The 144,179-nt window shown below is 36.7% G+C and overlaps 1 long non-coding RNA gene across 1 annotated transcript; it reads left to right on the top strand.

Moving 5' to 3' along the window:
• Positions 1–47,033: 47,033 nt before the first annotated feature.
• Positions 47,034–94,829, top strand: LOC141279265 (uncharacterized). Its single transcript, XR_012333236.1, has 3 exons — positions 47,034–47,128; positions 91,394–91,477; positions 94,764–94,829. It is a non-coding gene; the product is annotated as an uncharacterized lncRNA (long non-coding RNA).
• Positions 94,830–144,179: the final 49,350 nt, after the last annotated feature.

The following is a 144,179-nucleotide window of genomic DNA, read 5'->3' as shown; positions in this document are numbered from 1 at the left end:
AAGAAATACTTGGTTAGAAGAATGAACTCAATGTGAGCTTACCTCCAACTGAAGATTTGGAACAAACCTCAGAGATGATCTCCACAAAGGGTCTTTTTAGAGATGTTTTATAAAAGAGGGCACTGAAACCCAGAGCAATAAATCACTTGCCTGAGGATGTTTTTGTTATATTTGCTCGTTTCGTTAAAATTCCAATGCAACTCAACTCACAGGTCATTCTGATACAACCCAACTCGCAGGTAAAGACTAGACAATGTATTTAAGGACTAGTTTACGGCAGGAAACTAACACCCCCAAAATATTAGATACTATTATTATAATTATGATGCCTGTGGATCGATCTTCCTTTTCAAATCCTTTTAAATCACTGGGATTTGAATCAGAAATATTTTTGAAATGTGAGCATTAATTCAACTCATGATCAGGAAAAACAGTTGAAAGAATTAAAAGCCTCTGGTTCTACTCTACCTATACTCCAGCTATAGGTAACATCTTCAATTTCCTAAAGCCTCTTTTTTCCGCTGATGTCTGATTTTCTCCAACCACAGCCCAGCAGGAGGCAAGAATGTGTGCGGCTGGAGCTAAGACTGACTAAGAATTTGAACCTCATTAGAAAGAATTTAACCTCATTATTTTTTTCCCAAAAAAGGAGTTTGGCATTCTTTCTAATACCCCTGCATCCAAACCTCTGCAGGGCAGCTATGATTAAATTATCTTCTCATAAAGCTGATAACTTTTAATTAGAAACATTTTAGGCTGGACTGACAGATTGACTAGCAAGGGACTCAAAGAACATCTTTGCTTGTTTTAAAATCAGTCTTTTAAGGAAGGTTGCTAGAGGAACAGCTTTGCGAGGGGCCCAGGAAATTTCTAGCACCATCTGGTTTACAGGAAAAGCACTGCAAAGAGCAGGAAAGGCTGTGTGTGTGTGTGTGTCTGTGTGTGTGTGTGTGGTGTGTAAAGAAAGAGAATTTGTGTGTTTTGGAAGTGGGGAGTGCAGAAAGAGGCGTTTGAACAAAGACTTTCCTGAAAAATAAATCTGTGATTCGATAAAAGGAAATATTTTATACTGACATCTCTAGTGCAGAAAGTTTAGGAATGAATATTAAATAGCCTCATTAGGGAGAGCTAAACCGATTGCTGGCTTGGTTTTTATGACTATTATTGGTTTCAAACTTCATTCTTCAAATTTTTAAAAAATTTCTTGCAGTTTAATGCAAAGTGGAAAATATGCTGAATAAAATGATTCCAAAATTTTCTGAGAGAAAATACATGCCTATCTTGAAATTGTTTATTTGTCTGCCTTCCCTCTAGACAGGGCAGCTCTTTGTGAATGGGGAATGTGTCTTATTTAAATTTGTATTCCCCAGAGCCAATCACAGTGCTTAATGTGGGCACATGAATGAACGAATGAAAGAGCAAAAGTAAGAAAGCAAGAAAAAGAGGAAGGAAGGGAGATAATACGTTTCTGGGAACTATCATGAAAATAAGAACACCGGAATGGCTGATACATGTTCACCACAGGTGTGTAAGCAGAATGTAGAGCACAGAGGTTCAGAGCCAGACTTGGCCTGCTTGGGGTTAAATCTTGACTTCTTTACTTGCTAGATGGCTGCTCCTGAGCAAGTTACTATCTTCAAATTTTAATGATGAGAAATAATTATTTTATGTCTTTTTCAGTGAGGGGGGGCATGATTAATACATGTAGTGTGAGTTTGACTATATTTTGCAAAACAGTAAAAAAAAAAAAAAGACTGGAAAGAAACATACCAAAATGTCCAGAATAATTAATTCTGGGATTAGGGTAGATTTTTTTAATACCTCCATGTATGTTTGTCATGTTCATGCTTGCTACAAATTATATAATATTGATTAAATACACATATCTTTAAAATCCCTCCATATCTATCTTTCTACAACTCCAAGTTTTCTTTCTTTTTCGATCTTGGAACCTGACTTTTTTCCTTGTTGAGGTTTCTGCTGCATTTGCCCTCCCACAGCTGGCCACCTGACTCCTGTCCTCTTTAAGTAATTAATTTATCAGGCCCCATGCTAACCGTTGCCTCCCAGAGAGGTAAGGGACTCTGTTCTTTACATAATTGAGAGGGGTTTTTATTCTTTTGAATTCTGAAATTTGACTGCTCATCTCAGCCAACTGTGAGTTTCCTCATACTGTGCTCTATCACAGGAAAACAGCGAGTTTCGTTGTACCTCTTTGGGTCTTGAATAACTCACTTAACTGAAACTGAAATTTCCAATTCTGCTTCTCATTGCCTAAATGCAAACAGAAATAGAGATAGAAATTCTCTTTGAGGTTATTCCCTTTCTAGAACCCAGTTATTTAAGGTATTAATGAGCAAAATGAAATAGCCAAGTCACATCAGTATGGGTTTATCTGCAAAGAGTAACAAACAGAGAAGGCGAGATATCCCTGGAAGCCACAATTGGTGGAAGATTATGGTCTCCTTGAGAGCAGACTGAGTGTACAGCATCTGCTTCTTCAGAGATCAGTGTATTTCCTGTCACACATGCTTATTAAATGCTTATTAATGAGTAAGTAAAGAAAGCAATGAATTTTAAAATGTAAAGTGACTTCAAGAAAAAAATGCTTGTTTAGTGCACTGAGCAGTTGTCTTCTTTCTTAGGCTTTCTTAAGACTAGGGAAATTATTTTAGAATAGTTTATATATTTTACATATATATATAAAACTATATTAAGTACTTTTTTAGTTCTACTTGCTCTCCATACTCTATTAAAGGCACAAAAAAGCTCTTCAAAAAAACCATATGCTGTGATAAATGGAAGCGTGGGGTACAATTGTTTTCCCAAAAGCCAGTGGTTCCTGGCCACATGTGACTATATAACAACAGAATTTATCAGATTAGTCCTGCTCAAATCCAGACTATATGTTCAGAGAAGCATTCTGGAGTAACATTCTTGATGGATACATGTAACTAAAAGAAAGCAATGGAGGAAAGTCAGCAACCTCCACCTTCTCTGAATCCAGCCTGATAAGGTTTTATCACAAGTATTTTCAAGAGACAAGAACACAAAATGATTTGCTTAAAAAGACAACATCAAGAGAATGCAGATATGTGGGACAAAGGAGGTGATGATGGATTAAACCACAGTTTATATTGTATGTCCCTGCTGAAAAGCTTACAATTACCTCTTCAAGCTGCCTACAGAAACATGTCCATGTTCACTGCTCTACCACTCAAGGAGTTCCACGATCTGCTCTCACCACTTTCCAGACTTGTTTCTAAGGCTTTCCTTTATAAACTCTTTTGATGCTACAATGGATTTCTTCCTCATAGGCCTCTCTGCTTTTACTGGAATGTTCATCCTAAAACTCCTATCTGACTCATAAGGTTTTTCAACCCCTACCCATTCTTCAAGGCCCCAGAACAATGCCATTTTCAGGATGAAGACTTCCTTTATCCATATCCACCTACTATAAAGCCAGTTAGATGTGAATTTAACCTCTTCTAGTTCCTATAGAATATGATTAACATCATTTCATGGCATTTGTGCCATGTTTCTACCATGCATTATATATATTACCTTTTGGAAGTAGGCACATACTTTTTTTCTAGTTCAGAAGAAATACTTCAGGGAAGACTCTGTATTGACTCACTTTTTTTTTTATTTCTCACATTGCCTAAAAGATAGTCTGGCACATAAAAGCTGATCAAATACACATTTGCCAAATAAAGGGTTTTCTCTGATACTCAACTGTTGTATATTTGTCAGAAGAGTCTAATAACAAGATATTCAAGTATAAGTCCTTACCTTTCAAGATTTGAATGCGAGACTATGGATTTGCCTTGCTTTGTAATTTTATTTACCCCAGGCAGACAATTTCATAAAGACTGCTTTTGTTGTGCTGTGTTGAAAACTTAAGAATGTAATAATTATTGATTTATTTTCTATGTCTGCTAATCTTTGTAAGTTCTTAAGCTGATACTCTGGTCATATCGACTACTCTATTTTGGTTTATTTCCATGCTTTTGAACACAGCTGATAGTCAGCTGATATTCTGGGTGTGGCGGTACTGATTCTGGGTGTGGCTACAATCTCTTCTAATAGCTTGATGCCTCTGCCTGACTTGTGTAGGCCTGTCCTTGTTGGTTGTTGGGTGTTTGCCAGTAGGAATGTGGAAATGGAGGTAGAATTTGTAATTACCAATTTACTTTTCAAAGATAATATATGCTTGACTCCTGGGAAGCTGGGGTGACTGATTGTGAACAAACCGTGGTCTCTATTTGAACATTACCAGTCCTGCTGAGCAAGGAATATGTCTGCTGCCTTGTCATTTCTCCAAAGATATTAACAATGTAATCTAAGAAATCCTTTAAAACCATAGTGCGCATGAATATTTATTTACTGGAAAAGTGTTCCTGATACATTTTTTAATTAATAAAAGCAGACTGCAAAATAATATTTCAGTGTGAGATAAGCTTTTGCAAAAACATGTATGCATAGATACATCTATAATGGTGAAACTCAAAATACAGCTAAGTCTACATGGAGGAGATATGAATGAATCGAAGGTTTTTTCATTTTACTTACTGATATTTTAACCTTATTCTCCATTTATTCCTAGAGTGACCTTATGTTCTGGGTTGCCTTTTGTCATAATGTAATTATTAATAGCCTCAAACTTTAAAAAAAGTGTCCTGTCTTGGACAGTAAGTTATGCAGTCACTTTAACCATCAAATATGTATTACTTATGTTGAAAAATAAATATAAAAATGAAATACAAAATGATAACAAGTATTTTAAAATAAGCTGGATATAAAAAGTCATTATGCCATTTGAATCCAATAATAGTACAGATTTGGAGTTGAAAAAAAATCGCCAATTAGCCATGGAGGCCCCCTTTTTAACCTAGCAGAAAAATGTGGAAGGAGGGCATCGCTTAGGGTGTCTAGAGCCTACACACTTACCCTGGTGTATAAATTGGCATGCTAACAGTGTGAAAATCGCTTTGCATTCTTGGCCCAAGGTGGCTCATCTATAACAAGATTGATGGATTAGGTACTCCCTAAGGTCTGCTCTGCTCCTCATATTCCAGGATTCTTGTCTGCTGGAAGAGAATTTCATGTGCTATAACTTCAGAAATATAATCCATATGGTTGGCCTTCTTTCCCCTCTGAAGGAAAATAGTGGAAATAGTACAGAAAATCTTCACTGTTGTAAATCTACAAATAGAAGCTTTGTGCAACTTGAACTTGAGTGAGATCTGAAATTGAACATTGTAATGTAATGAAGAGACACAGAGTTTGCCAAAACAAAAGTTATAGGATGAAAAAATTATTGAGTTAATTATTTAACTAATGAGACCACTGAATTTACTTTAAAAATGAATACTGGTTACTTGAAACCATTTATGAATCAATAATCAATGTGTCAATTAGAGCCTTTGTATTCATTAAATAAATCTAAAGAAAATATTTTACCATCACTGAATAGTAGATTACATTATATCACCTTGAAAATATTCAGTAAATCATATTTTATATCAAATAAAGGTCTTCTTCCTCCCTTCCTGTAATTTCTACAAGTAATAGGAGAAAACTACATATTTTCTTTTCAGTACATTTAACAAATATATACTGGAATCTATGTGCCAAATTCAGTAGGGATATATAATTAGTCTTTGCAAGCTTTATAGGGGAAGAAACAGTACATCTTTGTAATTACTTTAAGAATAGATAGCAAATGGTTGTATAAACCTTAGATGTTTGAAGTTTCAAGTTTTCCAAGTTTGTGGTGTTTTATTGTAAAACAATGGTTGAACATTTGGAAAAAATTATAGTGCTACATTTTACACAATAAAAACAAAAATTTGCATATGGTTCTTTTAGGGAAAGTTTGCTTGTTAATGCTAGTAACTGTATATTTCAATCCCCAAATTAGTTTTATCACTAAGAACTGCTAAAATATTGAGCAAGGAAAACAGAAAATAGACTGCCATTAGACGTTCTAATCAGCAATGCTCGAAGCTAGAATTGTTTCTTCAGACTGATGGTGAAATGACTTCATACCAAAATCACATATCTAGGCAGGATATAATTTATTCTTAAGTATAGGAAGACATTTAAGGATTTGCAGTAATTTGAGGGATACATAACTTACATAATTTCTTTGGTTAAACACGTAAGGAAAGATGCTACTACAAAAAAAAAAAAAAAGATGAATCAGAAGAGATACCTCAAGATAAAAGAAGAATAAAATATAGTAGTATCATGTTTATATATATTTATCTAATTGTATTCAAGTGAATAATAATACAATTTCCTGGGATATTTAATATAAGAGCAATTAAGATATATTTAAAAGAAAGGAAACACTATAAAATAAATTCTAGTTTGTTATCACTTCTTTCAACAAGTCCAGGTAGTTGGGAGTGGGGGAAGTAAAAATGTTACAGAAGTCTAATGAGGGAAGGGAGCATGAGAAAGGAAAAGTGAAAAGCGAAAACAATCTTAAGACCTTCTTTTATTGAGGAGGGGATAAAACAAGAGGCAAAGAGAAGCATGTACCTTAATAGGCAAAATAATTTGGGTTAAAGCATCTGATTATGAGAACAAGGAGAATGATAGTAGTATTTAATGAATGGGTAAAGAACAGTAAATTGTTCAAGAAGAAAACAAATGAAATATACTGTAGCTTGATCAATCCAGGAAAAATAAGGAAAAGGAAAATATGCACTCAACAATGGACATAAATAATAGAGTCAAAGCAAAATGAAATGATTAAAATCAAGTACATCAGCCAATATTCGAAATATAAACAAACTCATTTTTCCCATTAAAAAACAGATGTATTGGCCACCTTGAGTTGCAGTGTCAGGGACAGCACTTCCGCAAATGGCGAAGCCCACCGAGCTGAGGTGTCAGCGCAGCCGTTTCTCACTAGGCATTCTGATCTGAAGTGCCAGGTGAGAGGTCTCCGCAGAAAGTGCCCTGTGTACAAGTGAAACTAGACAAAGCAAAAAGGAAAAGAAAAATAAAAAAGCAAGCTGCAAACCCTCTGAAAAAAGTGCCTCTGCACCACTAGTTTTGCAGAGGTTGGCGTCATTGGTGGAGTCTCCTATTGCAGGGGGATCTTCAAGACGGCGGAGGAGTAAGACGTAGAGATCACCTTCTTCCCCACAAATACATCAAAAATGCATCGACATGTGGGACAACTCCAACAGAACACCTACTGAATGCTGGCAGAAGATCTCAGACTTCCCAACAGGCAAGAAAATCCCCACGTACCTGGCCGTGTGGCTGACAGGGTCTTGGTGCTCCAGCCTGGTGTCAGGCCTGAGCCTCCAAGGTGGGAGAGCCAAGTGCAGGACACTGGACAATGAGACACCTCCCGGCCCCAAGTAATATCAATTGGTGAGAGCTCTGCCAGAGATCTTCGTCTCAATGCTAAGACCCAGCTCCACCCAAAAGCCAGCAAGCTCTAGTGCTGGACGCCCCATGCCAAGCAACTAGTAAGACAGGAACACAAACCCAACCATTAGCAGAGAGGCTGCCTAAAATCATACTAAGTTCACAGACATCCCAAAACAAACCAACAGACACAGCCCCACTGACCAGAACACGGGACCAATCCCCTCCACCAGGAAGCCTACACAGGCCACTGAGCGAACCTCACCTACTGGGGGCAGACACCAAAACCCACAGGAACTAGAAACCTGCAGCCTGTGAAAAGGAGACCCCAAACACAGTAAGTTAAGCAAAAGAGAAGACAAAGAAATATGCAGCAAAGGAAGGAGCAAGGTAAAACCCCACCAGACCAAACAAATGAAGAGGAAATAGGCAGTCTACCTGAAAAAGAATTCAGAGTAATGATAGTAAAGATGATCCAAAATCATGGAAATAGAATGGAGAAAATACAAGAAACATTTAACGAGGAACTGGAAGAACTAAAGCGCAAACAAACAATGATGAACAACACAATAAGTGAACTTAAACATTTTCTAGAAGGAATCAGGAGCAGAAGAATTGAGGCAGAAGAACAGATAAGTGACCTGGAAAATAAAATAATGGAAATAACTACCACAGAGCACAATAAAGAAAAAAGAATGAAAAGAATTGAGGACAGTCTCAGAGACCTCTGGGACAATATTAAACACACCAACATTCGAATTATAGGGGTCCCAGAAGAGGAAGAGAAAAAGAAAGGGTCTGAGAAAATATTTGAAGAGATTATAGTTGAAAACTTCCCTAACATGGGAAAGGAAATAGTCAATCAAGTCCAGGAAGCGCAGAGAGTTTCCATACAGTATAAATCCAAGGAGAAACATACCAAGACACATATTAATCAAATTATCAAAAATTAAATACAAATAAAAAATATTAAAAGCAGCAAGGGAAAAGCAACAAATAACATACAAGGGAATCCCCATAAGGTTAACAGCTGATCTTTCAAAAGAAACTCTGCAAGCCCGAAGAGAGTGGCAGGACATATTTAAAGTGATGAAAGGGAAAAACCTACAACCAAGATTACTCTACCCAGAAAAAATCTCATTCAGATTCGTTGGAGAAATTAAAACCTTTACAGACCAGCAAAAGTTAAGAGAATTCAGCACCACCAAACTAGCTTTACAACAAATGCTAAAGGAACTTCTCTAGGCAGGAAACACAAGAGAAGGAAAAGGCCTACAAAAACAAACGGAAAACAATTAAGAAAATGGTAATAGGAACATACATATTGATAATTACCTTAAATGTAAATGCATTAAATGCTCCAACCAAAAGACATAGACTATAGACTGGCTGAACGCATAGACTATAGACTGGCTGAACGGATATAAAAACGAGACCCATATATATGCTGTCTACAAGAGGCCCACTTCAGACCCAGGGACACATACAGACTGAAAGCGAGGGGATGGAAAAAGATATTCCATGCAAATGGAAATCAAAAGAAAGCTGTAGTGGCAATACTCATATCAGACAAAATAGACTTTAAAATAAATATTATTACAAGAGACAAAGAAGGACACTACATAATGATCAAGGGATCAAACCAAGAAGAAAATATAACAGTTGTAAATATTTATGCACCCAACATAGGAGCACCTCAATATATAAGGCAAATGCTAACAGCCCTAAAAGGGGAAATCAACAGTAACACAATCATAGTAGGGGACGTTAACACCCCACTTTAACCAGTGGACAGATCATCCAAAATGAAAATAAATAAGGAAACACAAGCTTTAAATGATACCTTAAACAAGATGGAATTAATTGATATTTATAGGACATTCCATCCAAAAACAACAGAATACACTTTCTTCTCAAGTGCTCATGGATCATTCTCCAGGATAGATCTATCTTGGGTCACAAATCAAGCCTTGGTAAATTTAAGAAAATTGAAATCACATCAAGTATCTTTTGCGAGCACAATGCTATGAAACTAGATATCAATTACGGAAAAAAATGTAAGAAACACAAACACATGGAGGCTAACCAATATGCTACTAAATAACCAAGAGATCACTGAAGAAATCAAAGAGGAAATCAGAATTACCTAGAAACAAATGACAATGAAAACACGATGACCCAAAACCTATGGGATGTAGCAAAAGCAGTTGTAAGAGGGAAGTTTATAGCAATACAATCCTACCTCAAGAAACAAGAAAAATCTCAAATAAACAACCTAACCTTACACCTAAAGCAATTAGAGGAAGAAGAACCAAAAGAAACCAAAATTAGCAGAAGGAAAGAAATCATAAAGATCAGAAGAGAAAAAAAGGAAAAATAAATGAAGGAAATCATAGCAAAGATCACTAAAACTAAAAGCTAGTTCTTTGAGAAGATAAACAAAATTGATAATTAGCCAGACTTATCCAGAATAAAAGGGAGAAGACTCAAATCAACAGAATTAGAAACGAAAAAAGAAGTAACAACTGAAACTGCAGAAATACAAAGGATCCTGAGAGATCACTACAAGCAACTATATGCCAATAAAATGGACAACCTGGAAGAAATGGACAAATTCTTAGAAAAGCACAACCTTCTGAGACTGAACCAGGAAGAAATAGAAAATATAAACAGACCAATCACAAGCACTGAAATTGAAACTGTAATTACAGCTTCAAACAAACAAAAGCCCAGGACCAGATGGTTTCACAGGCGAATTCTATCAAACATTTAGAGACGAGCTAACACCTATCCTTCTCAAACTCTTCCAAAATATAGAAGGAGGTACACTCCCAAACTCATTCTATGAGGCCACCATCACCCTGATAACAAAACCAGAGAGAGATGTCACAAAAAATGAAAACTACAGGCCAATATCACTGATGAAAATAGACGCAAAAATCCTCAACAAAATACTAGAAAACAGAATCCAACAGCACATTAAAAGGATCATACACCATGATCAAATGGGGTTTATCCCAGGAATGCAAGGATTCTTCAATATACACAAATCAATCAATGTGATACACCATGCTAATAAACTGAAGGAAATAAAACATATGATTATCTCAATAGATGCAGAAAAAGCTTTTGATGGAATTCAACACCCATTTATAATAAAAACTCTCCAAAAAATAGGCATAGATGGAACCTACCTCAACATAATAAAGGCTACATATGACAAACCCACAGCCAACATCATTCTCAATGGTGAAAAACTGAAAGCATTTCTTCTAAGATCAGGAATAAGACAAGGTTGCCCACTCTCACCACTATTAGTCAACGTAGCTTCTGATGTTTTAGCTACAGCAATCAGAGAAGAAAAGGAAATAAAAGGAATCAAAATCGGAAAAGAAGAAGTAAAACTGTCACTGTCTGCAGATGACATGATACTACACATAGAGAATCCTAAAGATGCTACCAGAAAACTAATAGGGCTAATTAATGAATCTGGTAAAGTAGCAGGATACAAAATTAATGCACAGAAATCTCTGGCATTCCTATACACTAATGACGAAAAATCTCAAAGAGAAATTAAGGAAACACTCCCATTTACCACTGCAACAAAAAAATAATAAAATATCTAGGAATAACTCTACCTAAGGAGACAAAAGATCTGTATGCAGAAAACTATAAGACACTGATGAAAGAAATTAAAGACGATACAAAATAACAGAGAGATATACCATGGTCTTGGATTGGAAGAATCAACGTTGTGAAAATGACAATATTACCCAAAGCCTACAGATTCAGTGCAATCCCTATCAAACTACCAGTGGCATTTTTCACAGAACTAGAACAAAAACTTTCATAATTTGTATGGAAACACAAAAGACCCCAAACAGCCAAAGAAATCTTGAGAAAGAAAAACAGAGCTGGAGGAATCAGGCTCCCTGACTTCTTATTATACTACAAAGCTACAGTTATCAAGACAGTATGGTAATGGCACAAAAACAGAAATATAGATCAATGGAACAGGATAGAAAGCCCAGAGATAAACCCACACAAATATGGTCACCTTGTATTTGACAAAGGAGGCAAGAATATACCATGGAGAAAAGACAGCCTCTTCAATAACTGGTGTCGGGAAAACTGGATAGCTACATGTAAAAGAATGAAATTAGGACAATTCCTAACACCATACACAAAAACAAACTCAAAATGGATTAGAGACTTAAATGTAAGGCCAGACACTATAAATGTCTTAGAGGAAAACACAGGCCGAACACTCTATGACACAAATCACAGCAAGAACCTTTTTGACCCACCTCCTAGAGAAATGGAAATAAAAACAAAAATTAAAAAATGGGACCTAATGAAACTTAAAAGCTTTTTCACAGCAAAGTAAACCACAAACAAGACGAAAAGACAACCCTCAGAATGGGAGAAAATATTTGCAAATAAAGCAACTGACAAAGGATTAATCTCCAAAATATACAACCAGCTCATGCAGCACAATATCAAAAAAAACAAACAACCCAATCCAAAAATGGGCAGAAGACCTAAATAGACATTTCTCCAAAGAAGATATACAGATTGCCAACAAACACATGAAAGGGTGCTCAACATTACTAATCATTAGAGAAATGCAAATCAAAACTACAATGAGATATCACCTCACACCAGTCAGAATGGCCATCATCAAAAAATCTATAAACAATAAATGCTGGAGTGGGTGTGGAGAAAAGGGCACCCTCTTGCACTGTTGGTGGGAATGTAAATGGATACAGCCACTATGGTGGGAATGTAAATGGATACAGCCACTATGGAGAACAGTATGGAGGTTACCCAAAAAACCAAAAATTGAACTACCATATGACCCAGCAATCCAACTACTGCGCATATACCCTGAGAAAACCATAATTCAAAAAGAGACATGTACCACAATGTTCATTGTAGCACCATTTACAATAGCCAGGACATGGAAGCAACCTAAGTGTCCATCGACAGATGAATGGATAAAGAAGATGTGGTACATATATACAATGGAATATTACTCAGCCATAAAAAGAAACGAAGTTGAGTTATTTGTTGTGAGGTGAATGGACCTAGCGTCTGTCATACAGAGTGAAGTAAGTCAGAAAGAGATAAACAAATATCGTATGCTAACACACATATATGGAATCTAAAAAAAAAACAAAACGTTCTGATGAACCTAGGAGCAGGACAGGAATAATGACGCAGATGTAGGGAATGGACTTGAGGACCCGAGGAGGGGTAAGCTGGGACAAAGTGAGCAAGTAGCACTGACATATGTACATTACCAAATGTAGAATAGATAGCTAGTGGGAAGCAGCTGCATAGCACAGGAAGATCAGCTCGGTGCTTTTTGACCACCCAGAGAGGTGGGATAGGGAGGGTAGGAGGGAGACACAAGAGGGAGGGGATATGGTGATATATGTATACATATAGCTGATTCACTTTTTATACAGCAGAAACTAACACAACATTTTAAAGCAATTATACTCCAATAAAGATGTTAAAAAAAAAGAAAAAGAAAGGTGTATTGGATTAAAGGCAAGATATGCATTTTCTAAGAAATATAAATATATAAGGCAAAATAATAAAGAGATGGTCAAAGTGATTCCAGGTAAACGCTAATAAAAACGTAAGCAAATCTAGCATATTAATATCAGTTTAGACGGAATTTCACTTTACAATGACTAAAGTGTCAGAGGCATATTATGTAAAGATAAAGGTATAATTTATAAATAAAACGTAAGTCATATATTTTTTGTACCAATCCGTACATCTTTTTTTGGTTTCTTTAATATATATACTTTTTGTTTTTTAATATTCATCTGTTTATTTTAACTTTTTATTTTATATTGGAATATAGTTGATTAACAATATTGTGGTAGTTTCAGGTGTACAGCAAAATGGTCCAGTTATACATATACATGTATCTCTTCTTTTTTACGTTATTTTCCCATTTAGATTGTATAGATTTTAATACAAAATGAAAACTATTAGAAAATCAAGAAATTAATAAATTTGCAATTGTAATGGAAGAGACTGGATACTGCTCTAAAAATTTAAACAATATAGTTGACCCAAGTAAACAAAGAGCGATCTAGATGACTTACTACAATCAATGAACATTTAATTTAACAGAATTTTGGTAAGAACATGCATTACCTTTGTATTTCGGAAAAAACTGTCACATCACCTTTTTTGTCAACCTCACTAAGCTACAACTATGTTTTCCGGAATTGCCTTCCCTGTGTGGTTCCAGCTTAAAGCTAATCAAGAGAGAAATCTGTGCATGGCTAGGAAAGCTGAAGTGAAGCAGCAGCCACTGCACTCTGAAGGTCATTGTGTTTACAAGCAATGAGAGAATGACACTGAGGTGCACACAGGTTCTAGGTAACCCCTGTTCTTCCTGGCACCGTAGCCAGCTTTTTTTTCCTGTAGAGAAGCCATGCCACCAGCAGGTGCAGAGGCAATCGCTTTTCCATGGGCTGCTCCACCAGTGCTCCATCATAGTCCCATTCCAAATTCCCTGATTGTCTGCCATACGAGCCATACAGAAGGGCTGATTAGTAGCTTTTATCCGATACTCCAACATCCTTTTTTGGACCATTTTTATCAAAATCTCTTATAGTTAGGTAAATTCCAATTTCTAAAATAAATCCCTATTCTATAATACTTAAAATATTTCTCATTCTGCTTCCCTGATTAAACCCTGATTGATAAATTTAAAAGAGAGAGAAAGAGAGAGGGAGGGAGGAAAAAAAAGACACAACAGAAAAAAATAAAAGAAAAATGTAGAGTATTTACAGACCACATTCTCAGATCATAATCTAAAAACATCATAAATAAAGTGGGAAAAATATTTTCTCCGGCAGTCAGGGAAATATAAGTTAAAATAACTAGGTATATTTTTTAAGCCCTTCACATTAGCAACAACGGAAAGGAGCCATGATCCCCATTTTTATAGGGGATGTTGGGGAAAGCATTCTTTCATACATTGCTTTGGAACTGTGATATATGAGAGCCTATTTTAACCAATAATCCACCTCCTCGAAGTCTATCCCATACAAACATAGCAGCCATAAATAATGACCTGTATGTCAGGGTCTTTATTGCATCATTGATCTTGGTAGAAAAAACACTGGAAACAAAACTCAGACGCAGCAATATGGTAAGTTATGATTTATCCTACCATGAAGTCTATCTGATTATTTGAACAGGGTTAAAATATATACAAAGCTACATACTAGTTTGTTAACATGGGTGTGGGTGGATAAACACAGCTGGATAGAAGAAGAAAGCGAGAGAAGGAAGCCAAAAAAGGGAAAAAAGAAAAATGACTATACATTCTAAAGCGTCTGTATAACTATACATTCGAATACACATTTATGCATTTATGTAAAGTTATGTGTATGTATGGCTAAAACAAAATTAAACATTAAAAAAATCTTATAATCTGGCCCAACTTAATTTATCCACCAGATTTCTCTTGATTCACCAGCACAAATTCTCAGTTTTGGGTCAGAATATATTTCCTTGATCTGCCTCACAAAAACAACCAAAAATACTCTTTGTTTTCTCTTGTGGGAATGTTCTCCACCTGCTGTTCATCACCCAAGTTCTCCAAGGCGTAGTTGATGTGCCACCTCTTCCCTGAATATACCAGCCCACACAGAGTCTCTTCTGAACCTCTTTATCCTTACTAAATAATTCAGCACTTAATTATATAGAATCATGAGTTGTTCTGATTCTTTTATGCCAGTTAGTCTTGTCTCCCCAATTATTAGTCCTATTCTATGAGTCTATTTCCCTTAACAGATGCATCACCAAATTGTACCTTTAGTGTAGTGACTGTCATGTATAGTATAATGACTGGTCTGGGGTTTCTAAATAGGGAGACAGTATGCAGCCTTGACCTCAAAAGATCTTAGTTAAAATCTGTGCTCTGTTACTTCCTAAGAGATGTGCCTGAGCACATTTTCTCTTAGCCTTAGTTCCAGTATCTGTAAAATAGGTCTCTAAAGCTTAATGTAAAACTTTAAAACAGCCTGGATTATGGAAAGACTTCTGATTTTAGAGTCAGCTAACCTGGCTTTGAGTCTAGACACTGTAACAGTTTGATCTCATATAGTAACCAGCAAATATTTACTTGTCTCTCTTCATTCAAGTGATTTTGGTCTGTCAATAGCTATGACACATGTGTTAACCAGCACTAATGTCACCACATATTTACCTAGTTGCATATTTCTGAGTATGAAAGGGGAACTATTAATTATTACACTGGGTGGGACAGCAGGTATAAACAGGGACTGTCCCTGGCAAACATCTAGAGCAAATATTTGAGCCATAGATACCTCATTCATGAGCAGCAGAAGATAACTTTATTCTCTACTCACCCTTTTTGTTCTGAACCCCGCCCCTAGTAAAGAGGAGAGGTCTTTAGTCAAACAGGATAAAGTGACAGACTGGCATAACTCATCAGCTGCTTGATGAAGGGCAGTCGATATTAACAGGGCTACATTTTCTTTACATTGTCCCCTCACAAATTTCTGAAGGGTATAAAGCAGAGGTTTCAGGTTGAAAGACAAAGAACAAATCTGGTCTTGGGGTCATTTTATTAGACTTACACAGTATTTTTTTTTAAGGAGTTGAAAGTATTGCCAATATTCTAAATTGAGATATTTAGATAAATACCCTTATTTGCAACTTCTCTTGAAAAACTGGAGACGTGTTAAAACCGAAACTTCATTATCACTTGTCAAGGGTCAAGTGGAACTGAACTGTCAGTGCCTCCTCTCTCATTCTCTCTCCAAGTCATCACACTTCTCCTGAAGTTGAGGTTTAGTTTCATTCATCATTCCCTTTGTAATATTATAAACTGCCTGCCTAATTCACCCACAGGTCCTGCCAAGACCCTGAAATATTTTAGATGTTTTTTTGAGCTTCGTGTCAACCCCCTTCAAGCAGCTTGCAGCAAAGATTTTCAGAGCAGTGCTGGAAACAAGAAGGAGAACAGAGGATTAGAAAAACTACGGAGATTTTAAAAGGGAAAAAGGATAGAGACTAGAAAAAAAGAGTGGACTCTACCCAACTGAAGTGGATCTTTACAGACTGAGATAGGAAATAACATATACGGAGGTAGGAAATTATATATAATTACTAAATGTTTGTGGACTGATAGATCACATTGCTCACCATTCATCTGAATACCATAAGTGAGTGTGATCACCTACAGCTGTTTTTTTTTAATAACATACTTACAGACCTGTCTAGAATTTATAAAAAGGACACAAAGATTACATGTAAAATAAAAACAATAATATTTATTTAACTATAAAACTGTTGGGATCAAACCTAGTAATCAGTAAATGTGATTTTAAACTATAATAATTATAAAATATTACATGGCTTGATGATGATGATGATGATGGTGGTCTATATTTATAGATCATGCTTTTTGGTTTGGGAGGTCATGAGAATACCCAGATAGAGCCTGTATTTCTTGCTTCTTTCACTCATTTTATTCACTGATCATCTCTTGTTGAAAATGGAGAAAAAATCCAGTAAGTCATAATTAATATGACTTGGGTTAGTCTGTCACTTATTTAATTTACTCTCTGTACTCCCTGTTCCTTGCACACTGTAGTCCCAAAAACGGAAGAGCCAAGATCTCTGAGCACCAGATGGGTTTGCAGCAAGGGCCCTGGACAACCTAAGCTTTGGAAAGTGGAAACACCAATATACAGAAGACAAAGAAAGAAAAAAAGAGGGAAGAGAAAAATGGCCAACTTGCCATTCTCCTTTATCATACTAAGGGACCACCTCACATCTCTGCATGGCATACCTGAAAATCCACTTTTGGCAACAGGAATTTTGCGTGCTGCCCCACTTACAATATTAATAACATTAATATGTAAACTAATAACATGGGAGCTTGGTATGCTAAACGCTTATCCCAATCCTCATTCTAGCCATATGAGACCAATACTATTATCTCAAATTTATAAATGAGGAAATTGAAGAACAAAGGGATTAAGTAAATACTCGAAATCATGCAGGGAGAGCAATGCATAACCTAGATCTGAACACAGATAATCTGACTCTAAAGCCCATGTAGTTGACTTCAATGCCATGTAGTTGCTTTTTACTTCAAACATTTATATATTTTTCTCATGCTGAATTTTTTATGTTGAGAAAAGAACCCTGGCAGTCATTCTCCCTTTCTCTCTCTGTCTTTCTTATATACCCCCTTCTTATTATATTATGAAACTTTTTATGATAATATTTAATTTCATATAAAGACAAAACTTTTTGTTTTAAGGTAATCAGTAATTCTTTCAGTGCTCAGAAAATCCAAGTTTGTAAAGTACGTATTAACACCTTCATTTTCTTAATAAAAAATATGAAACTCAAAGAAATTTGAGTTGCCAAAGTCACACTGCTATTATATGCCCCATTCTGACTCAATCTTGGTTCTTCTAATTTTGAATCTAATGTTCTTTTCAGTCTCTCTTCATGTGCTTTCTCACCTAGCTCAATGTCTGTAGCAAAAAGAACCACTACAATGCTGTGATAAATGAGTGAGCACATGTCTTAATAAAAGAAGATCACTCCATTGCACATACTTTTGTACAGATCTTCTAGATTTCTCTTCTTACTCACAGGATAGAATGGCTAGGTGCAAAGATTGGGCTTTTCTAGGCTGTCGTTTAGGAACAAGCGGTAAGTAGGAACAACAACTTCTGGTTTGTAACAGTGAAAATTAAATTACATTCTCCCTCAAGGATTTGGAATTATTTTAAAACAGATTTTCCTAAGAAAATGGAAGAAAAGTATATTCCTTTGATATTTAAGCATCTACCATGTCCAGGAGAATAATAACTGTGTTAAGAGAGAAACTTTGAATATATTAAGGGGGAAGTCTGGACCAACATCTCAGAAGAATCATAGGAATTTCCCCACAGGTTACTAATCTGGCTTTAATTGAGACTGGAAGACCAATATAGCCTTAGTGTGGGAGGCAATTAGTGCTCTGCCTCACACTAGGGATGTGTATACACTAGTCATGGACTTGGCTAATGGCTATCTTCAGAAGGACACATAGAGCAGAGACTGCTATCTGAGGAGCTCAAATTGATGCTACAGTTCACCCCAGGGAAATTAATATAGTACTGCATAAACTCCTGTCAGTTCTACATATTAAAGACACATTACTGTGTAGTTCATTTCATCACCAATGTTTTTGAGAACCTACCATTTATCAGGCACTGTTCTAGGCACTCAGGATAGTGATCAAAACAAAAAACTAAACAAAGCAAAACTTCCTTCTCTCATGTAGGGTACAATCTAATGGAAGAAGGAAAGTAATAATATAAAAACAACAAAAAATATAGTATATCAGATAAGTGCTGTGAAGAAAAATAAGTGCAGTGGAGTAGGGACAAGGCATTGAAACAAATGCAACATAAAATCTATCTACCTTGTTAGCAAATTTTAGGTATATAACACAGCTATAACATTAGTTATACCGTCGATCTTCAGAACTTAATCATCTTGCATAACTGAAGTTTTGTAACCTTTGACCAACACTTTTGCATGTTCCCCTTCCCCCAACTCCTAGTAACCAACATTCTACTTACCATGGAAGAATGAATGAATGGATGAATGACTGAATAGGGCAGGAGAGTAATTTTGGAGGTGATGGATATGTTTATGGCATTGATCTAAGAGATGGTTTCATAGGTATATACTTATCTCCAAATTCATCACATTGTTAACATTAAATAGAGTTTTTTATATGTAATCATACCTCATTAAAGTAATTCAAAACAACACATAAAAAGCCAAATACAACAAAACTCGCCCCTCACCCCCAAGAACAAACAAACTAGTAAATACTCTGACTTGACACTAAGAAATATACAAAAATAGGTATAATGCACAGAGGATTGTTTCCATTGGGCATCAGAGAGGAGGCAAGAGGTCCTCTTTCTCTGACAGGTCTGGTTTAGGGCCACGTGGTCGTGGAGCAGGAAAGCCTTGGAAGCCTAAGCCTTGCTAGCAAGGAGACAGGTTAGCCCCTGGATGTCAATTTCTTCATTATAAATGGAAAATTTTTGATATAAAAACCCTACCTGAAACTTTCGTAGAGTAGGATAGAAAGGACATGCCGTTTAATACTAAGGCAGGAGATAGATGGGCTCCAGGCTAGGCATTTACAGCCAGCCTCCTGTTTACATTTCGAGATGGAAATAACAACAGTGTAAATAGCTGGACTTTGTTTCCTGTAGACACCTTAAGATAACAGTCATGGCAGGAACAGAAAGGGGATAAACCTTGTTTGAGTAAAAGATCAAGAAGTCACTATATTTCCCATCCTTGGGACAAGGGAAACACTGCACATGTGCAGAAAGGCTCCTTGGGGGTCAAAAGAAGGGGGCACCACCCCACAATATGTGATGCTAAGGCCGTCCCATAGGCCTCTGGGCTGAAATATCCATCTTGGCAAAAAGTTGCACACGCAGTTTGGGCAGGGTCCTAGGGCAGGTCAGGTGTGGAAAAAGAAACGAGATAATTGGCCAAAGGTAAACAAAGATCTGGAAGAACTGCCCTATATAAATGATTTAACCTCCTCTTTACTGCACTCCTCCTCATTGGGGAGGACGCCCACACCCTTTCTTGCCAGGTGTGCATCTCTGCCTTGCTTCTGTCTTAAATAAACTGTTTCTCTGTGTGCTCTCCCACTTGTTGTGCTGTGCCTCTAATAATAAACTTTGCACCTGTTTTTACAGTTTTTGCCTCCTTGAAACATTCTTGCTTTCAAACAGAGGCAAGAGCCAGGGAAAATTTGCTTCTAGCCTCCAGCCTTTGCTGGTCTAGTAGCTAGGATTCCTGGTTTTCATCCAGGCTACCTATGTTCAGTTCCTGGGCAGGGAACTAAGATCTCGCTTCAAGCCACCACTCACTGCTGCTGCCTCTCTGAGATAAATATCACAGGTGAATCTAAATGTAAAAAGTACAATTATTCACTTTTGGTAAAAATAAAAACATCTGTGGAATTGTGGAATTAAAAAAAAATCAACTTAGAGAGTTACCTAGTAAGTTATCTTTATCCTCTCCCATAATTTATTCATCTACACACAGGATTTTGATGATTTATCATGTAAGAATTATTTCTCTTGGATATGTCTGAAGACTAACAACTCGCCTTCCCAACAATACATCTAATTCTGATTTCCACAGTTGGTGGAAATTTTGTATGTTACTGATTTTTAGTATCACACCACTATCTGAATGTTCAAGAGCTCTTCAAAAGACAGACCTGGTTTCATGTCCTGGTTCAGGTCCCTATGAGGGCAGAAGTAGCTAGACCACAAACATGTTACTTCACATGTCCAATCTTCATTTACCTAGTCTGTAATCGGTAGTAGTCTTGGTCTCATAGAGTTGCTGGGAGGAATCAATGATCCCACACAAAGGGCTACATAATACTTGGTACATAGACTAACTCAATAAATACCAGTTCCTGCTAACATTCTTATTGCCATTAATGTTACATAAGAGCCTGTTTTTATTCATGTGAGTTTTCATTGATTCACTATTTCTTCTTGCTAATTTCCTTTCTGTGGGTATGTAGAAATTTCTGATAATTTCTTCTATACACTACTTAATAAAAAAAATAGAGGCAAAATAATGAGTGATGTTAAATAGCAAAGAAAGAAGACAACAGCAAGCTTTATACCACAGAAAAGCTAGTCTACTGTTGCCAAGGGACATCCTCAGGTGGCTTTACTTACAATGGTGAGAGACTGATTTTCAGTTATGGTCTCAGAAATGTGACTTTGACAGAAAGAAGCAGAAACTTTTTAAAGGTGGAGTCAGGGTAACAAAGTTCGTAGGATATATTAATAACACAAATATAATGCTGGGCAAACTGGCTAACCACATGCAGAACAGTGAAACTGAACTCTTTATACTTTTCAAAAGATTAACTCAAAACGTATTAAAGACTTACATGTAAAATCTGTAAGCATAAAACTACTAGAAGGAAACATAAGGAAAAAGCTCCTTAATACTGGTCTTCAAAACAGTTTTTTGAATATGATGAGAATTGCAAAAAATGAAAGCAATAAAAGCAAAAATATACAAGTGGGACTACATCAAACTAAACAGCATCTGCACAGAAAAACAATTAGCAAGATAAAAAGGCAGCCTACGAATGGGAGAAAATAACTGCAAATCACCTATATGATAAGAAGTTAATGTTTGAAATATATAAGGAACTCACATAACTCAATAGCAAAAAAAAAAAAAAATGGATAAAAGACTTGAATACATTTTTCCAAAGAAGTCATACAAATGGCCAAGAAGTACATAAAAAGATGCTTGACATCACTAATCATCAGGGTAATGCAAATAAAAACCGCAATAAGATATCACCTCACACCTGTCAGAATGGCTATTATCAAAAAGACAGAAATAACAAGTATTGATGAGGCTGTGGAGAATAGGAAACCGTGTGCACTGTTGGTGGGAATGTAAATTGGCAAAGCCACTATGGAAACAGTATGGAGGGTCCTCAAAAAATTAAAAATAGAACTACCATATGATTCAGCAATTCCACTTCTAGGTATATATTCAACAGAAATAAAAATAAGATATCAAAGAGATATCTGCACCCTGATGTTCACTGCAGCATTATTCATGATAGCCAAGACATGGAAATAACCTAAGTGTCCACCAATAGATGACTGGATACAGAAGATGGGATATGTGATATATTCCATTGTGTATATACATTCAACCATAAATAGAAGGAAATCCTGCCTTTTGTGACACCATGAATGGATCTTGAGGGCATTATTCTAAGTGAAATGAGTCAGAGAAAGACAAATACTGTATGTTCTCACTTATATGTGGAATATAAAAAAGCCAAATTCCTAGAAACATGGAGTAGAATGGTGATTACTAGGGTATAGGGGAGGAGGAAATGGAGAGATGTTGGTCAGAGTCTACAAACTTCTAACAATAAGATGAATAAGTTCTGGGGATCTAATATATAGCATGGTGACTATAATCATCAATACTGTATTATATACTTGAAAGTTGTTAAGAGAACAGATCTTAAAATTTATCAACACACACACAATAATTTTGTGAGGGAATAGAGGTATCTATTAACCTCATTTTGATAATCATTTTACAATATACACGTGTGTTAAATCATCACATTGTACACCTTAAAAATACACATACGTCAATGATCTATCAGTAAACCTGGAATAAAAAAATACCAATATGATACTAATAAAATTACTCTTATGTCATAGGAAACAGTACTGGTTTGAGGACCGGCAGTCATATCATATATTCAGCACATGCATTTCCCAAAACACACACACTCACACCACACACACTGGAAAATAAATTCTAGCCCGAAGATTTCTGTCAAGCCTAGAATCAAGTCAAGTGAGTTATATAACTTGAAAGGTTAATAGCACTAAGCTATGATATCTCAATGTACACATCTCAATTTGTTTTTGGTGTAAGGGGATCTCTTAGGCCAGAGCAAATTCTTCTAAGCAAAGTTCTCTAAAAAGTATTGCCAATGTTTGTCTCTCTGTTTTATGTTTTCTTGTTTGAGTTATCTACCTTCTCAGTGATCTATTCTCCAGCTAACCCTGGTAATTTAATTGGTTAACTGAATTAACCAATAACCAATCAACTGGTTAACCAACAGCTTGCTCTTTCTCTTTATGATTGGACTTCAAAAAGGAGCTGATTGTTAAGTATATTTTGCATTTATCTGATTTCATTTATTATGTGTTGCTATATTGTTAACTTTTAACAGTTAAAGGTTTTTCGGGGAGTTTGCTGTCTTATATATGTAGATACGTGTGTGTATTCATATATATAAATTAAACCCTCACCATATGAAATCTACATTAAATGTCTCACATTAAAAGATATAACTAAGTATATATCGCATTGTTTACACAGTGGTTTTTTGATTAATTTACTAATACTTAGATTACAAAGTTATTTTATAATGTAAGTTCGTTTCTTAAAAACAAGTGGTACAAAGGTTTTTATATGTAAGCTCTTGTATTAGACACTTATAAGTAAATGCTATTTCACTAGAAGGATATGTAACTGAGCAGGATCCTACGGGGCCTTCCCAGAACAGACCCCTCCATGTCCTTTGCCCACCTGTTTGTAGAAAAACTTTAGTCTCCTCGGCCTCCCCTGAGTCACAAAAGGCTGGCTCAAAAATTAATGATTAGAGCTTCCCTGGTGGCGCAGTGGTTGAGAGTCTGCCTGCTGATGCAGGGGACACCGGTTCGTGCCCCGGTCTGGGAAGATCCCACATGCCGCGGAGCGGCTAGGCCCGTGAGCCATGGCCGCTGAGCCTGCGCGTCCGGAGCCTGTGCTCCGCAACAGGAGAGGCCACAACAGTGAGAGGCCCGCGTACCGCAAAAAAAAAAAAAATTAATGATTAGAAAAATGTGAACATGTAGTAACAAAGAAATAGCAATTGGGCCAGGAGAACTGGTATCAGTTTAAACAATGGATCAGCCATATAGCAGAGTCACAGAATCTTTAGTTCCTCCCTGAAGGACACAGATAATAGCATCTGATGCACATTCCTGAGCTGTTTCACAGATACTAAAACCCCCACCAGATGGAAGAAGTTAACTGCAAGATGACCATGAGCACATAGCCCCCAGACTGGCTGGAGCCTGAGGATTGATGATGCTAACCCCCATGACACCACCCTGTTACCTCACCATCAACCAATCAGAGAACTGTGCATGAGCTGATCATGTACCCTGAGACTCTCTCGCTCACCATGCTTTTAAAAACCCTTCCTTGAAACCCATCAGGGAGTTTGGGTCTTTTGAACATTAGCTGCCCATAGGCCTTGCTTGGCACCTGCAATAAATGCTGCACTTTCCTTCACCAAAACCTGGTGTCAGTAGATTGGCTTTACTGGATAAAACTAAATAAAATACATAATAATTAATAATATGAATGTGATCCTGGAAATTTGTGTTAAATTTTCACACCCCACAAAGACTCTGGAGTTGCTCCTCCATTATACTGAAGAAAAAAGTGGGTGGGAGCACCTGAAACCAACCTCAAAACTCACCTTCATTGTATTTGCCTTTTGGCAACCCACACACTATTTTCAAGCCCACGATGAGAAGAGCAAAACTTTTGCAAGAGGGAACAAAGAACAAGAAAAAAATTGCTTAGAAACTCAATAGACCAGAAAGAGAGTAGAAAATTATCATGAAAAAAAGAGCTTTTCATGTTGACTGCAGGTACTGTAAAACTACTATCTGGTATAGGTCAAATTAGTTACGAAGAAGTGTGTAGGAAGACACAGCTTTCAGCAAATTGCATTAGAAACTAAGCAGGTGGGTAGATTCTATTCCCTGTTATGCAAGCTGATTGAGCTGTCATCTTTGAAAGAACTTAGAATGGCTATTTTTTCCAATTAACTTGCCCTGGGTAAGTAACACACTCTTCTAATATCCTGCCCACCCAACCTCAAAAGCTGCATCTTTTTCTTTGCTCACTCCCTGCTCTTCTTATTATATATGCTTAATCACCAGAATTCCCTGAATATGACTTCTACTTCTTTGCCTCTGGGATTTTATTCAATCTCTGTGCCTAAAATGACTTGTCCACCCACCAAGTCAATGGAAAATCTACTCTTCTTATAAGACGCAACTCTAAGGCTACTTTCAAAGGCAATTTTCTAAGTGACAGCTCCATTTAGAAATAATTATTCCTTTTGAATAAGCCTTTCTACAGAAATATTTCCAAGCCTCAAAAGATACCTAATAAGATGTAATGGATAGTACATTCTCATCACTCTAGTTATATGACTTTGGAGAGATTAAGATTTTTGATCTCATTTTTTTCTTTTGCAAAATAGGAATAATAATCTTGGAATCTTGTTGTAAAAAATAGTTTGTGCATGCTAATTAGCATTTGTATGTTAGTCTCTGGCATAGGTCCTAGTTCACAGTAAGTATGCAATAAGTGGTAAAAATTAACAGCTTCTTATGCTTATAATTACAGTAATTTCTTTATCTGTATGCCTCCCCCATTAGACAATTGGTTCCTTGAATGTAGATACCAAACCTTTGAATTCATTTCTGTATCTTCATCCCCATTCCCAATCCATCGATGTTTGTCACAGTGACTTGTACTTAGCAAGCTCTTTTTTTCCAATAAAAGTTCCCTAGCTTATTCAATTAGTATATTATATGTGTGATGTTGTGATTTATAATAAGAAATACATATTTGGTATTCATCCCCATTTCTGGCCTAGAGTTCCTAAAATCCTTGGGATTTCCTAAGTGTGGGAGGCCTAAAGGTATTTTTTGTTTCGTTAATTAGGTGACTTATGGAAAGCAACTGTGAATGGGGGCTTAGTTTCTAAGACAGTCAAACATGTGATTAGAAGGTTGGAACTGCAGTCCCACCCCCTGATATCCTGGCATCTGGGGAAGGAAAAGTGGCTGGAGATTGAATTCAATCACCAATGGCCGATGATTTAATCAATCACAGCTGTGTAATGAAGCCTCCATAAACACCTAAAAGGACAGGGTTCTGAGAGTTTCTGGGTTGGTGAACACATGGAGATTTGGTGAGACAGGCACACCTGGAGAGGGCATGGAAGCTCTGCTCCCCTTCCCACATACCTTGCCCTATGCATCTCTTCCATCTGGCTATTCCTGAGTTATCACCTTTTACAATAAACCAGTAATCTAGTAAGTAAAATGTTTTTCAGAGTTCTGTGAGCCTCTCTAAAATACTGATCAAACCCAAAGAAGGAGGGACTCATGGGAACCTCTAATATATAGCCAGTTGGTCAGAAGTACAGGTAACAGCCTGGGCTGGTGACTAGCATCTGAAGACCAAGGAGTGGGGGGGTCCTTGAAACCTCCAATTTGTAGCCAGTCAGAGCACAGGTAACAACTTGGGCTTGTGACAAGCATGCGAAGTATGGGGGTGGGGGGAAGTCTTGTAGGATGGAGTTCGTAACCTGTGGAATCTGATGATATTTCTGGAAAGACAGTGTCAGAATTGAGTTGAATTGTGGGATATCCAGGTGGTGTCCCAAGAATTGCTTGCTGGTGTGGAAAACTTCTCCCATAACCCACACTGGAATTAGTATCAGAACCTATTAAGTAACCCCACATTTTAATAGCTCAACTGAATAAAACTGGTTTTATACAGTAATAAAAATAAAACAACTATCCTGTAATTTATCTATCATTTTGATTCTGAAGCTTGAATATTTTTATAAGGGCCTGGGCTTGAGAAATTTAATGATCACCAGATAAATATGTAATAAAATAGAGTCTATTTCATAATAGTAGAGTTTGATGTATAATAGTATAGTTTATACTATATTATATGAAATGTCTTTAAATATTGGTTTATGAATTATAAACTGAAAGAGACTTGGGGACTATCTAATCCAATCCTACTTATTTCACAAATGAGCAAAGTGAGACAGTGTGTGTTGGGTAAGGGGCTTGTTAGCAGACATGCAGATTGGAAGTCAAAGAGCTGAGACTTAAACCCAGGTTTCTTCATTATTCTTTCTTACCTAGCACTTACATGTCTTTGGAAAAGAGTATTTAGAGTTTCCAATTGTGTAATCAATATGATAAAACATCTAAAATGATTTTGAGCAAAGACCAGATTTTTTTTCAGAATGCTAATAATAATTTTGAACTTAATATCTTCAGGTAATAAGATTTAAGTTGACCTTCAAAAGTATAAAGGATTTGGATAGACCAAGGATATTTTAAAGTTACTTCAAGTGTGAGAAATAATGAGAAAGTGTGGAAGCAGAATAGACAAAGGGTTCCTGAGAGACAAAGAGAAGAAGATGGGGTTGGAGAAGCATGTTTACACAACTCTAGCCCAACAAATGCAGAAAATGCCATAATTATAAGGAATCTGAGAAACATGTGGTCCAATTCAATCATGTGATGGTAAACAAAACTGAAACATCTTGTCTTTTTCACTAAATCATTAACTACATCTGAAGGACACTGAGGAAGAGGCCCTAATTATTAAAAGTAAGTTTTAGGAAGATTAATCTGGCAATTGTGTGTAGAAGATTATGGAAAAGTCATGGTATAGAGCCTCAGAGATCATCTGTGAATCCTTAAAGGTAGGCTGAAGCTCCAATCAAGTTGTAGCAGTAGGAAGTAAGACACATAAGTAACATTACAAAAGAAACATCAGAAAATCACAATTGGCTGGAGAGTAGGTAAAGGGAAGAGATGGAAATAGAAGGATATCATAGTTCATGCTAATATTTCAAGCTCAGGAGACTCAAGTTTTCCAATGTCAACATTAGGATGCATGGAAGAAAGTCAGGCAGGTTCAGTATGACAGGTTCAGCTTCAGACACACTATCTTTGGGTTGAATGTGAGACAATTTAGTACACGTGTTCATGACCTGAGAGAGGGGTAGGAACAGGAGACATAGATTGAGATGGTACACACATAAAGGTGAGAACTGAACCTATATAAGGAGAAAGCTCTTGGAAGAGAAAAATAGGAAGAAAAAAGTACAGGAGGCCGAGACAGATTCCTAGCCAATACTCACATCTGGTTGGCAGAAGATGGAAAGGGAATCAATGAGAAAATAAAGGGCCACAAGTGGAGTATTTGAAAAAAAACAAAAAACAAAAAAACAAAAACACTACGGTATTTTCAGCTCTATCTTGGGAGAATTCTATATATTAAATGTTAATTTGGGAGGTTGCCCACCATATATATGCATATAATTTCAAAATGCTAGTTTCTGTGTCAGTATGTATATCTGGCCAAATGTTTCAAATCTTGCATGAAAAACAATTATAGAAAGTTCAGTAAAGAACTTTGAAAGAAGAGAATTACGTCAGACTAGTTCATCTTCAGAAATAGTGAATTGAAATATCTCATTAAATTTTGATTTCTGAGTAAAAGTCTCCCCAGACTACTTGTTAAATATTAGATATCAAATTTGGTTTTGCTCTGAAACCCCTTTCATCAGGATTTATGACTAAGGCACAAATGACGTCTGTTGTTTGACTCAGTGGGAAAGCCTACACTAGTCTGGTTAAATTGCTTAAATAAGTTGACAAATCTGGACACCAGTATCACTGAAGGAGCTACATATAATCTTGAAAGAGATGGAAGAAGAAAGGACAACCAGTATCAGAATTTGTTTAAATTAAAAAGCTTACAACCACTCACTGATTCATTGAATGATGCTCTTTAAACCACAATAAATCACATACCGTCAATGGTGAAACACAACTTAACCTATGATTGTTTTTCATGATTACAAAGGTTTGTGTAAATTTTTTTTCAATTTTCAAAGAACTAATAGGGAATCCCCTGGAAGTCCAGTGGTGAGGACTTTACACTCTCACTGCCGAGGGCCCCGGGTTCAATCCCTGGTCGGGGAACTAAAATCCCACAAGCTGTGTGGTGCAGCCAAAAACAAAAACAAACAAACAAACAAAAACTAATGAATCAGTTCAGAATGAAAGTAAGTCATGACCAACTAAGCAGATAATCTTGGGAAGTTCACATTTTCCTTAATTTCTGTCTCTGTAAAATGGGATTGAGGTGGATGATCTGAAGTTCCTTCTCTCTTTAACAAGAATTAAGTAGTTTCTAATTATTTAACTGGGATGGCAATATGTCTCTTACCAAACCCTCTGCAACTTAACTTTTCACATAGTTGTAACATGGATATGGATATAGGTATGGAATACATAACTTGCTATAAGTAAAGCATTAAATTTAAGCATTAGGTTGAAGTGAATAGATTTTCTTAAAAAGTATATTTGTGGGAGGTTTAAAGATTAATGTAGGTATGTATCATGTGGAAAATTAGTACAAAGCTTTATGAAACATAGGAAGGCAAAAGTTCTGCTTCTAAGGCAGGAAAGCTTTTAGGAGATGGGGAGAGACTACCTGGTTGTTTAGCTCAAAGGCGGTAGTGTGTGTGTGCACATGTGCACGTATGTGTGTTGTGTGTAATTACTATATAGAAATATGAACACTAGATACAGAAAATAGAGGTAAACCTTTTAAGCAATCATGAAACAACCGCGCAAAAGTGGGTATTTTGTTCATGTCGTTTGTTTGGTTGGAATAGTATACCAAGTCCTCCCACAAGGGAGGAGACCTCCTGGTCTCCGCAATTCCCCAAACTAGTAGCACAACCAGGGCACATCACCAGGCTGTCAGAAAGAGAAGGTATAGGATTTCACTTTCAGGAGACCAAATAAGTGTATCTCTGAACATATTCTATTACTGCAATCCAACAAAATTAGAAGTTAATTATAAAAGTTTTCAAAAATCCAACATTAACAATTGAATGAAAGAGGAAATCAAAGACACAATTGTATATCAGTCATTCTTTAACATATATAAGGAGATTGTACTTGAAAAAGTGTGTGAAATCTTAGGAACAATTAAAGAACACAAATTAAAACAAAATGCCATCAGATTGGGGATATACGTATACATATAGCTGATTTACTTTGTTATACAGCAGAAACACTAACACAACATTGTAAAGCAATTATACTCCAATAAAGATGTAAAAAAATAAAAAAGGCCATCAGATTGCCAACATATCTAAAGACACTGATAAAAGCCAGGTCTGACAGTGTATAAAGAAATGGGTGCTGACATACACTGTTGATACGACTTTAAAGTGGCAAATCCCATTTTAGGGTCAGTTTGGCAGTAACTTAAAAACTAAAACACACATTAACTTTAACACAGCAATCACACTTCTGGGAATCTCTCTTACTGAAATACATGTACAAAGCCAAAATATAGACACACAGTGATATTTATTACCATACTATGTCTAACACCGAACAATTGAAAACAAGTCCTAAAAAAACTTTTCAAAATTTTACAATCCTATAAAGAAGCCATTAAAGTGAATGAGGTGGATCTACATGTACTGATGTGGAAAGATATTATTATATATTCTTAAGGAACAGAACAAGTTTCAAAAACTATTATGTTATGACCTCCTTAGTTGTAATCCCCCTATTTTATGAATGTATCTGTATTATATAAGTTGGAAAGACTAAGGAAGGATAATATGTTAAGTTGTTATAGTGGTCACCTGTGGTGAGTGGCTTTGGGAGGTCATGGTGGGATTTACATGTTATTAAATAAATAAGTATATTATAAATAGTTATATATTATATATAATGTTTGTAATTTGAGAAAATTAATTTCAAATAGCACAATAATTTAACATGAATTTAATGGATTAAAAAGGTAATGCTGCATTATTGCTCCTCATTGGTGACTAGTTATATAACATATGAATCCTCAACACTAAAGTATTATATACAGGTTAACCTACATTGGCCACTGCTGCATGTACTTAAGCATACTATTTTAAAAGTGGTCAATTTAAGTCACTATAAAAGCCTAAGGAGAAAGCTTGCTCTATTCTAAAAGCACATTTAAAATATTAAAAATTATGTAAATACTAAAAATATTAATTCTCACCAGAAATCAAAGAAATAAAAACAAGAATAGGGTACCATATTATAAAAGCTAAAACTGATAATATTTAATATTTATGAGAATCTTATCACAAAGAACTTTTATATATTGCTGGTGGTAACACTTTCTTTGCATGGTATCATTATCATTTCATTAATGCATGTATATTTCTACACAAAAGCTGAAAGTAAAATATTACAGAATATTAAAATTGCTAATCTTCAAGTAGTAATATTTTAGACTTTTATTTTCTTCTCTGAACTATATACATTCCAGCGATTGTAATTTGTTATCTATACTGCTTCTACAGTGATATAAACATAAAAAGAATTTTGAAACTAGTATTTGTTTAAGGCTCTTAGATTATTCATTAGAATAATTAGAGGTATTCTGACTTTTGTTGGTTTTTGAAAATGAACTCTTAAGCCTTAACCACTTCTGTACAAAGGAACCTTTCTCCTCACTTCTCCAAAGATCAGGGTAAAATTCAGTTTACATGTAAAGAATCATGTGAGACAGATACCACATGATAACTGGCAGACTGGCTGGATCTTGGCAGATGCCTTCATAGCTTCTGCCCAGTACCTGGAGCTTAGCAGGGCTGAATCACCAGTTTCTCCCCACTTTGCAATCTGTGGCATTACTCACTCTCTACCACTCTTAACCATGAACCTTCTTCTAACAGATATAAGTTTATCTACATTATGGAACTTAAAAATGGGATGAGAAAGCAAAGGTCTCCATCAATCTCACTTTGAGCCTACTTCTTTTCCTTTGAAGCTACATCAATGAGGGGAAAAATAAAAGTTTATGGTCTATGGTCTAAGGTATTTAAGGGTCTTTGCAAACTACAGATGCATCTTTTGCCTGAACATTTTCATCACACACACACACACACACACACACATAGCATAACATCATATATTTATAAAATGATAGAACCAGAAGTGATATTAGACCCTCTAGCAGTTTTAAATTGTGATCCTTGGAGAACCTGGGTTCTGTGAAGCTGTCCTAAGGAAACCTGGGAAGGTTGGAAGGTGCTGAAAGAGTGGTCAACTGGGCCATCGTAGCTCTGATTTAAATTAAGAAACAAAAACAAACAAACAAAAACTTCATTTTCATTTCTCACACAACCTGGATGCTGCTACTTTAAAAATACTGTAACCACTGATCAAGTCCATTTTATTCATTTAATAGGTTAAAAAATTAGTGGCCCAGAAAGTTCAGTTACTTAACCAAGGTTACAAATCTATGGTAGAAACAGGACAAGAATCCAGGTATCTAGACTTTTAATTCCAAGTGGAAATTAGAAAGTTAATGACAATGGTAATCATCTGCAATTCTGGATTTTCCATGAGGCTATAGCTTATGAAACTCACATTATAAAGAGGCAATTAAGAAAATAAAGACGTAACCAGGCAACAGTAACGCCATTTTCCTAAAAATAATGTGAGGGATATTATTCAGGGATAGGTTACTTTTGCTTCAGCTGAGCTGTTGCATATGTAGGAGAAGAAAGGTTGAGCATCTGCCGGGAATTAACACAGACCTTTTCCTACACACCTGTTCTGCAGAAGAAGATCTATAATGAAAGCGTCTAGAAGTTTGTTCCAACATGACTGCCAAAATCTGAACCAGTAATATCCCTTGGCCATATCATAACATAAGGCAGAATCTGATCGGTGACATGGCTCTAAAGAAAACAACTAAGGTAGTTTGGGAAATTCTATGGGTAGAATTATATGGAATCTTGTGTATTATGGGCCAATCCCTCTCCCATGGGCTTCAGTTTCCCCATCTGTAATGAGGGGAATGGAATTGATCTCTAAAAATAATTTTCAGTTCTTACATACTTCGTTATGTTAGTTGGGGTGTAGTGCTTTTTGTTTGTATTTTTGTTTGGTTTTAAAATCAGGTTCAATGTCTAGAGGGAAAAAGACAAAAGGAAGAAAAATATTAGCAACTGTTTTAGAGACATGGTATCAAGCCTTTGTATTATTATTTTTAAAAATACCATCTCAGATAGAGCTGTAACATGACCATGAATATTATTAAAAATATTCTTCTGAATAGAACAGGGGAGACACAAAACAATTTTTTTTAAATATAAGTCATGTGTGTGTTTGTCTGTGTGCACGTGCACATCACACCAACTCAATGGATATACCTGGGCAGTTAAACCACAACTGGAGGAAAAAATGTGTCAACATGTAGGCTGATCCCCCTAAAATTTATAACAATAACCTCGAATGGGTCCTTAATGCTACGAGCAGCCAAAATATATTTCCCTGGTCATCTTATTTTGCCACTCTCCTAGAAGAATATTTCGTATTTTATTCCCTCACTGCAAATTCTGTCTTCCAACACCTCCTCCCCAATCCTCACTCTCAGCTGATGATTTTGCTTCCTGTTTCACTGAGAAGACTGAAGCAATCTGAAGAAAACTTCCACAGCTCCCACCCACCCACTGGCATCTGTACCCATGTATTCTGACTTCCTGCCTGATACTCAAGATAAACTAACTGCACTCCCAACTAAGTCCATCCATCTCCTCTACTTACGCAGTAGTTTCCATCGCTCTCACCTACTTCAGACCAATAATTTTCCCATGCTCTCTCCTTACAGAGTCAAATCCAGCCTCTCTCCCCACCCCACCCTATCCATAGTTGATAACTCCCCATCACCATACAAGTATGCTGTTTTAATTACTAAAAATTAGAAAGAAAAAAAAAAGCAACTTCTTTTGACTCCAGTTTTCCTGGTGGTTTCTTCCCAATTTATTTGCTCCCTTTTGCTCCAAAATTCCACAAAAGTAGGGTCAGTAGTCATTATTTATAACTCCTCTTCTTAAACCTTCCACAGTAGGTTTTTGTCACTGTTGTTGTACCATAGCTCCAGGAAGACTGCCAGAGTCACCAATGGCTCTTCATTGCCAAAGTCAACGGTCAATTCTTCGTCTTCATCTTATTTGGTATATTAGGGACATTTGACACAATTCCTTGTGCCTTCCTCCTTGATATACTTTCCCCACTTGGCCTCCAGGACACAACTCTTCCGTGGCTCTTCCCCAACCTCACTAGATGCTTCTTCTCAGTCTCCTTTGTGCATTACTCTCATCTCTTGACCTATCAACTTTGGAAAGGCACAAAGCTCAGTCTTTGGATCCTTCTCTTTTTTATCTTTATTCCCTACCCTTGGTGATCTCATAATGTCTCATGGTTTTAAACATTATCTAAATGCTGATATCTCCTAAAAGCACATCTCCAGTCCAGATATCTCTGACTCCAGGCATTTATACCACATATCTGTGTTCTTTACATTTCCACTTGATCTGAAAGAATCATGTCCAAACACAACATTCCCAAATGAACATCCTGACATTTGCTCCCACACCAAATTCACTCATAGTTTTCCCATATCAGTTGATGGGGAAAACCTTGGAGACCAAAATCTTGATTCCTTTTTCTCATAACCCACATTCAGTCCACTTTCAAAATATATCCAGAATCTAACTATGACTTCTCACCATCTCCACTGCTGCAAGTCTCCTAATTGGTCTCTCTACTATCACAGTTGCTGAGCATGGGGGTAGGTTTGGGATTGAGAGTGAGTAGACATGAGGCAGATGAGTTTAAAATGAAATCCAGCTAATATGACCCCTTTGCTTAAAATCCTGCATTCAATGAACTTCCACTTCAGAGTAAACTCTCAAATTTTTATAATTAATATATGACAACAGGCCTGAAATCATCTTTCTTGGCATTACAGATATGAAAACACGTCTGTTTCAGAGGACAGTTTTTCCGCATCCCTTTGTGAATGCATCTTTAAGAGTTCAAGGCACATCACTGCACAAATGCTTACAGAGTTTATTCATGACTAATACATCACCTGATTATCCTTGCAATGGAACTACAGGGCATATATAATTTGACCACGCCATTTGTAATGTCTCTCTACTTTCAGTACCTTACACTCTTTTAAAAATGCTGCTGTCATTTCATCTTTTTTCAGCCCTAATAATTTTGGTTTCCCCTTCTATTACTAGTGTCTTAATTCACTTCCTTTCCTAATTTCATATTTTGCATATCAAATTCTATAAACGTTTTATAAACCTATTACCTCATTCTTGGTAATACAATGCAATATATATACAGTATATAATACAATACAATATTTATTTTTATTGTTGTCAATAATAAATGTGAACTGTTTAAAGAAAAAAATCCTGGATTCATGGAAAGGGGAGGCTAAGTACTCCTTTTCATTGTTTTCTGTATTTGTTAAAAATATATGAATTATAAACTTGTATATACAAAAGTCCTAAGTGGAGGACTTCAATAGAATACACCCCTGGCCTCTCTTCCCCAGGGGAAAATATCTAGTTTATCTGGCTTATATGATTTGCAAGTTTGGGGAAAAAAGAGCTAGGAATGCTTGGTTCAGCAATTTTTTATCCTCTATTTTGGTCTGTTCCCCTCTCTTCTGCCACATAATATGGGGTCTGACACTGTGGAGGTTGCCTGAGGTTTCCCAGTTGTGTCAGTTACCTGGTGGGAAGGTCTCAAGTTCAGAAGAAGAGGAAATTGGGTAAGCTCATTTGCTCACATCAAAGTCCCATTCTCCTAGCTGTCATCAGTTATACAGCTGACCTTTTGATAGCCATCTGTCAGTCTCTAGTGCTCTATTTATCAACTGGTTCAAAATTCAGGCAGGGAAGAGAGAGGTGTAATCTATGGAGTCCATCAAAATCCCAACATATTCAAGGATTGCGATACTAGTTTCTAAGCTTCCCATTTTTGTATGTAGAGTCTGAGGGCAAAAGGGTATAGTGGAAAGAATGGGGTTATGGAGTCAGTCTTGGCTTCTAATGTCAGATGTGTTACTTATTGACTATGTCACCCTGAGTCAAGTTATTTAACACCTCCCGGGGTCTTTTCTCTAATCTATACAATGGCATGAACAATGACTCCCTCACTGCATCACTGTGAAGTTAAAAGAAATAAAATACAGGGAATGACTAGCGGGCAACCTGCTATAAATGTATGCTCAGAATTTTATTGTTCCCTTTATATCAATAATCCATTGGATAAATGTCAGAAATAAGATTTACCAGTAGTCATGAGAAAGTTGTTTACAGACCATAAACAACTGAGTTGTACAAACAGCATTTTAGGGAAAACGACTAGTTTTTTATTTTGAAGGGAAAGCAAATAAATTATCTTCTTGCAAAACTGAAGTAGACTCGTGAAGAAGAAAAAGGTACCAGTAAATGTCCAAAATTTCTACAGTAGCTGATGTGGGTGGAATAAGAGAACCCTTGATTCATCCAGCCAACTACTTGTGTTCTGCATAATTACAACTTTTTAATGGCTTCTGCAAGGATGTTGATCATTACATGACAACAAACCCATAAATATCTGTGTTAGAACAGTGACACTCACTGGTTACTTCTGATATTAACAGCCATACTCACTACTAAAACACATCCCATATAAAGCAAACTTAAATAATGCTCATAGATATCAGCAAGGTAGAAAAGGGGATACCCAACTCCTTGTAAATATTTGGACCAACATAATTTTGAGTTACCCAATATGGAATGAGCTATCTCTCTTGTGGCTCCCTACACCTCTAGAGATGCCCAAATATATTTTAAGTGATCATTAATTGGAGTAGTCCTAGAAAAGATTCATGAATAATAATTAGGAATTCTAGATGATCTTTAAGTGTTCCAGCTTCCAGTTCCTGGTCTCAAGGACTCAGAGCAAACCCACATTTATGTGACTTGGAAGCTTAAAATATTTTTCACAGTAAAATCTTGGTTCCTTTGTTCACATGTAAATTATACAAATCTTTTTTAATTATTAAGGCTCTATTGGTTTTGGAAATAGGAGTGCTTGCCAAATCAGTGCCCTTGTTATCAGTCACCAATGATAATTACTCACTGCAGTGAAATATAATAGAAGCATCTACAGCTTCTTACCTATGGGATGATTTTCTGTCACTTAACACAACAACAGTAAGAATGACTGACCCCTTCTCGTCTCCTAATATCCAACCTCAGTAAAACCTTCAAATCTCACAGTAAAACCTTCAAATCTCACAGTAAAACTAATCTCAGGTTTAAGGAGGAATCCAACTTGTGTCAGTGACTGGAAGGACTCTACCCTAACAGCATATTAATTTTTTTCTCCTTTTTGTATGGTAAAAGAGAAATGTTTTGAATTTCAATGACTTAAACATGTTGCTTATTAGTCACTCCCTCAAAGCATTAAAGGTCGGGTCAATTAATCTAGGGTCAGGAGCAGCCTTGGCATCTCATGCAGACAATTTCTCATTTCTTATTTTAGAGATGTTTACATTCAGGGACTTAAAAAGAAAGTGCTAACTTGCCCAAGGCAGTAAGGTTTTAATAAACCCATTCATGTAATGGCAGTTTGTTTTCCTTAGGTATCAAGAACATTCTTATATATAAATCAGAGCACATAGGATCAGTTACCACTACAAGAGAAAAAAATAATCTTGCTACCCACCACCACTCTATTACAGAGAATATTAAACAAATTCATTTTCTTTTCCTTATTAAAAAACAAACAAACAAACATATTTAGGCAATGAAGAGCAGTGGCAGCACTGTGTTTGTTTTTTCTACCACCCCTCTTTCCAGTTAGCACTGGACTGTGCTTATCACAAGAGAATTTCCAAGCTGAGAAAAACAGATGCATATAGTGTCAGCTCTGTAGTGTGAGAACAGGAGGAGAAACAATCCCATGAGGAACACAGAAGATGAAAGCATGGGTGAGGGTAAAAAGAGAGAGGAATTTGGTTCAAAGGGTCCATTATGCTCTGTTTTCTCAGACTGGATTATTTCCAAACAATAGCATCTGTAAGAACAAAACCCAGAGATATATTAAAAGGCATTTTCAAGGAGGTGGGATCAAGATGGCAGAGTAGGAAGACCCTGAACTCACCTCCTCCCACACACACACCAAAACTACAGCTACATATAGAACAACTCTTCCTGGGAATGTCCTGAAGACTAGCAGAACAGTTCTTCTACAATTAAGGATACAAAGAGAAAATCACACTGAGATGAGTAGGTGGGGGAGAAAGCAATCAGAACCCACACCCCCAGTGGGCAACCCAAAAGAGGAAGGGCATATCAAAAACTAGGAGATCCTCCCTAAAGAGTGAGGCATTTGAGCCCCAGTTTGAGCACCCCAGCCCTGGGGACTGGCACCTGTAAAATGAGCCACTTAACTGGTTTTGAAAACCAGTGGAGCCTATGACCAGGAGAGTCAGAGGACTATAAGAAACCAAGACTCCCCTCTTAAAGGTGAGTATGAACTTACTTGCTCTGAATGCTGGCACAGAAGCAGCAGACAGAAAAGCGCCTGAAACTCAAGCTGGCTTGCCAAGGCTGCCCCAGCATACTCACCAGCCCAAACCCAGCTCCAGCTCTAAGCCCTCTGCCAAGGCAGCAACCCTCAGCATGCCCCAAGAGAAGCTACAATACACCTGGCTAGAGCTAGGCTCCAGCTCTAGCCCCTCTGGCTCCAACACTCTCACCAAGATAAAGGCCCTCAGCACATCCCAGGAGAAACCCTGGCCCATGTTGGGCTCTGGCTCTAGACAGTAGTTAAGGGGTGCACAAAAATATGTTACATATGTCAAAAACAAAAATCATGGGGGAGGAGTAAAAATGTAGAGCATTTAGAATGTGTTTGAACTTAAATGACTATCAGCTTAAAAGATACAGCTATATATATCTCTATATATAGATAGATCTTTTATATTTATATATATATATATACATATATACCCACACGCATATACATATAAAATGGTAATCACAAACCAAAAACCTACAATACACAAAAAAGCAAAGAGAAAGGAACCCAAATGTAACACTAAAGAAAATCATCAAACTACAAGGGAATTGTGGTTTCAAGCTACTGCTTTAAATTGTTCATCAGCAGAATGCTAAATGGACATACTTCCTGTAGTCACTATAAAATAAACAAACCATATACGGGCCAACCTGACCTTGAAAGCACCTTTACATTTCTGTTTGTAGTTTTTATTTTATAAACCTATATAATAATTCTTAAGCACACTTAAGTTTGAGAAACACTGAACAGAACTAAAGCAAGAACAATATATACAGATGCTTTGGTTACTAAATATTTTACTTAAGGTAAGTATTATTTCCCTAGTAATTAGTGAATAGAAGGGAATTTTAAAATTAGGCATACTATGACCTCTTAGGCATTTGCGGTTCAATGCACCTTCCAAAATCTCCATGTCACTTCAGCAGGGCATGCAGAAAGTTCCTAATCCATTGCATACCATTCACAGATCACAGAATTCTTGGACCACTTCCTGGTCCATCTATATGCCTACCCCCTTTTCATCTCTGTATCATATATGTAGGCACAAAATTAAAGCATGGATTTTCCTAGAGGCCCCTAGAATCCTCAGTTGATGCTTGTGTATGTACACCAATAGCACAAATATTCTCACACTCTCCATACCACTACAGATATTTATACTACCCTCCAACTTAGGTTCCTGTCAGAGAAAAAGAAAGTCTGAATCCTGGTGTCACACCACCTTGTTCTGTATTTGTCTCTCTTCTCTTTCTTACACTTCACAATGGAAGTGGAATGTACACATTTTCCTCTTCTTAATACTTGCCAGGGACGTCACTTACATAACATTTTAAGATCTATCTATCCTTGGCTATAGGTTTGTATCTGCTAGTTTTAAGGCAAGTAAGAACTAGGGATTATCAAGAACAAAAATGTCAATAGATGCATTTACTTATGCAAATTAAAAGAGAGTGATGTAGCATGTTACATTTTAAGGCAATGGGTATTAAGTTTTCAAGTAAACATACATGCATGGTATGATAACACTATGATAATTATTTTTTCAAACAGCTACAGGGCATTTGTAACAACTCCCAACATCTTGGCAAAGGAAGACATGTCAAAGGCACTAAGAGATAAACAGTGAGATAGCCCATGATGTTACAAGTATCAGAGAGAACACAGTGGAGCATATGGCAGCAGGACACAACATCATGCCACTTGGTTCCTATTACTGTGTTCAATACATACATGTTATTCACTTCTGCAGAGGTTCCCAAGTCTCATAAAACTGGACTTGCCCTCATAGGGACAAAGCTCATAACCATCATCATCACTATTTAGATCCATTGTGTCAAGCTCTATACTCACACAAACCACACAAATGGGTACTATCTTAAAGAAGAGGTAACTGAGGCACAGTGAGGTTGAAAACTCACTTCACACACACACAAGAAGTTAATAGAATGGAATAAAGGCCATACCCCTCATACTCTAAAACTCATGCTTTTAAATAATTGATAGCTTGTCTTTCTATGTATATGCATAATTATAATAGAAGGAAAAAAGTAATAATGGCCACAACAGAAGTACAGATAAAGCACTGTGATGGAATTTCAGAAAAATTATACATATATGTAAAAAATATATATATATGGGCAAGGTCAGCAAATACCTCATGAAGACGTTTTGCTTTGGATCTCTAAGACAGGAAGTTCTCAACTGTGAAAATAGGTACAGTATCCCCCAAAGCAGAGAGAACTACATGAGCAAATTCTGTGGGGGAGGAAGTGGGTAGAAGAGCACGGAAGCAATATAATTTCAGTTTGGCTGGAGTATAAGTCTTACCAAAGAAAAGAGAAGGAGCATAACATTCTTGAGTGTGTTCTTTAGTGCTAGTCACCTTGCTGTACATTTTATTTAATCATTACAAGAACTCAGTGAAGTGGGCATTATTAGAGTTTTGACAAAAATAAATAATTGACAAGATGACAGAGAAAACATGTATTCTGGTGAGAAGTTGAAATCAAAGCTAATTATAAAGCCCATATTCTCTCAAAAATGTCATATATTATAACATGATGAAAAATCCTAAGGACAAATTTAGAAACGGAAATAAGAGCCACATTGAGTAGGACCATGAAGGCTAAGATAAAAAGGATTGGACTTAGCTTTGAAGATAATCGTAAGTCATTGTTGGCGTATTTATGTCTATACTCTAGGAAGATTTCTCTATACGTCAAAAGCACATTTTAGTCATTAACTAATTTGTCTGTCATGAAAAACCAAGGTCAATAAATTCTAATCTGTGTTAACTGAAATTTGTTCTTTCAGCTAAACTTTAAGCTCCTGAGTCATAACTCCCATGCAACAATCAGACAAATAAGAAAATTGAAATAATTGAGTATAAAATTCATGATAAAAAATTATTAAATTACTCATAAAAAGAGTAAAATAAAATGGGCAGTAGGATGGGTTCATGAAATGGAGCTTTAGAATATTATTCATATAAATTGGACTGGATCATTTGCTTTGGTGAAGGAGGCAGCCACGTATTTGCCAATAGGCAAAATCTACCACTAAAATGTCACTCCTTATTCATACCCTTTCAACAGATAATCGTTTTTCTGAGACTTTATCCTGTGGAAGTAATCCAATAAAAGCAATAGTTAGGTGCACTAAGATATATTTCTAATCACATAATTGTGCAGGAAAAATACAATGTGAAGGTATATCCTAAAATATTAACAGTGATTGTGGGGATGTCTGGCTTATGGGTTAATTTTGATTGCTTTTTCATGATATATTTTTGTATTTAAAAAATTTTATACAATCAGCACATATTATGCTTATATTGGGAAAAATTATACAATAATACAAAATGGAGTGGAAGAGGCACAGAATTGGGAATTCAGGGAAAACAGACTTCTTACTAATTTCTTACTCTTCTGGCCATCTCTGGGCATAGGAATAGGTGCACACTGCATAGACAAGAGGTGTTTCCCAATCTTTTGGTGCAAAATGTCAAACCATAGGACCTAAACCTACTTGGAGTATTTGGAAAGCAAAATGACCTAACATGTCATCAACTTATTCTCAAACTGGAATTAGCATGGTTCAATATGTAAGACATATTTCTTTTGTGCCCAGAGAAAGGTAAAATCATTAGAGTTGTTGAGTGGTGATTGAGATGTTACTCTATGTAACAGAACTCATTTCTCATTCTCAAGGTCAAGGTCAAGGATCCATTACTCTGACTCATGTTCTATGTTAGTAAAATGTTTTTGATCTTCAGAGTATCAATGATCATACTTCTTGAACTTTCAGACATTCTATATGATAATTTTTGATTTGTGTAGACGTGTATGTAAAAAAACTTTCAATTTCTGAAGATGATATTACAATTTAACTATACATTTAATGATCACTTTAATAGAAAAAAGAAAACGTATTGTTCTTGAGAAAAATAGACTTTTTGTTCTAGATATCTAAACACTTATCACTCAAATACACCCGCCGATATTAATGCATGGAGAGAATATCTCTGTAGGTAGTACTGTGATGGCTAATATTTTATCACACCGTTTTTTTCTTAACTATCTTATCCAGTTTTCCAGTTTTGAGGCTATTTATTTTGAAATTTTGTATTATATTACTAGAGTTTGTTATTCAAGCAGGACAAGCACAAATTTCTTTATCTTATTTCAATTTGTATTTCTTTCAATGCTTTGCTTCATGGCACAAGTGAAAAGCCCTCGATAAATCATTTAGACGATAAACTTATTTTGAGAGAATCCTTTATCATCAGTAAAGAAACCAGCTGATTTGTAATAATGGTTTTACATACATTTGGACAGAAGGTGAAATACAGTCATTTAATAAGGATATGGAAAAGAATCATAACAGAGTTTTAATAAGTAGTACATAGTCCAGCTGAATGTCTGAGAAAAATATTTCTTTAAGAGGGTTTACCAGTGAAGAAAAAAAGGAAATTTCTGATACAGGTGGAAACCATCAGGTACAATTACTTTAGCAGTAACTTGAACATCATAAACATATACCATTCATACACATAAACACATTCAGAATGCACACTCTAAGTTATAAGGTACATGATGAAAACACTGACTTTTTCTCTAACCATATATAAGTGTTCCTCTGGTTTCTATGATGTCTCATAGCATGTTGTTTTCCTTATTCTATTTCCAATGACTATTATCATGCCTGCATGCCAGCAACAGAGCTGATGTCAGTGTGTTAGCATGAAAATGTGCCTTTATCATGTCTTAAAAGACACATAATTTCACTTAAGTATTAATCGTGTTTGCAAATAATGTTATAATATTTGAATTTGGCATTCTTAGAACACATAACCTCTAAAGACTGCTGTAGCGGTGCCCTGCCTTTGCAATTTTAGTACATGCCTTCCTGAATTTTGCTGTTAGCATCTGTGTGTCTCTGCCTAAAGGGTTTTTCTCATCATCTGTGTCTATTCTGTTCATGTGAAAGGCAGGCTAGGAGTTCTAGGGAATTAGCATCCCTGGGAACATCCCTCAAACAATGATTAAGGGGTCTTAGTAGATAAATACCCCAGGTCCTTCACCTTTGGGGTGGGATAAATCTGAGGCATGTGTGCTATGCCATTTCCAAATCACCTGGGATTCCAAGCAGGACTAAGCTACAGATACCTACATTGATGACTTTATTACTCTATTAACTTCTTCCACTCCCTGTCTTACTTTTCTACTTCCCTACTCTCATTCCCTGGAATTGCTTCTCAAATGAATTATACTACTTACATTTAATTATGTCTTTGATAACTACTCATCAGAGACTCATGGAACATCAGGGCTACTCATTCAGAACTTGACTTGTAATCTCCTAGTCTGCTGACACATTGATACATTACGTACAGAATCAAAGTCACAGACTAGACACTTAAAGCAGCTCCTCCTTCTGACTTCCCTATCCCTCATGTTATCTCGGAACCCAGTCAAAACAGCCTTCCATAAATCAGTGACTCCTTCTCCTTTGTCTTTCATATTCAATGAACAGCCAAATCTTGTCCGTGGCATCTCCATTATGTGTCCAGCATCTGTTATCCCCTTTCCTTTCTTTCATTATTAACTTAGTTCAGGCCCCCCATTACCTCACACTTGGATTACTGCCACATTAAACTAGCTTAAACTTGAATTATTAAAATGTACTTTATCCCTTCTGTCCAAAATTGGGTATGAATTAGTTAACTACAAAAATAGTTGCCTGACAATCGATAGGAGAGGATGGTAGAAAACCAGACAAAGAAATAATGCAGTCATTGACTGCTGAATGGAGTGAGAAGTTTACCCATTCTTCTTATTTTTTTGAAAGCTCTTTCCTTCCTTCCTAGCCAGCATCCTAGAAGGGTCATTAACATGAGCGATCCACCAACTGTTCTTCCACAGTCTGTCAATACACTCTCATGAAAATGTAAAATTCAGTCATGGCATTCATCCCTTTAACAGTTTTGAAATTATATCTTATTGCCTATAGAACAGACCAACGTTCCTTAGATATGAATACAAATTTTGTCTTACATCCCTTGCTATTTCCCCACAAAAGTTCCGTGCTCTAGGTTTAGCTACCTGTTTACATTTCCCCAATGTTCTTTATAACTCAAAATCTTTGCATAACTGTTCATTTGATCAGTACAGTTCTTGCCAACTAGTGCTTCTTAAGCTTCAATGTGGAGCTTAATTGTTAACTTCTCTGGTAAGCCTTTAATGCAAAATTCCCATCAAAGATAAAGCCACATGCTCTTCTTCAATATCCCTGTAACTACTCTTTCATATTTCTCTTTTACTCTAATGTAATTTATTATCTTCCAATTCCTACATTAGATTGTGAACTGCTTGTAAGAGGACTTTCTTTGAATCTCCAAAAGATGAATGACATATGATTTGGTAATAGTAAGTCACTGTTTGTTTGCTCTTTGGTTCTTCTAGATCCTTGTTAAATGTTTCTTGTATTTTCTCCATTCTGTTTCCGAGATTTTGTATCATCTTTACTATCACTGCTCTGAATTCTTTTTCAGGTAGGTTGCCTATTTCATCTTCATTTATTTGGTCTTGTAGGTTTTTACCTTGCTCCTTCATCTGTAACAAATTCTTTTGTTGTTTCATTTTTTTTTTTTTTTTTTTTTTTTTGGATAGGTGGTGCTGTACTCCTGTCTTAGTGGTTGTTTGGCCTGAGACGTCTGGCAGTGGAGTTTGCAGGCAGTTGGATAGAGCTGGGTCTTGGTGCTGAGGCCTCACTCCAACTGATATTCCCTGGGGTCTGAGTTTCTCTGTTAGTCCAGCTGTTTGGACTCAGAGCTCCCACCACCGAAGCTCGGGCCCAACCTCTGGCCTGGGAACCAAGATCCCGCAAGCTTTGTGGCACGGTTAAAAAAAAAAAAAGGAAGAAGGAAAGAAAAAAAGGAGTACAATATCAAACAATAAAAAACAAAATAAAATTAGAAAGATAAAAAATATATTAGGAAATATAAAACTATAATTGAAACAACTGCAACAAGGTAAAATAAAACCACAACAGAAAAAGAAAAGGAGGGGGTGTCCGCAGCCCTGCAGAGCCCGGCGCTGCCTCGGCTCCCCGTCGCCCGGCCCCTCGACTCTGACCGGCCGCGGCCCGCCCTCCCCCGGCCCCCGACCCGGAGCCGAGGGGCCTGCCCGTCCCCGCCGCCCAGAGGCGGCGGCCCCGGTCGCGGCGGTTGTGTCGGTTGGCGGCGCCAATGGACGGTCCTCGCAGCCGCCGAGGACAAGGCGACGGCGGAAGATGGTGCCGGGAGCCGCGGGCCCTGCTGCTGCCGCCGCCGGCGGAGGAGGAGGCGCTGCCCGTTCACCGAGTTTAACCAGTAACGCCATTCAGTTGCCAATATCAAGCAAAGCAAACATAAGCCACTTTTAATCTGCTTTTTAAGAAAAGTGGTAATCCTTTTCACAGTAACTGCCGTAATCGTATCAGAGTGAGGTATAAGCTCACAGAATCCAGAGAAATCATCATGAAGTTGTATGTATTTCTGGTGAACACTGGAACCACCCTGACACTTGACACTGAACTTACAGTGCAAACTGTGGCTGACCTGAAGCATGCCATCCACAGCAAATACAAGATCGCTATTCAGCACCAGGTGTTGGTGGTCAACGGGGGAGAGTGCATGGCTGCAGACCGGAGAGTGTGCACCTACAGCGCCGGGACGGACACAAATCCAATTTTTCTTTTTAACAAGGAAATGATCTTATCTGAACGTCTACCTGCTATTCCTAAAACTACCTTTTCAACAGAAAATGACATGGAAATAAAAGTTGAAGAGTCCCTTATGATGCCTGCAGTTTTTCACACTGTTGCTTCAAGGACACAACATGCAGTGGAAATGTATGAAGTTGCCAAGAAACTTTGCTCTTTCTGTGAAGGTCTGGTCCATGATGAACATCTTCAACACAAAGGCTGGGCTGCAATCATGGCCAATCTGGAGGACTGTTCAAATTCCTACCAAAAGCTACTTTTCAAATTTGAAAGTATTTATTCGAATTATCTGCAATCCGTAGAGGACATCAAGTTAAAACTTACTCAGTATGTTTGCCATTAAAATGAATAAGATGTTTGTTTAAAATACGTTTACAGTTTATCAGTTGTTTTAGTAACAGTAATTTCGTTTCTAGTAGGCCATATATTTATTATAATTGAGGTTCATGTTTTTGAGAATTTTATGACTTATATGGACTGTAAAATTTTTTAAATTATGGACAGTTTTATCCTCCATATATTTTATGGATCTGCCATGTTTTTCTTGTATTTTCTTTATGTAAAAGACTCAAAATACTTTTGAAATCATTTAGAAACCCAAAAAAAAAAGGAAAGGAGGGGGAGAACAAGCCAAAAGGAGAGATCACTAACGAAGTGTAAAGAATAAAATAAAATTAGAAAAATAAAAGACTTATTAGGAAAAATAAAAATATAAAAAAATCAACAACAATGAATCAACAAGGTAAAACAGAACCCCAGTCTAAAAGAGGAAAAAAGAAAATAAATAAATAAATAAAAGCCTTGGCTATGGAGGCAGAGTTTAGGCAGGTGATGGAACTTACAGGGTGGAGTTTTGGGTGGGGCGGGACCTATGTGGGTGCGGGGTGACGTTTGAGCGTGGGACAGGGCCTCTGCTTAGGGTCTGCAGGGAAGGGGAGAGGCAGCAGGTGGAAAGGAGGGCCTGTGGAGTGTGGAGTTCCGGGAGTTCGGAGGTAGGGCCCTGAGTGAGGGTGTGTGGGTGGGGTTTAGGCCCAGCTCGTTGGAGGGGGTGTCCGAGGGTAGAGGCGGGGCCCTGGGTGGGGGTGTAGGGTCGGGGCTTGGGATCTGTGTGGCAGGAGGGAGGTTCCAAAGGCAGAGGATTAGGCCTGGGAGCCCAAGAGGCTTCCCGGTGCCTGAGCGGACAGGGAAAGCACTGGCCGGGTTCCCTTCCATTCCTTTGCCCCTCCCCCACTGTCTCCCCCAGGGTCTCCCCCATCGCCACTGGACCACTAACCATGGGTGGGTTCCGCTGGGTGTAGGAACTCCTCCCCTCCCCCAGCCGCCCCTCAGGGGTGCTGGTCCCAGAAGCCCGGCCTTTACATTTGCTCCCCCTTCCCTCCCTCCCACTCCCTCAGGACCCGCACGGCTGGAGCTGGCCTAGGTGGGCAGAGGATCAAGCCCAGGATCTCAACAGGTTCCTGGGGTTCCAAGCTGGCAGGGGAAACCTGGCCACACTCCCTTTTGATCCTCTGTCCTCCCATGGTTCCTCAATTTCCCCCTCCGTGTGTGGGATCCCTTCCCCTACCCCAGCCGCCCCTCAGGGGCACCAGTCCCATCCCACCTCCACTTCTCCTCCCCCTTCACTCCCCCCAAGCCCCACATCCTACCCGGTCGCTGGGGGTTCCTCCCGTCCCCTTAGGTGTCCGTGGTCCCCCACCGGTGCCTCGTAGGTGCCCTAGTTGTGCGGAGACGCGATTTCCGCGTCCTCCTAGTCCGCCATCTTGACTCCACCCCCAAACATGCCATTTTATACTGACAGAGACTTAAAGTTTGCTTCTGGAAGTGTTGTAGATCATGAAGGAGTGTTATCTGAATCTAAGGGAATTCTGTGATGCAGATGAGGATGGGAGAGGCTCATAACACACAAAATGGCTGAGGGAGCTGGTAATTGTTTGAGGGTGTGCATGTGTGTGTTTTGTGTATTCCTATTTGGCTGGGTTCAGTTGGGTGCAGTTTTCTGTGTTCACCTAGGGTTTTCTGTAGATGGACTCATGCACAAGTACATGCAGACTTCACATTTGTCCTCTAATATATCAATTGTGTTGAAACAAATCCTTATTTTCAAAACAAGCTCTACAGTAGCACAGAATTCTGATAAACATAAGAAATCTCATCCATTTCACTTCAATCAAAACAATATTCCTTCTGCAGGAAGAAGAGAGACCTGATAGGACTATTAGTGGAGGGACCTTCAAATATAAAAATAATGCCAGTGTGACATCCGACACTACAGTTTTGTTCTAATCATGTTTCTATTACAGCAAGTCACACTATCTAGCTCATTATATCATGGTCCTCTGCACATGGTTTCAGGATTAAATGGACTAATTTGTTTAAGTGAGTTCGTGGTGAAGAAAGAAGCCTGGTCCAAAGAGGGGCCAAACTCTATAATAACAATAGTGATAAACAGCATCCTGTTTGCCCTTATGTTAGTGTCTCTCTCTCTCTCTCTCTCTCTCTGTGGGGGTCTTGCCTTTAGACTGTACATTCATGGAGAGCAAGACCCATATTTCATTCATTCCTATACTTTCAAGAACTATCTGGAACTTGAAAGGCACACAATATATATTTATGAAATGAATCAACTACCATTCATTGGTGGTTGCTATATGCTGAGTATTTGTCATGCTACTTCTGATCCTTATAGCAAATGTGTGAAAGAGGGATTTGTTTTCTCTCTTTCTAACTAAAGAAGCTAAGGCTCAAGGAAGTTATGTAACATGTCTAAAAACACACATGGGTAGAGTGGAGGAACTAGGATTTTAACAAATGTTCGTTTTCAACCACTTGCATTGGCAGTTCGTTACTCTGTCTCTCAAAAATATATGACCTTTTTTTTGTAAGCACCAAGGTCTACACAAATAAACCACTAAAATTTAACCTTGGTTTAAAGTAGACATAACACATATCTTTGGTAGGTTAACTGATAATCACTTCTTCAAATATCTGTTATTCATCCACTCTGCATCCAGGCACTGTCCTGAGTGCAGAGACTTAGTCCTGATATCAGAGAACTTGCAAACCAATTTAGATGGTTTAAGAAAGCATTTATTTAGAATATTCATCATAAAAGTTGACATTTTTTTCACACCCATCAAAAGAAACATATCACTGACCTCTCATCCTCCACTGACATTACTTGTAGATATATTAATTTAACTCACTCATTCTTTTCACACCTAGCTTAGCTTCCATTGTGTTAGCTTAGAACTTTATATATTTTTTGGATTATTAAAATGTCACCTAATAGTCACCCTTACACTGAGGATAAAATCCTTTCAATCCCTGCTGCATGTAGGCAGTGATTATGATGTTGTATTTTACATTTATATGTGACCATTTCACGTCCCTGTCGTTTCTAGGATTGGGACACAGTTTTCTTGGCCTGCCACACCCGATATAGAGCCTCTGACCTTTGAGTGGGGGTTGGATGGAATTCTAAATCTCTCAGCTTCTCTTGCCTCAAATAGAGTTTTCTCAACACAGAGCTTAGGAGGAAGAGTGCTGGCACCTCACCTTCCTGGGGAGATACAGCAGTTCTAGACTGGGAGCCATGTGGAGAGGCAGCCCTGTGTTCTTGGCTGCATCTGCTTAGAACAGAGCTTCCGTAATGCGGAGTTGTTTTGTTTTGTTTTGTTTTGTTTTGTTTTGAGAGAGAGGGGTAGAGAGACAATGGGTCTTGGCTCAAGTGCCCCATGTACTCTCATTTTCCAAATGCCATTGTAATTTAACATATTGATGGTCTGGCTCCTAGATATCTCATTAACAACTGCCTACTTTAAGTATTATATTATAGAAATCCAAGCCTGTTTGTAATTTTCCTGAACTCATTTCACTTTTGCATACTGACAGTTTTCTGATGGAACAGATATAGGATATGAGAGAAAACAGGTGTTGAGAATGACTGAAAGAGTTTTACTCTAATCACCTGGGTAAATGGATGAACACCTATAGAGAAGGGGAAAAGAAAAGCAAGATACTGGGGGGGAAATACGAGTTTAGTTTGATATGTGTTATGTTTCAGATGCCTAGATACATATGAAAATCCAAGTGTTAGTGTGAGGCATTCCATGGACCCCCAGCAAAACACACTTAAATGACTATATATATAATCATTCGCTTAAAATCTCCAGAAATTTTGTAAGGATATGCAGCAAACTAGGACAAGAAGAAAAGAAATAACAAAGGTTAGGTAAAATGTGGTATATTTAAACAATGGAACATTATTTGTCAACAAAAATGACTGAATTACTGATACAAACAACAACATGGATAAACCTTGAAATTTTTATGTTATATGAATGAAAAAGCCGGTCACAAAAGATGACACATTATAGAATTCCCTTTACATGAAATATCTAGAGTAGAAAAATCTATGGAGGCTGAAAGTAGATTAGAGGTTTTCTAGGGCTGGGGTCAAGGAGAGACTGGGGTGGAGGGATCAGAAGTTACAGGTATGAGGTACTTTTAGGGGCAGAAAATCTCCTAAAATTGATTGTTTTGATGGTGGTAACAACTCTGTGAATACTAAACCCCATTGAATTGTATACTTTAAATTGGTGTATTATATGGCTATGGACTATATCTCAATAAATATTTAAAAAATCCAAATGAAGATGCTGAGTAGACAATGGATATGTGAATTTGGGATTTAAATGAGAGGTCGGAATCAAAGAAATGTTATTGAAAGGCATGAGACTGAAGGAGAAGACGTGCAGCAGCAGTTTTCAGCTTTTATTTTCAGGAATCCTTTACATTCTTAAAAAAGTACTGAAGACTTAAAATGTCTTTTTTAAGGTGGGCAATATCTACTAATATGTACTGTATTCAAAATTAAAACAGAAAATTTTTAAAACACAAGAAGACACAAGCTCACATTCCATTACCTGTCAGAGCAATGGCATTGTCACAAATCACAGTTCTTAGCAAAGTCCAGTGGTCTTGGTTCTCTAGCATTTAGGAATTAGAAGAATGAGGAGAAATCAATCAAAGGACACTAAGGAAGGACAATTAGCCAGTGAGGTAAGAGCATAATAGAATGTGATGTCCTGGGAGCCCAGTGAAGAAGGTGTTTCAAGAAGGAAAGATGAATGCTAACTTGTGTCAGATATTGTGCTAGGCTGGATAAGATATGAACTGAACATTAAGCCTTGGAGTTAGTAATATAGAGCTTATTTGTAACATCTGAAAATAAATCAGTTTTGGTGCAATGATGGGTGGACCTTGATTGAATTGAATCAAGAGACAATGGCAGGAGATGAAATGTTAGGAGTAGCAGGAGTGTCTATAAAGATCTTTGAGCTCTTAGTTATAAAGAAAAACAAAAGTAGGGTATAGCTGGGGCAGGATATGTGTTCAAGAAAAATGATGGAATCTATTGCAGCGTTTTAGAATATCTGTATGCTGATTAGTCTTACCCAGTAAAAGAATACAATCAATGGTACAAGATAAATAAAGGGGAATTATAGGAATAAAGGCCTACAAAAAGCAGATGAATATAAAAGGGTTATCACAACATGAGAAGAGTCGTTGGTACTATCTGATTATAGATACACTTTGTTTGACCTGGTACCCTTAGTCTATGCTACAACACAAACTTAAATCTGTATAGAATTTATTCTTTGAAGTAATGAGATGATCTCTTCTATGAGAACAATTCATATTTAAATTACCTTCTAATCTCTGTTAATGGCACAACCATGTCTTAGATTGCTCACCAATAATCTATAAGATACTTGGTGAATTTTTCTCTACTGTTCATGCCTGTGCCACTTTAAAAATGTTCACAAATTCTTTGACCCTCTCCCCGTCAAGAAGTGTAGGTCTACATCTCTTTCTCTTGTGTCTGGGAGAGTTCTGTGACTAACTGATAGAGAAAGTACAGATGTAATAACCTACTGGCCCAGGCAGTAAGAGATGGGAAGAGACAGGCACTTCTTTTATCTTGTAATATTCACTCATGGAAACCATCTGCTATGTAAAAAGTGTGATTTCCATGGGACCACCATGCTGTAAGAAGCCCAAGCCATGAAAAGAGGCTCCAGTGGATGAAACATTTTGTGGAAAAAAAGAGAGAAGTGGAAAAGTAATTTTGGAAGTGAAACTTCTAGCACCAGCCATCCCAGCAGGGAACCACACTGATCAGACATATACTGCCCAGCTAAGACCTTCCTGAATTCCTGACCCAAAAAACCTGCTGGCTTTACTCTGGGGGTAGTTTAATATAGTAAGAGGTAACTGGAACAGTCCCCGTAAAATCCAGTAATGAGTCCTGTTAGATCTACCTCCAAAATACATCCTGGTTCTGCCCATCTCCCAACACCTTCTTCGTTCTTCTAGTCCCAAACAGCATCATAGTTCACCAGACTAATACAAAAGACTTTTAATTATTCTTTCTGTTTTTACCTTACCACTTATTCCCTGCATAGAAGCTACAAAATTATTTTAAAAGTTAAATCGGATAATACTGCTTAAATTCTCCACTGACTTCTCATTGCAATTAGAATAAAATTGCTTACGCTGGATTACAAAGACTGACATTAATGACACACGCTCACCCCTCTGATCTCACCTCCCACCACTTTCCCTCCTGGTTACTGTGCTCTCCCCATATGACCTTCTTAATGTCCCTGGAACGCAGTAAGCTCATACCTGCCACAGGGTCATTGTTTCTGTTGTCACCTTTATTAACACAGGCTTCTCCAGTTCCTCATGGAGTCACTCCTTCTCATGATTCAGTCTTCTCTTAAAGAGATGCCTTCCCTGACTACCCTAGATGAAATTGGTTCTTGCTAGTTAATATTCTCTGTCCCTTTAAGCTTTTTTACTTTTGTGGTGTTTATCAGCATATAAAATCATCTTATTTATTTGGTTACTTGTTTATTGTTTATTTCTCCCCTATTAAAATGTAGTGTCTATAAAAAGAGACCTAAGCAGTGGTTCACCACTATATTCATAAGGCTTGAAACACTGGCAGATAGTAGAGACTTAGTAGTTGTTGAATAAATATAATATGAAATAGGGGATAGAATAGGTAATAGAATCTATTACCTAGGAATTTTTATTATTAAACTTTGACTAGACTGAAATCTACCAGAAAACCAAACACGGTGCTGTAATAAAGTTGATGGCTGGGTATTGGGCTTAATAGTCCTACTGCAGCTTCCCAGGAGGTCATTGGCAGGCATATAGATATTGCATATTATATCCATGGCACCATTTAATTTCTTCAATTTAGAAACACACGATGACTAATTTAGTGTATATAGCTGGCAAAGCAGTATTCCTCTCTCCTACTAACTTGCTGCTTTCTGGGACATGGTACAGACCTAAAGAGGGAAACAGTCTGCTTTAGATGTTTTCTTTCTTTATTGATCCAGGCACACAATGGCCAAAGAAATTGGTCTCAAATTGGAAGGAGGGAAGAGGCCATGGAAAGTCTACACGTTCATCCACTCTTGTTTGGGTTCATTATTACTGAAGCTAGAATGACAAGCTTTACTGAGCCTATTTGGAAATACTACTACTACTACTACTAATAGTAATAAGGCTGGGAATCCCTTTTCTACCCACTCATAGAATAGTGACAATTTAAGAGACAAGATTTATGTTTTCTCCTGTAGGTACTTTCTTAGAACAATTTAAAAAAAAATAACAGAAAATCCCACTTTTACTGTCCACTGACATGGGGTCCACTTGACGTTTTCTGAACAACCACTCTCTCAAACATGAGCAATAATAGATACCTTTGAAGTAAATCTCCACTTCTTGATCTTAAAAGCAAGCTAGGAATATGGCAGGTTGATGGTTACCCCTCAAAATCCTTTGTCCTGTTGTGGGGAGAGTGTTGCCAGCCCATCTCACTGAGGCATCTTCTGAGTCCACCCCCTTTCCTCTTGGGTACTTAGTCTCCTCCTCAGCGATATTCAGATTCTCGGCAGGAAGGAGGGCACTCTCTGCCTTCCATAATTATTTGATTAATTTTATGATGTGTCCACACTGCAGTGTGGACAGCCCATAACATATATGAAGAAGAAAATGGAAGGGAAATTGAATCCAAAGGAGGTCTTCATGACTCTTCAGAAGTCAGTATTTTCTGGTATTTGACAAGATTCTCCCTTGGTTTCAGAAGCCACATGGAGAACAACGTGGACTTTACAACTGAAAGAAAATAAATCTGAGTTTCAACCCATCCCTGGCCATTGACCACTTTTTGATAATAGAATAAGTCACTTACTTTTCAGGGCTCTAATTTTCTCAACTATTAATTGGTTCCTAAGTATCAGGTTTATTGCAAAGCTGTATAAAATGGTGGTTAGAAGCAAAGGCTTAGAAACACCTACTGCCTGGGTTTAAATCCTGATTTCACCAATTATTTACTGTGTGACTTTAGGTAAGTTTCTTAACTTCTCTGTATTTCTATTTCTGACTCAGTGGAAAAGCATCTCAAAATCCACAGACCTAATTTTACCTACTATACTAGTGATACGATAATCAGGTCGGTAATGTATTGCCCACAAACTCATTGTGCTTCCAGTAATTTATATACACTTTGTTGCTTATAAACTCCTTCCTGCTGAAAATCTGAATATCTGTTGCCCAGGTTTCCTGAAAGAAAAAAATAATCTAAGCCGAGAATCTTAGTGGGTTTTGGAGCAAAGCTAAAGACTCTCAGACGACGGGCTGAGGTTTGTGTCAAATATCCCAAAGCCTCCACACCATCAAGCAACAATAAATATCACCAAATAAGTTGAAAGACTCCTGGCATTTTAGGAGCTCTGTGTTTATAGTGGAGAGGAAAGCCCACCCACATTGCCTGGTACCCAGGCTAAGCACTGGTATGTGAACAGCAACATCGCCATCTTCTGGGAATTTCAGGTTTCACACAAAACTTACTGAATCAAAATCAGTATTTTAACAAGATCCCAAGGTGACTCCTATAATATAAAGATTTGGGAAACACTACACTACACCAATGATTTCCAGAACTGGCTGCACATTGGAGTCACCTGGAAAACTTAAAAAATGACTACTGCCTGGACTTTAATCCCAGCAATTCTGATTTAATTGGTATGAAGTGTGGCCTGAGAATCTGAGATTAATATTTTCCCAAACGATTTCAGTGTGTAGCCAGAATTCAGAATTAATATTTTCCCAAACGATTTCAGTGTGTAGCCAGAATTCAGAACCACTGAGCTAAATATTAACACATCCCAGGTCTTTGTATCATTAAATTATGATGATTTATTTCATGTGCTCTGGATAAAAAATGTTAAGATATATCAAATGCATATCTTTCATGGTTGAGAAAGTTTTCTTCCTCAGATTTTATTGTCACATGCTGTTTTCAAACCTCCTGGACTATTTCTCTCATTGTGAGTTGGGTTTGTGCAGAGCTGGCCTGCTTATTTTCAGACAGACAGCTAAAGGCCGATTCCCCAGCAGGCTGAGCTAATGGCCATCGGTTAGGATAGAACAGTGCCAATTAAAAAGGTGGTATTTACCACTTTATCTGATACCAGGAGGTAACAAATAAAATCCAAGGCACTTTCAGAACTCACAACACATTACGTGTTAGATCCTTGGGAGGAGGGCAATCCCAAATTAGAAACACATGCTTCACTGGAAGGGCACTCATCTATCTACTGGCACCTAAGAAACTCCATTTTGAGTGATGTCTTTATCGCTCATGCCCTTGCATGGACTGCTGCTACCCTGCTGCTACTGTCCTCAAGCAGCATTTCATGGTTCATCACACAACAAAGGGAAGGGACACCCCAGGGTTGGCCTGTCTTGCACTATATCTGAAACCAACATTTCCGATCTAAAGGAAATGATTAAATAAGAATCTATACATAACATTATTAGCAGATCAAGCGGCACCCAAATGGTTGCTATTATTGTTGTTTTTGTTCTTGTTATGTTTATGCTTATTTTGTGTTATTTATTTAACTGGAGATATTTATACTATGTGACTCGTGTGCTCTAAAAACTTCCTATGGTAGAAAAATTTTATATTCAGTAACGTATGACCTTAGAGAAAAAACAGATTTGGGGACCATGTAAAAGGTAACTTTTTAAATTGTTCTTAAATATTTATTATTCACTTAAAATAAAAAATAAAGACAGCACAGTGAATAATTTTACACATCTTAAGGTAATAACACTGGTTTCTATTAAATTTTATATAACCCTGTATGCCTTACTTACTAAAATATTTTCAGATTCTTCCTCAATCACAGCTTAACTTAGATGCTTTGTTGCCAATTATTTAAATGATGAGTTTCTTTTTTTCCCCCTTCATTTCCTACATTTTCTCCTTCCAAAAGGCTCTGATCAACACTCCAGGATCTTGTATGTAAAATATGCGTACAATTTTATAAAAAATAACGACGTAATCTTTATTAAGTCTGGGTGACCAGAAGATACTAACTTTACCATAGTTATCAAAAGCTATGAATAAAAAACATTGTAGTAGCTCCCTCTAGTGGACATTCTAAAGGTAAGGCGGCACTAACAGAACAGCCATTCTACATTCAGAGGCGTGAATACCATACCAATCCTTACAGACCAGCTAGGCCAAACATTCAAAAAAGTGGGAGAAAGAAAGATCAGTATTCAAAATGTGCATTTCTGAAGGTAATAAATCCAGGAAAAATTGATTTATATTTTTCCACTTTTTGCACTGAACGATGGGGGGAAAGTTAAAGCTCTCTCATTATCCATAAACACAAAAACACTTACCCCACAGGCTTGTAAATGAAATGTTTCTCCCCCAATCTTTCTCCACATCAGTAAAGGTGTTCAGTACCAGGGAATCAAATTTGAATCCTCTTTCTCCCATTTTGCTTCACCTTCTACTCAACAGCAACTAGCATCTGTTTTCTGACACTCCACCTATCTGCAATCTTTGTTTAGTGCAAGCAGCCGTCACCTCTTACCCATGCTGTTGGAGGGTCTCCTACCTGCCCTCCCTGCTTCCCTGTATTGTATTTATATGCTCCACGCTGCACACAGTGGACTGAATGACAAGTATGTTGTCAGCCTTAAATCCAACCCTTAAATTGCTCCTTGCTGCACTCAGAACCTTCCTTGCCCCGGCCTCCAAGGCTGCAGTGATCTGGGGGCCACCTGTGCCACCCACTCGAGTCAGCACAGTGATCTCCTCTAAGTTGCCCCAAATAGGTCATGGTATTTTACGTCTCAGTGTCTCTGCACAAACTGTTCCCACCCTTGGCCACACTTTTCTCATTTTTCTTGTGTCTGGTCTATCTCATCTTGAAAGTCTCAGCTTAAACAATACTTTAGAGATTTGTAGATCTAAACTTGGTTTCCCATCCCTCAGTTTTCTTTCTCATAGCACTCTATTTGTTTCCTTCAGAGTACTCATACAATTTGTAGTTATTTGTTTAATCTTTATTATCTATTTCCCCTATTAGAATTTAAGGTGCAGATTTGTCTTCTTTGACAACTAGATTTCCAGTATCCTGGAGAATTGGTGCTTTTAAGTATTTATTGAATAGATTTGTAAATGGATTCATTTTTATACAGTTACGTGATACAGGTTGGCCTGAGTAGGCCCTCACTAAATGTCAATCCTTTTCTCTTTCCAGGAAGATGTGGGCTCAACTAGTTCTCATTTCTAGTAGCAATTACGAGCTACTTTTTATGTTGAACTACAGTCGTCCCTTGGTTTTCATGGGAATTGGTTCCAGGACCCTCCCTGGAATCCAAAATCCAAGGATGCTCAACTTCCTTATATAAAATGGCATAGTATTTGCATATAACCTATACACATCCTCCTATATACTTCAAATCATCTCTAGATTACTGAAAATACCTAATATAATGTAAATGCTATGTAAATAGTTGTAAATACAATGTAAATGTTATTTAAATAGTTGCCAGCAAATTTAATTTTCCCTTTTTGGAACTTTGTGGAGTTTTTTTTGGGGGGGGGTTGTGGGATATATTTGATCCATGGTTCGTTGAATCCACAGATGCAGAACCCGTGGATACAGAGGGGTCAACTGTAAATGTTTAATGCTTTAAGTAATTAACTAAAGACATGGTACTTCTGCCCTTGCTTGCAGGGCGTATTTATACATAGTGAAGCTAATAAACCTTAAGCACCAGGAGCCCACATTTTCCCTGGACCTTCCAAGACCAAGCGAGGGACCCTAAAAACACGGTCACATTGTCATTTTTTAAAAGTTTCTTAAGATATGGTTATGCTAACAGACTAGTATATGAGTGACATGAATTCAAAGAGGGTTCAAGAGTAGTTCCTGCACAAGAAAATGTGAAATATAATGACATCACATAGTTCATATATGAAGGGGAATTAAAAGGGGATTTTTCCCATAATTGATAAAAATTTGCATGGCAGTAAGTTGTGAAACAAAAATTTCAAAAACAATATTAATGATTTAAAGTGTTTGATCAGCTATTTTGGAGGAAGCAATGAGTTGTCTTTCAATTTTGTTTTCTGTAGAAAATGTTATAAAAATGCATTAAAATATTCAAAGGGCAAGTAGTCAAAATGTCAAAAAGTAATTATAGAGTTGTTACAGGTAGTTACTTAAGACACACCTTATGTTATTTTTCTGAGTTTTGTGATGTTTTCGGTGTATGTGACCTTTAAAAAATTTATAATTTTTTTTGTTTGTTCTCTCATTCACTTTCTAATTCTATGTTTGTAATTTTGTATTATTTTTTTCAAAAGTCCCCTCAAATTAAAGACTACTGGGACTTCTTGAAATCTGAATTTTCCCTTAATGCTTGGTTGAAGTGATACATGATAAGTATTGTTTTCAACTGGATAGACTGGAGATATATTCTTGTATTTCCAATTTTATTTAGTCATCTTAATCAACTTCTATTTTAATGGCACAAAGTGACCTACATAATGTTAGGAATAGTAAATTAAACTTCTTAATTTAAAAAAATCTTGTCTTTTTAAGAAAGGAACAAATAAACATGGTAAGATTTTAAAAGTAGAGAAGAAATAGAACAAAAAGGAAGATATTATTGGGAAAAGATGAATCCAAAAGTGAAATTAATATATAGAAGGCAGGCTACGGGGTAATCTAATGTTATTGGAAGTTGGCAACAAATCTGTCCCTGAGTTACTTGACAGCCAACAAAAAGAGATAAACACAGACACAGGGATCAGATAATCTACTGAAGAAAAAAGAACAAAAAAACCCAAACCTCCCCAACATTATAAAAGGGTCCTATTATAGAAATCCCAGGATATAGTACATACACCTCATAAAAGCACACAAACACACACTCATGTGCACACAACACACACAGAGTCTGAGTCTTAGTCTGGGTTCCCCCAGAACTTCTTCTCTGAGACAAAATTTCAAATGCAGATAGTTTGCTTGGGAAGTACAGAGAACACTAAGAGAAAAGTGGGGAAGTGATTCAGAGAAGACAGGTAATAAAGGGTATATTAACCAGAAAGTTACTACTATGGGTAATTGGAGTTTCATGCACCTGGGGAATTCTGAGACACAGGTGCAAAACAGAATATCTCAGAATTAGTACACCTGAGGTCCAAACCAACCATGGCATTTTGTTTTTATGACAACTATTAAGACCTATCTATTGATGGATGCTTGCCTGCTTTCTGTTTGAGCTCAAATAAGTAAGGATAAATAGTAAGGTCTGAGTAAGGATAACTAGTAAAACACATATAATCAATTATGACTCTTTGGACTCCAGGAAGGTAGAAAAACCAATATTAACTAGATCACATTCCAAAATATGCTCTATTGAGTCATGGCAATTTATATTCTCAACAACATCACCAACATTCCAATTTCTGTGCCTTTCTGCTCTGTTACCAAAACGCTGGCTTCGTGTGGTAGCAAGATAATGGTAGAAGTTCCATTCCTCTCATCTTTCATGATTCATAGTTAGTGGAAAACTATGAGTCTCTTTTCCAGGAGGATTAGCAATGTCTTAATGTTGTCCATCCTTGAGTCAATCACCAAGGCCAGAAGAATGTGGTACTCTCATTAGTCAGATCTAAACCACACGCTCATTAATAGAAGCAGAATTGAATGGAGTCAACATCACTGGAAGCACATGGGAGTGCATGGAAGCACAGAAATAGAATCTGGGAGTCATTACTACAACAATGGGACTGGAAGTCATTATTAAAATAATGGGGAATGGATGCTGGGCTGCAATAATGACAGATACCACCATCAGTGTCTTAAAAGGAAAACCACAGGTAGAATTAAGTTCAGAGTATGTCTACCAGTTTATACCTGGAAACACAATGAAGCTTATTTATACATTAAATCAATCTTTTATTCATAGAAATGTGTGACCTGAGTATGTTTTAGATCACAGGCACACTACCAGGCTTTAAGAAAATCCTCAAAAGCTCAGTCTACTATATTAAGTGATGATGTAGTAGAATTTTTAAGGCAGAATTAGGAAAAGGAAGAGTCAGGAAAGTTTTACAGAGAAGACAATACTTAAGTCAAGAAGAAGGAATTCTGTGTTTGGACAAGTCTCTGAAGGAGGAAAGAAAGGAAGAAGGGAAGAAGGACATTTCAAGTAGAACAGCATGTGGAAAAGCAAAGAAATATGAATGGATGTAACCTGTCTAGATACATGTAATTTGATCTGGCCAGAATCTTAGAATGAAAAATGAATGAGTAGCAAAAACTTTTTAAAAATTGTTTTGACCCAAATTGTGAAAGCCCGTTTTTCTAAGGAGTTTATATTTTAATGTATTGACAACAAGAATTCAATGAAGGGTTTTTAACAAGAGTGGGGAGATGATGAGACAAGAATTCAGATATCCTGGGAATCAAACTGATTCCTTAATATAAAAAGTCTAGGTATAGTATGAAGAATTCTATCTTGCAACTCACTTCCTCCTCCATTTATATGATGGGAAATAGTCTTTTACTAAACACGTGCACATTTTCAAAGCATTTCTTAATAACTGCTTATTTTTATTGAAATACTATTCGTGTCGGCTCATCCAAAATAATACTTTGAGAAAAATTCTCACGCTATTAACATTATTATTTGGTGAAACTGAGAGACATCTATTTTTTGTGTGGACTAATTTATTTCTGACTTAAACTGCTCCAGCCCCGACCCCCGCGAGTGAAGGCAGAACCAAAGCCCTGAAGGCGCAATTTGAACAGCGGCCACTAGAGGACAAGCTTACTTCGTGATGTGACCAGTTAGCAACCAGCTGCTTTAATTCAGAGCATGGTTTGGCAACAGAGGTGACCTCAGCAGAGGTTAGCAAGAGCCCATTACTGTACAAGGAGAGGTCAGTCCATCAAGTGACAGAGATGAAACATCATCTGAGTCACTTTGAAGCCAAGCTGACCAATTATACCCTTCAAAGCCCAAAGGTAATAAAATCAGAGAAGCGAAGAGTATCATTTTGACTCGGAGATGACCTGTAGAGGGAGGAAGGGGATGGCTGTCAGGTTAACCAATTCTACCTTTACATGAATGAGGTGGGGGCATTTTTCAAACACCTTAAATGAGCTACTGAAAACCTGTTGTAACCGGGGGTTAATCCTAATAGAAATAGAGCAGTGTGGGAGGTGCTTTTTAATCTAAAAACAATGGCTAAATAAGACCCCTGAGGGGTGTATCCTTTTCACAGGAGTTTATTCCTTGGGAAACTGACCCCTACTTGAATATAAGCACGACGATCCTAGAATAGCCTGTATGCAGACAGCCTCATGTCAGATTAAAGTCTTGGTGTTGTTTTGAAAAGAGCTAAAAGTTATACTAATATCAAATTCACCTATAAAAATGAAGCCAGAGTTCCTTGATGGGGGACTACCTGCCTCAGGCTACCTTCCTCAGACATGGGAATAGTGGCTAAAATCTTGATGACTAGGTTCCATCCCAGATCGTCCCTATCAGAATTTCTGAGGTGGGGTCTAGGCATCTGCATTGTTGACAAGAGCCTTAGGCGACCCTTTTTATTTGCAGTTTTTGGGGACAGAGAAGTGTGGCATAACTCAAGGTACATGCATGATACCTGTGTTAGGCACTTTTGATGAGTCTGGCTCCTAAGTGCATCTAAGGGTCATCTGTTTGCTCACATAAAAATACACATTTTTATAAAGCAGGCAAAGCCTCCCTTGTGTGGGACACCTGTATTTAGACACATACTCTGCTAAGCACTGTATGTACATTATTGTATTTTAATCTTCCCCAAGCCAGTGAAGAATATATTGTTATTCCCTTTTACAAATCAGAGAAAACACAGCTTCAGAGAAGTTAACTGATTCATCCAAGGTCCTGCAACTAGAAAGCAACCAAACCAGAATTAAAAGCAAGATCTATTTACCTCTAAACCTCTTTAGCTAAGACGGAGAGGAAGAGGGAAGTATTTCAAGGTTTATTAGACTTCACGTATTAATTTCCTCTTCATTTCCTACTCCTCAGTTATTGAACTGGATGTCGGAAAGCCCCCCCATTATAAAATTCAAATCTGCTGTCCTAGAACATTCACCCAGTCTCCTGAGATCTCCAGAGTTACACGGGGAAAAAGCTAATCTTTGACCAATATGCTGACTTTAGAGAAAAACATTAACTCCTGACTGTTTCAAAATAAGAGGTAAAGAAGACTTCTAATGCTATCTTCTTGAAGGAAATCCATTTAAAATCCATTTTAATGGATTTCTTTGGTTTAGAGATGTGCCTGTAGCATTTTATAAACTATGGGCCTCAACATTTAAAGTTAAAAGAAGGTCAGGCATCTCATCTCTACCAAAAATAAAGTGAATAAAAATCCTGGAAAAATTATTGCAGATTTTTTAGACTTCTCTAAGGAAGCATATTTCACTCATTAGAGTGTAGTCATGAAATACTATAGCATAAAAATGAAATGTGGCTTATTTTCTTTTCTTTTTAGTAGATTTGGCCGTTCTCATTAAATAAAGAAAACCATTTTTTGGTAAATTGTATTTCATTTCAGTAGCATGCATTTAAATATGTCAGCCAAGAGATAAAATCCATATTTTCATATATATATATGTATATATATATGTATACACATACACACACACACACACACACACACACACACACACAAACACAAACACAGTTGGTCACCCTTACAAATATGTGAACAAAGCAACAAACACACAAAAAAATTAACCCTTAAAAAAAATCAAATGACTTAAAAAAGTACTTCTGAAATCCATGACAATATTCACAGGGGTAAAGATAAATTATAGCATTTTCAGTTAGCCTATCTTCATTTTTAAATTATGTATTATATATATAATACATATATATATATATATATATACACATATAATTTGCCATTTTCTTCCCTCAGCTATTTTGTTTTATTTTTTAGACATATAAAAAAGCTATAATAATATATACAATTTGATGAGTTTGGAGATAAGCATTCACTTATGAGACCATCACCACAATCTGTGCTACAATTTTTATAAAGAATAAATTAATACATATTTGTATAAAGCAAAAATTATGTTTCCTCCTCCTTCTGCCCCCCCACTTCTAACCATGGCTCATGGTTTATTGTGTGTTCTTTTATATCTATCCATATAGGTAAATCAGTAGTTGAAAAAGGGTAGACAATTAGGAGGGTAAGTAGATTAGATAAATCGTCCATTTTTTTAAATGAAGAACAATGTATCACTGGAGTGCCTCTGTATACTGTATCTGAACTTAGGCATTTGCAAACAGCAAAATGATTCCCTGACTTAAAGTGAAAGGATGTATGACAAAGTCACAAGCAGATGGCATTATGTAGCATTTGTATATAGCCACTATAGATTTATGAATTAATCGATTTACGTTCAGAATTTGAAGAGGTAGAATGTTAACAATATAAGCTATGTCAGGATGATGGATTTACTCTCTCAGTGTCACCTCAAAGTAATGCTGTTGGCAATAACAAATGACTCTAAAACCCTGGTGACTCCCAACAACAAAGGTTTAATCTTATCGTGCAGCCAACAGGAGTGGGTAGCTGCTCTGTTCCATGACTCCGTCACTCTCCACTATGAGACGAGAATGATGGAACAGACACTAACAGGGACATTGCATGTATCATAGCACAGGGAAGAAAAACCATGGAGAATGGATGTTTTTGTAGAAAAGTGGCAGGCATCTCTTCTGCTCACATTTCATTTCCTTATTTAAGTCCTTTGGTCAAGCCTGATAGCAGTAAGTCTGGGATGTATAAGGAGGGTGAGCAAATATTTTTAAGAATATATAAATTAAAATAGGTATTTTTTATAGTAATAGTATCTGCCAAATCGAACACTTGCATTATTATATATTATTTCATCATATGAATGCATCATAATTTATTTGTGGACATTTATGTCTAAAATTATGTCTAATTTTTCAATAATACAAACAATGCTTGGCTGAACATACTTCAACATAAACCCATGTGCACACATTTCTTCTGGACTATGTTTAATAAATACAGATTATACACATAGATTTTTTTTTTTAGATATGAAAATCATAGAATTCCCTTCTATGCCTGCATTTTCCTCACATTTTTTTTTCTTTTATAAAATAATATGTCATTCTTGCCTGGTTAAATAGCCTCTCCTTTCACCAAAATTCTGACAGAAGCTGACTTAGAATTCCTATTACTGGGACTTCCCTGGTGGCGCAGTGGTTAAGAATCCACGCGTCAATGCAGGGAACACGGGTTGGATCCCTGGTCCAGGAAGATCCCACATGCCGCAGAACAGCTAAGCCGTGTGCCACGACTACTGAGCCTGCGCTCTAGAGCCCGTGAGCCACAACTACTGAGCCTACCTGCCACAACTACTGAAGCCTGTGCGCCTAGAGCCCATGCTCCACAAGAGAAGCCACCACAATGAGAAGCCTGTGCGCAGCAATGAAAAGTAGCCCCCCCAGTCACCGCAACTAGAGAAAACAGCAAAAAAGACCCAATGCAGCCAAAAGTAAATTAATTAATTAATTAAAAACCCCACCAACTTTTCGTTTAAAATATATACATATATATATATATATTTACTGTGTCAGGAAGCTGGAATTTGAAGTCCTCTTTACTTTTGATCATTTATTTAAAGAAAAAGCAGTTCAGGAAAGATAATCTGCTGTCCTCTGACACTATTTTAATCATATTTTTTTTACCTTGTAAACCTATGTTACATAAAGAATTAATCCTTTGTAAGCTTTTTGGCTACTTGGATATCATTAGCTGAGTTTGGCTCAACTCTGAGGTAGCTTCATTTTCTCCATGCCCATTTCAAGCTCTAACACATACCTGATATTCAGCCACTTGAAAGAAATAATGCCATTCTTTTCCTATGTCACTGAACAAACACAATCAAACAGTGGGTAATATTTTTTTAAATCAATGGACAGTTATACTTGGCTTTAAATATTTTTAAATCCATAGTCTTGTTTGAAATTTTGATATATATTATGGTATTTTATGATGTATAAATTTATTATAATATTTCTAAGAAACTGAAAAAAAAAAAACTACCTCCATAATTTTGTAAATTTACTCACCCAACAGACATTCCAGAAATATCTGTTGAGGACCTACTTTGTGAAAGACACCATGATAAGGCACTGGAGTTATGGAGGAACAACATGATCTTGTTACCACTCTCTCCCAGTTATTACCCAGCAGAACTGTGACCTGAAACCAGATCTATCTGTGTTTTGGCCTGCAATTTTAACTACCATATATTATGGCCTATAGAAACATGTGCAGACTACACTATCAATAAATATTTTACTAAGTAAATAATAGTCTTGCCTATTCTGCTTGGTTGACAAACGAAACACATAAAATCAATGAAAATGAGCTTCCTTTCACTCACCACTAACATTAATAGAAGAGGACAAAGAAGCAAGAAAATTCTTGCTTTTTCCTTTATTCTTAATATATTCAACAAATACTTGTTGAAACTACACTATGTGGCAGGCATTGTACTGTGTGCTATAATTCCAGTGGTGACCCAAAAATCCAGGAAAATATAATTAAACAGCAAAGAGACATTAAAAGGAGAAAACTATAGGAAAGACACAGGCAATGAGCAAATAAAATGGAAACAAACAAAAGAAAAATGATTACAGAGAAACTTATTCAACTAAAAGATAAAAGCATTTCAACTTCCTAGAGTGGTATTCTTGAAAGAAACTAGAAAAAATATAGAAAAAAGTATTCAAAGACTTTTGAGAAAAGAAAAAATTTTGAGGTGGGGAGATGGAGAGAACAGAAACCTAAAATATGTAGTTTGAAAGGGCAGTGGTGTCCCAAGGAAACATATGAAATGATCAATCATGAGATATATACCAATTAAAGGGCTGCATTTTAAGGATAAAGAAAGACTCTTATGAGTGGCCAAAATAACCTGACAGTGTTGGGAGGCAGAGATATTGAATAACATCCTCTGAACTAGAAGGAACTTTAAGACTGAAAAATGAAGTAGGCAACTCCACAAAGTGCACTTCTGAAATTTATTGTGGGTAACTTACACACTGGTGGGATTGGGCGAACAATGATCCAGAGGCCTTCACAGCTGCACTCCACACAGCTGTAAGGGGTATAGGGGGATTTAAGGGCACCAAAGCTAAAAATCGAATCTGACCACTAGGAAGAAGCAAGTCCACATTTCTGGGAACTGGGGGTTTTTCCTTCCCCTAGGGGTCTCATGACCATTAACCATCTGCATCAGCAAAAGGCACTCTTCCAGTTTTCATATCAGATGAAGGCAAAGGTGAACGTTGATAGAGAACTTATCTGGCTTGGGCACAGTCCTTGTGAGGAGGCTAAAGCTCAGTCACTCAGAAAGGGGAGGGGGTAGGACAGCCGGCCTGAGATGGAGCTGACAAAGTGGAGTCAGTGTGGCTCAGCCAGATAGATAGATAGATAATGACACCTAACAAACTTTGAAACAAACTGACCTTAGGTGGCTTCTTCATAAAATATGAGTATAGAAGTATAGAGAAATTTTGTCACTAAAATATTTATACCCAGATAATATATCATCAAGAATCAAAGAAAGAGATAAACATTCTCAAGATACATATTTTACTAAAGGATATTGTGGGCAGGGCCTGACTGTGATGTTTCTCTAGGACAGTGTCAGTTTCAAGTTATGTATATTTTTTAGAACATTTTCTTATCAAATATGAATTATTTGTGCACAACAGATCTTCTCTTAGCAATTCATGTGCCTACTTTCAGATGTGCTAGTCTGTGGGGCTCACTGTGAAGCCTTTTATATCATGGGTTCTCTATTTTTAGAATTTGTTCAGAAAACTCAGAGCCCAACCAGAAAAATATATTAAAGCTTCTACTGATGGAACATGAGCCACAGATTCTTTGTTAAAATCATTTAGATGAGATTCTTTTTGTAATATTGTAGCTGGAAAACCATGGAGTTTCCAAAGAAGGGAGTTTGATATTATATCAACTGGATTTGATTCCCACCAATAAATTTAATAGTTATCAGTCACCCACATTTACTACTTAACCTCTTGTGCCTCTGTTTTACCATTTGTGACTCGGAGAACCTTGAAAATAGAACTATCACTTGTTATTACGAAGTTCCTCATCATGAATTAGTAGGTCCCATGTGGTGTATGACTTTTCTTTCCATAATGCATAATTTTAAATCCTTCTGAACTTAGTCCAGCAGCAATTCAAAAACAACAAAAAAGCAAAACAAAAAAACACACAGAAAAACATATGACATTATAATGTTTATCATCCTTTGCTTCTCCCACACCACTTTTTAATTAGCCTTAGTTTAATGGAAATAGCAGGAATTTGTCAACAGAAATGCCTGGGGTAACACTGAAATTTTGTAATATAAAAGTACGAAGCAAAGGTCAATTACTTAATATCTCTAATGGTTAGTGTCTTCATCCATAAAATGTACTTAATAATCCCTATTTTTCAGTTTTATGAGGCTTAAATGAGATAAAGTTATAAATACTCAGAACAGAGTAAATGCTTAGTATTTAATATTCCCATTTGCCCTTTCTTATATTTCCAGAGCTTTGAAAGCACACTCCCATTTAAGTATTGCTCAGAAATTTTCAGAATTATAAATGACTGTCTGGGGATAAAAGAATATTTACCTTAAATACTTTTAGAAGGAAAACAACATAAAATTGTACAGCAAAGTCTCTAACTGGTATCTGAAAGTAATCTTTTAAGTTTATGATGCTTATAAAGTTCTGCTAAATTTCCTTCTTCAAGTGGTGCCATTATACTTCTAAACGATTAACTGTACAAAGATGAAAGGATGACAATGTAATAAAGAGTGACAGAAAATCAGCAGAAAGAGCTTAGGGGGAAAAAAGGAAAGAGAATACTAAAGCTATTTGTCCTGGATAATATTCACTAAATCATTTTTTCTTCTCTTGTATAATTGAAGTTCTTAAATTTTTATAACTATTGTTTTGGTTTTGATTTTCCTGCAGTAGAAGATTTTTACACATAAAAATAAGTAATATGCCCTATGTCAAGACTCCATCTGTAAATGCCAACCATTTGCCAGCAGGTACAGGTATACCACCCATAAAATATATCTGCTTCAGATTAGACAGGAAGTAAGGAAAACAAAACACACGCTGGTTTCAGGTTGGCTTATGCGAATTCTGCTTATCCAAATGTGTCTCTCACCTGTCTTGAGATTTTCCTCCCTCCCACCTCCTACTGCTCTCTTCTTTACACACTCCAGGTGTATTGAACATGTCTCTTTTTCAGAAAAAAGTCTGTCTTTTTTCTCCTAGCTTATGCTTCCAGATTTTTCATGATTCAGCTCAAATGCTCTCTACTCCTGAAACTTGGCTCTGCCCTTCTTTTATTTGCATATATCCTCCTATGCGTATAAAGCATCCTTTTCATACATCAAACAGAGTATTTAGCAGCATGTAATGTAGTTCCTTCTCCCACTAGATTATAAAACCTTGGAGGACAGGTCTATATTTTTCTTACTTTTTATATCCAAACATATCCCAATTCTTAGCAAATAGAGAATTCCCAGTAATTGTTTTATGAATAAATGAGTTCGTTATCTATCTATTAATACCCTCATTTCCTAACCACTATTCCTCACCTGCTTTGAGATTGCTAGGAGTGGGAATGTTAAGAAAATGCTTCCTCAACTTAATCACTAAAGAATGAGGAGGCTGAAGAACAGAAAAAAAGAGGAAGATTTCAAGCATAGAATGAAAGTATGTACAAAGGCAAAATACTAAAATCCATGGCTTCTGAGAGAAGAGTGTATATATTGTAGCTGAATCGGAAAATTTTTTCTGGCTAATAGTAGACGATACAGTTAGAAAAAATAAAATAGGGCCATTTTAGCAGATTGATTTTAGATCCAGATCAAGAAGTTTAAATTACAGCCTCAGGAAAGTTAGGAGTTGTTCAGTCATTTGGCATAGGTAAGTGATCTGATCAAAGATTAAGCTTCCAGTATATGTAGACCATTATTAGGTCAGAGGTCCTAGAACAAGAAGGCTAATCATTTCAAAGCTAAAAACAAAGGAAAATAAGAGCTGATATTTCTTGGGTATTTACAATATTCTCTACTTAAATGGTCTTATCATTTTTAAAATGCTGCTGTAACAATAATCAGTTTATTCCCAGTCTACATACGAGAAAATTATGGCCAAGAAAAGTAACATGATCACTCTTGTATCACTTTTCTTTGACTGCCATCACAAAGTGCCATAGACTGGATGGCTTAAACAACAGAAATCTATTTTCTCACAGTTTTGGATGCTACAAGTCCAAAATCAGATGTAGACAGGGTTGGTTTCTTCTGAGGCCTCTCTGTTTGGCTTATAGATGGCTGTCTTCTCCCTGTATCTTCACTTGGTCTTCTCTGGGTGTTTGTCCTAATTGCTTCTTATAAGGACAATAGTCATATTAGATTAGGGCCCACCCTAATGACCTTATTTTAAATACATATTTAAAGACTTTATCCAAGTATGGTCATATTCTGAAGTACTGGGGGTTAGAACTTCAACATATGAATTTGGGGAGACACAATTCAGCCCGTAACAACTGTCAAACACTAAAAAGTAGCATAGTGTGAATTTGAATCCAGTCATCTGACTCCAGATTCTGTGACTGCTCTGGACAACACTTCACTCTTCCACAAAGTATGGAACTGAAAATGAAGATCAGGTGGACTTCTCTGGTGGCGCAGTGGTTAAGAATTCACCTGCCAATGCAGGGGACATGAGTTCGAGCTCTGGTACTGGATGATCCCACATGCCGCAGAGCAACTAAGCCTGTGCACCACAACTACTGAGCCTGTGTGCCACAACTACTGAGGCCTGCGCCTAGAGCCTGTGCTCTGCAACAAGAGAAGCCACCACAATGAGAAGCCCGCGAACCACATCGAAGAGTAGCCCCTGCTCGCCACAACTAGAGAAAGCCCGCATGCAGCAAGGAAGACCCAATGCAGCCAAAAATAAATAAATAAATTTAAAAAAAAAAAGAAAATGAAGATCAGGAGCTGGAGATGAGCTGGAGAGATCTCAGCTACCAGGTGCTGAAGTAGCCAATTAAGAATACAAACCAAAAGGAAAAGTAACTTTCAAGCCTTCAATCACTGCAGTAGTATAAGCAAAACTAGTTTAAGCTGAAGTGGAGAAAGCACTGGCTCTCCCCTGTTCCATTTTTCCTCATGAGAGAGTGCTGATCTAGGGCCAGCTGGATCAGCACAGGTGTGGAGATTGCCTCACTGCTGAGAGAGCCCTAAGAGGGAGGGGAGAGGGGAGTAGGGAAAGGGTGAGGAGTCCTGAGGCAGAGCCAGAGTCTCTCACCTCCAATAAGGAGACCTCGGCAGAGGTGCCTAGAAAGTCTTCTGCCAAAGGCCCCTGATAAACAGGCCTCCAAGGGAGGTGCCAGTTCTAGGAATACAGACTATAGGTAAGAGGATGGCCAGCTTGGTGGGCGACGGGGAGCAAGGTCCTTGACTGGCACTCTCTTCAAAGACTGCAGTGCACTGGCTGTGCACCAAATCCCCGTGCAAAGAGGGCAGTTTCCCTCTGTGAGGTTTGCCAGGTAGTCTTTGTAGTTGCCTATGGTTGGGCTTGAAAGACCACAAATAGGTTTTTGGCCAGTGTCTAAACTACTTAATAATTGAGTGTGTAAGAGTTAAGGGAACCTCCCCACAAGATTCTGAGCCTGTGAGTTGTGGGAAATACCATATCTATGCATGTGGAATAGTTTTTCCTTTGACGTGCTCTGACCAGGTCCTCATTGCTGCAGTTGTGTCTGCATCACATTCTCACAGTGACTTATTTTTTCCTCCCTTCCAGGTCCATTAAGCCTCTACCATGGTGAGTGGGACTATGGAGAGAATCACGTTGTGGGTGAAATCATTTAGGAAAGGAACATCCTCAGGTGAATGTGGCTCAGTGTTTGTGGTTGTCCTCATCTGGAACTAGGAGATTTGTAACTTCCTTGGCAGCCAACAGTGACAGCAAACATTACCCTCAGATCATTAGTTCTAGCAATCTCCTCTTAATTTAGAATTTTTAAAAGCCAATAAGCCAGTATTACATAAATATGTAAAAACTGGTATCTTTGGCTCAACACTCCAGTAAGATACAATTTCGTAGGTGAAAGGGGGCTTTGGTATCCTCATGTGCATTCTCTCTGCTTGAGAAGAACCTGTTACACAGAGGTCTCTGGAGGGAACAAATACGTGGTGATTGAGTTATACGCTTGGCACCATCCTTGCGGGATTGGGTACATTATTTCATACAATGTTCACAACAATCACATGGGTAGGTAATGTTACCTCCACATTGCAGATTTTGAGACTGCCACGGACTGGACATTGATACTATCAATCCCATTAGAATGGAATTTGAAAAGAATGTGGACTTTCTTTGAGATCAGATCTACCTGCCTTCAGTCTCAGCTCTGTGACTGCACCATTGCTCTCTGATCATGGACCAAGCATTTGAAACAACCAACTCTCTATATTTTTGGTGGTGCTTATGACAGTCTGGCACATGGTAAATATTCTGTAAATGTTCATTTTCTCATATTCCTTTCCAGACCATATATTTACCATAGAATCTAGGTCTGTTCTCTTCTCCACAATGATTTGTCTTTGTGCTACTAGTACTGTGCTTAATTTTACTCTTAATTATTCACATATTTCTTTTAGAGCTCTAAAATAGTTTCTTTACTCAATTTTCATTTTAGCATATTATCCAAGGTTTATATGCCAAGAAATCAAAGGGAAAGAACAAAGTGAGACAAAAGGAGTTACATAATTCTGTAGAGAGAGAGTAAGCAGAAGTTTTTTATCTCAGACTTTTTGCCCAGTAGACCCAGCAGAAGGAAACATGAGTAAAGAGGTGCAATAAGATTAACTGGAGAACCATAAAGAAGGGCAAGGAAACTGGCAAATTTAGCCGGTAACTACCCACACAATAAACGTGACTAATCTGCTACTGAATTTGAAAAGAAATTCCTGACCTTCACTTTCAAAAGAAGAGGGAAACGTTATGGAAATGATTGTGATTTTATACTCTCTGAGCTGATGGTGATTTTTTAAAGACATTTAAGCTATCTGCTGAACCAAGGATAAAATAAAGGAAACTGATAAAGCAGAAAAATAATATTTTAAGATGTTTCCTTAATGTTCATGCAAACATATAAGGATCTCTGAATATAAATTTTCTATGGAATGAAACACTTGCCATGTAATATAAATTATTAGTGATGAATTTCTGGCACAATATTTTAGGTAACATCAAGCAGTTAGAATTTTAGAAACTCATCTATTCTGATACGCGCTCTTCAAAGGAAAACTTTTGGTGACATTGAAGCGTGTTGGAAAATCCTAGGTAAATTTAGTTTGAACCATTGCAGATTTTGGTGTATATGTGGGAAGGTGGTTCTTTATATGTTTTTTAAATTATTTATTTATTTATTTTTGGGGGGCTGCATTGGGTCTTCGTTGCTGCATGCGGGCTTTTCTCTAGTTGTGACGAGAGGGGGCTACTCTTCATTGCAGCGTGCAGGTTTCTCATTGCAGTGGCTTCTCTTGTTGCGGAGTGTGGGCTCTAGGCGCGCGGGCTTCAGTAGTTGTGGCTCGTGGGCTGTAGAGCGCAGGCTCAGTATTTGTGGTACACGGGCTTAGTTGCTCCCCGGCATGCGGGATCTTCCCGGACCAGGGATCGGACTGTGGTCCCCTGCACTGGCAGGTGGATTCTTAACCACTGGACCACCAGGGAAGTCCGGGAAGGTGGTTCTTATACACACTCAACTTGCACTTTATACATGAAAGTTTTTTAAAAATATTAACCACTGAATACTCCGTACTTAGAAATATTTACATTTGTTATTTGAATTAATTATTAACTGCTTGGATTTAAGTTCCATAAAGGCAGGAATTATATGAACTGTCTGGCATATAATAAGTGCCCCATAGTAGTGTTAAAATCAATTAATGAATAAATTCTAATTAATAAACCTTTAACATCTGAACCACAGGGAAAGGGGAAGTGATGAATAAGAGAGGAGAGAGATTTCAGAGTAATTGGGGAACAGGTATGAGGAGGTTGCAAGTACTTCATTTCGAAAGTTGAGCAACTTTGCAGAGGTAGACTAAAAAATTCCTCCTAGATAATTTATAGAGGGATTTGATGAATCACAGTGTAAACATCTAGTTATAAAATTGTATTTGATCATGAACCTCATCCCAGAGATGAGAGACAGAGAATGTCTTTAAAATACCTTCCTTATTCCCCAGAAGGATTCTAGTAAAAATGGGCTGACACTGACAGGATTTCCCCCTACACTGTAAAGCTTGTGAAGTAGGCTACTCAGTTGGAATTTCAGGTTTACTTGACATGTATTACATTCATCATTACCATCCTTTGAATTGTAACCATTTTACCTCTAGGTTTTTATATTTGTAATTTTTCGTGCATCTTATTCAGTACAAAGATTGTCATATGTGAATTTCTGCTTCCCACCTGAGCTTTGAGAAACAGCCCTACATTTCACAGTATTTGACTCACTACAAAATTCAAGTCTTGGGCCACTAATATCTGTCCTAGACAGGATTACTAAGAATGGAAGGAAATCTCAGCCCAAAGAATATAATGTTCCTCATAAAAATCTACTTATCTAGAGAAGAAGGTATAAAGAATACCTTTTCGTTAATGATGGGGGTGTGTCCAGGATGCATTGCTTCTGAGATGCTTTGACTAAACTGTTTTAGTAAAACAGAGACTGTCTGATTTTTCTCATCATTGTCTCCTCTCTGTCTGCCACAGAGAGGATGCTGAACAGCAGCTATTGGATCAAGAAATTATGTTTATGTACAACCAAACAAGGCATTGATGATATGGGGATGAAACAGCTAGTCCTAGTCCTCAAGGAGCTCTCATTTTAATGGAGGAAATGTACATGATTGTTGTACAAGATGATACTCCTACCAGTGCGGATAAACATCCAGATGCTAAAGCAACACAAGGAAAACCACTGAATTCAAATCAATAAAAATGGGAGACAGCAAATGTTTCCTACAGGGGATGGTATTAATTCTTCAAGAATGTCTAGGAATTAGCTATGTAAAAAATGGGGAAATAATTATTATTGACAGAAAATGTGTACAAACGTAGAAAAGAATGTCACACTGGTACAAGTGTGGGTGTAGCATAGTGAGAAGAAATTCTCCTTTTCTTTTTATCTTTTTACTTGTCTCCTATTTTCCCCCTTTATTTCTTCCTTAGTACCAACACTAAGAGAAATTCAAAAGAGAAATTCAATTACTATATGTGTTATAGACTGAATTATGTCCTCCAAAATTCATATGTTGAAGTCTTTATCCCCCAGTACCTCGGAATGTGAGTGTATTTGGAGATAGGACCTTTAAAGAGGTAATTATGTTAAAATGAGATACTTAGGGTGAGCTACAATCCAATATGACAATTTTCCTTACGAGAAGAGAAAATTAGGACACAGACACATAAAGAGGGAAGACCATTCGAAAACAGAGGGAGAAGACAACCATCTACAACCCAAGGAGAGAAATGCTCAAAAGAAACCAACCCTGCCAACACATTAATTTCAGACTTGTAGGCTCCAGAACTGTGAGTAAATAAATTTCTGTTGTTTCAGCTACCCAGTCTGTGGTACTTTGTTACGGTAGCCCTAGCAGACTAATACAATGAACAACATCACAAGTGTCCTTCCTCTACTGGTAAAAAGGTAAGGATTATCACACAAAAAGTATCAAAATAAAGGTCCTTCCCTTATTTTGTATTATAAAAACACAACTAGAGCAGATGGCACATTATTTTCCCCTAGGTCCTGGTATTGTTGTCTTTGTTGTAACCTTTGTTTCCCCAGACTTCTTTCAAAGACTATATGGTGCCAAATGTTTACCTAGGCACATGGCTGGAGAGATTATTGCTAGCTTTTTCATGCAAGAATACCTGATAAAGCTTCATAATCACTTAATTCATTTAATTTAAATTACTGAATAAACTGGGTTCCTGATGAAGTGAGAACTAAATGTTCTAGCTTTATTACTTGGAAATATTACAAAATCTACTGGACTATATTTTTCTCTTTGAGTAACTTGCATTATCTTCCAGGAAATCTATTTTTATCACTTCAGCCTCCATGACCCACACCCCTGCCCTGTGTAGTTGAAGAAAATATATTTTCTGACATTTCACAGAACAGAACCAAGAGTATTTAATTTTGATCTTTTTAATAAAGGTGAATAATTTTATATGGAACTAAATGTAATGGTTTACTTTTAGCAAAATAACCCTGAGATTCTAGAATCATTAAATAATACTTGTTCTGGCTGCATTTAGGTCTTTGACCAAGAAGCTGTATTAATCATTATAGTATCAAATGATAAACATGTGTTCATTTCTTACTTTCATTTGCATTTGCTATTATTTCAATTTCCACAGCTTCCAGTAATCATTGAAAGCAATATAATGTGGACTAATTATACAGAGTCCCTGTAGTTATTCAAAAAACATGTAATTTTCATCGTTAATTGAAAAATATACCAAGAAAAATGTGGCTACTCTCTGCCCTTATCTCTAAATTTATTTTATTAGTGAAGATCCAAGCAGGAAAACAAAGAACTATCCTAAGTATTAAAAAATAAAGAAAATTTAAGTCAGTGAATTAAATATTCAGGCTGTGGAAAAGCAGAGGAGCTAAACAAGGAATTATGAAGCAACCTGGAAATGAATAACATTAGGAAAGAACATGTTATCTTGGAATGGAGTGACAACAGGAAGAGGCAGTGTTACTGGAAATCAAGGCATGGGATATCCGGGTCAAATCTGAAAGTATAACACATTTGTCAGTAGCAAAGTGGGACTGAGGAAAGAGTGTAGCTCATGCAGAGAAAGAGGGGGGTAAATCCCCTTGTTTCTTCCTTCTGCTCTCTAGTGTTCAGGCCAGTGCCCTCAGAAGCCTGAAGGAGAGAGATTGTTTAATGTGAGTCAGGGCAGGATGGAGGATGGATTTGGACATAACTACAAATTTAAACAGCATTTTTAAAAGTTAGATCTCAAATAATTTTTACATGACACAGATTTCCATTTTGTGTACTGGAAGTAAAGTAAATGTGGGGGCAGAAGACAAAGAGGTAACAAGAGAGGAAGCAGAGGGTTAGGCAGGCTGACAGAAAGCTTGGTGTTGGAATAAAGAAGATGGGCAGGGCTTCCGTGGTGGCGCAGTGGTTGAGAGTCTGCCTACTAATACAGGGGACACGGGTTCAAGCCCTGGTCTGGGAAGACCCCACATGCCGCGGAGCAACTGGGCCCGTGAGCCACAACTACTGAGCCTGCGCGTCTGGAGCCTGTGCTCCGCGACAAGAGAGGCCACGATAGTGAGAGGCCCGCGCACCGCGATGAAGAGTGGCCCCCGCTTGCCGCAACTGGAGAAAGCCCTCGCACAGAAACGAAGACCCAACACAGCCAAAAATAAAATAAATAAACAAACCAATGAACCGACATAAAAAAAAAAAAGAAGATGGGCAACAAGAGAAGAAAACCACACTGCAGATGGAAATAAAGTCAAAGAGCTCACAAACCTCATTCACTCAGTCACTTATTTACCCAGTAAACATTCAGTAAGTGCCAATTATATCTCAAATATTGTGTCACTCAAGGAAAGGAAATATAATAAAATATCAACCCCTGTGGTACCACAGTTCTCACAGGCTAAGAGGAAAAGCTGAATATACAACATCGATTTTAATACATGTTCCTGAAAGCTGATAAAGATAATCAGAGTGGATTACTGGGCCTCAGAGGAACAGAAACTAGACAGAATAGAAGTCAAATGTGCCACTTTATTTTGTCTTAATGAAATTTAGCTGGCGGAACGAGGATGTTGAGAGAGTGGGAAATCACTTCAACCAGAGAGAAGAGTACATGCATATAAAACAGAAGTGTGAGAAAATATCACATTTTCACACAACTGTTAGAAGTTTGGAATTAATAAAAAATATTCTTGTAGTTTTGGATGATGTTATAAAGGTCAGCGTGAGCCCTGTCATCACGGGACTTGGGGGCTAAATTTCCTCTATTCTTTTGTTTCGGGCAAGTGTAGGCCATGAACAGCTCTCCTCATCTAGAACACTGTAGATCTGTAGCACCTGCCATCATGTACAATGATGCTGACGCTTAGACTTGAACACGTGATTCAAAGTTACACAATCTCAAAGATCTCGTCCTATTGACCATTCTTTTTACAGCCTGTGCCTCTGGCCAGCTTTGCAAGAAAGAACATCCTGCATATGTTATTCTGAAATCGATAAACACCCGTTGAATCCTAATCTAAAAGTGTCAGGATACAATTACATGCAAAATTTATTTAATTAAAATGCTCTCAACTCCTTTTACGAAGCTAAAGCATTACTCTTAATTTTCTAGAAATAAATACACCCTTCTTCCTTCAAAATGTCAAGGTTTCTTTGAGTCTCTGATGACGTAAACATTAAGGCCTATCAAAATTGGGACATTTTGTCTTGATGGTGCCCTGGCAGCTGTCTGTTGTGGAATAAAGTGAGTTGCTTGGGGTCAGCATGGTCAGCCATAAGTCAAGTAATCAGAGGAGGCTGCTGCCACTGGTGGGTAGTACAAGGTGGGACCTAAAAAACATTTAAGAAGGAGGAAATATACACAAATGAGAGAAAAAGGACAGGCAAGGAAAATGGGTGTTGGTCAAAGCAATAAGGTAAAGATTTTGAAACTGAGTCAAAATATTTTGGAGTCTCTCCAAATATGCTTCTTATCATGGTCAGAAACTCTGTCAGAGTGTGGCTGATTTTAGAACTATAAGGTGCAGAAACTAGGCACGTCTTGATAGAGGAGAAGACAGAAAAGGGAAAGAATCAATGCAATTCTGTAGATAACTGATAGACAGGTATGTAGATCAGTAATGAAGTCATATAAAAATGTCTCACTTCCCAGGAAAAGCAAGAAACACAGTGAAAAGCCATTCCAAAGTGACCTGTTAAAAACTAAATAGATAGTTCTAGTTTGATGCATTCTTTAAAAGGTATTTCAGGCCGCTTAGGATAGCCAAAAAGTAAATTCTCCTGTTTTGTTCATGTTTGTTCTCTATGGAATGTTCTCTTCCGGCACAGAGAATCTTAGAGGGGCTGTTGATAAATTATGTCATGCGTAGAATTAGTTGCTGTGTTGACATATTATTCTATTCAAAGCTAATTTTCTGGAAAGGCACATCTCCTTGGTGGGTTTCTGTGCCTTAGTAATTTCCTCCTGAGTCACTTCAAAGAGCCTTCCTAGCATCATAAATACACTCACCAAGGGGAGGCTCTCGCAAGGGCCTGCAAACTTAACAGAGGTAAAAAATCACCAAGGAAAATTTGTGCATTATGTGCATTAAAGTGATCTGAAGCCATGAAACAAAAATAACCCACAATGGTTATGTGGATTTAATTTGGGGTTGTGTCTGATGCGTACTTCCTTGGTATTGGGGGTATTTTTCTTGGTATTATCCCAGAACCAAGTCCTGTGGACAGAGGAATACCATGTATTGACCTTAGGCCTGGGCTACCTGAATCTTTTATTGTGGCAAGAATGGACAAAGTCCAGTTTTTGGTCATTCAAGGTTCACTATGAAGTGAGTGCAACCCAAACTCCATTAAGGTGTCACTGTGGAGAAGCAAAGGCATGGATGTTGTCAACAGAGCTACAATGTCCATAGCGGCTATTCACTCAGAGAATGTCTCTACATATTTATATTTAATTTATTGACACCATTTCTCATTCTATACAGAAGCTGAGCCATCTTCCAAGGGGAATTTTGAAGTTTTTGATTTTTCTTTGGGCACTGATCTCATAAATATGCATTGGTTATAGGCTCAGGTGTATATGTTTACTATGAATCTAGCATTTAACCTTGTATCTTAATGTGATTGTTAAGACTCAGAATTAATAGGAATGGACTCCTAACAGGTCAGAAATGTCCCCAAGGAGTATGAGTGAAACAGAAGAATCTAACAGAGAAATAATACTGTGAAAAGATGGCTTAAAGAGAAAAGAAACTGTTATGACTCAGTAAATAACTCAAATATGAGGACCTTAAAGGCTTACAGAGCGGCTATAATGCAGCTTCATGCTTGGCTCTGAGCTTCCTGGAAGAAAAAGTTATTAAATCAGTAATTTCAATTTCATTTTCAGAAAGTGGACTTCTTTTATTTCCAAGTTTCCTTGCACACAGCTGCACAATGATGAGCACAGAGTAGATATTTCATAAATATGTGTTGAATGATTGACTGATGTAACTGCTTAGTAAATATGTAGTGAATACCATTATATTACATTTTTGATCAATAAGAACATTAAAGGAAACATCTTTGTGAAAGTTAATTGTCCTGATCTAGGCAAGGGAATCAAAAAATATTACACCATGGAGAGACATTAATCAAGAACAAAAACTTCATAAAAAGTTAGTTAATATATTATATACTTACTTTTGTAAGAACCAGAATACATCAATTTTTACTCTACAAAATGTAACATTAATAAGGAAACTTTATTTGAATATATTGTGATATTAAGCTAGTTTTAAATCTTCACAGAAATAGGTATTCTTCTGTTGAAAATACACGTGTTATGTCGGTCTCTAAGCTTAGAGTCCTGGTATTTGTTGATCGTTCTTGGATTTATTTTTCACAGAAAACATGAAAGTTGTGTGGGTAAAGCTGTGTGAACAGGCTACTCAATTTATTCTCTAGTATCAACTATTTTGGTTCAATCATATCTAATCCCATCACTAAATACAACAGGTTGGACTTTTAAAGGAAACATGGGGCTTTTAGACAATTTCTTTTTTGTCCCTCTACTCTTAATGATTTGTCAGAAATGTCACTTATCCAAACAGGAGTTAGGTCACAATGGGACAGAATTTTTATTTTCATTTATCTCTCTTTCTGCATGGAGCTATCAATATGTCTCAGAAACAGAAAGCTGAAATTCCCCACATATACTCTGGGATGAGATGATCTGTCAATTAGGAGGCATAGCAGCTTGCATTTTACAGTACTTTAAAATTTTAAAGTGTGTTCATTGACTTCATAACTTTGATGCTCACATTGGTTCCATAACATAGATGGAAATGTAAACTTGCTTTTTCTTTTTTTTCCCAGAATAGAAACTGTAACTCAACAAGATAAAATTCTTGGTTAAAGATCCAAACCATTAAGTGGTAGGGCCAGGATTTAACCAATGGGAGACAACACTGCTTAGTGGTTTAAAGCATAGGTTTTGAAGTCAGAGACACGTGGGTTACATTTTTTTCTCCATCAACTATTAGTTGCATGTACTTGGGTCAGGTTATATTACATCACCAAGCTTCCTATAAAAATGGGTATAAAATAACCAACTCGGGCTTCCCTGGTGGCGCAGTGGTTGAGAGTCCGCCTGCCGATGCAGGGGACATGGGTTCATGCCCCGGTCTGGGAAGATCCCACATGCTGCGGAGCGGCTGGGCTGGTCAGCCATGGCCACAGAGCCTGCGTGTCCGGAGCCTGTGCTCCACAACGGGAGAGGCCACAACAGTGAGAGGCCCGCATACCGCAAAACAAAACAAAACAAAACAAAAATAAAATAACCAACTCTACTGAATGATGTAAAACAAAATGATATAATGACAGTAATACATTGATATATATATACATATATACATACATATATATGTACATATACTATATATACACATACATATTTAGCACAAGTTGCCAATAAACATTACTGATATTAATAATGGTCTTGATTTTGATGATTCTCTCAATTCCAAACCTCTTTTAAATAAAATAATCATCTAATCAATTTTGATCTGCCCTGTTGACCTTTTGAGCTGGATAATTGTTTGTTGCAGGAAGCTGTCCTATGCAATGCAGGATGTTTAGCAGCATCTCTGGCTTCTACTTACTAGATGCTAGGAGCATCCATCTCTCCTGTTGTAACAACAAAAATAACTGTAGACATTGTCAAATCTCCCTTACAGGGAAAAATCTCTCCAGCTGAGACGACTTACTTAGCTAGCACAGGATCAAAGAAGATGACATGCACCTATTTTGGCTGTAGCCTGTGAAAAATCTGGTAGCTGAGAAAAGGGAGAAGAAATAAAATACCTGACTGTTTACTTTGTGACAGGGATTGTGGTGTTAGTTACTTTCACATACATTATCTCCTGTGATTCATTCAACAAATAGGTAAGTTGTTCTTATAAGCATCATTTTATACAATAAGAAACTCACAGGAATAATAAGTATATTGCTTAAATAATAAGTAAGAAGGTTTGTTGAGAGTAAGGTAACCTGATCAAACTTGAAACCAAAGTTTGCGTCTATAAATAACCAGAAGTTTCAAGTTTTTATCCACCATTTTATATATCTGGCAGACAAATAAGGTCACAACTGAAAGCAAAGAAGTAATCTTTATAACATTTTTATAATTTATAATCTTTATAATTTTAGAAGAATTCTAAAAGAAAGGTAATAGCCAAGGGACTTAAGATGGATCTCTTGTATATAGTGGTGTTTTACTGATCCATTCAACAACTGAGAGTAGGAACATCCGGCTTTAGTACAAAGTCCATCATAACCTCTTTGAGACTAAGTTTCAATACATGACATAGTTTTATTTGCTATGATTTTGAAGAGCTAAGGCATTTGCTAAAAATCATCTAGCAGCTTGGATTCAAAGAGGTTAGTCTTGTTTTTTGTTTTTTTCCCCCCACCCTATTAACTTACAGAGTGCAGGGAATGGTACCCAAACACTTGTCTACAGGCTTAAATGATTCTTCCTACATCTCCTTCCTCCTGATAGTCTCCAGCCTCTCATTCACCTCTTCCCTCATCAATCACCTAATTCTCCTCTTTATATTTTGCCATCCTCTCACATGGAGATCATTCTAGAGGCCTAGTGTCAGATTACTGAGGTCTATATACAGTCTGTGACTGTCCTTCTCTAGTCAAGTCTCTGGAGTTTGAACAAGAGTCTGAGAATGCTGGATTCCTCTATGGAATCTGGTGCGACTTTGCTGAGAATTGAGAACATTTTTGCCATTATACCTTAGATACAACTGTAGAGCACCTATGTCATCATGACTTAATTATGTGTTCCAGGAAAACTCTGCCTGGGAAAGATAAAACTATAAACTAATAAATAACTTCACTGTTGGCTCTAGAAGCTCCGACTTACCAACTTATCTGAGTCACTAATCTGCTCCCCTGGTCAAACAGCTCTCTTATCAATACCATTTCATTCATCACAGCTTACTTCATGACCCTTGCTTTTCTGTGTCCACCAATCCTCAACTCATATCATGAAATTTTCCCATTCTCAATCTGTACCCTACTTTAAAAAACCCACCTTAAACCACTTGAGCTTGGATCTTAAAGCACTTCTTCAGCACTACTTCTGACTCATCCATCCATCAAAGTGGTAGTCTTTGCTACTAGAATAATTTCAGCTCACCTGGTTACCTGGCAATATTTTGAGGTTCACAACCACATATGGAACTGTATTTGAGACTCCTAAGGATTACAACTGGCTCTTATTTTTTTTAAAGGTATTTTGCTCATTTTTTTTTTAATAAATTTATTTTTATTTATTTATTTTTGGCTGTGTTGGGACTTCGTTGCTGTGTGCAGGCTTTCTCTAGTTGTGGCGGGCAGGGGCTACTCTTCATTGCGGTGCACAGGCTATTCATTGCAGTGGCTTCTCGCGTTACAGAGCACGGGCTCAGTAGTTGTGGCACAGAGGCTTAGTTGCTCCGCAGCATGTGGGATCTTCCCAGACCAGGGCTCGAACCCCTGTCCCCTGCATTGGCAGGCGGATTCTTAACCACTGCTCTACCAGGGAAGTCCCTACAACTGGTTGTTGACAAAGCTAAGTGAAGAAGGCATCTCAGTTTGTGGTAGTTAGGAGACCCCTCTTCTTGCCCACTTCCTAGGAGTCCCATTGGGAACTGCTATTCCATCAGTCAAGCACAGCTGATCTGATCCATGAAATTAGAGAGAATCAACCATTTATAACAATTCATCATCACATCTATAACATTAAGATGGTATTTTAAAATGCACCTTAATTTTTAAAAAATCTCAAAAAGAAAGATGTCATATAAATAGTTTATGTACTGAAAGACAGAAGTGTTAAACATCAGGATTTTCTATATAGTCTGCTAATGTTTGATGTATACAAGACCCAAATCCCTTATCTTTTCTCACTGGTATCTTCAACCTCTCAGCTGTGTATCTCCAGTTCCATTCCTGCTAATAAGATTCAAAATAAATTAAAGATGGTATTGTCTGAAAATGTTTTGAAAACATAAAGTTGATTACTAAGAGTCTAATATAATGCAATTAATGAGCCATGATTAACATGTAAATTCCATAGACAGCACATACTTAATCCTCACGAGGAACCAAAGAGTACCTTTGAGTTGGAGTAGCTTATTAAATATCACTGCTAGAAATGGTGGTGCTGGGATTGAGGTCTATCTAAACCCGTAGTCCATCCTCCGCTCCCCTACAACACCACACTGTCTCTATAATAGTGCTGACCAGGGAATAATGCCAGACAGAGGGATACAAAACAAAATTAGACAAACAAAATGCCTTTGTTGCCTGAGGATAAGATTAAAAGATGTTTACTCTAACCATCCCGTGTCCCACAGATACCTCAGCAGCTTCCTAATTAATCTCTTTAAGATGCATAGAAAGAGATGCCAAACTCTAACCAAGCTGTCAGATCATTTCTTTACGGAGGGTAATAAACAACATGGTTGAACATATAATTACAGAGAAATGGCTTGAAGGATTGAGCACAGTGTGGGCTTTCCTGTAGGTCTGAATTTGAATTCTGGATCTATCACTTAATTTGGGCAACTTCTTTAATCTAAATGAACTTGTTTCTTCATCTATAAAGTTGGAATATTGAGGCCAACCTCAAATGGTTGTGCTGAGGACTAAAAGAGTTAAAACACTTTGAGAGTGCTGTGCGGGAATGCCTGAAACATAATAACATCTTCCTTTGAAATATTAAATGAGCTTCACATCATTTTTAACCCCACACTATACAACTGGATACAGAAATTATGCTACTTATATTGATGATTTTTTATTAAATCTTATGATATATATTCCTTATAAACAGTCATTTTATATTAAAGCATATCTTATCTCCAGTTGTTACTTAAAGAATAGAGAGACATTTGAAATAGCATTAACAAAATGCATAATGGTAAACAGAATTCTGAGAATTGCCAGCCACCAATAAGACTAATTCCAAGATTCAGAAATAACTGAACGCTTACAAAATGCATTTTTTCTCCAAATGTGCTAAGTAATAACCTCCTACAATAATAGCCATGTTTTTCTTTTTTATAAAATAAATTTATTTATTTATTTAATTTTTGGCTGTGTTGAGTCTTCGTTGCTGAGCACGGGCTTTCTATAGTTGCAGCGAGCAGGGCTACTCTTTGTTGTGGTCCGCGGGCTTCTCACTGTGGTGGCTTCTCTTGATGCAGAGCACAGGCTCTAGGCACGTGAGCTTCAGTAGTTGTGGCACATGGGCTCAGTAGCTGTGGCTCATGGGCTCTAGGGCGCAGGCTCAGGAGTTGTGGCGCACGGGCTTAGTTGCTCCACAGCATGTGGGATCTTCCCGGACCAGGGCTCCAACCCATATCCCGTGCATTGGCAGGCGGATTCTTAACCACTGTGCCACCAGGGAAGCCCAATAATAGCTATGTTGATAATAATTATGAAGAATTTAGAGAGCTTGTCATTTCATGTGTTATAATTTGGATATTTTAAAGATTTGTTTTCTTTTTTCTTTAACATCTTTATTGGAGTATAATTGCTTTACAATGGTGTGTTAGTTTCTGCTTTATAACAAAGTGAATCAGCTATACATATACATATATCCCCATATCTCCCCCCTCTTGCGTCTCCCTCCCTATCCTATCCCTCTAGGTGGTCACAAAGCACCGAGCTGATCTCCCTGGGCTATGCGGCTGCTTCCCACTAGCTATCTATTGTACATTTGGTAGTGTATATATGGCCATGCCACTCTCTCACTTCGTCCAAGCTTACCCTTCCCACTCTGTGTGCTCAAGTCCATTCTCTACATCTGCGTCTTTAGTCCTGTCCTGCCCCTAGGTTCTTCATAACCTTTTTAAATTTTTTTTTAGATTCCATATGTAAGTGTTGGCATACAGTATTTGTTTTTCTCTTTCTGATTTACTTCACTCTGTATGACAGACCCCAGGTCCATCCAGCTCACTACAAATAACTCAGTTTTGTTTCTTTTTATGGCTGAGTAATATTCTATTGTATATATGTGCCACATCTTCTTTATCCATTTATCTGTCAATGTACACTGAGTGTCCAAAATCACCAATATTATTCAACATTGTTTTGGAAGTTTTAGCCACAGTAATCAGAGAAGAAAAAGAAATAAAAGGAATCCAAATCAGAAAAGAAGAAGTAAAGCTGTCACTGTTTGCAGATGACATGATACTATACGTAGAGAATCCTAAAGATGTTACCGAAAACTACTAGAGCTAATCGATGAATTTGGTAAAGGAGCAGGATAAAAAATTAATGCACAGAAATGTCTTGCATTCCTATACACTAATGATGAAAAATCTGAAAGAGAAATTAAGGAAACACTCCCATTTACTACTGCAACAAAAAGAATAAAATACCTAGGAATAAACCTACCTAAGGAGACAAAAGACACGTATACAGAAAACTGTAAGACACTGATGAAAGAAATTAAAGATGATACAAACAGATGGAGAAATATACCATGTTCTTGGATTGGAAGAATCAACATTGTGAAAATGACTCTATTACCCAAAGCAATCTACAGATTCAATGCAATCCCTATGAAACTACCAATGGCATTTTTCACAGAACTAGAACAAAAAAATTCACAATTTGTATGGAAACACAAAAGACCCTGAATAGCCAAAGCAATCTTGAGAAAGAAAAACAGAGCTGGAGGAATAAGGCTCTTGAACTTCAGACTATACTACAAAGCTACAGTAATCAAGACTGTATGGTACTGCCATGAAAACAGGAATATTGATCAATGGAACAGGATAGAAAGACTAGAGATAAACCCACACACATATGGTCACTTTATTTTTGATAAAGGAGGCAAGAATATACAATGGAGAAAGACAGCCTCTACAATAAGTGGTGCTGGGAAAACTGGACAGCTACATGTCAAAGAATGAAATTAGAACACTCCCTAACACCATACACAAAAATAAACTCAAAATGGGTTAAAGACCTAAATGTAAGGTCAGACACTATCAAACTCTTAGAGGAAAACATAGGCAGAACACTCCATGACATAAATCACAGCAAGATCATTTTTGACCCACCTCCTAGAGAAATGGAAATAAAAACAAAAATAAACAACTGGGACCTAATGAAACTTAAAAGCTTTTGCATAGCAAAGGAAAACATAAACAAGATGAAAATACAACCCTCAGAACGAGAGAAAATGCTTGCAATGAAGCAACTGACAAAGGATTAATCTCCAAAATTTACAAGCAGCTCATGCAGCTCAATAACAAAAAAACAAACAACCCAATCCAAAAATGGGCAGAAGACCTAAACAGACATTTCTCCAAAGAAGATATACAGATTGCCAACAAACACATGAAAGGATGCTCAACATCACTAATCATCAGAGAAATGCAAATCAAAACTGCAATGAGGGGCTTCCCTGGTGGCGCAGTGGTTGAGAGTCCGCCTGCTGACGCAGGGGACACGGGTTCATGTCCAGGTCCGGGAAGATCCCACATGCCGTGGAGCTGCTGGGCCCGTAAGCCATGGCCACTGAGCCTGCACGTCCGGAGCCTGTGCTCTGCAACGGGAGAGGCCACAACAGTGAGAGACCTGTGTACTGCAAAAAAAACAAACAAACAAACAAACTGCAATGCGGTATCACCTCACACCAGTCACAATGGCCATCATCAAAAAATCTACAAACAATAAATGCTGGAGAGGGTGTGGAGAAAAGGGAACCCTCTTGCACTGTTGGTGGGAATGTAAATGGATGCAGCCACTATGGAGAACAGTATGGAGGTTGCTTAAAAAATTAAAAATAGAACTACCATATGACCCAGCAATCCCACTCCTGGGCATATACCCTGAGAAAACCATAATTCAAAAAGAGTGATGTACCACAATGTTTATTGCAGCACTATTTACAATAGCCAGGACATGGAAGCAACCTAAGTGTCCACTGACAGATAAATGGATAAAGAAGATGTGGCACATATATACAATGCAGTATTACTCAGCCATAAAAGGAAATGAAATTGAGTTATTTGTAGTGAGGTGGATGGACCTAGAGTCTGTCATAAAGAGTGAAGTAAGTCAGAAAGAGAAAAATAAATACCATATCCTACCACATATATATGGAATCTAACACATATATATATATATGGTTCTCAAGAACCTAGGGGCAGGAGAGGAATAAAGACACAGACATAGAGAATGGACTTGAGCACACGGGGAGTGGGAAGGGTAAGCTGGGATGAAGTGAGAGAGTAGCATGGACATATATACACTACCAAATGTACAATAGATAGCTACTGGGAAGCAGCCACATAGCCCAGGGAGATCAGCTCCGTGCTTTGTAACCACCTAGGGGGTGGGACAGGGAGGGAGGGAGGGAGATGCAAGAGGGAGGAGATAAGGGGATATATGTATATGTATAGCTGATTCACTTTATTATAAAGTAGAAACTAACACACCATTTTAAAGCAATTATACTCCAATAAAGATGTAAAAAAAAATTACTATTGGCATTTTTCACAGAAATAGAACAAAACATTTCACAATTTGCATGGAAACACAAAAGACCCCAAGTAGCCAAAGCAATCTTGAGAACGAAAAATGGAGCTGGAGGAATCAGGCTCCTGGACTTCAGACTATACTACAAAACTACAGTAATCAAGACAGTATGATACTGGCACAAAAACAGAAACACAGATCAATGGAACAGGATAGAGAGCCCAGAGATAAACCCACCAACGTACGGTTACCTTACTTTTGATAAAGGAGGCAAGAATATACAATAAAGATTGGTTTTCTGGTGCAGATAGTTTTCTTCTCCAGCCTTGCTTTTTCCTTTCACTGTTCATTTATCTTTTCTCCATTCAAGGTCATTCTAGTTAGACAGAAAGTGCAGCAATATACTACATCTTAAAATATTTAGGCTCCCTGACCCAAAGAAATTGACTGAATTGGGACAGCTACAACCTGTACTTTAGTGCACCATGTAACCTAATAAAACCTTTCCAGGAAAAGCTACAAACACTCATAAGTCATCAGCCTTGAAAAGAAGCATACCAGCCTGATGGATGTTGAAAGCCTGGCATGTTAAATCTGTTTCCATATAATGGAATCTGAAACCAAGTGGGATCCTGTGGGGCTCCTGGGTCACAGAAGCCTTTCTGAGTCCCAGGTTTCTTTTAGGGAACAGACTCCAGCCTCCTTGACCTTCCCGGAGTTCCAAAGGGCTGATTCTAACAGTTGCTAATCCAGGAAGGGAAGGGATACAAAGACAAGGGAGGGGCAGCTGAGATACAATAGCACAGCTTTGGGGCAGTATCCTGGTTGCCTCAAGAAATACACATAACAATGTCTTTAAGCTCTTTGTAGAATTAAAACCCAACAAATGGAAGATGTCAGCATTCTTCATACCAGAGAAGACTACCTGAGGCCAGAGTAAAGCAATCAGAGAAACTCATCCAGATTACATGAGACCAGATTAGAGGAGTGCAGGCCCTGCACACATGCAAATCCTATCAACAAGCTCATTACTTGAACTGTTGCTATATAACTCATCAAATCCTCCCGGGTTGAGACACAGTTTTTTCAAGGCAGTAGCCCATTGTGTCCCCCTTTGCCTAGCAAAGCAATAAAACTACTCTTTTCACTTCATCCAACACTCTGTCTCCGAGATTCCATTCGGCACTGGTGCACAAAGGCCGAAATTTTGGCATGAAATCCACAACATAAAACACAATCCAGGTGCTGGCAATTCCTTCTAGAATGAGATTGTAGCATCCAGAGGTTAGCATTGAGTGCTACTGTTGAGCATGCCTTCTTATTATTCCAAACTACCATCCTGGCCCCTAAATAATCTACTCAACATCCAGTAGAGCAGACAGACCAAGTAAATGAGCTGTTTGTGTCAGAGGCCTTGCCTATGAAACCCAGATAAGTCAGAGTGTGGCACAGACTCAAAGTTGGCAAACAGAAAGTAGAGTGGCATAGTGGATTAGCAATCAGATTATCTGGCCTCACATTTCATCTTTACCATTGATTAGCTGTTGGGCCTTGGATAAGTGTGTCATTATCTCTTAATTCCAATTTCTTCAGCTAAAAAGACAAAGCATTTGACTCATTGATTTCTTAAGGTTATTTCAAAATAAACCATTCTCTCATTGCAAATTGTGAAAAATATATCCAATGTGTCCTCTTATTTTTATATATTTTAGAATACTCTTCTAGAGCTGTAAAGCATTGGTGCAGCAGTCTGACCATGGTCAGTGTGTGCAGAGAGATGCTATGGGCTACAACAGTGGCTTCCACCAAAGACAGTGCAGTGAGAAAAAGGGTTTGCTTTCTGTGGACATGGTCATCATTATTGTGAAGTGTTAAAGAAGCCATTTGCTTCCTGCATCTTCATTCTAGAAAGGGCAGCTGAGACCCCAGTATTATTGTCCTGTGTGGACTTTAACTTTCAATTAACTAAAATCTAACAAGGGAAGGTCTCTGATTTTTGCACTGTTCAAGTGTTTCTTTTAGGATCAGTGACATAGAAGAATCTTTCAGGTGGATTACTTAAAATGGTTTACCCAGGGCACTAGTAAACAAATATTCTACCTTAAATGTGAATTTTGTTCAGATCTTAGAAATAGCATGAAAAGATAAAAAGAAGTTTTATCTTTAATGAAATGCAGTTCACTGGGTGAGTGGTGAAGAAAGGAAAACAGGCATGAAGTGTGTGTAAATGAATATATGTATCTGTCTAATATGTCTAAGTAGGGGTTTATGTGTGGGAGGTGTTCAAATTATTGTATGAGTTGGTGTGTGAAAAGCCTTGAATAAAATTAAAGAGAGAGAGGATAAAGGTTAAATAATTAGGAACACCAAGTGGTCATTGCCATTCACTAAAGTGACTCACTTTTCTTAAGAAGGTGATGAAAGTAGTAATCCACGTTAGAGTTTAAAAACGACTCAGTTTAAATATTAGAAAATCAAAGAATAATTTGCATGTCTGTCTTCAGGGTCCTCACTGGCCTCACTGTATAAGAGACTTTGAAATTTTAGTTCAGAAACTAGAGGAAAACTATCTGGAGAATAAAAGAGATTTCCTAAAGGGAAATTTTCTCATTTATATTTAGGGAAACAGACAAATTTCATTTAAAAAACAGGTTGTACGTGTGTGTGTAAAATTTAGCAAGAGAGTCAAATAATAGTACCTTCATTTAACAGATTAAGAATCTTATGCCTAGAGAAGTTAAGCAAAATGCTCAAAGAGGAAAACAACTAGCTAGTGACAGAACTCAAAAGATAATTTAGTTCTCTTGCTTATCAATTCGTTGTCTCAACCCTATCTTTCAGGTGGTAGACTGCTTCAACATTGAAGGATGGCAGTGATGATTCCAATGGAAATTTTTGCATAAAATCAGCTCAGTGATGGCTTAGGTAAGCTTCAGGCAGCAGAAAAATCATTAAAATAGTGACCTTTGGAAGTTTATTTCACTGTAGTCTGTATATTGGAAATGAAAAGATTAAACAGGAATACAAGAAGTGTTTTGACCTGGGGGGTGATTAAACATGTTACTCAGGGAGTACTGTGGCATCTAGAACTATGCCCATCATGGGCCTCTTCAGCTCCAAATGCAATCAAACGGTTACCTGGTCCTCCAGAGAGAATAGTCTACTCTTCCTTTATTTTTATATATTCACCAACACAGATGAGTAAAAAAAAGAGGCAGCCAGCCAGAAAACATAAATTGCTCAGAGCTGCAGGAGAAAGAAAATTTCAAGCACATGTACATAGAAAAGGAACTTTTCCTAGTTTATGAGCAAGATTTTTGCAAAGCAAGTGGCAGAGAGAGTTATTGCTCACCAAACAAACAGTCCATATGCTAGCCTACATTTCCCAAACTCCCTCATAGTTAGATTACAGTTGGGTTGGGGACAAGTGAAAGGTTCTGGCCAGTGGCCCATAAGCACAAGTAATAGTGATGTAGGTGGGTCACTTCTAGTCACAGGAAACAACAGAAGTTTGTTCTCCATGTTCTTTCTTCCTTCTGTTGCAGTGAGAGTAGAGATCATGTGTCCAGGGAACAAAGCCCTCAGGTCTATAAATCTAGGTCGTTGAGACACTGCTTGGAAGGGAAACGCAGAGGACTTTGCACGGGGAGAAAAAGGATAACATCTATGCTAAGCTACTAAGATTTCTGGATTTGTCCTGCAGCAGAGATTAGTCTATTTAATAGGAAAATTATGTTTATAAGAATCAATTTAATACATATGTACTTAATATATATTAAATCAATTTAATTTATATTACTTAATATAAAATTCGTACAGATTCATAAACGGAAACATCTTACAGTCAGTATGTTAAATGAGATAAGATAAAATATATACATTTAAGGGCACAGCAATGCTCAAAATATTTATATTTCTTTTCTGATCAGTCCATTTTTTTTTTAAGCATGAACTAGTTTAGCACAGTCACCAAGTGCAGAGTATTGCACTCTGCACCAGAGGGGCAGAGTATTATTGCACAATTCAAGAAGAACCCTATCCATGCTCAATTTTCCCTGATAGTCACAAAAATTGTGTTTTGTAACCAGTTTATTTGAATCAAAATATAAACAAGGTCCAACAACAACAACAAAAAAAAGAAGTAATAGAAACCAGATCACCATAAAATGCATTCCTTAACCAAAGCTGGCTAAGGCCTCTCATCTGTTCCTTTGTGTAGCAATTGATAATTACTATCAGAATATCACTATATCTTCGTTAACATGTTACATATATTATCTCCTGTGTTAACTACATTGGAATGTGTTTAACTGTCACTCCATAGAATAAATTCAGTTTTTTATAAGTAACCCTTTGTTGTCTTTACAAAGTCCTATATACACAAAGCCCTGCAGGTATACAGGGTGACTGAAGGATGTCTGGATTAAGTGGGTCCTGTTCAAATGTAGCAATCAATATCCACATGCCCCAGTGGCAAAGCTAGGTAATCAGTTTCCATTCGAGAATATTTTAAAGAGCTATGCAAATTTAAGTCATGGTCAATATTTTATCTTTGCTTAAGTTACAGTTCTGATATAAAAGAAATACAGAAATCTAAAGACAATTAAAAAAAATGGTGCATTCCACAGACTAAAGAATATCACACAAAATATAAAAACATCAGAACTTCAAGAAGTCATTTCAACAGAAAGATTGTGTCTGGGTGAACAGTATCTGCATGTATAATCTAGTTAAGCTCCATTAATTGATTTCAAGAGGATATAATTGAAAAGATTCCTTGAAAGAATGTCTTTGTTTTTTCTTGTAATAAATAGCATTTGCCATAGCTTTTCTTCAGTTTCTCTATATTTGCTGTCATTCATTCAAGTAAACAAAAACCAAAGCCAATATCATGGTCACATATAATAACCATCTCATTTGGGAAAGAAGGCTAACTTGAAAGAGATCACTTGGAAGATATAAATTTTAAATCCTTCCTCTTAAAAGTGACTGGAGTTCCCAACTAAATAAAACATCTGGATCTTTTAGCAATAATCCCCTCTCTTCAAAACAAATAGTCGGATAACACAGACAGAGATGGTAATTGAAAAAGGCTCCAGCACTAATTAAGTTGAGCTGAAACAATAGTTTCTGCAAGTACCATTTCTTTCAACTCCCAATGGCCTATCTCTTGGTTTCAACAACTAACAAAAGACTAACAAAAATAAAAGTGCTTACAATTCTAATAATCACTGAGTAGCTGTTGAAGTATATTTCCCTTTTGGTACTGGCACATGGGTATACAGATAGCTCAGTGAAATAAAACGTTTAGAAATAGAGCCACCTACAGAAACTTAGTATCTGATAAAAATGGCATTCAAATCACTCAGGGAAAGATGAAATATTAAAACATGTAGGCGGACAACTGAATCCTCATTAGAAAAAAAGATAGCACTGTATCCAGACCTTATGTTATACATAAAAATAAACTTCAAGTGACTCAGAGCTCTAAAAGTAAAAAAAAAAAAGAAACAACACAATACTAAAAGGAAATATAACTGACATTTTAAACTCAGTGTGAGGTAAGTTGTTTGTTTTTTTAATTTTCAAACTGAGTCAAAAATCCTGATACATTAGAAGTTTATAATAAATTTGGTTACATAAAAAATAAAATCATCAATAAAATTTAAAAAAAAACTTAAAAACAGGGAGAAAAGATTTTCAATATCTTATTACAGAAAATAGGATGATATCTTAGTATGTAAAGAACTCTTAAGAATCAAGGAAATAAATACTAAAAATTCAAGAGAAAAATAGGCAAAAGACATGGACAGTCTCGAAAATACACAGTTGCCCCTAAAACATGAAGAAATGTTCAGTTTTCACTCATTAAAAATGGAAATGTATATTAAAACTACACTTAGATGCCAGAATCAAAACAAATTCATTTTCCCGTAAGGTCTTGATTTGAGATTCACTGATAGGTGTTGTTAGTCTTTAGCCCATAAAAAATTCTAGTGGCTATTCAGCAATCAAAAAGTGTTCTGTTTCTGAGAATAGTTAAAATCACCATGGGGAGCTTTCAATTCTATTGTCAGGAACAAAAGACAGCATTAGTTAACCAAACAAAAGTGAATCTTTTAGTAAGCAATGAAATAGCTTTTGTCTTTTAATCACTACTACTCTATAAACTCATCTTCCATTTTTTTTTTGCTTTTTTTCTTTATTATAGCTTTCCTTTGTTCTTTGAAAATCAAAGAAATACATGAGAGTTCTTAAATGTAAGCATCAAAGCCTCTATTCTTGCAAAGTATAATCTGGAAAGACCATACGTAAAGAAAAATGCTATTTTTCCTTAAAAAACGAGTGTGAGATAAGTAGGAACTAAATTGATAAGAAATTGATTACATCCCTCTCAACCATCTGGTTGAATAAGCATACAGCAAGTCCCCTACAATGAACCTTCAAGGTGCAAACTTCCAAAGATGCGAACATGTGTTCGCATGTCCAGTCAGATAAGTTAGTTCACGTGTCTGGTGTACATTGTCACGTGCATGCATCTTCTACAAGTAGTTGTGCTTTTGTGTAGTTTACTATACAGTACTGTATAGAGTACAGTACTACAGTATCTTTATTTCAAGCCCAAGATGTCCGGAAGCAAGCATAAAAGCAGTGGTGATGAGAAAAAAGCAGCGGCCTAGAGGAAGGATGAAGAGAGAAAAGAGGAAAAAGTAACTGAAGAACCGAAGAGATTGACGATGCAGGAAATGACAAATGAACAGTACACGAAGGTTGCAGCAGCCGTTCAGAATGCAATCCAGTGCTACCGTGTCATCTATCGTGAGAAAAAAAGAGCTACTACCCAGACATCACTGGATCGTTTTTTCAAGAGGGTAGATAGAATTGAATCCAGCGAGGAACCAGAGCCTGTGCCATCAGCGTCAGGCGTGAGTGAAATTGCAGCTTGCCCTCCTCCTATTGTTGAGGATCCCTCAGCTCTACCATCTCCCACCTCTTCTCCCTCCTCCACTCAGTAACTCTCTTCTTGCCTGTTCACTCGATGCCAGCCCCTGTACGCCAGCTGTTGTACTGTACTACTGTACTTTTCAAGGTACTGTACTATAAAAATGTTTTCTTTATTTTTTGTGTTTGTTTATGTATTATTTGTGTGAAAAGTACTATAAACCTATTACAGTACAGTACTAGATAGCCGATTGTGTTAGTTGGGTACCTAGGCTAACTTTGTTGGATTTACGAACAAACTGGACTTACGAACGCGCTCTCAGAATGGAACTCATTCGTTTATAGGGGACTTACTGTATTACTTTTCGAGCTGAGAATTTTCATTGGCCATGTCTCTGCTTTGATATTTCTTCTGAGACTTCAAAATACCATCTCCAGACTATGCAGTAGTGTCACTTGGGTTACTTCTTAAAAATGGAGATTCTTGCCCCAAACTAGACTTAGAAAATCAGAGGATCTGAGAGCAAAGCCACGGAGTCTATATTTTAATAAGCTCCTAGTGTGATGACTATATATGAGAAAGATAAATACTAAAATGCTGCCCTATTCTTCATTGGTGACTCTTAGTTGTCTGCTCCTGGGAACTTTCCGTTCCAATAGTAATAGTCATGGCTATCATTTCATTAGTGCTCACATTGAGCTAAGCAATCTACATTTACTATTCAATTTAATCTTCACAACAGTGCTCTGAGGGACGTAGTTTTATGACACAACTAGGGGGAGGATATTTAACTTCAGAGTGTGTAACTAACCTGCTAGCTATTCTGTAAGCTAGTAAACTCAGAACTAGTATTCCCTTCCAGTTGTGTTAGACTACAAAGCCCAAGATCTTAACTGCTATTATGCAACTTTCCATTCAATAAAGCTTTCTGGTAGATTTCTAGATAGATAGATAGATAGATATGCACAGATAATGATTTATGGATAAATGGAACGATGCATAAATATATACATAGATAAACTGTATGGGAGAAGTAATGGGTACCATGAGGAAGTCTAGAGAAAGTAAGTGCTATGAAATAGGATAGAGGAGAAATGGAAAATTCTGCCTTGGAGGGTAACGTTTCATGAAGGGGAAGGCGTTTCTAAACTAGGCCATGAAGACTAAGTAAAAGATACACAGGTGGAGATCCACAGAGTAGATTTCATATGGATGAAATAATATGAATGAAGAGATGGAGGGAGGAAAGCATGGAGATGGTAGAATAAAGAGGGTACGTCACAATGTGGAAAGTAGATAGTAGAAGATAATAGTAAAAGACAGGACTAGACATTTAGGTTGAAAGAAGAGCGCACTGGGCCTTAAATTAAATGCTAGTTTAATTATTTGAACACTATTCAGGAGGGAAAGAAATGTTTACAACAGCTTCAGTTATTATCAGTCCCTCTTTCTTTGCTTTGTTCAGGCTATTCTCTTTGCCTGAAGCATCCTTTCTTTGATCATCTGCCTGCAAAACTATGCATTCTTTAAAACTCATTTCAAATGTCATATCTTCTCTCATTTTCCTTGAAACCTCTCTATTCTACATCTCTCCTTAAAGTTTATTATTTATCTTTGTCCTCTTATAACTATATCCATGCTTTGATTTTAGCAGAGTAATTAAAAATTAGGGCTTTGGCATCAGATACCGACTGGGTTAGAATCCTAGCTCCACCAGTTGCTTTCTGAATCGTCACTGCTGAATGATTCAAACCCCATGTGCCTCAGTTGTCTTATCTGTAAAATGGAGATTAATAGCACTACCTGACATGATGAAAAGGAATTATTAAGTAAGCTTTATAAACTGTTATATTAGTTTCTGTAATGTAGTAAATGTTCTGCAAACACTAGCTATTAATTGCTACTATCGTGGCACTTATTGTTTGTATGGTTATCAGCCTACATCTTCCTTACTAAAGAGTTATTTCTTTAAAGGCAGAAATGTATCTGAGCATAAATGGGGAAAAGACCTAGAAGATTCGTTTGTACAAAGTTGGTACTCAACATATGTTAACTAGTTGTGTTAGGAGTATTAGAGTAACAAAGCGGGAATTCTATGGTGAACCTTAAGACCCCAGACTAAATCAGGGAATATATTTCAGGGTAAGGAGACTTTTTAGGACCTGTGCCACCTGGATTACTTTTCTGTCTAAATCCAAATGGTCAACTCTCATATTTCAGAAATGTCCATTATTAGAATGAAGTAGAAATGTTAACACAAGCTGTCTTATGCAAGCAATTTTACTTATACATATTGTGAAATTTAACAATTTTAGGTAGTAACTGCCAAGATCGCTTTTGCCCACATGAGGTACTGGGCTATCTCAGTTCTGGGAGAACGTACTGACTTTTTGTAGTATTTTTTTCTGGGTCTTCCAATTTTCATTATGGTGTTGAATCTGGTCTTCGCATTTAAGACTTGACTTAATGGTCATGTTTGAAGCCTGAGGAATTTTACACAGGGTATTCAGGTATAATATGATATCTTTCTTCACAATGTGGCAGTAGTTTTAAGTTTGGGTTAGTGCCTGGGTGAAGGGAATTACTAAGTTGCTATCACATATTAAGTTCAGATTAAATTTGACTCATACTATTTACCCAAGCAGTCAAAATATTTTTCTTATGAAACTGGAAGTACAGAAAAGAAAGTATATTTAAAGAAATGCACTTTAGCAAAGTTTGATTCTGATTTTCATGTCTCTGGAGACCAATTTCAACGAAAAAATTCCCACAAGACTAAGGATCATGGGGAAAAAGTGCAATGCTGGTGCTTTACATAATTTCCAGCAAATACAGTTTTCAGCACTCATGTACTCAGCATCTTTGAAACAGCCCAATGTTTTGTTTTTCTCTCACAGCACTGACCAAAATGGGCCTCTGAAGACAGCTATACTATCAAGGGAAGCTCTAGTATGATTAAAGATGTGAACAGTGCGCCTACCTAAATTTTTATGTAGAACCTTACTGGATATGAGGGGATTACCCCGTGCTCTTTTTATTATATGCACAGGGGCCATCATGAGAAAGAGAATTACAGTCACTGAATGATGATGATTATGATGATAATAATAATAATAGCCAACACTGTCATATGTTTACTATGTACTAATAAGCACTATCATAAACATGCAGAGAAATAAGCTCATTTAGTCTTCACAGTAACTGTATGAGTAACTATTATGATCTTGATTTTACACATGAAAGGGCACAGAGGGGTTACTTGCACAAGTAAGTAGCTGAGCCAGAATTTCAATACTGACCACATGGACCCACAGCCCATGACTTTAACCATTATACTAAACTTACTATACTTTACCATACTATTCTACTCTCTTGTAAAGGCTTTTTTTCTCCCAAAAAGTGTCGATTTAGTTTAATTTCCACCTAATCTTGTACTAAAAACTAGAGTGAAAATGCTTAATTCAGGAGAAAAATTAATTTCCTGGAATATTTTAATCATGGAAAGTTTAGGATCGTTATCATTCTTCACCCTTCACTTAAGTATTTCTTGAGCATTTGTCATGTGCCAGATACTCAGCTGAGGTCAGAGTTACAGCAGAGATGAAGACAAATAGGAACTGGACGCTCAAGGAGCTATGGTAAAAAAATGATAATAAACCAGGAAACAAACAAATCCACCTTAGTGCTATGAGGGAAATAAAATGGGTGATATGGAAGGAAGTGACCTAGTGGAATGGCTGCTTTAATAGCATGGGAAGAAAAATCTCTTTGGTGGGATGACATTTGAGTTGAGTTCACAGTTGTGAGAAGGGGCTACCCTGGGCTGATCTGGAGCAACAGAAGCAGATCAGCTGTGAAGGCAAGGGACTGTTTGGCATTTAGCAAACAGTAGAAAACTTTGAGCCACAAGTCATGACTCATTTTCAGGAGGTTAAATATAAATGGGGATGCAAATTAGTCCCGCTTCTTGTTCCAATGCTATGAAACAGAGCTCTAATTAGCATAAATGGGAGGTCACCAGCTTGTCACCACATGAACATGAAGGATCTTTATTTTAACAACATGTGTGGGGTACTATTTTTCTGTGTAAAGAATACATTACCATGTAAATAGTTTAATAATGTCTCAATCATTTATGAATATAACCAACTTTTATTAGGTAAAAAGTTTCAAATTAAAAAAATCTGAACACAAAACCATAAATGTCTTTTAATCCAAATTATGATAAATATAAATATTTTTTAAATGCTGGACAAAAATGGATACAATTCCATGAAATACTAGAAGAAGTTATCTCTAGGTAGAAGAACCTTGAATTTAGATTTTCTAAATTTGGGTTGATGATTTTAAATAACTGTCCAGAAATAGATAAATAATTAAATATGTTATGGAACCTGACTATAATGAATTTCTAGACAACATATGAAAGGATATTTGCAGTAACACAGGGACTCCCAACCCTCTTTCCTTTGGTTTTACCTACAAAAAAAGACATAAATAGAACTCTCTTTATAAAAGCAGAAACAAACTTAAATTTTTGTTATCCTACGACTCATGGCTTTTTAGAAAGAAGAAAAAATATTCAGATATTTTTAGAATCATTTTTAAAATTAGTAATTTCTTAAGATTTATTATGATTTTTGTCCATTTTATTTGCAAAATGTTGAAGTAAATACTTAAAATGTGTTGCAACAGGAAACATATTTTGACAAATGAAAGATTAAAGTACAATTAAAAGTATGATTCTGGGCTTCCCTGGTGGCGCAGTGGTTGAGAGTCTGCCTGCCGATGCAGGGGACACGGGTTCGTGCCCCGGTCCAGGAGGATCCCACAGCCGCGGCTGGGCCCGTGAGCCATGGCCGCTGGGCCTGCGCGTCCGGAGCCTGTGCTCCGCAACAGGAGAGGTCACAACAGTGAGAAGCCCGCGTACCGCAAAAAAAAAAAAAAAAAAAAAAAGACACTTATTTTTTTACAGCTATTTGAATTTTTTTTAATTAATTAATTAATTTATTTTTGGCTGGGTTGGGTCTTTGTTGCTATGTGTGGGCTTTCGCTAGTTGTGGCGAGTGGGGGCTACTCTTCCTCGCAGCGTGCGTTTGTTGTAGAGCACGGGCTCTAGGAGCGTGGGCTCAGTAGCTGTGGTGCACCGGCTTAGCTGCTCTGTGGCATGTGGGATCTTCCATGACCAGGGCTCAAACCCATGTCCCCTGCATTGGCAGGTGGATTCTTAACCACTGTGCCACCAGGGAAGTCCCGATACTTATTGATAAAAAGAAAAACAGCAAACTTGTTTTAAAAACCAAAATTTAATCAAACCTCAATCACCCAAAATGCTTTAGGAAAGGAAAAATATAAAGTTACCCTATTTCTGATGATCTATGTAAAGTTTCATAGGTTATACTATTTAATCCTAGCAATGACAGATAGGAAATATAATTAGAACTAATTTTATAGAATAAAAGCCTGGATTTTAGAGATGACAAGCAAACTATTAATATCATGTGAGTGAAAACTGTGAGATTCACAACCAGTTTTGCCAGACTACAAAACCTTTATTATTCTACTTTACTATACATAGAACTATGAGGGAAGAGGACTCAGTACAAGAGAGAAAATCCTTGATAATTCTAATTTATGAATAAATGAATTTTGACCCAAATATGTTTTCCCTAAATTCAGAAATCTTTTGGAATGGTATATATCCTCATTTCTGACTCAGTAAGGATCATAGAATAAATTAACCTAATACTTATTTGATAACTGGGAATTCTGAAGACACTGGAGCCAGTATTTCATACCATCAAATCTCACAAGGATGAGAAATACAAACATTTCTTTAAGAAATTGTTTTATGTTACAAATTCTTTTGAGGCAAAACAAACAAACAAATCACACAAACAAACACTTTTAAAAGACTGCTTGAAGTATAATACACTGTTGATGAGAAAGGAAACATGACTCATGAGAAGAAGCCCCAGAGGCTTAATTCTGATTCATAACACTCACTTTTTCTTCCATTGATGAACGTACACTATTCTCCTTCTGTGTATGAGCACTAACACCATTAAATTGAAGATGATTGGTTCACTACTATTGTTCAGTATGGCAGAGATAAATTTGGACAAGTCACACCCCCAGAGATCCCAGGCTGTGGATTCTCCTATTGAATCTCCATCAAAACATGCATTGCTATCATGGGTCAATGGTGACTCCTCTGCATTTTCTTCATTTAAGTATAATTCACACAGAGCTTGAACACTCTTAGCAAAGGGCCTTGACCCAAACCCAAAGCTCTGATCAAAGGCCAGGTCTCCTGAGGATAGACCTCAGGTTTAACCCAAGATGATCTTGTCTATGAGAATCATCTATTCAGAGGAATACAAAAAGGAAACCGTGAAGAAGAACCAGGAAAACTCTTGTGAAAAGACAAATCTTTAATAAGAACGTGCACTGTGGGTGGGAATGTAAATTGGTACAGGCACTATGAAAAACAGTATGGAGGTTCCTCAAAAAATTAAAAAGAGAACCACCATATGACCCAGAAAATTCACTTTTGGGTATTTGCCCAAAGAAAACAAAAAGACCAATTTGAAAAGATATGGAAGCAACCTAAGTTTCCATCAACAGATGAATTAATAAAGATGTACACACACACACACACACACACACACACACACACACACACACACGCTGGAATATTACTCAGCCATTAAAAAATGAAATCATGCCATTTGGGGCAACATAGATGGATCTAGAGGCTATCATGCTAAGTGAAATAAGTCAGACAGAGAAAGACCAATACCATGATTTTCTCACTTATATGTGGAATCTAAAACAAAAAACAAAACAAATGGACAAACAAAACAAAAACAGACTCATGGATTTAGAGAGCAAATAGGTGGTTGCCAGAGGGGAGGTGGGTGGGGGATTGAGTGAAATAGGTGAAGGAGATTAAGAGGTACAAACTTCCAGTTTAAAACAAATAAGTCAGGGGATATAAAATACAGCACAAGAAATATGGTCAATGTTATTGTAATAATTTTATATGGGGACAGAGAGTTATTAGACCTATAGTGATGACCATTTCATAATGTATTTAATTGTCGAATCACTACATCGTACATCTGAAACTAACATAATATTGTACTTCAACTGTATTTCAATTTAAAATAATCAACGAAAATGACACCAAAGAATCATCTTATTTCAAAATTAAACTGATGAATTAGGACATCAAAAGAATCTCAGTCTAGATATGGGATAGAAATTGTCTTTAGTTCCCCCTACTTCTTTCTCATTCCTTTTTTTAGTTAAAATATTTTATGGACTCTTTTGTAGGTGTACTGACTTGTCCTCATGGGCAAGTGCTCTCCATTGAAGACCCTCCTCCCCCCAGTTCTCCATACTGTCCCTGCTTATAACACTGTCATTTCTCACTATTAAAACTTTCCTATCTGTGTCCATTTCCTCACCTCTGCTCTCTGCTCAAAGACGATGGGTTACAAACAAATCAACCTGTTTTATTCAACTATCCACTTCCATAATTTCGCTAATTTAAAATGTGTGTGTCTAGAAAGAATCACACTTACAAGTGGCTGAAGTCTTTAGCCAACTAGCATGTCTGTGTCAGTCTATTTTCATCTCTGGGCGGCCTACCTTTCTTTGCATGGCATCAATCCCAGAAGAAAGCAAAAAGGCTCTGATCCCAAAATAGAACGAGGCTAAGATTAAAGAATCAGAAAGTAGAAATAATTTTACAATAGCAAAGTAAATTGGCAAAAAAGAACAGGAAATCTCTAATAATCATTCTTTTATTCATGTTCCATTTCTGGCTTTATTTGTATATTAATATTGCAGATGCATCAGTGACATAACAACTTGAATACTGAGTAGTTTTGTGTATAGGTAATTTTTTAAAATTAACCCATTTTCTAACCTCTTGTAGATGTTGAGGATTTTGAACTTAAATAATAATAAATACATATGCTGTGGACCCAGGAAATGTTGTCCATGAAGCAGCAGTGGGTCCTAGATTAGCACCTAGTGTAGACCGGTGAAGAACGAAGGCTCTATGTCAGTTCTAAAAAGAGAGCAGGGTCATCCATCATTAAGAGGTAGAGGTAGGTGATAGAGATTTTTAGGATAGAAGTAAAACCCAAAAAAAAAAAAAAAAAAAGAAGAAGAAGAAGGAGAGGATAGATTAGCATTAAACAAAACAAAACAAAAAAACTACCCAGTACATTCTAAAAAGAAGCAAGCTAGGATGTGCACACCGAAATATGAGAGGGGGCTACCTGCTCAGAACTAAGAAGATACTAACGGCATTTATGTCACGTTTTATCACTGGCAAAGATCCCTTACATCATTTTCCTATTTTATATTCACAAAGGAGTGAGCAGACAATAATATGCTGAGTTAACAAAATAGGGTGTTCTCAAATAAATGGTTTGAAGTCAAATGGCTCGGTTCAAGGTCACAGAATAAGTAACTGGCAGATGTAGGCATCACATCATGCTTATGACTCAGAGCTTTATATGCTCCTGATAATAATTATCATTATACTGGATAACTGTGTTGTACCTTACGTTTTGCAAACACCTAAGGATACTATCTTTTCTTGAATCTGACCAATGCAGAGAATTCTAGGCTGAAGGAAGTTAATGCCAGCTGGATTGACAAGTTAGGAACCTCAGAGAAATTCGTATACGAAGCCAATATGGTAGAGCTTGTATCTATGCAGAAAAAGAGTCCTCTTTATCTAAGATGTAAGCACCTGAAAAAAATAGCTGTGGGTTGTAGCACAGTACAAATATTTTGGGGGCCCAGGTGACTTTGGCCTAGAAGTGGCAGTTTTGGCCACAAGATGACATTCTTGATTATTTTTTCTTACTTGGTCAAAATCTTACAGTTATTAATTCAATTTCTGAACAGGTAGAGTCAATCAAATTTGAAAATATACGTATTGCTTTGGCAAATATCCCACCATCATATCTGCCTTCTAATTTTAGCCTTTCTAGGATTATCTTAGTTACAGAGAACTACTACTTTATCTAAGAGCATGCCCTTCCCTGGGCGGGCCACACCCAATAACTGATGGAGGTATAGTATAAAGGCCCAGCTATTTTGGCTCAACATGGGAGAACTCTGACAGTGACAGATCATTATGTTTCAGAGCTCTCTGTGGTGTTAACTTTGTCGTAAAAACTTCATCATAGCAGTTCAACTTTTCCCTCTGCTCAATCCAGTTTCCTTCCCCTTCCTTCCATGGGCATTGATCCCAAGGACATTCTTTAATAAATATTAATAAATATCCTACCCCTATGCCAGTTTCAGGGATTGCCAACCACAAGACCTGACTTGTGCCAATCGATGCCATAAATGAAATGAGAAAAGAGAAAATAATGTCAGGTTTTAGTACTAGACTACTTGTTGCGCAAAGGCAGGGAGTGCTTTATCCTTGTATTAGAAGGAGCACAGACAGCACCCTAGTACTATGTGGCAGTCCAATTTTAAAACTGCCTGAGAGGAAAAGTGGGATGCATACTGGTAGAAGGGAATGCACTAGCTGGTGTGAATGGAACAGGCATTTGAAAAGTATATGGGTCACAGAAACCATAAGGACTGATTATTATATTTGACCTCCTCTCACCATAATGAACTAAATTAGTTTAGAATTGTACAAAGGCATTAGCTTAAAAATAATCATGCCTTCTCTGCTAAGCTAAGATACAAACCACAATGTCTCAAGCTCATGGTCAGGTCTAAACAAACACCTGAGAATTCAAAAGGTTAGGATACATTATGCCTGAGTTATTGAAATGACAACTTATCTGTGCCTCAGGGAAGCTCTTTGTGTTGAAGTGAGGTAAATAGTGAGATTTTATAGGCAAGCTTACATTTTTAAACTCCTTTGTCAGTTTTCCTTTTTCTTAGGGCTGACTTACCACAAAGTGACCATAACTTCACTTGTGTAAGCAGTGGGTTAAGAAATAAAAATTCTGTTTTAAAAGTTCATTGTTGTATACAACAGTAGCAAAATATCCTCCACTCACTGGTCATACACAATTGGCTGTTTGGATTGCTATTCTGAGGAGGAGTATAAGGTATCAGAGGAAGAGAAAGGCATGACTGAAGAGAGATGTTTGCCCAAAGCACAGGGGAAACACAAGTGAAATCATGCAAATAAAGAATCTTTCTTCATCATAGAACTCAGGATGAATAAATGAAAGTTGAGAGCTTCTAATAAGAAACAAGGGGAAGAAACTTCTCAGTATTGACTAGAGTTGAATGACTGATAACGTCATCTCTGTTTTCTACAAATGGATTTAATTTCACAATATTTATCAACACAATCATTTCCTGAAGACCAGTAAAGATGTAAATATGTGTTCTCAACTACAACCAGCAGGTGGCAGGAGGACACAGATGATCCAGTCATGACTTTCCCATTATAAAGCAGTTGCTCAAAGGAATGTTTCTAAATGGAGGCGGGTGTCAATGAAATTCACTGAAGTCATAAAATGAAATGTAGCGACCTCATGAGGCAATAGTAAAATTTTCAGTAACGTAAATTTCCATGATTTTTTTTCAGAGTTTACTGTGAATTTTTATAACTCAAGATTTAAGGATAATATATTTTAAGTTAGGTATTGCAAAATTCATTTAACTAAAATAAGAAATGCCATGCTATTTATCTTGCTTTAAATGTAATCTGCCAGCTTTGCCTATGTGATATAACAAAATCTTAATCTGGTCAAAAAATGTTTAATATCTAAAAAGGAAAGTGTAGCAGGGTCACAATTTTGCATCATTTTATTAACAGACTGAATATGCATAAAAAGGGGTTAACAAGAGGCTGTGGAGGTTGTATATACTAGGATGATCCAAACAAAAACTGCTCCTCGGGTACTTGAGCCAAGAGGTGAGAAGCAGTTACAGGAGATAAGAAGTTGGATTTGTTGCTCCTCTGCTTAAAACCAGCTGACGGCATCTATTAATTTATAAGTAACTTGGTATAAATTCAAGGTCCTTGGAGATCTGGTTTCTGCCCACCTCTCCACTTCATTGCTTGCTATTGCCCCAAATGCATCCCACGCTCCAGATGTAGAACACTGTGTTCTTTCTTCTGTGTCTCTCCTTATTTATCATATAGTGTGTCTTCCATCGGGAACGCCTCTCTTCTCTGTAGGTTCGTCCCTACTCATGCTTCAAAAGTCCCCACTAATATTTCACCCCTTTTGAAAGTTTTTCCTGATTGTTCAACTGTCCCTCTACTGTGCTTCTGGCTGTTTTAGATATGTCCCTCTTGAGTTCTTAATCAAATCCAATTCTCATTGATTATTTACTTCTCTGATCACTTCATTATTAGACTATAGGCTTTAGCAAGTAGTAGTTATGCATTCATTCACTCCCATTCAACAAACATTTCAAAGTGCCCACTGCATGCAATCTGTGAGGTACCAGAGGGCCATCTGTGCTCAAGCTGCAGACTGTATTCTTAAAAAACTTAGGCTAGTGGGAAAGAGCAAGTAACCCAGGAGGCATTATCTTCTCCAAGTGGAGGATGAGGGACTGGAGCATAAGGAAGTGACATAACATTTCCAAGGTCACAAGGCAGTAAATGGGCAGCCAGGATTTAAAGCCTGCCAAACCCACAGCCAGTATTTCTAATCCTTATAATCCTCTGCTTTATAAGAAAAAAAATTCAAGAATAGACACAAGGCCTAGCCTATCTCTTACACAATCATGACATGTTCATGCTTGTGCCACATAGTATAAACCATTAAATAATCAAAATGCAAAGAAGTAGTGCAAGCAATGACATAGATTTCATGTCAGAATAAAACAGTGCTTTTTTTCTTTTTTTGCGGTACGTGGGCTTCACACTGTTGTGGCCTCTCCCATTGCGGAGCACAGGCTCCGGACGCACAGGCTCAGTGGCCATGGCTCACGGGCCCAGCCGCTCCGCGGCATGTGGGATCTTCCCGGACCGGGGCACGAACCTGTGTACCCTGCATCGGCAGGCGGACTCTCAACCACTGCGCCACCAGGGAGGGCCAACAGTGCTTTTTTTCTATTGAGGATAATTCCCATGCAGAAACAGATAATGGAATTAATGAAGCCCACAGTTCAAGGTGCTTCACATTTATATATATCCCCATGATCAAGCATATGTTTCTGCAAATTTACAAAAGTCATAACACATTAGGACTGTTGTCTCTGTCTACTCTGAGTTCCCTCTGTCACACCTCACCTCTTATCTGGATTGGCCCCACTTTTGTGACTTGCTTGATAGGGGAAGCTGAGTGAGAATGCATTTATTTTGGGTTTAGTGAGATATGATTGCGGGCTTATCACCTATACCTATGTAGAATTAAGTTATTTCTGGCAGTCCCCGTGTACAGATGGCTTTTAGGAATATTCCTACCATCTGCTGTGTGAACTCACCCACTGATATGGCACAAAAGTACAAGGACAGTAATTGTGATTGCGAAATGGGATGTGTCCTATGTTGCTTCACTCCAGAAATTTGTGATTGGGGGGAAACAACATTTGAGATGTACCAAAACCGAAACGTCTGACAAATTATACTAACTGTTATAGATCACAAATGAGAAACTGGAGACAGCTATTTCCAAATTTGGTATTAATCCTAAAAATGTACACAGCATTATCAAAAATTATCATGTAGCTGAAAATAACTTTTTTTTAACGAAAATAAGCTACTTCAACCAAGCATGAGAGAGAAAATAACAAATCATTTAAAACAATTCTTGCTATAGAAAAAGTTATAAAATCAATGTCATATGAAGAGGCTATCAAACAGTATGAATCTGAAAATTACAGAGAAAAAACATGGTAGAGAGTGTCAGGCAGTTAATTACTAAAAATAACATGTCTTTTTTTTTTTTTTTTTTGCAGTTTGTGCTTTTGTGCAACTTGTCATCACTGAAAATAAGTGTAATTGTAGTAATTTACTTTTCTCGACTCTAAATAAATGCTCTCCTTCCTACCAACTATTGTATACAAAATTTTCCATTATTATTTCTTGAAAGAGGCCCTACTAATTATATAAGCTTCAGGCTTCACAAATCCTGGATCATTCCTTATTCTCCAGCCAGAAGTAATTTCTCATTTGAATTTTCTGTGAGACTTTCATGGTCTCTATCTTTTTCTGCCACTTATTGTTCTTGAATAAAGCTGAATTATTCTAGTTCAGTGCCTATGACATGCAAAATGTTATACAGAATTAAGAAGGCTTTCTAAGTTGAGAATCTTTGCTTAATATGACCTCAGTAGTGAGAGTTTATTAAATGGATATTTTAAAATTTCGCTATAAAGAGAACAAGCCTTTTTAAAATCTACAGTAAAAACACAACCCCCAAAACAGCAGTGCGTGGCTTTTATAAGTAAGAGAATATGGATTTTCGTATTCCTGGTTTCCTCATGGACTCTGGGTAACTGGTTAGGTGTCTTAGGTGAGGTGCTATCTTTTGTGTCTTTTACTTTCTTCGGCCATACAAATTGGTATAATATTTAACATTATCATATCTCGAAGACAGGGTTCATGAAAAAACTAAGATCCCAAGGAAAAGAGCTTTGTTTATTTTACCATAATAAAAACAAGATATGATTTCCTTTTACACTGCTGATTATTAAAGATTTCTACTCAAATAAAACAAACACCAAGTACAAGATGATTAAGCAGGCTCAGATAACACAGAAAGTTTAATATAACTCTTTGAAGTTCTGCCTAAGTTTCTAACTCATATTTACTTTCATGTTCTCCATCTCACCATATCTCTTTCCCATGGGTTTAAACATCTCCCGGAAAAGAATTTTTTAAATGTTTTGTGTTGCAGTTCTCAACTGGAGGCAGTTCTTCCCCCCATGGGACTTCTGACTATGTCTAGAGACATTTTTGTTTGTAACGACTGGTTGGGGGTGTGGGTTCTGCTAGCATCTAGTTGTTGAGACAAGGGATGCTGCTAAATATCTTACAAGGAGCAAGACAGCCACTGGAAACAAAGAATTTTATGGCAAAAAATGTCAGTAGTACCAAGATTGGGAAACCCTGATATGAGATGGCAAACACACAAGAGTTGAGATTTAACATGACAACTTAGAATCCAGCTCTCAAATGATGACTGAAACCATCCATTTTCAAGACACCAGCTCTCCCCCGCTTCATTTCAGTTTTATTTTCACAGAAAAAATACGTGTGTGTCACGTTCTGGGGCTATGGATTTACATACTATTTTTTTCCTTTTGGAAAAAAAAAAAAAAAACAACTATCTTCTTTAACAGTCTGGAGCTCTACTTACTGCTGTTTCTCTCAAGAAAAATATAAGCCTTTGCACATTTATTTACCTTGTATAAATATTCTGATTGTTAATATTGTCCTTTGGGGGAGTTCATATCAGTACAGCTGTTTGGCACATGCAAATTTGCAACGAGCTGAACACTGATACGAAGCAGCCGATCAGGGCATAAAGGGTCAGGGAGTGTGACTGAAAGGAGACAGTATCTAGAGAGGAAGTGAGGAAACAGAGAAGGGAGCTGGGAGGATGAGTGTAACAAATTAAATTAAAATGTTGCAGCTCAAGCAAAAGTGGAAACTAGCATGAGAAAATACGGAAGAGAAAAATTCAAGAGACTACACCTACAACAGAAAGCAGAGAAAAAACAGTCAGTCCAGGATTCTAGATGGCTCCAGGAAAAGGCCATCCTATTGCTAATACCACTAGATACAGCTACAAGTCTTTCCTCTGGTCATTATTCTTTCCAGGGTTGAACTGACTGCCACAGGCAGCCATGGTCCGTCCGATGTGTCTGGCATAAAGTGAAGCCAGGACCACTGTCTCTCAAGAAAAAAATGGTTAATTTCTGCTAATGTGCACTATAAACAATGTCACCTCACCTACAGAAAATAAATAAATAATTAAATTTCAGAAACGGTAAAGTTGTTAAAGAGGGAGTTCCTTATAGCATAGGACAGCTGAAGCATATAGCCGCGGGTGTTCCTGAATTCTCCTGCCTGCACTTCAATGTCCTTAGTTATTACACTGGTCACAACGCAAATGACATCCTCCACTTAACATTTTGGTCCATGCATGAACACAGACACCAGCCCCCACCCCCAACTCCAGTCATTCAGAGAGGTACACACACATACATAGATACACACGCACATACCAAATATCCTTAATGACTAAGGATTTTTTTTTAAAGTTAAAATGTTAAAAACAACCCCACAAATTTCTAGAGATAATCTGAATTTAAATTTACATTTATATCTCAAATACTTTTCACATGTACACACTACTATATTTAAAACAGATAACAAACAAGGACCTACTGTATAGCACAGGGAACCCTGCTGAATATTCTGTAATAACCTAAATGCAAAAAGAATTTGAGAAAGAATAGATACATGTATATGCATAACTGAATCACTTTGCTGTACACCTGAAACTAACACAACATTGTTAATCAACCATACTCCAATATAAAATAAAATTTTTTTTAAATCAAATATTTTTACAGCATGTACTATGTCCCAGGTTTTGTTCCAGGGCAAATATTAATTTGACCTCACATCATCTCCATGAATATGGACTAATATCATCCTCATACAGATGGAGAAACCAAGACACAAGAGGTTATGCAAAACACATCCAAGGTCAACTAGCTGGTAAAAGACAGACTTAGGATTCTGATCAGGATGTCTGAATCCAGAGTCTATGATCTCTCACTATGACTCCCCAATCTTTACTTTGTGATCCACCTAACTCCCATCTGAAAGTACATGACATGGCAGAGGCCATCATTACCTCAGTCTGTTGGCAAGGCATATAGACATTCAGACTCCTTGAAATTCAGGCCAAGAGAGAAACAGAGACAGAGACAGGGACAGAGACTGAGAAAGGTATTTTAAATCCCCTCTCCTACATCCAGGCACTGCACCAAAGTTTTCATTACCTGTCTGTAACCTAGACACAGACATTGTATCTTTCACAAAAATTAACTCAAACTAGATTATAAAACTAAATGTAAAATATAGAACTATAAACTTTCTAGTAGGTAATATAGGAGAATCCTACAACACCAAAAGTGCCATCTGTAGAAGAAAAAGATAACTTGCACTTTGCTAAAATTTAAATTCTTGCTTTGAGAAAGACATTTAGTTGAAGGAAAAGATAATCCACAGATTTGGAGAAAATATTTTTAAAATAAATATCTGATAAAGGACTTGTATACAAAATATAGAAATAACCCTTAAAAACTCTACAGCAAGAAAACTAACAACACAATTAAAAACTGGGCAAAAGATATGACTAGACACCTCATCAAAGAAGATGTTTGGGTGGCAAATAAACATATGAAAGATGCTCAAGATCTTGTCATCAGAGAGTTGTAAATTAAAACAAAAATTAAATATCACTACACACCTTTTAAAAGTTTAAAAAGGTGGGGGGGGGGACACAAATTGCTGACCAGGATGCAGAAAAATAGGAACTCTCATTCATTGCTGATGGGAATGCAGAATGGTACAGCCAATTTGGAAGACCGTTTGGCTATTTATTTCAAAGCTAAACATAATTTTATCATACACTCCAGCAATCATGCTCTTAGGTACTTAGGAAACTGACTGAAAATATGTCCACACAAAACTTGCACATGAGAGTTATAGTAACTTTATTCATAATCACCCAAACTGGAAGCATTCAAGATATCCTTCAATAAGTGAATGGCTAAAAAGACTGTGGCACATACATACAATAGAACGTTATTCAGCCATAAAATGATATAAGCTAATCAGGCCACAAAACGACATAGATGAGCCTTAAATGCACACTGTTGAAATGAAAGAAGCCAATCTGAAAAGGCTGCATGTGGTATGATTTCAAATTACTTAATTCTTCAAATGGAAAAAATCTGTCAAGATAGTAAAAAAAAAGATTGGTGGCTGCCAAGTGTTGGGGTAAGGGAAAGTAAATGGGTGGAACACAGTGATATTTAAGACAGTTAAAGTCTTACCTATGACACTGCGATGTGGGATACACGACACTACACATTTGTTTAAACCCTCAGAACTTTGTGACGCAAAGAGCAAACCGTAATAGATGCAAATTTTTAAAAAATTCTTCTAAGAAGTCAGGGTACTTCAGGAAAGAAGGCAGAATGTGACCAAGGTATCTACATGTATTGCAACATATGAAACATCCTAACTGAAGGGAGTGGAGGAAAACATTGCTGTCCTAAAGTCTGAAAATGAATGAAATCTATAAGACTAAAAGCAAGAGACTAAACGTAGGTACAGTACTCTAGTTGACAAAGTTCTTTCTGATGGAGGTATAGGTTAACAATTCTGGTAACGCTATACATGTATACTGGAATTGAAAAATAAATCAATAAATGGATGGTAGATGGTGGGAGCCAAGTTTCTCATTGTTGAGAGCTAAGTGTTATAGATAAACAAGGGAGGAAGTTATGATGACTCATGTGGTAATGGATCAGAGTCAGATATATAAGTATGAAGTCATGTTTAGCTTAACATAGATAGATACAGTTACACAGTGAAATATGTATAGAAAAATGCATACATACAGGTTATTATGTACACATATATTTCATTGTTATTTCAGCTGAGACAGCCTAACAGCAATGATATAAGAATACTAATAAGCATACTTAATGCTCAGATGTTGGTTTCTAATATTATTCTTCAATAAAAGGAACAAGAGTCTTCAGCAAAATGTCTCACTGAAGGACTGGGGAAGGAAATATATCTTGTATATTGGAATATACAAGATACTTGGAATATCTTGTATTGTCCAAAAGTATTGAATGTTTCATAAGGGAAAAAAAATCTCACAATGGTAGTGGTACATCAAAGTGACACAGGAGACAACTGAAACAGCTCCAAATGGCCAAAATTGGAACAATTTTAGCAAAAAAATAACTAAAGCAGTATTGTATTAAAACCCAAAATACAAAATAAGTATGCATGTGTCCATACTGATAAAAATAAATGAATATCTAAACAAATGAGGGAAAATGAATAAATCTCCCATGCAGAAGAACTCCAAATAATTTATCTAAATACTATTCCTTCAAGGAGGTTGAACATAACTCCCTACTCCATAAGTGCAGGCTGTACTTGGTGAGTTCCTTCTAAAGACTACAGTAGGGTGAAGAGAAAAAAAAAAAAAAGAAAACATTCTAATGGAGAACCAGACAAACACTACTTCACCCATGTGATGAAGGTTAACTTCAACAGTGTTAAGTAATGTTGATAGTATAACCTTGACACGATGTGATGAAAATTGAAATTACCTCCGTGGTCTTCCTCCCCCAAACCCATAATCCCAGTCTAAACATGAGATAAGTATAAGACAAATACATATTGAGGGACCTTCTACAAATGAGATGACCAGTTCTCAAAACTGGTAAGATCATCAAAAACAAGGAAAGTTTGTAAAATTGTCACAGCGAAGAGGAGCCTTAAGGAAACTTGACAAATATAAGTATTGTGGTATACTGGATGAGACTCTGAAACAACAAAAGGACTATAGGTAAACACTAAGGGCATCTCAATGAAGTATGGAACTTAGTTAATAATATATCAATATTGGTTTATTAACTGTACAAATGCACCAAAATGATGCAAAATGTTAGTAACAGGGAAAACCAGGTGTGGTGTATATGGGAATTCTTTGTACTATTCCCTGGACTTTTCTATAAATCTAAATCTTTTCTGAAAAGTTTATTTTTAAATATTATGTTGAAGAGGAGAAGGAAAAGAAATTGAGTAAAGGATGGAATATGAAGAGGAATCAAACTATTCCTGAGATTGTGGCTCTGGATGTAGCTGCACATGTCCAAATACTCCTAGTTAACAGTGATGGAATCTATTTTGTGACTACTGTTATGATGTGGAATATTTTTGCCAGAATCCATGCCTAACACTTAAATCTATAGTTCTCCATTGGAAAGAAGATAATGAAGCATGACAGTTGTAAACTCATGGAAAACTAGAAGGTGCCAGCCTACCTTACAAGCACCACCACTGCCCACCCTTAATCTCCACAACAGAAAATAAAATCAATGTTGTTACTTATTTACATAAATACACAAGCATATTTATATGGTTTAGACAAAGATGCTATTTGTAACTTGTTTTTTTTTATTTTTCCAATTTAGGAGAGTGGCATAATATATTGTATTGAAATTTTTATTTCAAGGGACAAACATTTGTTTGGAAAACAGTATGCTGCTATTACATGAAAGGTCATGTACATGAAAATTACCTTTCAAAACTCTCCCCTATTACCAAATGATTTGTAAAATTAAAACTACTTTTCATTTTTATTCTAATGTTCAGAACAAATACCTAAAATTATTTTGTTTTGTTTTGTTTTGTTTTGTTTTGCAGTACGCAGGCCTCTCACTGTTGTGGCCTCTCCCGTTGCGGAGCACAGGCTCCGGACACGCAGGCTCAGCGGCCATGGCTCACAGGCCCAGCCGCTCCGCGGCATGTGGGATCTTCCTGGACCAGGGCACAAACCCGTGTCCCCTGCATCGGCAGGCGGACTCTCAACCACTGCGCCACCAGGGAAGCCCTATTTTTCTTTTAAAAGCCATGTATAGAGAAACCAAATTACATTCTGGATTCAGAAATCTAATTAAACTTGCAGTAGTCCAAATAGAAATCAAATCAAGACATATTTCAATGTAATGTACTTTGAAGAGAGAGATAGATGCAGATTTAAATGAATAAAGACTACTTTGAAACAGACCTTTTAAAACATTTCAGATATACGAACATTTTAAAATCACCTTTATTAATTTGCACATCGAAGTATATCATTTAAAATATTTATCGTTATTTTATAAAAAAAGCAGAAAATGTGAACTTTTCCCAAGTTTACCTTGAGGTTAGCTTTATCATTATAAGGGAAGAGTATTCTATTTTTTTTTTTTTTTTTTTTTGGCCACGCTGTGTGGCATGAGGGATCTTAGTTCCCAGACCAGGGATGGAACCCGTGCCCCCTGCATTGGGAGTGTGGAGTCTTAACCACTGGACTGCCAGGGAAGTCCTGGAAGAGTATTCTTTTTTTTTTTTAAGATGTACAGAACAATTTTTATTAAATTTTACATGCATTTTTTAAATTTAATTTTATTTTTTATACAGCAGGTTCTTATTAGTTGTCCATTTTATACATATTAGTGTATACATGTCAATCCCAATCTCTCAATTCATCCCCCCCCACCCCTGCCACTTTCCCCCCTTGGTGTCCATACGTTTGTTCTCTACACCTGTGTCTATTTCTGCCCTGCAAACCAGTTCATCTGTACCATTTTTCTAGCTTCCACATATATGCGTTAATATATGATATTTTTTTTTCCCAGAAGACTATTCTTAAGACTATTTTCCACACAGTGGCAAACTGATATTTCCAGACTGATATTATCCTTAGTGTTTGTAAACTCGGAATTAGAGTTTCTTTCCTTATAGTTCCTGCAAAACCCTAAACAATGTTCTCCCACTTTGCCACACCCTCATGTGAGAAAGGACAATTACCATCAAGTGAATGATGTGTTCTAACTGAACAGACCTAAAAGAGATTCATCAGGATGATACTAGAAAGTTACCTTATCAAAATCAGTAATCTATCATTTGAGTTACTGTAAGAATTTTTTTCTTGTTTTATAGGAAAACTTCTTATTGCATGGAAACAGTCTTGATTAGGTCTAGACAGGAGAGACATTTGTCCTACTTTTTCCCACTGCCTTACTTGCCCTTCCTCCACTTTTTCTACTTTTATAAACTTTAACTTTTCTCTAAAATCCAACTGTTTTCAGTTTCTTCCCCAAATTTCTTCAAACCACAGAAACAAAAGTGAACTTTTCCTCTGGATTATGAATGGATGTTTTTTATGGTACTTTATATATAGATGCTCAGAAGATAGTTTGAATAAAGGGACACATTACTGAGGAAAAAAGAAACTGTTGCTTTCATCAGAGGTTGAATAAAAGTGTAAAAGTTGCTCACGTGACCATATTTGTGCAAAGAATGCTCCTGAGAAATATCTAATTGTAGTCATTGAAAATTTGGGTAAATATTTATAAGCTTAAAAACCTGATAACATAAGAGAAGAAGGTAGCATTGTATATTTCATATACCAACCATTAAATTAATGCTGACTAATATAAAGGTGCTTGCTATGTATTTCTGATATTCTCAGAAGTTTTGGAAAATGGTTGGATGGAGGTGGATGTGAATCTGGAAAGAATCACATCAAACACTGGCTTGGGGAAATTTATGTAGCTACATATATTTGAAAGCTTCAATTTGAATTAAGATGGAACTTTTTTTCTAGTGTATATGATATCACAGGAGTAGTATGTATATGTGAGTATGCACACACATGTGTTTGGACAAGCACACACATATGAAAGATGCATAAAAAGACATAAAAATAAATGAAGTGGTAACATTTATGTAACTGCTGTTTCCATTCCCACCAGTAATTTTGAGGCAGAATATAACCTAATACTCAAGTTCTTAGCTACTGCTACTCCCAGAATACGCTAGATGTGTAAATTTATATTCTTCATTCCCGAGTTTTATGCTCAAGGAAGCAGCCTTTAGTTCAGTTAAAAAAAAAAAAAAGTCTCATCCAAGACATACAAACTTCTAAGTACTTTTTATTTAGCAGAGATTCTTTTTTTTTTTTTTCAAGAGAGACATTGCCAAGGAGGAGTGATGGGAGATTAGGAGTGCATGTTACCAGCATGTTCGACCACAGGGAGAAAAAGATTTATATTTAACAGAAATGAGGAATATACAAAACCAACATCAATCAATTCACTCTTTGTAGTTAGGAGGAAGGTATTATTTAGTGGTTGAGGCAATAGTTTATTAATTCATTTGTTAAATGTATCTATTTATTAGCTGTCATCACATTCACATAGGATAAGTTAGTATTATTCTCACTAAAATAATACTAGGACTGCATCAACCCATACCAATTTAAGGAGTAACTGGGGAGTTGCTGGACAAACAGGGTCATCAATTCTCCATTGCAAAATAATGAGTAGAAAATAAATCTACTTCCCCTAAAAAATCACTGCTATTACTCAGGGCAATTCATTAACTATGATATACAATCTTAAAAAGATTACATTATAATCTTAAATTTTGTATGATTTTTCATACATTAGGCCTTAGAATAGAGGGCCCAAGTTGTAAGTAAGAGGAAATAATCTAACTTTCCAAAATTCAGTGCAGTCTCTTTAGGGAAGGCAGAATTGATTTTTCTTCATTTCAATAGTCGACACACCTGTTCCTTTTAGTCTTCGTTTCCAGATGATTTCTGGTTTCAAGGTCAGTGGGGCCATATTTCTGCTTTCTCTGCCCTAACAGAGAAAGTTATTCATGGTAATGTTGTCAGTGAGTTAAGATCCTGTTAGAATAGTGTGTTACTATCATAGAGGGTTCAATGGTTGGGAGGTATGAGAGCAACAGTTTCATTTAAATAATATTTTAATCCCATGGGATTGATGCTTTTTCTTGATAAATGTGGAAATGTCTTAAAATCACTAATGAGAAAGATGAGTTGGGTTTTAGGTGCCCCTGGCTAGTCCAGTTCATAAATGCTTTTTACCACAGACACATAAAGAATATTTTTAGCCCATTTCACTCATCCCAAGACTCACTGCAAACTTCATTTCTTTATATCATGGACAGTTTTACTTGAACTTTAAAGTCAACTCTTGACCTTGTCAAAAATATAATAATTGCTCTATAAAATGTGGAAAGAATCCATTAATGCCATTGAAATTGAATTTTCTCTCCAGTTGTGATAAAGCAATACCAAAGGTCTTTATACAAACTAAGGTACGTCTGGTGTTGAATGTCACTAAACTACTATCATTACTATTAATATTATTATCACAACTACTACTACACCACATTAGTTTACTACTTATTATGCATTTGTATATAAACAGCTTTTTACAGTTTACCCAGCACTTTCATATCAGTTAGCTCACTTAGTGATAATATCAGCCTTGTGGGATCAAAGCTATTCCCATTATACAATTAAGGCTATACTGGCTCCAACAGTTACTTATCTTGTTTGCAGTTACAAAGTTACCAAGTAATAGAGCCAGTCCTGGAACCTAGTTCTTTCAATTCCAATTTCAGCATCTTTTCTGCTATAACATGGATTTCCTCCTAACCTACTCTCTTATAAGACTCTGATCTCTGAGGAAACTTCCAAGGATGAGGATGAATACCAAGCCAGAGTCACACCAAGTACACCCACCCCCACCACCTCCACCCACTTCCTCTCCTCCACAAGGGCAACAACAGCCCAAGTTGTTCCTCAATAGTCGGAAGAAACAAGGAAATTAGAGGAGATCCTTTGAAGCAAAGGGTTAGAATACAAATTAAAGGTCTCACATATCCTTTAGATGCTATAAAATGAAACAAATTTAATGGATCAGAAAACTGAACATATATGACAAAAGTAAAATCACCTCAATGCCTTTTTATTCTGGCTGTTGTGTCTCACGATGGCTCTACCGAAGGCTGCTGCTTCATTCAGATCCAAGACAAGGACATGCTAACTGCTTTGATTTTTTAAAATATACTTATGTATTCAAAACAATAAATATTTGTGGAAAACTAAAAATATTAATCAAAATAGTATTCAAAAAAGATGCTTTGGATACCTTAGGACTTTTTTTTTCCTTCAGTGAGGGCTAACAACATTTTCATAATATATGGGAATATTTTTAGTTTTGACATTTATTTTCATATTTTATAAATCATTCAATTCCCTGCAGTCAAAAGATCTGCAGAGCTGTGGCTCTCTGTGGGGAGCCTCCATGCTCAATGTTTAGCAAATAAAGCATAAAAAGCTTGGCATTATATCTTTTAATCATGCATACCATTTGCATGGATTTTGACATCATTAGCTCATAGAGATTTCAGTGTTGGCCTATAATGGATTATATTAATAAAAGCAAAATGGTCAGAGGCCACTTTTACTAGTTCTACCTTTTAGTGACCTTGTTGTAGCTTAGTATTGGTATTAAGAGCGAATTAACCGTTTTTGTAACCCCCTGGCTCTACCACTTACAAAGTAGGTGATCATGGGAAAACTCTTTAACATCTCTGTGCCTCAGCTGTTTCTTCTCCATAATTATAGTAACTTCTTCAATGACCCATTATGAGGATTAAATAAATTAAATTATATGAAGCATGTAAAACAATGCCTGGCACCAAGTACTTAATGAATTTATTTTTATTAATGTCATTATTATTATTATCATTAAAGATGAAGACACTTTGGAAGAGTGGAGAAGTTGAAGGTACTTGTTCATAAAAGGTGGCTGGCAGAGAGAGACATGTGAATTTAAACCCACATCAACTCTTAATGAAGCAATTAGGCAGTAGGTACAAAAGAGGTATTGCTGAGGTTTTTCTTTCAAACTTCTAAAGGTTATAGAAAAAAAACCCTTGGAATATTAACTCTACATCTAAGAATTGGATTTATTACAAGGCATTTATACTTTAAAACATAAGCTTTATTTTCTTTAAACCCTTAATCCTTATACAATGATTTCTCTAGGTACTACATTCCCTATTAGTTTGACTTTATTTTACAAATCAACTATAATTAACTGAAACAGTTAAATTAGTTATTAAATTAGCAAAGCAAAAGTACAGAGTCACACTAAAATGCTTCTTCCCTGTATGTTCATTCATCTGCTCAACCCTAACTTAATGTTTTAATGCATATTATGTCCCAGTGTGTCAAAATCTCTGTACAACTAACCCCTAAATAAGGATAAATAACTCACTAACCTTGAGCTAGTTTTGATTGAGAATATTCTGATTAATTTGTCCTTGTACACATTTTTCTCTTGAGTCTCTGAAACAGCTTTGTATCAAGAACATAAAATTATTTTCATTTGTCAAATAATAATTATGCCGATGTCCTCTACATACCACCTTGTCTTTTCCTTGGGGAGATACTACCCAGGAAGGAAACAGTGTTGACGATATTTTTAGAGAAGTAGTGAAAATGGAGATAAAGGTAGTAAGTTTACTTAGAAATGCAGATCAAGTTTATTAACAAATACCAGATTTCTGACTTTTTTAAGAAGAATTCTAACTATGTAGTACTTCTAACAATGTAATATATGCATTTGGAGATGGATGGGTTGAATCATGTATCATGTGAAGAAATCAGGGAGAGGTGACATTTTGACTGCAAGCTGGATTTTTCACACATACGCAAGATTAAAGTAATATAAGTTGGAAGCACAATTAAAAGAGTATTACATCCATATAAACCTAAAGTTCCAAATTATTAATTAAACCAAATTTTCAAATGTATAATCAAATTATGCTTGATAATATCTTCTCAATCAGAAGTAGTTTGTTTCTATGGTATATTCAATAGAAAACTAAACCCTAAAAGTTGAATTGTAATTGGGAAACTACAACAGTATATTGTTATTGGCTATCAGTATTTCTTGCTATCTTTGCCCTTCTCATATATGTGTATACCTCCATTTCTTCTTAAAAGGTTTTTGGATTTTCCTTTAACATGTGAAGGAATAAAAATAACTAGAAGAGGACACATATGAAACTTAAGCTTTAGCTTGGGTGTTAGACAATGGCTTTTAGGCATGAATTGGTAGCTTTGATTCAACTGCCATTTTACTTGGAAATATGAACATACAATTTAATGTCTACAGCATAGGACTGGGTCCTATGCTTAAAGACTGATATATTCAAAACAACTTGGTAGTCAAGTCACCTAAACTCAGATTTTCTGAGGAATCTTCTAGAACACAGAGCCTTTCCTTGAGAAAATATCCATGAATGGTTCAGATAATGACCTTTTAGTCTCACAACAGTGTCTATTCTGTCAGCAGCCTCCTTGCTCAAACATTTCAGAACTGGGTAGCGTCATGTTTGGGCTTTAGAGCTAGACGCACCAGATGTACAGCTGAGTTTTGACACTTCGAGAGATAATGAGCTCCACATCCATTTCCACATCTGTAAAATGAAGATAATAACTGCCTCTTAGATCCAATATGAGTATTAAATGAGCTGTAGAATGTCTAATAGGATGCAAAATGAGATTTTTCCTGTTTTTTTCAGTTTAGAAAGCAGCAACAAAGCTGAAAACAATAGGTAAAATTTACCCCCACGTTGCAAAGAAAGATGCTAGGCACGTTTATAGATTGTAAAGCACATGTCTGCTTCCTTTAGCACATCATTCAGCTCCAGTCTAAAGATAAGATAATGCAGAAGACTAACAGGGAAGAAAGAGTAAAGACTCGTGTACAGAGGAAAAGTGTTAGCCTGCTGTATACTCTGTGTGTCTCCCCAGTGTGCTTCACCTCTATCTCAAACCAAGTGTGGCAGATTCAAAAAAACTAGTTCAGAGAGTGAGTGTGACTGCAGGGAAAGACCTGCTTTTCACCCACACACAAGCTCCGATGATGAAAGGTTCTTAGAGCTTCAAGAGACTAGAGTGATAAGTGATAAATGTCTTTTCAGGAAAAACTGACCTGTGTTCTCCAGGGTTTCCATGGCACAGAAATTGATGTCTTGCTTTTTTCCTGGAAAATTCTGAAGGACAAAGGTGCTGGGGATGTCCCGGATGACAAAGCAAAGAGAGAAAACTGGAGTGTAGCTACTTAGCTACTTGCCCTTCTGGAATGTGTTGAGTGTAATATCACTGTGTTATCCTGCGGTCTAGGCAAATGCTTGGAAGAAACAGAGCTCCAGACACACTGAAAGGGACCTGCCTGATAAGAATGCCTGCCAAGATGAGGAAACTTTTCTAACAAAAGGCCTGTGTGAGGTGTACATTCTGTGTATGGGAACCGAAGAAACATTATAAAGTATGAGCAGGGGGCTGCAACCAGTTTCCCAGGGAGGGTGGAGTAGAAACAGCAGAGGAGGTATGGATGTTGGGATCAGAGAGAATCTCCAGAAAATCCACAGAAAGTGTTCCACATGGAAAGAGAGAGAGAGAGAGAGGAGAGGAGAGGAGGTTGCATTTGGGCAATCAAAGGTCAGATTACAACAGTACTAGTCAGTACTAACACCTCCTCCCACCATCTACCAGCTCTGGAAGAGCCCCTGTGTCATAAAAACTGGAAGAGTGGAAAAGCGAGGTGAATAAGCAGTGAATATAAGGCCACTGCCCCACCCCCTCTTCCCCACTGCTGTTGTTCTGCTGTTCTCTGTCCAGAGCAGGTGTCTTAGTACATTTGAGCTGCTTTAACAAAAATACCATAAACTGAATGGTTTATAAACAACACATTTCTCACAGTTCTGGAGGCTGAGAAGTCTAAGATCATGGCGCCAGCAGATTTGTGTCTGGTGAGGACCAACTTCCTAAATGGCCATCTTTTCACTATGTTTCCACATGGAGGAAAGAAACAGGGAGCTCTCTGGGGTCTCTTTTATAAGGGCACTTATTTCATTCATGGGGGCTCCATCCTCAGGACCTAATCCCTCCTAAAAGCTCCAGCTTCTAATATCATCACATTGGGGGTTAGGATTTCAATATGAATTTTAGGGGAAACAAACACTGAATCTATAGCAGAAGGTAAGGTGAGTATAACTTTGAACTGCATGGAAGGTTGAAGTTTGTAAATCATATTATTTTCTGGACTTTTTCATTTCTGAAAACTTGATTCTTGTAAACCTGAATGTGATTGGCAAAAGCAGCAGAATTGTCCTGTGTTAGTGTTCAAGAGCAGAGAAGGCAGACTTGACTAATGTATAGAAATATTAGCATAGTAAGCAGAAAAAAATGCATATACATTCTGAAAGGATATTCTATACTCTAAAATTTACTTTAATGTGCCTTTGCAAAGAGGATGTGATGTGATAAGTTTGTGCATGCATCTGAGTGGGTGTGTGTGTGCACGTGTGTGCAGGTGTCTTTTTGTTCTACTACTCTACATGCTAGGAGGCTGGGTGTTGTGGAGTTGATCCACACTCCAGAATCAGTTACTACCAGTTCTTCACTATTATTATCTGCAGTCAACATCAATGGTTTATCAATTAAAACAGTGAATGTTATATATGATTTTTTATTGGTGAAAAGAGTGATTCTTAAAACACAGTTTATGTAGAAACAGTACAGAGGCATTTTTGCCTTTACATAACAGGGTATACAAATCTGGGAAACCATACCCCAGATTTCTTAAGAATGGTTCCCTAGATTTAAATTCTAAACAGTCTTGTTTCACAGCTGTTAATTCAAAAGGTACTTAAGTACCTGACTCCAGTTAGGTGAATCCTACTCTTAGAACACGGTTGTGTTGCATCAGATAAATCTTTCACTCAAGGCACTACTGGAGCACCTAAAAGGACTGACGTAGGACTTCATGAACTTACAGAACTGGAATGACTCTTTTACACTAGTCTGTTAATGAGTGTTAGTATGTAGCAGTATATGTTGATTTCATTATACACTGGTAACAAGGAAGAGACATTTTCCCTACCCACCTCTAACTATTCAGAAGCTACTTTAATTATTAATAAACCTAAGAGTGGTGTGTGGTTATACTAAAACATTTTTCACTGAGATAACTGGTCTTCATTTGTAGACCAAAGAAAATAGCTTTTCTTTTGGAACTATCAACAGCATAACTTGGACTGCGTCACTAACCTCCCTGAACGCCCTTGGTGGCTTGTCTTCACTGAAAGAATACAAGCTAAACTGCTTGTTTTGACATTCAAACCCCACCACAAACTGGCCCAACTTAACCTTCTTATCTTTCAATCTCTGTCTCACAGAAACCACGGTCCAGCTACATTACTATCCATTTAACAACTATCTGTTAAACTGCTGCCAAAGAAACATGCTTTGCCAAGTAAATCAGAAATGGTCCCTGCCTTGAAGAACAGAGTATGTTGAAGGAAGTGCCTAAGAGACTCATAAAAAACTATTCTACCAAATATATGAAAAATGTCCTAGGAGTTCAGAGGAATGATTGAATATCTCTGGTGGTTTCAGGGTGGCTTTACTAAAGACTGATTTTGATTTCTGAACTGCAGGCTTCTTTCTCATGTTTTTCTGTGGTTGACCATGATGTTTTTCCTTTACATGGACTACTTTACCATCCTCATACTTCAACTTTATAAAAAAATTCTATTCATAAGGAGTCTGTTCAAATGTCTCCTTCGTCGTGTGCTTTCTCTGCAGATTCCTTCCTAACTCTCTCTGTCAGGACTTAACACTCCTAGTGCTGTGTTTCCACAACACACTATTCATGAATTTACTATAGAACTAATCATGTTGCACTTTAATAGAATGTTTAAGTGTCTGTCTTCCCACTAAACTGTTTCATTGATGAAGATCCACCATGTAAGATTCTAAAAAGTGTTTTTTTTTTAAATAACAGATTAATGAATGGAATTACGGAAATATAATTTAGAAGATTATTTGAGGTCAGTTAGAAATTCTGGATAAGATACTTCTAAGAAATTTTTGTTGCTGACTCTTCTAGATCCAACCAGTTATATGAGTAGGTTAAATATTAATACCAAGGAAGCTAGTAGCTTGAACCTAATCTCCAGGGAACCAGTTTGCTTAATTCTGTTCCAACATCAGCTGCATCCCAAACTCTAAACAACCTTTTTATAGATGAATGCAAAGGTAGCAACAGACTATAAGCATAAATGAGAGTGTTCTGCCTAAAATCATTAGTACATCTCTAATAGGGTTTTACTAATGGTCAATCTTTCATTTGATCACCTGTATGTTAAGACCTCAAAGGCTCTGAATGACATTTATAAAAATATTACCTCCTGTACTGATATGATAGATGAGAAATAGACCCAGATATATTCAATGTTTTATTTACATAGTTTGAATATACAAATCATTATCCCTTCATGTAACTTACAGTCTCATTGAATTAAACGTGTTACTACTCCACAAACATAACATTCATGAACTTGGTATTCATGGTTTCTATATACTTTGACCACACTGAAAATCCACAATATGATTCACTTGTGATTTATTGACTTAACAAAATTGAATAGTATATGATTCACTTAGCTTATGATCAAAGCCAAGCATCAGCTCATAATATGTTACTTTTCTTTTCTCATCTTTTCTCCATTCATTAAGTAAATAATAACTCTTGAAAGTCATATAGGCAAATATTTATTATGAAAAGTTGGCCCTGGCACAACGCAGAATGAAAGTCTGACTGAAGACACTGGATTAGAAGAAGAAATAAAGCCGAAACCCTTGGTTCTTAGCCTGGGCATAATAGTTTTAGTTACTCTAGAGTAAATTGTCAAATTCAGTGTTGATCTATCACTTGAACAAAATCTACAATATGGTGTGTATAAAAATAAGAAAAGTATTTTTTAACTGTTCTAATGAATTCGCTAGTCAATGTAACATTTTTACAACATAGATGAAAAAATGTTGTGAAAACTGAAAAGATGGCAAGCATAGGCTGCGGGCACATGGTGTTTATATGTGGTTTTTGGTGATACTGTGATTCAGGGAGAATTTTACCTAATTTGGTAAAATATTTCTGCAGTTTTGATTTGGGAAATCTTTGAAGATCTGAGCTATATGGCTTATGAATGGCAAGCCTCAATTCCCAAAAAGTTAAGAAACAAATTAATGCAAAGATGTATATTCAATGAAGATTTAAGATCTTTATGGAGCAGTGTTAGTCAAGAACGATTCAGAGATGAGCATGTTTTTAATCTTGCACTAATTCACCAATTTTTTTGTTTCTGTTGTGTACAAGAATTGAAATAGCTCCCACTAATTTAAAACAAAACACCATGATCAAGAGGCCAGTCCTGCCCTCTGGGAATCATCATACTTACTTAGCACTGTGCAATCCCCCCTTTTTATGACTCCCAAAATATATCACATATGTAATAACTTGTTTATTAGCCATCTTCCATTGCTTCCCTAGTTCGTCCTTTGGCTAAAACACGTCATACTGGGACTTCCCTGGCAGTCCAGTGGTTAAGACTTTGAGCTTCCACTGCAGGGAGCACGGGTTCAATCCCTGATTGGGGAACTAAGGTCCCACATGCTGCATGGTGTGGCCAAAAAAAAAAAAAAAAAAAAAAGAAAGAAACACATCATACCTTTAATACTCAATAACCTGTCAGTTCAATAGTTCACTCAGAGCACAAACCCTGTTTGTCTTGATCAGTCTCCCAAATTGAACACAATGTGGCACAGAATAGGTGCTAAATAGATATTATAAAATTAATTATAATAATTTGCAATATGAAAGATACAGATAAGTAAACATATCATTATGTTATATGATAAAGATTATGATAGATTAACCAACGATCAAGTTGTGTCAAAAAAAGCTTCACAAAGAAAGATACTTGAGAGAAATTTTGAAGAAAAGGAAAGGGTTTTCTGAGGGAAAAGGCAAAAGAGGGAAAATATTTCCTATAGTACCAAACTATAAATAGCTACATAAATTCTGATATAAGCTAGTTTTAAGAAATAAAAGACTTAATTTAACTGAACTCTGGATTCAGACCAGCTTCAATTAGAGCCTGATTAATACTCAAAGATTACAGTGATATCCACCTCTTGGCTCCACTTTCTCTGTTTGCTCCACAGATAGTGTCTGACAACTCCAGGCTCTCACCTCATGATTGTTTCAGGTCTCAGTTCTAGCCTCATATCTTTCCCCAAACCCAAAAAGTAAGCCCAGAATTCCTAACTAAAGTCTAAAGTCCACCCTAATTGAACAAGCATATAGTCTCCCTTCTAAATCAATAAGGTACTCTATGGTCGTGAGTCAGTCAGACACACTCCCAGAGAATATGATTTTTATCTATGAACATCATGATTAGAATGTGGCAAGGAAGGTTTCTTAGAAGAAACGTGGCTAAGAGTTTCCATTAAGAGGGGAAAATGTGCACTGTTGCAGTTGTTATACACAACCACCAAGACAGGCCTTATGTTTTTAGTCCTAAAACCATCCACTGGAGAAAAAAATCAGTTTCCTCATATAAGGAAGATAAAATTCATTAACATTTGCCCCCAAGGCACCCCGAAAATACAGAAACATAGGAAGTCGTTAATATCAACAACTTCTATAGCCACAGCTTCTCTGAGTGTAAAAGAATCTTTGTCCCAGTTCCTAACCAGATGGTTAAATATGACGTCTCTCGGTGGTTATGCAAGTATAAATTTATGCCTAGGTCCCATGCCTGAATGAAACAAAAAACAGGAACATGAAGTACCCACACGGATTCCACCTTGAAATAGAACTGAATCAGGCTAGGGGAATCTGAGACCCCTGGAGGAGTTTCTGTAAACAGCCTAAGATTAGCCACTTCCTCCTTTTCCTACAAATTAAATTTTCCCTTTAGTGGGAGGAAGAGAAAATTTCAATGTTGCCTTGGGGACATATTAAGCTTCTATATGAGGCTCAGTTTTCATCTGTTTTAGCTGCAAAAGGATATACAGTCAGGAACCTAGAGAGCAGAGGTTAAGGCCAGAGTTTGTTGGACTTCCATGAGTTAAGAATGGATGTTTGGCTACGGGCCCAGTCTAATGTTAGGAGGACTTGACTAGAAAAAAAAGAGGAAAGCTAAATTGGGTCGCCCATAAATAGCAAGGTGTCTATCATCTGTACTGGCTAATACTATTAATTTAGCATTTGAGGCTGACTATTCTATCCATACTTAATTTACCTTCCACTACCCTACAACAGGGATCTTCTACTCTAGCTAAACAGGTCATTTCTTGTCAGTACCCTACAAAAAACTGGAAATTTATCACCATATCTACCTTTGAGAACCCTTCCTGTTGCAAGTGATAGAAGAGTCAAATCAAATGAGTGATAACCAATAGGAATTCATTGGCCCAATAACTGAAATACTTGGAAGAAAGGCTGACTTCAGGCATAACTTAAATTAGGGGCATAAACCATACCACCAAAGAGTAGAAAAGGGATTAATTCCCCAAGAGAAATTTTCAGAGCATTCATACTGCAAGAAAGAGGTATGTATGCAGGGATGGCAAAAAAATAAACTAGCAAACACAGACACACAAATGAATGCTTTATAACACCACCTTCTATGGTCAGTCTGCGTCATTCCATCCCCCAGGAATACCCTCCTCCTTCCTTTTTAAAAGTCTGTCCTACTTTAAAATGTCTTTCCTTTCTTACTCTCTTTGGGCCATATTGATATATTCTTCTGAAAGTCCAGAACACATACTCTTGATCATTGATTTTTCCTTTGGCATACACTATAATCAACAGTTACCTCATTTTTCCCCAGTGATCAATCCCAATGTACAAGCATCTGTGTATGCTGGTGAGAGTTAAATCCTAAATTACACTGCACAGAAGACAGAAAACTCTCCCCCTAGAAAAATGGTATAATACTGTGTGTTAGTTTTCCAGGATAGCTTAGCAAAATTTGATTAATTCATCATGTGACTAAGGTACAATATTAAAGTTCTAATTTGGCTTTCCAAAACAATCCTAAATCCCTTCCTGTTCTCTAACACCTGACCACTTATATTGGGAGAGGGAAGGACACTGCTCCCACCTCTTTCCTCACTGGACCTGGGAGGTGAAAGAGGGTGCTCATTCCCAATCATTTTGATGCTCCCATATTCTGCAAAGGTCTTCAACAATACGGAGGCTGGAGTCATGCACAAGGCACAGATGTTCCAACGGGTGTGACTGAGTGAGTGGCAATGGGAAGGGGGTAGAGAATACAGAACAGAATGGGATGTTTGTGGAGGATGAGTATCTAGTGTGGATGAGGACTAAAACAGTGGCCAAGTCCAGACTAAGAGGGTATATATTAGAAAGAAACACTAGGGGAAGACTAACACAAATAAAGAGATATTATGACATAGAAGCATAGACTGTAAGCCCTGGAAGAGACTCTGCGCTAGCTTAACTTTCAGGAAACTAAAGACTAAAATTAAACTGACATGGACACATCCACACAGTGACTATACTGCAAAACCCCCGTGCAGGCTCTTCTTTTGTTCTTGGTTGCCTTCTCCTTCTTGATAACCATCTATCAAGATCCTAATACTGACCATGTTCAGGGTGAGACAAGAACAAGATCCTAAAACTGAAAGCGTGGCTCTAACAAATTCTGGACACTCATGGATAAGAATAAAGCAAGGGATATCAGTGATGTCTGGACTGTCAAGAAGAATAGGGTTGATATGAGCCCAGACAGCACACACACATACACACACACACATTAATGCATGTGTATCAAAGTACATTGTATACACGGTACATTGTACATTGTATATATGTATATATGGTACATTGTATATATGGCTACTCAGCAAGTATTAATGTAATGAATGTCTTCTCTAATACTCAACTAAAAGAAGACACCATATTTTAATCACCTTTCAATTAATCCCTATCCTTGTATTATACAGTGTCTTACATTTTAGTAGGTCATACATTATATTGTTGACTCATAAATAAACAATTAATACACTGGAACTTCCACTAGTGCCACCTATTCTCCTCATCATTTCTCTGTGATGAAATAAGTGGTCACTTTCAACTAAAATTTAAAAGTGTTTGCATATGTATTTTATAGAGCTAATAGAATGCTACTTTCTAAAAACTTATTTTTAAAGAATCCTGATAATAAGGACATGAGGTAAATTGTTGAGAATAGTTTCATTTGACTTCCAAGGCAAAACCAGAGAAAAAATGACCAAGCTCTCTGTGATTATTCTATGGTATTTCATCTGAAATTATGAAATATGTAGTAGCATTTTGGATGTAGAAGTTAGGCAACTTCCAAAATCCACACTCTGGGCTGTGCTACAGAATTGACCACTTCTTTACATACTTTTGCTTTGAGACTTGTCTCCACTGTGGCCTTGGAAATGGAGCCTGCATTCTGAAATTTGACTGGCTGGAGCCAAATATTCAGTGGAAAGGAAGAAAAACAAAACACTGAATTTTGCTTATCTACAGAGGAAGCCGAATTCTAAAGAAAACACCTGCAGGATAGATACAGGGGAAAGATAATTTCTTCAATGCTAATGGAAAATAAACCAACAATGATGAGATCAAGATTCTTATATTACCAAAGATGCTTAGACCAGTACTCCCAGATCTTTGTCTTTTTGGAATTAGTCATTAATCACTCTCAAGGGAGTTTGGTTTAAAAGGCATGTAGTTGCAAGAATTAATTAGGAAACTCACAGTGACATATGTATTTGTAGAACTCTTTTTGGTTTTCAGATTCATTGTCCCTGGTTATCATAGCAACTCATGAATGGCCCAGCAATTTTTGGTTTGAGAAGCCACAGGGAGTAAATAAGTAGGCAAAACACTAGAAATGGGAAATGGGGAGACACCTCATATCTATTAAACATATATTGTAAGTCCCTTCCCTGCACAAGGTATTTTTTCACACATTTTCTCAATCCCATAGGCAACTCCACAAAGTGGGTGTCTCACTGAGAACAGGAAGAAAATTAAGTAACTTGCACAAGTTCTGGAATCTATAGATACTACGTGTCTGAGTCACAGTCAGACATTCCTATGACAAAGCCCACGTCGTGTCTCTTACTCATTATGACCCCTGGGAGTTAGAAGACACTTGAAGGGTGTAGGATATAGAAAATTATAGGCTGGCCTCTGTATCTAACTATTTGTGTGATCTTAGACAAGCTACACGTGCCCTCTTGGCCCCACACGCATATTCTCACATAAGAGAAGCTTATAAATCTAGCTCTTCCCAACTACAAGTACAATTTAGCCAAGTTAATCCAGATAACGCATAAATATCACTAATATCTCTGCCTCTTTGTTTAGTGCATTATTCAATGTTGACAGAAGACATCTCATTTCTAAAAGTTAGATCACCTAGCTAGATTTTTTAATTTATTGAGGTATAGTTGATGAACAATGTAATATGTTTCAGGTGTACAACATAGTGATTCACGATTTTTAAAGATTATACTCCATTTATAGTTATTATAAAACACTGGCTAATATTCGCTGTGCTGTACAAATATGCTTATAGCTTATTTATTTTACACACAGTAGTTTGTACCTCTTAATCCCCTACCCCTATCTTGTTCCCCTCCCTCCCCTCTCCGCACTGGTAAACACCAGTTTGTTCTTTATATCTGTGAATCTGTTCCTTTTTTGTTATATTCACTAGTTTGTTTTATGTTTTACATTCCACCATAAGTGATGATGACATACAGTATTTGTCTTTCTCTGTATGACTTATTTCACTAAGCATAATACTCTGCAGGTCCATCCATATTGTTGCAAAGGCTAGATTAACTCTTAAAGATGAACACAGGGAAGACTTTCTTTTGGCTACTTTTAACTAGAGTGGGAACAAAATCGACAAGTTTAATACCCAGCACAGAAAAAAGTTCAAGTTTCCCTTTCACACTCTCATTTTAAATAAAGTAAAATTCCCACAGTGAGTGGCTCGGTGCTTTGTGACCGCCTAGAGGGGAGGGATAGGGAGGGTGGGAGGGAGGGAGACATGAGAGGGAGGAGATATGGGAACATATGTGTATGTGTAACTGATTCACTTTGTTATAAAGCAGAAACTAACACACCATTGTAAAGCAATTATACTCCAATAAAGATGTAAAAAAAAAAAGAGTGGATATATGTATATGTATAACTGATTCACTTTGCTGTACACCTGAAACTAACACAACGTTGTAAATCAACTATACTCCAATAAAATTTTTTTTTAAGTAAAAAAAAAAAAAAATTCCCAACTGCTTCTGAAAGCCCATGATATTCTGAGGAGAGAACACTGTTTCATGTCAATGCAATGATGTCAATGCTAAAACTTACATGGCCTCACTGAACCCAAGACAAATTACAACCTCATCAAAAGCACTGAGCATCCACTGTCATCACGTGGCATCAACACCCAAGTAACCAGCAGAAACCAGGGTTCTAATGCAGCCAATGCCTTTTTGTTTTGGTTTGTTTTCTTTCCAGTGCCTCATAACCTTTCCTCTAGAAATATTTCTCTTGTTAGAGAAAAGTGAATGCCCACAAACATCTTTAGGCTAATAGGAATTTTCTTTGAAATCTAACATTTTATTATAAAAAATTAATCTAGGTATTTATTCACTTCCTAATAAATGCTCCTTTTTTAATATTAAAATTCAATAAGATTACTTATCAAGTAAAATAAATGCTCCCGATATTTGTGATGTTAATTCTCTGCACATTCATATATCCCTGTGGACCACTGTACCTGAATTGAGAAGCTCAGTTTTTACTACACAGATTCTGCATTTTGCCTCATGTGGATTATAATCCCCAGAACATCGTCAGTCATCATATTCTGGATACTTACTAGTTACAGGCATTGTGCTAAATGCTTTTCTGGTATTATTTCACTTAATATCCTTAAACAACTCTGTGAGGTTACACACTTATTACAAATGAGGGAATAGAAACACATAGAGATTCATTGAATTTTCTGAAGTCACATAACTAAGAAGTATCAGAGCAACCTCTGAACTTTAGCTTGATTCTAGGGTCTAAGCAACTACCTCTCTATTGCTTTATATGAAGAATCAGAATTCAAATTTACACAGGGTACGGGATTATCTGATAAGTTCCATTTCTAGGTAGACAGCTCCTACTTCTATACCAACGAGTCACCGTTCAGTTTAAATGTATAGCTCAGAAAATTACAAAAATAAATTCCATCAACTTTTGGATTTACTTATGAGAAGTAGAAAATGAGAATATTAAATCTAAGATTATCACTGTAGTTTATAGTTTCTACTCATAAACTGGAGCAAGAACCTTCTGCATAGAATTTTCAGAGACCATAAACAAGTATATTTAGTTTTTGAGAACTCAAATTATAGACCAAGGAAAAGCAAAGGACAAGCAAAACAAAAGCTGAAATGTGAGAATGTGTAAGATACAAACATGGGAAACATGGGGGTAGTTCATTGGTCATCTAAAAATATACAGAATGCCACTATTAGTAACAGGCTCCACCACAGCTGACTCAAGGGATAAGCAATAGTTTCTCCAATGCTCTTGATATAGATGAAAAGTACCCCCGAGTCACGCAGCACAATGAGTTTTAAAAAGGCAGAGCGATGGGTGAGAACATAACCATGGAAGCTGGGAGATCAGAACCAATGAGGAGTTTCTCCAGTGTGCAAATTTATATTAAGCAATAAGCATTCTGAATTTATGGTGACTTGCAGGACTTTGTAGACCTTCCCAACAAAGATCTTTATTATTTTTTGATCAAATGCCTATGAAAAAAATCAAAGAATCTTTGAAAGAGGTCCAAGTCCCTTGTTTTTCAAATGAGGAAACAAGTCCAGAGTGGCCTTCTCTTGATGAATATGCCCGCTGACTACTCTCAGGCAATGGGTCCTTTGTGGGGTTCATTCCACCCTAGTGCTAGGGGTTCAGCAGTGATTTAATCAGAAACCAATCAGGGCATAGGGTTGGGGTGGAGCGGTAGCACTGTTTCCTTTTCCTGTTTACTCAGTGATTTCCTGTGTAGTTCTGGGGTTGGAGCAGAGGTGAAAGTTTGTCACCTCAGCAAAAGCAGCATGCCTTTGGAGTTGGCAGCAGCTATGTCTCTCTTTTCATGCGTGGACATCAGCATGTTCTATGATCTTTTTTTCTGAAAACTTAGCCTAGGGCCTATTTATAAAGCTGATGCAATGATTCTATGATCTATAATATATCTTCCTAACAAATCTCTTTGTGTTTAAACAGACAGACCTTGATTCATAAAAAATTCTCTCTCCATTATACAATTATCCTCCTCTTGCTTTCCATACTTTTGCTGTTGTTATAGTTTTTAATACATGTCCCTTTCTCTTCTCTCCTATAGTTAGCTTTTTGATGCCCACTGACTTTTTGATGCTTACAGTTATCATTACGTATCTTTTCTTTCCTTTCTGCCAACTCCAGCTTTTAAAAAATAGATGGAGCACCTGTTTGTTGGGTGTCTTTGTCTTCCCTGCATTATCTTATTTACTGAATGGTTGTAAAATGATTTCTTCTTCTGAGAAATTAAACATAATGAAGCTCATAAAAATGACAGCTGTAATTTTACTTGGATATAATAAATGACCATTTATGTGTGTGTACTAGCTATTTCTATATATGGAAGAGCTCTGTTGGAAATAGGGTTAGGGGTTTGCAGGGCTGAGGAGAACAATGGCTGCAAAAACAGTGCTGAAGATTACTATTCTCACCATCCTGAACAATTGTTTTCTGAGTATCTAATACTTTCATGTGGGCTTCTATGCTATGGCCCCAGTCTGAAGATGAGACTGCAATAAAGAGGGTCATGGAAATGCTGTGAGAGTCAAGTGGAGACCTGAAAATTCTCAAATGTCAAGAAACCTATATTTTTTCAAGGACTCTGGCACAATTTACCTTCTTCTATGTCTATTTTCATGTAAGTTGCTTCTAATTTTTCTTAAGTTATAAAAAAGGTAAAACTCCTTTTATATATATATATATATTCATGATTAAAAGTAATACATGGTCAATAAAGGAAATTTGGAAAATGTAGCAAAAAACAAAAGGTAAATTTTACTGGGATCCTATACCTCAGGACTAACAGATTTTACTATTTTGGTATATGTTGTTCTTGTATTTTTTTGCACAGATCTCATATAATTATAAACATCTACACAAAAGTTGTATAAAATATCTACATATAATTTTATCGCCTTATTTAGTGTTATACCCTATTTTCCACTGCCAATAGCATTTTCTTTACTACCCATGTTACAAGTCTGTAAAACATTCCTTCTTGGGAGATATGTTATAGTTTAATTATTTAATGAATTCCACACTGTTGGGCTCTTATTTCTTATTATCTCTACTAAAAGCAACACTGCATTGAGCATTTTTGTTCCATTATTTCTGTGTATATCTCTGATTTTATTTGAAACAAATCCCTAGAAGTTGAATTTCTGAATCAAAGCTATACATGATTTGAAATCCATTTGAAAAATAATGTCAAATTTCTTTCCAGAATACTTTACTCATTGACCTCTATCCTCCTGCTTATATCACTAAAGAGAGTGATTTTCAATTTTGTTTCTACCTTACACATGGAAATGCACTCATATATGCAGGATTTGATTAATTCACAGTGTATACCTGTACTCCACTACTTTATCTCCCACTTAAAAAAAAATTGGAATTAAAGTGAGATTGATTAACTACAAGAGATTCTTGAATCTATTGTAAAGAGATAATACTTGCAAGCTTCAGTGAAGTACATTTTCTGTAATTGGTCATAAATTATTGGTAACATGCCTGAATCCATACTTCAGACGAGAACACAACCATTACTTTAGAGAGAGGTTTCTGTCAATTGTTTCCCAGAAAGAGCTTTATGAATAAAGATTATGGCTATATATCATGATGTCAACCTGAGAATATTATTATAAACATTTCACCTCAAGCCTTAATTTTTTTTTTTTAATGAAGTGTTGGGTAAGCCAAGGTACTGAGATTTATTCCAAAAGAAAAGAAAGTAAATTTTTTTCATCTGGTATCAGGAAGACATGACACCAGAAAACATTTGAGGAGAGGTATCTATATATCTGCATCTATCTTTATCTCTATATATTTTAGGAATTCCACCAATTAGTATGCAGTAATGCAATGGCCACATAAGCCTTGTATGTTATCAGAAAGACCACTTTTTAATTCATTATTTTGATTTATAACAGATGTACTCAATTCTTAGTAGAATATTTTCAGCAGGCATTTAGTGAAATGATGGTTGTTGGGGTTATTTCATTTTACAACATCGCATTAGCATTAACCTTCCCTTTTACCAGGGCAGCCAAAGTATGCATATTATATGAACCTAGATTGCTCTTCTTGAGACAGAATGAGTTGAAGGCCCCTCGGCAGAGCCATTAAGAGATCAGAGTTATATTAAAAAATCCACAAAGGAAGTGAAGATTTCTATCAACTGGTCCATCTTTGTAAAGTCATATTAGGAACAAGTAATGCAGCTCCTTCTGTTCATAGAGCTCTCTGTTGGTCCCTCTTGAGGGAAAAGAAGTACAACATATCTCTTATCTTGTGGGAGTTTATTCTCTATTTGATAAAATTACATTGAAAGCTACACCCAATATCTAACAGCTAAAACATTTAAATGCAAGATTAAATGCAAAAAATAAACATTTTACACTGATATCAGTGCCACATAAATACGTATTATGGGCATCCAATATAGAGAAAATAAAATGTTTTATATAAGGGATGAGAAGAAAGGCTTTTTAGAAGGGACTGAATCTGAATTTATCTGAGGGTGATATGTAGATGTAAGAAAAATAGGAAGACACTCTGGCAAGTATATAAATGGATCAACAGCCATTAAACAAGTTGCTGACAAAAGAGTTATAGTTGACTGCAAATTGCTGTGATCAGAAATAATCGGGAAAAAATGCCACAACATAGTGATCACTGTAAGGAGCCCTTGCCAGTGAACCTATCGTGACCACTGACAACAACATCAGTTCTCAACCTTTGGTGTATACGGTCATAATGTGAGAAATTTCTAAAATCTGGATTTCTGGATTATTTTCAGAGTTTACATGTAAAGGGTCTAGGATGGGATCCTAGAATCTTCATGTATTCCAAGTATTCTGGTGATTCTAATTCAAGTGCTCTGTGGGCTACACTCTGGCTTTAAGAACTACCTCTCTAAAAGCACTATCCTCCCAGTTGATATGTTTCTGCCCTGAATGACACTGGCAGGATGAGACAGTCACCTATTTCAATCACACATATGGATTTTTTTCATAACTAGATTTAGAGAGTACAATTTAGAGCAGGCACTGGACCTTCCAAATACTTTACATTTCTCAAAGACTGGCAGAGAGTTGGGCACAGAGTAGACATCTAATAAACACGAACAGTTGATGATGGTAACAACATAACTATAACTAGTCATGTGGCAACTGGTCACAGTTCTAAGCATCTCAAGAAGTTAGGATCTCTAATTATATACTTCCAACTGAACAAAAATCTTTTTACGTAGTAACCTGTCTTCTAATTTTTGATCAGAGATAGTCTTCTGGGCTGCAATTAGTTGGATGTTCATCCTTTACCCCAAGGTCAGGGAACACACAGCCTATTCTTTGGATTTCCTTGCATATCCTTAGTAGTCATGCTCTTCATTTTTTGAGCCAAAGAAATAATCATTGCAAAGCCCAGCTCATAAAACCCCAAACCACCCATGACGATGAAAAGCTTGTTTTTATGCTGACCTTAGCACAACGAGAATTTCAGCAGAGTGGTCAGTCATTTCTGGGTTCTAGAACATATCTGGAAAGATAACAATAGACAAATTCTCTAAAAAGTGCAGTGACTGAATGTGTGTGTGTGTGTGCATGTGTGTGTGACCATATAGTTTGATGGGGATGTTATGTAATATTTATAATGGGTTTATGTTTACTCCTCTGACTACTACTGAATGTTGTAACACTTTCTGGAAAATATAGCATTTGTTTGGGATCGTATGAGACCTTAAAAATCTGTTATTCTAAGGAAAGTACAATAGTTTATTGTCTTATGACTCAGTTATACTTCAGTGGAGTAGATTTATTTTCATCTGGTATCAGGAAGACATGATACTAAGAAAACTTTGAGGGAAGATATTTACTTTAATAGTGTGAAATGCAATAGACAAGGAACCATGAGACCCAGCTTCTCATCTTCATTTTTGGTAATAAGTAGCTGTATGACTCTGAATAAATCATTTCAAGTTAATTTTCAGCTATAAACAAAAGAAAACAGAGAGGATGCTTACTTGCCTCAAAATGTTACTGTAAATCCATAGTACACCAGCACCTTGCTAAGATGTTTGTATCTCTTAAAAATAAGAATTTAGAGAAGGAAGCAAGTCTCTTATGGAAATAACTCAAAGGCAATTTTTAAAAATATAGCAATCATGTCAGCTTCTAGTATTTAATGATAGCTGGTCAAAAGTTAGGATTAGTTTACTAGAAATCATTTGAATTGAATAAGCTTCCTAATTTAAACAGGAAAAAAAAATGATTAAAAGATTCTGCAAGTGCCTCACCAAATATATAGAACACAATTGAAATGAATATAGTCATTATTTAAAATCAGCATGTTAGCAGTTACTTTTCAATAGGCCAAGTAGTCTTTCCTAGCTTATCAAGTTACTTGTAAATGTATTTTTTTCCTTACAAAGATATCAGCTCAACCATTCTGAATTGAAAATAGTAAATTAGTCTGTAAGTTAGTGATCTATAAATCTATATTTGAAATATGATGAGTGATTATAATACTATTTAATTTCTCCATGCTTCACAATAGTATTGGGAGAGTAAAATGAGATTAGAAGTGCTTGGTATGCAATTAACATAGTAAATATTGTTGTTTTTGCTATTTTTCGTTATAATCATAGCAGCAATGGTGGTACTCATACTTGTAGTAGTATAGTGGCAATAACATTTGGAATTGGAGAAAGTCTGGATCTAAGTTCTTGGTTTGCCACTTACTAAAATTTCACTGTAAAGTATCACTGTTAGATATGCAGTTTCTTTATTTGTAAAACTGGGAGTAATAAAATGATTTGATATACATAGTGGTCGAAAAATCAAATGTAAAAGAGCTCTGTAAATTATGAAGTTCTTTGCATATGTTGACACTCATTATTATTGTTATAACTTACATGTAAACAGATATTTTGTCTTTGCCCATCTTTATATTATTGGCTTTACCAAGCTTAATGATACCCTTTGGAAATGTTCTAATTCTAATAGTTTTCGTTAAGATTTTTTATAATTGTCAGTGGCCTTCAAGGTCAACTAATCTATTCTAGATATTGTGTAGATTAGGAAAATCATCCAGGAGAGATGTTAAAACCTTGCCTAAGGTGACATAGTTTGTTGGTGACTGAGTGGGACCCTATCCTGATTTTTTATTAGAGTTCTCCCATTACTTCATTAGTTATATAATTTATTCTTTAACACTAAATCTCCAAAGCAAACCTTGCAGGATGTTAGGAAATGTTCTATGTAAAAGCGTTCTAAGGTCAAATAAATGTGCAATTCTAGATTAAATGAAATTAAGAAACTTAATCACATACATTCTTGAACATGATAGACTGTATTGTCTGAAACTCTAGAAAAATGTTATACTATCTATTATGGCCAAAAGCTTTTCAACCACTGAAAAATTTTTTTAAAGATTATGCTATTGGCTAAGTGAATTATGGATCACATTGATTGAAATGTTACTTTATCACACTGGAAGTTATATGACTACCAGTGGGACATACCTGTTTTGGAAGGAATAACAGATGAAGGACCAAATGATCTTGAATTCTTTGGAATTAGCACTGCATACTTACCACCACTGTGAAGTATTTATATCAGTACTTATGTGAATTATATCTATACTGTTTCAGTATGCAGCCCATTGTTCCAATTGGATGTTTACTGGTACAGGCTTTTTTTCATATAACTGGGATAACTGACACAACTTTTTTTTTTTTTAATAATGTAAGATTTTATGTAAAGAGGTTATTATCTAATTGTATTGAGGTACTTAAATTCTAAAGGAATGTCACATCCGCATCATGTAGCAATAGGTTAATTTGGAACTAGAAAAACAATTCATCAAAAATAGAAATAGGTAGGAGACCCTGAGGAGCTGGCAAAAACAAACAAAAAACAGGCATTCAGAAGTATCAAGGATACAGAAAAAACAGATGTAAAGACAGAGCAGTAAGTCAACCTAATTGAGAATTAGACATCCATAGAGGCAGACACTAGACAAGGGGAGAAGAAATCTTTTAAAATTGCATTCAGGTTTGCTTCAGTCAGGAATAGTCATGTCTTCTTTCTGGTCTATTATAGTAAACTATAACATGAACAAATGATCTGCTTCCTAAATTGCGGGCCTCTAGACTTCAAGTAGAGCCAGTCAACAAAAAGTCATGAAAATCAAAGGCATAATTAGGTTTAAATAAGTTTTATGAACTATAGGTATATAACAGATTGTCACAGACAATTAAAGATGTGTAGATTTTATAAATATCTATGAATCAGTGGTAACCACTGTTTGTATTTATGTACACAGAATTAGTTTCTTATTGTTCATGATGGCCCATGTGTCAAATGTGTACCACTGATCTCATAGCAGGGAATGATCCATTGCTCCACTACACATTTCTTAAGGTTGAGGAAATATTTGTTGATTGGCTAGTAGTGTGACATGGAAATAATAATGTTACCTAACTCTCTATAGGGCTGAAAGTGAGAAATTAAATATGTAAATACGTGTACATATATATTTACCAAAGTATGTCAGATATAAACATATGTTTATACATAAATATAAACATTATAGATATAAAACAATTAGAGCACTGCCTGATACACAGGAAATTATATATATGTGCTTGTCATTAATACCACAAAGGGGATGATGACCACGATGGCCATGATGATGAAATGCTCACAGGCTTACAAGTCATTTAAAGCACATTCCAGAGTCCGGACAGGAAATTTATATCCTCATTACCCATTACTGATTAAATCCATTTCTGGAATACAACAAAGCATTTTTCTCCCACGTGACTTTCTTAAACTTAATTTCCAAGTTGTGTTAAGGAGAAAAAAAGAACACTAAGCTTACAGACAGAAAACAGATTAAGAGCTCTTCAGTTTCCCTCTGTCTGTGCCACCTCCCCAACACACACACGCACTCACACACACACACTCACACACACGCACACTCTCTCTCACTATATGTATGTGACTTTGGTCCAATTAAATTACTTCTCCGAAATTTGTATTTTTCTTCTAGGGAATAGAGTTTAAGATTAATGAAATCTACCTCATAGATGTCTTGTGAGAACTATTGAAATTCTGTAGGTATGAGTTACCGTCAAGGTATTAAATAAGTGAAAGGTATAAATACTGCTTTTGCTGACAATGGAACATATTTCTTTTTAGGCAGACCTGTTCAACTTTCTATGGACTAACATTCATCTCTTATACTTTATTTTCCCATGGTAGGAGTATGTGCATATGAATGTTAAAAACATACTGCCACACCACTGAGATTAAAAGGACACAGCTCTTTCCCTACTTCTACTATCAGCTTATTTTCATTTTCATATAGACATCCAAGCACTAACTCTAAATCGTGAATATTCAATTAATATATTTTGAATGAAAGGCTACAACTTGATTTTATTAGAAATAGGGCAAAAAGATCTAGCATACAAAACAGGTTCTAGAACACTCAATGCTCCATAAAAGTTTCAAATGAAAAACAAATTCCAGGTACCTGTTATCATCAGGTAACTAATTGTGTAATAATTTCTACATAATATTTTGGCTGTTAAAATACATGTATAATTTGATTTAAGTAAATACCACATATGACAGAAAATTCATTAAAAGATAAACTTTACTGTACTAATTGGTAATTCACGGAATCATATTTATTGCATATGTATCATGCACAGACACAAACAATTGTGAAATGGCAATTACCCTTAAGAAACATAATTTAACAGGAGAGGAGCCAGGAGCATATGTATTTACAAAAAAAAAAAATTGAATGTGAGCATTTAACACATAGAACAAACATTTTGTAGAAGTTTAGCAGCAGGAAAAACTCCTTTATGCAGAGAGTTAACCATAGGTATTTGGGAATAAAACAGTATTTTATCTCAGTGAGATCTTAATAGAGTCAGGGAGAAAGAATTATTGGAAATTATTTTGAAAGAATAATATGCACACTGACTGAAAGTGTAAGTCATTCTTGTAGGATACGTGTAGGTTATATGAGGCTGGAAAAGTTTTGGAAAAAAACAGATTTAGATCCTAGAGCACCAGGTTTATAACCTAGGTCACAGAGAATTATAGAAATTGTAAACAAAAGTGGAAATAGGTCAGACTTGTACTTACAAAGGACTATGTGGCTGTCAATGGGCAAGAGGCTTGTTATGGAGAACGTGGAGGTGAGATCAGTTAGAAGTCCACACAGGTGCATGCACTAGGGGGAATGAAGAGGGCCAATCTTTCAGTCCCTTAGGCAGGCGGTCAGGGAGTCAAGGCAAAAATAACCTTTTATTGCCAGGCACCCTATTGAGTACTGGGGCTACAGTGCTGGTCAAAGAGGCGGAGAAGACAAATATTAAACTAATATGCATACAAATAAACACAAACTTTATACTGCAATATATGCTAAGGGGTTATTGACAGAAAAAAGGATGTAAGAAGGAGGAGGTGTTTTTAGGAAGTTTTGCTTAGTTGTGTTGAATCTGAGGCACTGCGAAGATATCAGTGAGGAAGTGACTTCCAGGCTCTGGGTTTATACCTAAGCTATAGATGTGCAGGTCAACTACATAAAGACAGCATTTCAATCAATTGGAATAGATGTGCTGTGACAGAGATGACTAGAAGATAAAATATGTTGCAAAGAACATGACTGAACTGGCAAATACTTTATAAATTTTATCTTCCTGTCCAAGTTTCCTATGTTTACTTGTAAAGAACTGACTTTTTCACTTTATGAAATTGTAGGTTCAATACCCAGGAAGACTCTCAATTTAAGAAAAAAAACAATAGCATGGAAATCTCTCTTCTTACAGTTGAAAGAAAATGTACAAAAGATTGTTATATCTCCTGATTGTAGAACTGCCTATACTGTAAAACAAGTCATACAAGACAAAAGAATTTATGAACAAAAAAATTAGTGATTGGTTGGCAGTCACATAAAAATTCTTTTTAAACACCTCAAAATAAATAAATGTGCCAAATTCTCTTGGAATAATCCTCTGGTTGCCAAATGGAATTTATTATTTCTACAAATATTGTTCATTGGACAAAGATTAATGTCCAGTAACATCAAAAGCTATGAAGGTTCTGCTTAACTGTTACATTCACATAACACTGCCTTTTTTATGAGTAAAGATGATCATCTAAATCATAATGGAAATTTCCTTTAGAATAACATTTAAGTATTATTTATTTATTATACAAAATTTTTCTACAAAGCAAAATTTACTATTGACATCTCATTAAAAACCAAACCCTCAGAAATTTTTGATGAATGCATACTATTAGTGTATAGCATTATTTCCTCAAAATTGCAGAGCAAGAAGGAAAACTGAGATTCTGAATAAGTAAAACCCAAAGATATCAAAAAAGAAATTCTTCGCCTTGAATTCTATCAACACTGTCAGCTAACACAGAGTCCAAGTTATAAAATAACATAACCAAAAGGAATATTATCTTGTTCTTAATGAGAAAGTAAAACATATATTATCCTTTATGTAATTATGTAAAAGGAAACAGAAATAAAAGAAAGGAATGAAAGATGGCAGGACTTCTTTTTTTTTTTGCAGTTTATGGATAAAATCCCTGATTCCATCAGTCATCCCAAATAAAACTAAGCCTTGATAGGCTTGAGTGTTCAGACAAACAAAATCTACTTCACTATTAACTTTTTTTTTTTTTTTAGTTCACTGAATTTGTTTTCTGACACTTTATTCTATTGGCAAACCCTCTGTTCTTTTTTATAAAAATTTATTTATATCATTCAGGAAAA

This window comes from Tursiops truncatus, chromosome 8 (genome assembly GCF_011762595.2).
Source record: "Tursiops truncatus isolate mTurTru1 chromosome 8, mTurTru1.mat.Y, whole genome shotgun sequence".
Classification (NCBI taxonomy): Eukaryota; Metazoa; Chordata; class Mammalia; order Artiodactyla; family Delphinidae; genus Tursiops; species Tursiops truncatus.
Note: the sequence above shows the minus strand (reverse complement) of the source record. Positions and strands in the feature narration are given on the sequence as shown.